Here is a 144,179-nt window from a genome sequence, read left to right on the forward strand (position 1 = left end):
AATTTTATTAGCGTGTAACTGCCATGAAAACCTTGGTCTGCATTGCCAACATCTCACACACGGCCTGGCACTCAGTGAAAACATAATGACTTAACATATTGCATCCACGAAATATCAAAAATCGGACTGTAGTTAATATTAATTTGTGGTAGAAAAAGAAGCAATTGACTACATCATACAACTGAGTGAAAATCAGGATTGACCAGTAATTAGCAGGATCACAGCGGTATGACTAATGTACACTAAAGCGTTTAATAAATTAGCATTTGAAGAACAAAGGCAAACGTTGGGATTATTCAAGTAAGGGTGGTGGCAGCCAGCAAAGGACGTTAAGCCATAGCATTAAACCTGCCTAAATCACACATGGATCTGAGTAAAGATAGTAAGAATTATGGTAAGAAAGCCAATATGATACTTTACACAATAATAGTAAGAATTATATATTAGATATATGTAAATATATAGTTTAGTTTATAATATTTTAACAGCATATTCGTATCCATAAAACCTTTGACTTCCAACCTCTGATCAGAGAATAAATCCCCTTTTCCATGCCAGAGAAAGCTACTGAGACTTTAACCATAGTCATGCTGCCATCTAGTGGACATCCCTTAGAACTGCGGTTCTTCCATCTGGAAATTGTTAAGAAAGGATTTAAAGTGCTAGGGTTCATGTCAGACATCGCTTTTCCCTTAGGAGGCTAATTTGTGGAATTCCTTTACAGATTTCCTTGAGTGTATCTCAGAGAATTCTTACACTATCCCTTTCTCCTGTCTTGGTAGAAAGATATTTTCAAATATGTCAGTGACACTCGGTGAGTCAGAATAGAATTTCTGTTTATCTGCTTTTGTCTAAAAATGAGAAGCTTCTCATAAGAGAAAAGATGTCCCCTGGAAAGAAGCACCATCAGAGGGGCAATCGCCTGCCTTTTGTTGAGCTCCATGGCGTGTCTTTGAGGAGCTAGACCTCAAACGGCAACTGGCCGATCGCTTCCTCTTTTCTTTTTCTTTTTGTTGTTGTCCTGAGACATTTATGAACATTGTTTTGTGACATAAGTGTTACTGTTTGGAAAGAGATGTTTTGCTTTAGCCCCTTTACATGCTGCAGGACTGAGGTCACACCAGGAGAAGGAAGGACATGAATGAAAAAGCAGAGAGGCTGGGCTCCTTCCTCAGCTGTGCTCCCTGAAGGAGACATCTCTCCGAGCCTTAGTTTCTCCTTCTGCCAAAAGGGCAGGGGCATTAGATGACGAAAGTAACTCCTCACGCAACAGCACATTCAGGTACATCTACCTACATATGTGAGCTTTACTGCCCTATGAACAAAGCAAGTACTGTGCCAGGATTACAAACATAGATAAATAGGTAAACATGTAATACGAATAAATACATAACATACACAATGTATTAATTTATACATTGCCTGCTATACATAAAATAATATATAATGTATAAATATTTATATATATATATATATGTATATGTATTGCCAAAGTGATAAGCCAAAAATGCTGTCTTTTTATTATTTTAATTAACCTATACATTTTCGTGATATCTCCTGTGCACTAGAGCAATGCAAGTCTCACATGGTGACCATCAGAATGCTTTGGTTGACTTGGTCTCTGCTTGGGAATGGCAGCTAAGATGGCTTCCTTACCACAAACTGCTAAAATGGCCATTCTCCTTGGATCCTGCAGGCTTTGCAGAGGTCCTCAAGGGAAGAACTGTTTAACCTGCACACCCCGGGGTGCTCTGTTCTGAAATGCATCACCCTCCAGGGCAACACTCCTGAGGATGTGATCAACCACTGCTGAGCCCCCCGTGGCCATCTTGTCTCTGTTTGCTCTGCAGTGTCCCCATTCACTCAGCAGGAAAGGCGGGCTTTTGGTTTTAACTGTAATACAGAACTGGCCCTTTACTGGTCGAAAGCTGTTGACAGGACTCCCAGAGGCACTCAGATGGGTGTCCCTTAGGGATCTGCAGCTCCCAGCTTGGGGAAGCCTGGGGAGCTGGACACACACACACACACACACACACACCCAAGGTGACAGCTTCTTGACTTGGGCCACCTACGCCATCTCTCTGTGCCTTACTTTCTGCAAATAGTACTTTACAGGATTAAAAGAGCTCACTCCGAAAGTAGCAGAAGCAGAGGCTGCCTCCAAGATGCCGACTCCCTCTTCTCCTTACTGGAAGGGACCTCTGCCCCTGTTCCCTGGGTCTTTTCCTTCTCTGCTGAAGTGAGTAGGTCCACCTAGAAGGCAACCTTAAGGTTCCCTCTGCCTTTCTCCATAACCTGCAGCCTTGTATGCCAGCCCCGTGGGGTCTTCTCCTTTGGAAACCCCAAGCCCACCCCGACTGCTGCTGCATTTAGAAGCACTCAGGAGCCCCAGTCTTTCCTCTTGAAACACCTCAGCTACAAAGCCCTCTGCCCAGCCCCAAGCAAAAGGACCCAGCTCTTTCAATTCTCCAAATCTAGAATCCCTTGACTCCTTCTACAAAGGATATTCATCTTAGGTGGCCGAAATAGCTCAGTTGGGAGAGGGTTAGACTGAAGATACTCATCTCTGCCATGTATATAAAAACCAGAAGCAATCAAAATGACTAAAAACAGGGACTATTCGATTAGGGTCCACAACCTCAACTGAATGTAACATGGCCACTAAAAATTACAATTATGAAGCCACATAAAAATACAGTATATTTTACAAAATTGCAGACTATAGAATAATGCTTTGAAGACTGATTATGACGATGTCAAAATGTGCCTATACACAGGCAAAGGAATCCAGAAAGAGGAAAATTGCTTTGTTGTTAGGATATAAGTATTATGGCAAATTATTTTAAATTTTTAAAGTGTCTTTTCCAATGTTATAATGTGTTCTTATAACAGATAAAATTTGATCTAACAAGCACGAAGAGCAGAATTTATTTAAAATTTCCATCTTAAATGGTTAAAACAAATAGAACACTAAAAATAACAGTGTTGAATTAAATACATGTACTACAAGTTTATAGTAATGATAGCTCTCATTTCCAGAGTACTTAGTATATGCCATGCGTGCATAATCTCATTTAACCTGATGACCATACTTACAGGATTAATTTACCTAGTTCCACACATGAGGAACCTGCAGCCCAAAGAAGGGAAGTGTTGTGCCCAAGATCAGAGAACAAAAGGCAGAGGTGAGAGAAGTCTGTTTGGATTTCCAAACCCAACGATGGGGGGCAGGGGGGTGGTCACTTATACTGCATGATTCATTGCTAACACAGCCGAGCACCTATGGAGTATTAACATAAAAGTTTGGTAAAGTTTTCTGCCTTGTTTAGCAGTGCAAGCATGCCCAAATACTTCATTTGGGTAATTTATATTAGTGGAAAATGCTTAAAAGCAAATTACACTTTTCACTTTGCCTATCTCTGAAACGCAGTTAATGGGCTACAGGTAAACTATGTGATACTTATTAAAATGGACTTTTATTGCATCCTAAATAGCTGTGGTAGCTTCACTGCAAATTTTTAATGTGCACTGCCTTTATTTTCTCTCTGAAAATACAGTTTATATGATTCCTTGCTAATCCATTTCTTATCTGATTAGTATTTGATGACTCAAGTTCAGCAGCTGACACATACTAACGATTCTGTCTACAACAGTGGAATAGGGAAGGGGTGGTGTGACCCACATGAAAAGTGCCTGTGATGTTATAGACTAATTCACATCTGCAAAGCCATTTAAGCCTTCAAGGCAACACTGTACTCATGTTTTGTCATTTGGCCACTCAGAACCTTGCATGAAAATATAATTCATCTTACACAACTGGTGTCCTAGACGTTCCAAGTAAAACAAGTTGCTGTTAGTGAATTATACTTTTTGGCCCCCGAAAAGTATTGAAAGGGCCCTGCATCCCAAGCCACTACAGAAATCACACCCTCACCCCCAACAATTTTGTCTGCTAAAATTAGGTTAAAGTGTGTTTGATAAATGAGGAGACGGAAAGTTGTCATAAAGATGATAACTACAGAGGAATATAATGGTAGAAGAACAATCCAGATTATTTGCTTTGTTGAGAGCAGAGGGCAATTATGGTCAGATTATCAGTCTTTTAGCCTCAGGTCTTTATATTCTACCAAAAGTTAATGTAAAATCCATAACACATGGAGAACTCATCACTGGCATCACCATGTCCCTTATAATCCAGACAAGATTTGCTGTAACTCCCATTTCATTTCAACCATCCACAAGATTTCTGGGGATTCATGCTTTTCCATGGCCTCTGATTTAGAGTCCTGCTTCTGCCGAATTTGCTAAATTTCTGGATTATCTCCTCATCCGATCCCTGTTCTGCTCTGCACCAACCCTCCCCAGGGACATCGCAGTTTCCTGCATCTGCACAAACCACCTTTTCTCTTTTTCTGTCTCTCTCAATTTCTCTCTCTCATACACACACATGCTTATATACATCATACATGCATACACACAACCATGCCTGCATTCACATGCACACACATGCACATGTACACTCACACAAGCACACCACATAGAAAAAGCATACGCTTGTGTGCACAATATACTTCACCAAAGATTTCAACAAACTGGGAAGGGGGAGAGCTACATTACTAACATGCAGCCCCTTGGTGTTGAGCATTTGTCATCTCTGTGCATAAAATTCCTTTGAGCTGTTTACCAACAGGGGCACCATGATGGTTAACTGTATGTGTCACCCTGACAAGGTCACAAGATGCCCAGATATCAAGTTAAACATTATTTTGGGGTGTGTCTTGAGAGGGTTTCTCAAAGAGATTAGCATTGGAATTATGGGCTAAGGCAGGTGGCGCTCCTCAGGTGTGGGCGGGCGTCATCCAATCTGTTGAGGGCCTGCATAGAACAAAAAAGTGGAGAAAGGTTGAATTCACTCAGCCTGACTGTTTGAGCTGGGACCTTGGTTTTCTGTCTTTGGTGCTCCTGGTTCTCAGGCCTTCAGACCTTGACTGGAAATTCCATCTCGCAAAGAGCAGATCATAGGATTTCTCAGCTTCCACAATTATGGGAGCCAAATCCTTATAATAAATCTCTTTCTAGATTTACATATACATGTACATGTACATATACATATACATCCATACCCTATTGGTTTTGTTTCTCTGGAGAACACTGACTAATAGAATAGAAGCACTTCATACTTCTTTGGCCTCTGGCCCCCTCTCCAGCTTCATCCTCCCTTCTCCTTCTCCCCAAGTCCTGATATCTATACACAGCACCTTTGAAATTCCTTGGGTTGTCTTGACTCCTAAGAACCCTCAGTGCTTCCACTTCCATTCCCAGGTGACTTCTCAAGATATTTTCCTAAAATAGCTCCCTTCCTGGGAATATTTCCAGTAGCAGATGTTAAAATAATATAATCTTTCCCTACATGCTTCGCTCTTCCCTACTTTTTTCATGCCTATTTTCTCCCTGACCTACTGTGTCCTGGTAGCCAGGACAATAAACAAAAGCCATATTCTGGATTTGATAAAGCCCAGTAACACAAAGAATCATTAATTAAGTTTAAAACCATTCTATCTTTATGGGTATCCCACTAATCTAAAGGACTTTACTGGCCTAGGCTGTGTTAAACACAGAGTTTACCTGTATATTCCTTGGCTTGGGATCCAAACCATCCAGAATCCCCATCAATTTCATGGCACTCAGCTCTATTCAGGGACAGCTGGTTATCCTCCAACCACAAGATTTGAAGCCTAGAAGGCAGATGTTCAGTAATCCAAGAAGAAAGAAAAATTAAGAAAATAATCCCATTTACAACTGCATCAAAAAGAATAAAATACCTAGAAATAAATCTAACCAAGGAGGTAAAAGACTCGTACTCTGAAAACTATAAGACATTGATAAAAGAAATTGAAGATGATGCAAACAAATAAAAACATATACCGTGTTCATGGATTGCAAGAATTAATATTGTTAAAATGACCATAATACTCAAAGCAATCTACAGATTCATGAAATCCCTATCAAAATATCAATGGCATTTTTCACAAAACTAGAACAAATAGTTCTAAATTTTCATGGAAACACAAAATAACCCAAATAGCCAAAGCAAGTTTTAGAAAAAACAAAGTTGGAGGTGTCACACTCCCTGACTTCAAACTATCAAACTATACTACAAAGCTGAAATAATCAAAAAAATATGGAACTTGGGGGGACCTTCAAGATGGTGGAAGAATAAGACGTGGAGATCACCTTCCTCCCCACAGATACATCAGAAATACATCTACATGTGGAACAACTCCTACAGAATACATACTGAACACTGGCAGAAGACCTCAGACCTCCCAAAAGGCAAGAAAATCCCCACGTACCTGGGTAGGGCAAAAGAAAAAAGAAGAAACAGACAAAAGAATAAGGACGGGACCTGCACCTCTGGGAGGGAGCTGTGAAGGATGAAAGGTTTCCACACACTAGGAAGCCCCTTCACTGGCGGAGATGGGGGTGTGGGCGGGGGGAAGCTTTGGAGCCATGGAGGACAGCGCAGCAACAGGGGTGCAGAGGGCAAAGTGGAGAGATTCCCGCACAGAGGATCAGTGCCGACCAGCACTCACCAGCCCGAGAGGCTTGTCTGCTCACCTGCCGGGGTGGGCGGGGACTGGGAGCTGAGGCTCAGGCTTCGGAAGTCAGATCCCAGGGAGAGGACTGGGATTGGCTGCGTGAACACAGCCTGAAGGGGGCTAGTGCACCACAGTTAGCCGGGAGGGAGTCCGGGAAAAAGTCTGGACCTGCCTAAGAGGCAAAAGAACATTGTTTCATGGCGCGCGAGGAGAGGGGATTCCTCCCCTGTGTGCCCACAGAAGTCAGAGCACTGCCTAAACGAGCTCCAGAGACAGGCACAAGCCATGGTTATTAGCTCAGACACCACAGATGGGCATGAAACTCTAACACTGCTGCTGCAGCCACCAAGAATCCTGTGTGCAAGCACAAGTCACTATCCATGCCCCCCTGGGAGCCTGTGCAGCACATTGCCAGGGTCCCATGATCCAGAGACAAGTTCCCCAGGAGAACACACGGTGCACCTCAGGCTGTTGCAATGTCACGCCAGCTTCTGCCACAACAGGTTCACCCTGCATTCCAGTTATAACTACTGTACCCCATCCTCCCCCTGGCCTGAATGAGCAAGAGCCCCTTAATCAGCTGCAGGTTTAACCCTATCCTGTCTGGGTGGGAATAGATGCCTGAGGGTGACCTACATGCAGAGGTGGGTCCAAATCCAAAGCTGAACCCCAGGAGCTGTGCGAACAAAGAAGAGAAAGGGAAATTTCTCCCAGAAGCCTCAGGAGCAGTGGATTAAATCCTCACAATCAACTTGACGTACCTGCATCTGTGGAATACCTGAATAGACAATGAATCATCCCAAAATTGAGGCAGTGGACCTTGGGAGCAACTGTACACTGGGGGTTTGCTGTCTGTGACTGATTTCTTTCTGATTTTTATGTTTACCTTAGCATAGTTTTTAGCACTTGTTATCACTGGTGGATTTCATTACTGATTTTGTTGCTCTAAATTTTTATTACTTTTATTTTCATTAAATTTTTTTTTCTTTCCTTTTTTCTCCCTTTTCTTCTGAGCCATGTGGCTGACAGGGTCTTGGTGCTCTGGCCTGCTCTCAGGCCTGAGCCTCCAAGGTGGGAGAGCTGAGCTCAGGACATTGGACCACCAGAGACCTCCCGGCCCCATGTAATATGAGAGTTTTCCCAGAGATCTCCATCTGAACACTAAGACCCAGCTCCACCCAACAGCCAGCAAGCTCCAGTGCTGGACGGCCTATGCCAAACAACTAGCAAGACAAGAACACAACACCACCCATTAGCAGAGAGGCTGCCTAAAATCATACTAAGTTCACAGACACCCCAAAACACACCACCGGAAACAGACCTGTCCACCAGAAAGACAAGATCCAGCCAAACCCACCAGAACACAGGCACCAGTCCCCTCCACCAGGAAGCCTACACAAGCCAGTGAACCAACCTCACCCATTGGAGGCAGACACCAAAAACAATGGGGAATATGAATCTGCAGCCTGGGAAAATGAGACGCCAAACACAGAGGTTAAAAAAATGAGAAGACAGAGAAATATGCAACAGATGAAGGAGCAAGGTAAAAACCCACAAGATGAAACAAATGAAGAGGAAATAGGCAGTCTACCTGAAAAATAATACAGAGTAATGATAGTAGAGATGATCCAAAATCTTGGAAATAGAACGGAGAAAATACAAGAAGCATTTAACAAGGACCTAGAAGAACTAAAGAGCAAACAAACAGTGATGAACAACACAATAAATGAAATTAAAAACTCTCTAGAAGGAATCAATAGCAGAATAACTGAGGCAGAAGAACAGAAAACTGACCTGGAAGAAAAAATTGTGGAAATAACTACCCACAGAGCAGAATAAAGAAAACAGAATGAAAAGAATTGAGGACAGTCTGAGAGACATCTGGGACAACGTTAAATGCACCAACATTTGAATTACAGAGGTCCCAGAAGAAGAAGAGAAAAAGAAAGGGTCTGAGAAAATATTTGAAGAGATTATGGTCAAAAACTGCCTTAACATGGGAAAGGAAATAGTCAATCAAGCCCAGGAAGCACAGAGAGCACCATACAGGATAAACCCAAAGAGAAACCCACTGAGGCACATATTAATCAAACTATCAAAAATTAAATACAAAGAAAAAACATTAAAAGCAGCAAGGGAATAACAACATAACATACAAGGGAATCCCCATAAGGTTAACAGCTGATCTTTCAGCAGAAACTCTGCAAGCCAGAAGGGAAATGCAGGACATATTTAAAGTGATGAAAGGGAAAAACCTACAACCAATATACTCTACCCAGTAAGGATCTCATTCAGATTTAAAAGATAAATTAAAATCTTTACAGACAATCAAAATTTAAGAGAATTCAGCACCACCAGACCAGCTTTACAACAAATGCTAAAGGAACTTCTCTAGGGAGGAAACACAAGAGAACGAAAAGACCTACAATAACAAACCCAAAACAGTAAAGAAAATGGTAATAGGAACATACATATAGATAATTACCTTAAATGTAAATGGATTAAATGCTCCAACAAAAAGACATAGACTGGCTGAATGGATACAAAAATAAGACCCGTATATATGCTGTCTACAAGAGACCCACCTGAGACTGAGGAACACATACAGACTGAAAGTGAGGGGATAGAAAAAGATATTCCATGCAAATGGAAATCAAAAGAAAGCTGGAGTAGCAATTCTCACATCAGAAAAAAATAGACTTTAAAATAAGACTATAACAAGAGACAAAGAAGGACACTACATAATGATCAAGGGATCAATCCAAGAAAAAGATAAAACAATTGTAAATATTTATGCACCCAACATAGGAGCACCTCAATACATAAGGCAAGTGCTAGCACCCATAAAAGGGGAAATCAACAGTAACACAATCATAGTAGGGGAACTTAACACACCACTTTCACCAATAGACAGATTGTCCAAAATGAAAATAAATAAACACAAGCTTTAAATGATGCATTAAACAAGATAGATTTAATTAATATTTATAGGACATTCCATCCAAAAACAACAGAATACACTTTCTTCTCAAGTGCTCATGGAACATTCTCCAGGATACATCATATCTTGGGTCACAAATTAAGCCTTGGTAAATTTAAGAAAACTGAAATCATATCAAGTATCTTTTCTGACCACAATGCTATGAGACTAGATATCAATTACAGGAAAAGATCTGTAAAAAATACAAACACAAGGAGGCTAAACAATACACTACTAAATAACCAAGAGATCACTGAAGAAATCAAAGAGGAAATCAAAAAATACTAGAAACAAATGACAATGAAAAAACGACAACCCAAAATCTATGAGATGCAGGAAAAGCAGTTCTAAGAGGAAACTTTATAGCAACACAAACCTACTTTAAGAAACAAGAAAAATCTCAAATAAAGAACCTAACCTTACACCTAAAGCAATTAGAGAAAGAAGAACAAAAGAACCCCAAAGTTAGCAGAAGGAAAGAAATCATAAAGATCAGATCAGAAATAAATGAAAAAGAAACGAAGGAAACAATAGTAAAGATCAATAAAATTAAAAGCTGGTTCTTTTTTTTTTAATGGAATCATACAGTATCTGTCTTTCTTCTTTTTTTCAATTAATTTATTTATTTTTGGCTGCATAGGGGCTCATTGCTATGCACGGCCTTTCTCTAGTTGCGGCAAGCGAGGGCTACTCTTCATTGCACTGCGCAGGCTTCTCATTGTGGTGACATCTCCTGTTGAGGAGCACAGGGTCTAGGTGCACGGGCTTCAGTAGTTGTGGCTCGCAGGGTCTAGAGCACTGGCTCAGTAGTTGTGGCGCACAGGCTTAGTTGCTCCACAGCATGTCGGATCTTCCCAGACCAGGGCTCAAACCCGTGTCCCATGCATTGACAGGTGGATTCTTAACCACTGTGCCACCGGGGAAGCCCTAGAAGGTGGTTCTTTCAGAAGATAAACAAAATTGATAAACCATTAGCCAGACTCACTAAGAAAGAAAACTACAGGCCAATATCACTGATGAACATGTATGCAAAAATCCTCAACAAAATACTAGCAAACAGAATCCAACAGCACATTAAAAGGAACAGACAACATGATCAAGTAGGGTTTATCCCAGGAATGCAAGGATTCTTCAATATATGCAAATCAATCAATGTGATACACCATATTAACAAACTGAAGAATAAAAATGATATGATCACCTCAATAGATGCAGGAAAAGCTTTCAAGAAAATTCAACACCGATTTATGATAAAAACCCTCCAGAAAGTAGGCATAGAGGGAACTTATATCAACATAATAAAGGCCATATATCACAAACCCACAGCTAACATCATCCTCAACGGTAAAAAACTGAAACCGTTTCCACGAAGATCAAGAACAAGACAAGGTTGTCCACTCTCACCACTATTATTCAACCTAGTTTTGGAAGTTTTAGCCACAGCAATCAGAGAAGAAAAAGAAATAAAAGGAATCCAAATTAGAAAAGAAGAAGTAATGCTGTCACTGCTTGCAGATTACATGATACAATACATAGAGACTCCTAAAGATGCTAGCAGAAAACTGCTAGAGCTAATCAATGAATTTGGTAAAGTAGCAGGATACAAAATTAATGCACAGAAATCTCTGGCATTCCTATACACTAATGATGAAAATATCTGAAAGTGAAATTAAGGAAACACTCCCATTTACCATTGTACCAAAAAGAATTAAATACCTAGGAATAAACCTACTTAAGGAGACAAAAGACCTGTATGCAGAAAACTATAAGACACTGATGAAAGAAATTAAGGATGATACAAACAGATGGAGAGATATACCATATTCTTGGATTGGAAGAATCAACATTGTGAAAATGACTCTACTACCCAAAACAATCTACAGATTCAATGTAATCCCTATCAAACTACCAATGGCATTTTTCACAGAACTAGAACAAAAAATTTCACAATTTGTAGGGAAACACAAAAGACCCTGAATAGCCAAAGCAATCTTGAGAAGGAAAAACAGAGCTGGAGGAATCAGGCTCCCAGACTTCAGACTATACTACAAAGCTACAGTAATCAAGATAGAATGGTACTGGCACAAAAACAGAAATATAGATCAATGGAACAGGATAGAAAGCCCAGAGATAAACCCACGCACATATGGTCACCTCATCTTTGATAAAGGAGGCAAGAATATACAATGGAGAAAAGACAGCCTCTTCAATAAGTGGTGCTGGGAAAACTGGACAGCTACATGCAAAAGAATGAAATTAGAACATTCCCTAACACCATACACAAAAATAAACTCAAAATGGATTAAAGACTTTTAAGGCTAGATACTATAAAAGTCTTAGAAGAAAAGATAGGCAGAACATCCTATGACATAAATCACAGGAAGATCCTTTTTGACCCTCCTCCTAGAGAAATGGAAATAAAAGCAAAAATCAACAAATGGGACCTAATGAAACTTAAAAGCTTTTGCACAGCAACAGAAACCATAAACAAGATGAAAAGACAACCCTCAGAATGGGAGAAAATACTTGCAAATGAAGCAACTGATAAAGGATTAATCTCCAAAATTTACAAGCAGCCCATGCAGCTCAATATCAAAAAAACAAACAACCCAATCCAAAAATGGGCAGAAGACCAAAATATACATTTCTCCAAAGAACATATACAAATTGCCAACAAACACATGAAAGAATACTCAACATCATTAATCATTAGAGAAATGCAAATCAAAACTACAGTGAGATATCACCTCACACTGGTCAGAATGGCCATCATCAAAAAATCTACAAACAGTAAATGATAGAGAGGGTGTGGAGGAAAGGGAACCCTCTTGCATTGTTGGTGGGAATGTAACTTGATACAGCCACTATGGAGAACAGTATGGAGGTTCCTTAAAAAACTAAAAATAGAACTACCATATGACCCAGCAATCCCACTGCTGGCCATATACCCTGAGAAAACCATAATTCAAAAAGAGTCATGTACCACAATGTTCATTGCAGCACTATTTACAATAGCCAGGACATGGAAGCAACCTAAGTGTCCATCGACAGATAAATGGATAAAGAAGATGTGGCACATATATACAGTGGAATATTACTCAGCCATAAAAAGGAATGAAACTGAGTTATTCGAAGTGAGGTTGATGGACCTAGAGACTGTCATACAGAGTGAAGTAAGTCAGAAAGAGTAAAACAAATACCATATGCTAACACATATATATGGAATCTAAAAAAAAAATAAAAATAATGGTCATGAAGAACCTAGGGGCAGGACGGGAATAAAGACGCAGACTTACTAGAGAATAGACTTGAGGCCACAGGGAGGAGGAAGGGTAAGCTGGGACAAAGTGAGAGAGTAGCATGGACATATATACACTACCAAATATAAAACCTATAGCTAGTGGGAAGCAGCCGCATAGCACAGGGAGATCAGCTCTGTGCTTTGTGACCACCTAAAGGGGTGGTATAGGGAGGGTGGGGGGGAGACACCAGGGGGAGGAAATATGGGGATATATGTATACATATAGCTGATTCATTTTGTTATACAGAAGCAACTAACACAACATTTTAAAGCAATTATACTCCAATAAAGATGTTAAAAAAAAAAGAGGTACAAACCGCTTATAATAAATAAGTCACAGGGTGTAATATACAGCATAAGAGATGTGTTCAATAATATTGTAGTAAGTTTGTATGGTGACAGATGGTTACCAGACTTATGATGATCATTTCATAATGTATGCAAATGTCAAATCACTATGTAGTACACCTGAAACTAACATATATTATATGTCACTATATTTCAATTTTTAAAAAAGACTTCAGGTATTAGAAATACCTGGTAAAGAATATAAATTATGTTTGATGTTTCTCTAAAAGTAGGAATTGAAACATAGGTAAGAAGTAATAATCTAACAAAATGACCAGCATAAAATTTTTTAAATAAATTAAGAAAAGCTCGTAGTATTAAAAATATTACCTTGTGATGATGGATGTTCATACATTAGGTTTAAAAATAATCTTCTTTCCAGAAAGCAGTTTAGTTTTATCAATTTGGGGGGAAAAAAGCATCCCTGTAATCGTTTATTTAATGATTTAAAAGATAAAATTCCAATTTTCATTTGTTTTTTTAACTTGCCAGCCAAAGAAACACATATCTGTTACATTCACTTCTTCATAAGTATGCCAAAAGTAAGTGTATTGGGTATAAATTGAATAGCCCAAAATACTGAATTTAACGGAAGAGATTGTTTTAAACAAGAAGACACGTGATTATCTTCTGTGAGCAAGCTTATGCTTTTTTCCTTTCCTATTCTATTGTCAGAAACGTTGTCCCCAAACACACGTGAATTCTACGTCGCTGACCAAAGACCTAAACTCTTCTCTGTTTACACAGAAATAATTCCCTAGGTTAATGCCTGCAAATTACATTTATTAAATACAAAAAAAATCCAAGAAGACTGTTGGGGAGGCGTGAAGTGCCAAGTGCATGATTCCGTATCAGAACAGAAGCCTGCCCCAGACTCTTCTTAGGGGGAACCAGAGGAGATCAGGCCAGCAGGAGGGATTTCAGGATAATTCAGTAGGAGTGGGCACGGAGGGGACAGCTGGAGTGTCGCTTTCAAACCTCAGTCCTTCATGCCAGACATCCGAATAGAACAGAGTAGGAAAAAATAGAACAAAAACAGGAGCAGATGTGAGCTCAGAATGCCAGGTGTCATCTTTGTTGTGATGGAAAAAGGAGAGAGGAAGGAGGGGGCCAACTCCCTGGATCCATGACCTTAAACATGGGGCCAGTTCTCGGTCACAGATACTCAAGACGATACACAAAAAGCCTGCTGCCTCCAGTTTCAGGGTTTCTGCCCCGGTCTTTCTGCTTTCGCCGGCCTCCTCGGACCCCCGGGCCCTTCTCTCTCACCTCTGTCCACCCTCCCTCTCACCCCACATTTGCTCTGTGCACACAATCACAGGCTCAGAAGAGACCATTCCCGTTGTTCCTGCCTCCATGGGAAACTGAGGATGCTTCCCACAGCCCTCAGGGGAGCTGCATTTTCACCCTGTAAGGGGAAAGCTGCTCTCTTGGCCAAGAGAGTTCATCCTGCCCCAGGGCATAGGGAAAGGGGGTGGAGGGTATATGATGTGCCTGTATTTTGTTAGAAAACGTCCCTCTTTGTTCCAGAAATTATTCTCTGGCTCTGCTGGCTTCCTTTTTTTCAGTACAAAAGGAGTCAGCTTAGCCAAGGATTATGAGCAATTTGGGAGGTATGATTTCCCTGCCAAGTTGCAAAGAAAATGCAACTGGTGAGGCAATAAAAGGATCAGGGAAGAGTGATGGCCTGGGAGTTCGCTGAAAGCAGCAGCCAGAACCACAGGGGGACAGGAAATGCAGAGTCCAAGAGGCAACGCAAAGAGTTCTCCAGCTGAGCTCCAGCATCTAATCACAGGAAGCCCCGGGTGCAGGGCTTAGGAAGCAAATGTGGGCATGCCGTTCATGCCCCCAGCCCTGAGCCGGCTCTCGCTTGCCTCTCTGCTATCACACTGCCTCCCCCCCTGCCCCTCAGCCTCCTTGGGTGCTTTCTCCTCTCTCTGCTCTCCTCTTCCTGACCTCCAAACTCAGAACGTCCCAGGGCTCAATCCTTGGACCTCTCTTCCACACAATTCTCATTCTTTAGCTCATCTCATCCACGCTGCAAGGACTATCCACATGCTGATGACTCTCCCCTTAATCCCCGACTCATCTACCCACCTGCCTGCTCAGCAGCTTTATTTGGGTGTCTGACAGTCATCTCAAACTTAACATGTCCCAAACAGAACTCTTGGTCTTCTGACCAAAACCCATACCTCCTCCCCTCTTATTCATCTCAGTAGATGGAAAAACCATTCTTCCAACTGCTCAGACTAAAATCTCAGAGTCATCCTTGAACTGCCCTCTTTTATTTAGACCATCAGCAAAGCCTATTGGTCAACTTCTAAGTCTACCTAGAAAGCAACTGCTTGTTACCACCTCATCACTCCCATCCCGGTACCAGCCTCCACCCCTCTGCATCTGGACCATCACAATAACCTTCCAACTGGTCTCCAAGTTTCCACCCTTTCTGCAATGTGCTCCACTGGACCTGGGAGTCAGAGCAGACCATTTCCCTGTTTAAATCTTCCAAGGATTTCCAATCTCACTCAGCATAACTTCCTGCACAATCTGTCCTCTGCTGTCCACCATGTCTTGTTTATATTCTTAGCACTTTATCATACCTGCCATGTTAAATATCTGTTTTATTGTCTAGAACGGGAATCAACAAACTGCAACACCCAGGCCAACCATCTGTTTCATAAATAAAGTTCTGTTGGAGACAGTCATGTCCACCCATTTATATTTTATCTATGGACGCTTTAGTGCAGAAACAGCAGAGTTGAGAGCTGTACCCAGAGATCCATGGCCTGCAAAGCCTAAAATATTTATGGTCTGACCATTTACACACACCATAAATATATTGACAGACAGCCCCTCACACAAGCCCCAGAATTCCCCTGGGAGGGGACGCCTATGGCTTAGACAGGGCAGAACATTACAGTGTGGGTACTTAAAAAGGAAAACATGACTTTATTTGGATCATACCTTTGAGACCAGGACATTTAGCTTATTATAAAGTTAGCAATTTAAAGGTTATTATTTTAATGACCACCATCGAGTGAGTATTCATGTATTTATTCATTCAGTATATATTGATTGAGTGCCTGCCATGTGCCCATTATTGGGCAAGTAACAGAGATAGAATAATGAGCCCAACAGACATGGCTGTGTTTTCAGAAGCTTGTGGTCTAGTGGAGAAGGCAGACGAAAAACAGAAATTAAACAAATGTTTATGTGCTTGTAAATTCTACAAAGGAGAAACACAGGGAGGGAAACACAATGAAAGAAAGAGAGGCAGGAAGGAAAGAAGGAAGGAAGGAAGGAAGGAAGGAAGGAAGGAAGGAAGGAAGGAAGGAAGGAAGGAAGGAAGGAAGGAAGAAGGGAGGGAGGGAGGAAAGAAGGAAGAAGGGAGGAAGAAGGGAGGGAGGGAGGAAGGAAAGGATGGAAGAGAGGGAGGGAGGGAGGAGGAAAGAAAGAGAGATGAGAGATGGAGAGGAAGGCAGGAAGGGAGTAAGAAATGAAGAAACAAGAAAGAGAATGGATCCTGCAACTTCTCCACACTCCTAATTTCATCCGACCTACTGTGATTTTCTGGTCTAAGGAACGTGCCCTATTCATAGCTAACTGGCTTGGTAACTCCATCTTACATTCCTAATTAATCTCCTTCCTTTGATCAGGAAAAGGACCCCACTCTTTGCAGGCCCCCAAGGTCCATTCCACACAATCATGACACCACACCCATACAGTAAAGAGAGGCCTTCTCTTCCCAACCTCATTCACCAGACCAGTGACTTCTAGGTGACTTGCTAAAAATGGGAAGATGATCCAGCCTCCCAGCAACCTCCATGACCTTAACAGTACAATTCCATGGATTCATTAACTGTTTTATAAATATATCTAAAGAAGCCGATTCTCTGGTGGTCCCACTCAGTGGTGATAACGAACATGGAATGGACTTATTTTCTCCAGTAACTTCTCTGCCCAAAAGAATCTGCTCTACAAATATCTCCCCACTGGAGAAGGGGATTGTAATAATATCTCAGGCCATTCCATCACTTTTTGGTCACTTTCAATTATCAGAACAGTATAGTTCCAGTTCCTGAAGACTCAATCTTCATTTAAACTCTTCAAACTCATACTTGATTCAAAGCCCTCTCTGCAAGGCAGCCTAGACCCTCTGCCCTGTGGGTTCCCCCCACTCTCTCTGTCTCCTTTCTGTTTCCTACTGCTGTGGTGTTGGAACAGGAAGACAGAGAGCTGCCTGGGGCCAAAGACCAGCCCTTCTCATTGGTGGCCCCTGTTTCTCTGTAAAAGCCTGACTAGACATCGGTCGTCTCCATGGGATGGGGCTTCAAAATGGAGTCTCAGGAGCACACTTGGGGATTCTTGTGAGGGAGAGGAGTCCTCAGGGCCTCTCCCCGCAGGAAGTCCTGCTGGGTCTGTCCTTATCCCAGCTCCCTCAGCACCCCCAGAGGAGGCTGCAGGGACCCATCTCCAGTAGGTACTCTCTCTCAGGGAGATCTGAGACAGGCAGCCAACCACCCCTTCTGGGGCATGTCCTAGAAAAAAGGATGTCCCTGCCAGGCCCACAGAGGTTGTGCAGGCAGCTTCAGCAGAGCTGTCTCTGGGAAGTCCACCTGACCAGCCCAGCAGCCTGGGAGCCCAGGCGGAGGAGACCACTAGTTCCCACACTAGTGGGAGATGGGATGGTTTAGACTCCTTTGGATGTGGGAGCCTCCTTCCCCTTATTTTGGGAAAGAGAGCAAAAGGAATAGTCTCTCTTCACCAGTAATGCTCACACACACATACACACATCAAGAGGCTGCCTCTCCCTTGCCCCCAGCCCCTCTCCACCAGGAGAGGGTTAGGGTGACAGGATAAGGCCACTTCTCCAGATGGTGTTCTCTTGGAAAGCCCTGCAGAGAGGGGCTGGGTCCACCTGCTAGCAGTTCTCTGAATTTGGAACATGGGGTCCTTAGCATCATTGGGTGTCAGCCGTGGGGCTTTGTGGGCAATTCTAGAGACAGATGGTTGCGCTCCACGGCCAACACCAGTCTGTTTCAAGACCAAATGCGTGAGAGCATCAGAATTCAAACATATCACACTGAAAAGATGGGAAAAGCCCCAGGGAGGACCCCCCTGGTTCCCTGGTTGGAGCCCTCAAAGCTCGGTGACATCTCGGTGGGTGACAACTCATCTGTCAGCAGCTCAACCACACACTCACTACCAACCAACAGAACAGGAATGTCATCTTAGGTGGCCCCAGCAGGGGCACCAGACATGGAGGCTTGTCCCCTTGTTCTCAGTGCCAGCCACACCGAACATTCGACAGTTATCGAGTCCCAGAGTCAGATGGGCACTTGGGAATCAAAGATGGACGGCACCCCACCACCACCACCTTGAGTGACTGTGAGCCTTAGGGAGGAAATGGATCCAACAACAAACTCCCTTGCCATAGGGGAAGGGGCCACAGCAGAGGCTGGCAGCTCCCGAGAGAACCAAGAAACCTTCTCAGAGGCATAGCATATGTCCTGGTTTTTTGAAGCATAGCTAGATCAAGAGGGAAATGACAGGAGGAGATGAGACGAGGAGACAATACATCAGCTTTTCAAACAAGACTATAAGGGGGTGTCTGCTTCACCTTCACATGCTCAAGACCTGAGGACCCCGGAAATCCCCTCCACAGACAACAAATGGATACCATTATCCAAAATGGTCCATGCCAGCCACCTTTCTGTATTTGAAAAGCTTTGGAGTGGGACAAGAATTACACTTCCTGGGAGTTGATTCTGACCTAGAATTAGAAACAATTGGTGGCAGTTCTAGAAAGGCAGATTTGGGGCTCAAAACAGCTAATTTCTAATGATTGTAACTCTCCTACAATGAAGACATCTCTAGGCAAGTAGGGACACATGTCACTAGAGGGGTCAGGCAGAAACTAAACCATCACAGGTCAGAACTGCACAGGCGGGGGTTCTCCTCTCATCCAGCCTCCGAAGCACCTTCCAAATAACTCGAAGATTTGCTGATTCTGTTCTGAAGAGAGTACCCCTTGTTTGGATGCCTCATTTCCAACACGTGTATTGAACAGTAATCTCTAGAGTCCACAGATCATCAGAAAAGGAAAAATCTGCCAAAGAGCACTGTTTATGAAAAGAGCTTTTATGTCAAATTATTTGTCTGCACCTATGGCCAAAGGACTGGAATTCTTGCTTTGAGGCGTCAGTGATGGAGGAAAGAAGGTTGCTGTCAAAAATATTTAAAATATAACTTCTTATTTTTATGTCACTAATGATAAAGAGAGGCGCTTTCTTCCCACAAAACTACTTTTTTTAACTTTCCATCATGGTTGCCATGGTGATTTGAGCTGGTGCCTGACTCCTGCTATGAGACCCTGGCTCCCTGCAGTGGTCCAGCATGTTCATGGCTGACACTCCCAGTTTCTCTTCAGGGACCTTGGGATTCTGTTTGAAACGCTACATGGTACATTATAAACACACATACATACACATACACAAATACAAGACAGTGCAAACTAAGTAAAATCACCAGAAATCCCATTCAAAGAGGACTTCTGTTAATATCGTGAACATACTCTGGAAAATTCTCTCGTTGCCTCTATTATTTAATGTGTGTGGGCTCACATGTACACTGCTTTTTACATAAACTGGATCATAATGTACTTGATCTTTTGAAATCTTAATTTATCACTTGAAATGTCATGTGATGGTCATTGATCTTGAGCAACAAACATAATAACATCTAATATTCACTGAGAGCTCAAAAGGAGACATTGTATTAACTCATCTAATTCTCATAAAACCCCAGCCAAGAAGGTTATCTATTATGTCTACTTTGCTGTTATTATCTCTATTTTCCAAATGGCAAAACTGAGTACATTCCAAGATCTCAAAGCTAGTAAGTGGTAGAATCAGGGTTCAAACCCAGCCTCTCTAGTTCCAAAGCCTGTGCACTTAATTGCCACATGACACTGTCCCTGAGAATGCCCCTCTTTTTCAAAGGCTATTTTGTGGTGTAAATGTGCTGCCATTTATTTCCTCAGTCGCCATTTGATGGGCATTTAGTTTGCAATATTTTGCACCTGAGAGCAACACTCTGATAGCAGTACTCTGATGCTTGGATATGCCTCCTGTTACCTTCATGAGATGATTTCCTTCTTTGGCAGAGACTCCTCAAAGCAGGATTGCTAAATCAGGGGGTTGACCTGCCTTTTACAAAGGTTTTCTGACCTTACAGTGGAACGAGGGTGTCTCTTCCCCCCACATCCTGGCTAATACAAATTTTGTCGTTGGTAATTTCAGTTGCAGTTTTTGACTGTAATAAGATTGACAGCTTTTCATTTCTATTGACCTCCTGGTTTTCTTCTTTTGAGTTACGTGTCTTTTCCTTTGCCTGTTTTTTAAATTAGCACCCTTATCTTTTCCTGGTTAGCTTCTCACAGCTCTCACTGTGTACATGCCAGGGGACATCATTATGGGCAGCAGATTGGCTCCTTCAGCACCTACCCTAACCCCCTCCTGTTCCAGGAGAGCTGAAAACCACACTTTCCAGACTCCCTTGCAGCTAAGATTGCAAATGTGCTATCATTCTACCCCTGGGACATGATGGCAGGAAACTTGAGAAATTGGGTCAGCACACCAGGCACATGTGGCGTTCACATTTGTTGCTCTGGGGTCACTGGGCTCCATGGGGCTTGTGAGTCAACAGTGCTGGCTAAAGCTTCCTGATCTTTGGCTCACAACGGTGACCCTGGGATCCAATGACCATGGCAGGAGACAGTAGCTTCCTCTGCAGCTTCCTGGGTGACCCAGAGCAGCAGTTGCCCTGGGAGGCCACCTCTGAGGTCTCCTCCTGCCCTCCCAACAATTCAGGAACAGCTTAATTCCTTGTGTTAAATCCCTTCCTGCTTAACGAGCCAGAGTGGGTTCTATAAGCTGCAACTGAACCACTAAATGTTAAACCATGCTAAACATGTCTTAAAATATTTTTCCAAGTTTGCCATTTAACTTACAATACTGTTTCTGCTGTTCCCTTGCCATTTAAACAATATTTTGTTTGTAGTCATATTTTAAAACTCTTTATCTTCATTTATGGCATCCCTGGAAAAAGTTTTTCCATGGCAAGTTAATAAATGCTATATTTTCTTTCAGTACAACTATTACTTACTGTTTTCAATTTGTATGTGTGTATTGGAGGAAAGAGGGGCACAAGAACTATGACAACTACTGTAATCAAATAATCCCAGTGATTTTTAAATGTCATCCATAGACACTTGAATGTAGACTTCATTCTATCACAAGGGTTGGCAAATTTTTTCTGTAAAGGAACAGACAGTAAATATTTTTTTGGACTGCTCAAATGGTCTCTGTTGCAACTACTCAGCTCTGCCTTTGTACCATGAAAGTTGCCTTAGATAATATGTAAATGGATGGGCATGGCTGTATTTGGCCTGCTAGTCTTAGATTACTGACCCCTGTTCTACATCCCCTATTTGTTTATTCCTGGGCCATTATCATGCTCACTGCATGACTACAACTTTAAGTTCTTTCTCAATATACTTCTTTACAGATCTTTTCTGGCTATTCTTGAATATCTATTTCTCTAGAGGAACTTTAGAATTGTTTTTTCAAGTGAAGAAAATCTTATTGGAATTACAATCAGAGAATTGCTTAATTCATTAATAAATTTAGAGGGAATGTCATCCTTACAAAATTATCTTCCGATCTCCATTTATTCAAGTCTCCTATTATCAAGAATTTTGTTCCTAAACGGGCAATGTAGGCACAAAGTCCAGTCCTAGTTCTATCACTTCCTGGCAGTGTGACTTTGGGCAAGTTACTTCTCTGTGCTTTTACTTTCTCACCAGTAAAACGTGAATAGTAGCATTTCTCTTGCAAGGTGTTGGGAGAATTCAGTGATTTGCCTGGAACATAGAAAGCATTGTTCACTTGGTGCTCTAAACTTGTTGTTACATCTGTTAAATCATAGTGGTTATTGCTGTGGGCATCCCGTCTATTTCTACCTTTAAAAACTGGTTCTAGTGTTTCACCATCAAGCATAATGAAAACCTATTGAAATTTCCCTAATATGATCTATTACTATTTTACTGTTTTGTTTATCCAGAATATATATTGACTTTTATCAAATGCCTTTGCCACATCCATTGAAATCACTATACTTTTCCCTCTTCTTTATCCATCAAAATAGACAATTACTTTAGCAGATTTCCCCTACTGATCCATCTTTGATTTGTTAAAATGAACCTCTCTAGGCCATGGTGCTAACCTTTTATGCATTGCTATGCTTTAGTTGCTTATGCTTTATTTGGGAGTTTTATATCAATGTTCTTAGGAAAGATTAAATTGCTTAACTGTTTTGGTTTTTTAAAAACATATTTATTGGAGTATAATTGCTTTACAGTGGTGTGTTAGTTTCTGCTTTATAAAAAAGTGAATCAGCTACACATATACATATATCCCTTAACTGTTTTTAAGAGCTACCCTCACCCATTATTTGGTGTGCTTGTTTCAGAAAGATAATTTAGAAGCTTTACTTCTTTTTCTCTGTTCTAGAACACTTTTAAACAGCCTTGGAACCATCTGGTCCTCAATATTTTAAAATTATCCAAGCGGACACTGTTTGTGTCTGATGTTTTACAGCAAATGGCTCAATTTCTTCCATGATAATTGATCGCTTTCTTTTTTCTTTTCAATTCATCTTGAGTCAGTTTTATTAAGGCCATTTCTTACAAAAGCATTCATTTAGCCTATTTTTTCCAGTTGTTAGAAGATAATCTGTGCTCAGATTTACTGGTTACAGAAAAGCCATAAAAATTTTCTAGTTCACATTTGTTTACTTTTAGTTATTTCTTTCCTTAGGTTTATTCATTAATTTTTTTTTTTTTTTGCGGTATGCGGGCCTCTCACTGTTGTGGCCTCTCCCGTTGTGGAGCACAGGCTCCGGACACGCAGGTTCGGTGGCCATGGCTCACGGGCTTAGCCACTCCACGGCATGTGGGATCTTCCTGGACCGGGGCATGAACCCGTGTCCCCTGCATCGGCAGGCGGACTCAACCACTGCGCCACCAGGGAAGCCCTATTCATTAGTTTTAATTAAAAAGAAAAAGAGTCCACTGTGATATATATCTCACTCTGTGATTTCATAGAAGCCTTCCGTGTCCTGTCCTCCCCACCCCAATCAAATGCACAGTCTTTAACAGTCCTTACAAATGCCCTCCAATATGAGCAGAAGCCCCCAGGCTGCATGAGCCAGGACACAGGAAGGGAAGAAAGGCAAAGAAAAACAATGGTCACTGGGGCAGGAGCCTACAAGAATGACTCTCAACGCCCACTACACATCAGAATCACCTGGGATGCTTTTAAAATAAATGCCAGTGCCTGGATCTCTCTCCAAACTAATTAAACCAGACCCTTAGGGGTGGAACCTGGGCATCCATATTTTAGGTCTCCTCAGATGATTCTATGTGCACCCATGGTCGAGAACAACCAGGCTCTAGAAATATGGAGGGAGGGAAAAAATAAAACCTTTAAAGGAATGTGGCATCATGGTCTCCAACCCACATCCACTCAAAGACTTGAGCCCTAGATCAAGTCAGTCCCGTGGATCAGCTTTAGGGATTCTGTTCCAGACACAATGGCTTAGGTCTCGCTGTAGGAGTCTGAGAAACAGGATCTCATCCTCACCACCTAACACAGACTTCTGGCATTAGTAATGCCTCAGGAGGAAAATAAAAAATCCCATACACAAAAATAGAAAAATTCTGTCCCAACGAGGTGGAAGAGCAGTGCCTGAGGCACAGAAACCAGAGTCAGGTCTTGGGGCTCACTGCTCTCCTCTGCGTCTGTGCAAATGCACCATTTCCTCTGAAAGTTTTAGCATCATGGGAATAAACCCTGGAAATAAGATTTCAATGTCTCTCATCTATGATCTAGAAGTGATACACCACAGGATGGCATTTTCAAACGGAACGTACAGTTCAGAAGAAAGTCCCTTGACTCTCAAACAAGATAAGGTAGAAACTTTATTGCATAATTATTCTCCACTCAACCTCATTCTTTTCCTCCCCAAATACCCAACCATCTTTAGCTAACCCAGCAGGTCAGTCTTTTCCTATTTTATTCTTCTATTATTTTTGAAGGCTCAGTAACTTATCTTTAGTGCTGGATAACATGTCAGCTAGTCAGGCTTTTAAAATTCCCCATATTTAATCTAACAGTTTTATACATTTCATAGGATAATCAATGGCAACCCCGAAACCTCCAGCCTCCCTCGTAATTCAGGCTGGAGTCGGACAGAGGAGTCCAGGTCCTAACACTCACTATGTTTGTATGCTTGGGCACATCTTCAAATTTTAGTTTTAAATATTACCTACCTCATGGGATAGTTATGAAGATGGAATGAGATAACCCATGAAAAGTGCTTAACACAGTGCCTACCACCTTGTAAACACTACGTCCACTCATCCAACAGCTATTTATTTGTTGTGTTCTGTAGTACGCATCACGGACTGGGCTAGGCACAACGGATAGAGTGATGAGGAAAATCAAACTTGATCCCTGCTTCCATGGAGCTTACAAACTAATTCTCAATAGATGCTGGCTTTTATTATTTCAAGATGCTAAGAGTGGGAATGATCCTTTCGCTGCTAAAAATAGTGTGAGCGGTACAGCAAGAATTTGCAGCTTTTTACTTGGGCTTGCTTATTCCCAGATGGCAGGTATTTGTAGAGTTAAGTTTCATGGAAAGAAACAAATGCAGCCCTGAAGGGCTGGATAGCTTTGTGACTTTGATTAAACTTGAAATGACAGGGCTTTGATTAAACTTGAAATGACAGGGTTTGGGGTGTGGGGGGGTATAGGTACAGGCTGAGACAACCAACTTCCTGCTTCCAAGAAGTCTTCGCAGTGCATTGTAACTTTTAAGTCACTTCGCGTCTCTGTGCTTTAGTTTCTTCCTCTGCCAAATGAAGATAATGTGCCAGACTCTAAGATCCCTGCCAGCCCCAACATTTTCCAGTAATTTTAAGTGTGTGTACGTGGCTTTTGTTTTTCCCTAAAAACAATGATGATTCAGGTCTGCCAGATTTAATATAGCAGTACTGAAAATCACTAGGCAAAATGCTTTTCCACAGATTGAGATTTTAAATAACACTAACAAAGATAAGCACCAGGTGGCAGAGGCTGGTAGTTGTTGGCCCTAATATTCACTTTCCCTTTCTCCTGGGCAACTGAACCCAATTTTATTTGGAGTGTCAACGTGCACAGCTATAAGACCTTAATTCCCAGCCTCTCTGGTGACTCTGGCTAGAATGTTACTAAATTCCAGTCAATGACATGTCAATTGGTCTTTCCAGTACATCTTCTCAAATGGGAAGTCCAGGCCCTTTTTCCCCTCAGGAAGAGCAGTCAACAAGAAGCATATATAGGAAGAAAAATGCTACTGAAACATGCAAAAGAGTAATTTTCAAAAGTCAATTTTTTTTAGCAAGCTTTTTACTTAAACATCACCATAAGTCAGGAAGCCATATGCACTCTCTTTAGAGGATTAGGTAAATGGTTCTTACACCCTTTATACTGCTAGGGGAGGGAAATGTCATCACAGAGTAATTGTAGGCTTTTCATTTGACTTTCATTCACAAATGTTTATGATCATTGAAGGTTTCCCATGCACTCTTCTATCCTCTATAAAAAATAGCCAAAAACCCTTGTGTTTTAAGTTACATTTTTATTAGAAAATGTAATGCAGTACTCCAAATGGAAGATCTTATCTACTTCCATTTAAAGAATGCCAAAATGCACTTCTATGATAAAGGCATCTGTATTAGAGTTCTCCAGAGAAACAGGACCACCAGGATGTATACATCTAGAGAGAGAGATCTATTTTAAGGAATTGGCCCACACAACTGGGAAGGCTTGGCAAGTCCAAAATCTGCCGAGTAGGCCAGCAGGCTGGAGACCCAGGGAAGAGTTGCAGTTTGAGTCCAAAATCCATCCACTGGCAGATTTCCCTCTTCTTCAAGGAAGTTCAGTCTTTTTTTTAATTAAGGCCTTCAGCTGACTGCATGAGGCTCATGCACCTTATGGAGGGTAATCTGCTTCACTAAAAGTCTACCATTTAAATGTTCATCTCATCTAAAAAATACCTTCACAGAAACATCTAGAATAATACTTGACCAAATATCTGGGTATCATGGCTTAGCCAAATTGACACATAAAATTAAACATTCTAGCATCTTAGGTAATTTTCTCTGCAAACCTTAATTATTTGCAAAGGTAATCACATTTTATGTAAATCTGTCACAGAGGGTATGCAGGAAGAGACTTTGGGAGGCTCTGTGGCCTGGAATCGCCGGGGGAGGCTATTCCTGAGAAACTCATCTTCAACTTACCCAGTCTTACAGGAAATTCTCAAATGACCCTGGGGTTGTTACCAGTTACACAAAAGGAGGAGCCAGGCACATAGCTAGTCTCCAGAGCAATTGGAAAGAGACAAGAGGGTAGAGATACCCTGAATCCCATTTGTAAACAATCTGACCATATTCCCACCCCTGATAGACAGTATCACAAGCAGCTGAGAAATCTTATGAGCCTTCAGTGCCAGAAAGTGTGTGACCCCACCTGGGAGGATGCCATTGTGTCCCCCAAACTGAAGAGCTATACACAGATAAGTTTAGTATCATTTACTTACTTTAAGGGAAATTGTATCCTCTGCCTATGTCTAGTAGGGTCTTGCAATTGATTGGCTGACAGCCTGTTTGTTATCAAATACAGCAGTAAATCCACTGCAGCAATATCATAAATGCCAAAGTCCACACTGATTCCCAAAGCACATGGTACCACCTTGCATATCAATCTTTAACACGGGCTTAAAAACACTCTCCACATTGTGTTCAATACATACCACACAGTTCAAAAATATTAATCAGTGCAATCTGTCAAACAGATGCAGAAAGTAATAAACTGTCTTTCCAGTATAATCTTCAAATCACTGAATTTCATGCTTCCTTCCCTCAGTGAATGTGAAAATTATAAATATCCTGTTGGAATGAAATCACTTCAAGCTTCTCGCCCAAGAATCCCCACAATTCCTCAAAGTGTTTGCATTTTTTTCTAGTTGAGTAACAATTATCAATTATATGGAGCATCAAGTTCAATTTTTTTGGAGAAGGAAGGAAAGAGGAAGAGAGAAAGAAGGAAAAAGAAGGTGGAAAAGGAGGGAGAAGGAGGAGGAGAAGGAAGAGAAGGGAGAAGGGGAGGAGGAGTGGGCTGAGGAAGAGGGGGAGGAGGGGGAGGGGAGGAGGAAGAGAAGGGGAGGGGGAGGGGGAGGAGGGGGAGGGGGAGGAGGGGGAGGGGGAGGAGGGGGAGGGGAGGGGGAGGAGGAAGAGGAGAAGGAGGAAGAGGAGGAGGAGAACGTGTTTTAAGACAGTTTCAAGTTACCCATGGGCTAGAATAAAGCCAAAAGGCTATTTTCAGAATAATAAAATCAAATTACAGTACTTATGACATACAGAGAAAACAAGTACTTCTTTCAAGTGAAAGAAAAATATCAAGATAAAAGAAAAATTAAGTGTTAGAAAGAATCCACCTATGAGCAAAACTGTGGTTTCTAAATCATGCCTCTTGATTACCGCTTGACTCTAGTCTAACTTATCACAATGTTTGGACATCATGATAGTTTGAAATATTACTAATAGTCCTGTGAGAATGATAAACTAGTCTTTTCTAAGCAGGTCACATATCTCGAAGAATGGAATCTGCTACAACGCTTATCTATATTACCTTAGAATGAAGTAAAATACCATTTGCAAAATGATTTCACTCGATGAAGCCATTTTGCTGAAGTGAAAATGTACAAGGCATCATTGTATGATCATCTGCACTATGGGACACAATCGATAGCAAACCGTACTGATTTGGAAAAGAAATTACCTCTTCAGGTAAGCAAGATTTGAATTAAATAAAGAAACGCAGATTTACAAGCCACAGAATTACAGAGCAAGAGCTGGAAGGAGTCTCAGCAACCAGCCTCACTTCTTTGCTTATAGAAACAGCAGCTTCAGTCCAGAAGGCTTAAGAGATTCAATCAGCCAATGAGCAAGAGAGCAGGCGTTGAACCCAGACCTTAGGACTTACGTTCAATACTGTTATCATGGCGCTCCTCCAAGTGTGACTTTTAGGTGTGTGTTATGATCTGAACGTTTATGTCTCCCCCAACTTCATATGTTGAAATCCTACTGCCCAATATGATGGTATTAGGATGTGGGGCATTTGGGAGGTGATTACGTCATGAGGGTAAGGGATTATTATTTTCATAAAAGGGCTCCAGAGAGATCCCTAGCCCCTTCCACTGTATGAGGGCTCAGTGAAGAGCCGCTATGAGCCAGAAGGGGAGCCCTCACCAGAAGGGGAGCATGCTGGTGCCTGGATCTTGGACTTCCCAGCCTCCAGAACTGTAAGAAATAAATGTCTGTTGTTTATAAGCCACCCACTGTGTGGTGTTTTGTTCTAGCAGCCAAATAGCTAAGACAGTATGTGAAGTAACTTTAGCCATTTACAAAGTGTTTTCATCTAGAGGTTTGGTTTGTCTGCTTTAATAAATACAATTCATGGTTCCCAGTACCCATATATAAACACAGTGTATCAAATCAAACCTGACCAGAAATCAAGTCCTTGCTGAGCACCTATTAATACTGTGCACCAATACAGGGAATGCAGAAGTATGAGACATTCTTTACCCAAAGGGTTAAAAGCTACTTGAGAAGATCAAGCTGCCACCTGAAACAGCGTCCAAGTTATAATAACATGTGGTTCATATTATTAGTGTTAAAAGATTTTGGAAAAGACCATGAAGGCTAAATATTAAATTAAACGAATGGAGAGTTCCATTTTCAGCTATGAAAGAATAGTAACTAGAAATGGACCAGTCCTTCCGCTGTAACCGTTTCAGAAAGTAGACAACACATCCCAGGACTGTGATCCCTGAAAGAAGGGAAATAAATGAGGCAAGCCCTGTGATCCCCTATTTCTACGTGGAGGAATTTATCAGATTCCAGTACACAGAGGGAAAATACAGAGTATGGGGGCGGGGTCTTATAGAGCTGTGGAGGTAAGGTTCAGAGTTGAAGGAGGCTGAGACACCTGAGATTTGTGGTGCAGAGCACCTGAGAGAAGGAAGCTACGCAGAATGAGGTCCAGAAACCTGCAAAGATCCATTTGCATCTCTGGCTCTAGGCTAAGCTATGTATTCATAGTGTGAATCTCCATGGGCCAGGCAAAGCATCACCAGAGAGAGAATAGTTACAAAGGACCTATTAGCTGAACAACTATTAAAATTCTCTCAGAGCTGGGAGATCCTCAAGATCTGAACTACAGTGGAGCTGTATAGTGGTGAACTCATTCAACTCTCAGAGAATTCCATGCTTTAAGAACAGGGCTACTCCAGACCTGGAGTAAAGGCTACTCTGGATCTGCCCTGACAAAGCTCTAAAAGCTCCAAAAGAATCAAACTGTCAGAGCTGAAATGAGAAATAGAAAACACAATTGTATTCAGAGACTTTAACACTCCTCTTTCGATAATTGATAGAACAAGTGGACAGAAGATCAATAAGGACATAGACTTCTTAACCAACACTATCAACCAACATGACAATATTTTAAAACATTACAGTCATACACTGCAGAATCTGTATTCTTTTTCAAGGGAACATCAACTAAGATAAATTGGGTCATGAAACAAGTTGATGTATATTTAAAATAATTGAAATCAAACAGAATATTCTCTGACCAAAGCATATGCTCTAACATAATGAAGTTAAATATCAATAGTAAAAAAGAAATCTAAAACATCCTCAAATAGTTGGAAATTAACCACCACGCTTCTAATTAACACAAAGGTCAAAAAACACAAGCGAAATTAGAAAACATTTTGAACTGAATGAAAATAAAAACATGACATATCAAAATATGGGAGATCCAGTTACATTAGTGGTTAGAGAAAATTTTAGTATTAAATGCCTATATCTAAGAAAAAGAAGATCCAAAATCAAAAATCTAAGCTGACATCTTAAGACACTAGAAAAAGAGAAAATTAAACCCAAAGTAAGCTGAAGAAAATAAATAACAAAGGTACAAGCAGCAATAAATAAAATAGAAAATAAAGAAACCTAAGGAAAAATATCTAAGAAACCAAAAGCTGGTTCTTTGAAAGATAAATAAAATTTACAAAACTCTAACTACACTAATAAATATAAAAAGAGAAAAAGCACAAAGTGGCCATATCAGGAATGTCTTACAGACAATAAAAAGGAAATACTGTAAACCAGTTTATGCCAATAGACAATTTATATAAAATGGACAAATTCCTTGAAAAACACAAATTGCCAAAACTGACATAAGAAATTTAAAAATTGGAGAACCCTGTTTCTGTTAGAGATTCTCAGCCCCAACTCCTCTTCTTTGACCTGCTTTGTGATACAGGAGCTGGGGCCTGTAAACACTTCTATTTTGCCAGAGAGCAAGGAGGGTACCGCAGGGACATTCAGAGGAAAGGAGCCTTCATCCTTGAGACCATGTGCTTTCTTCTTCCTGCTCCTGTGGTGTGGGGCTAATAGCAGCCCTGGGGACACCCTGTGATGCACCCCTTCCAGTGAGGGCTGGGACAGCCAGTACTTACCCTCCAGTAGTTTTCACCAACACTCCAAGAGCTTTCCAAGAAAGTTTCACCAGCACCACAAAAGGTAACTTTCTAGAGAGTTTCAGCAGCATCCCGGGATGGAGGCAGTTTCCCAATGAGTCTCAAATAAAGCCCGGAAGGCAGTTTCCTGCTTGCCAGACCCAGTGCTCACCATCCCAGCAAACTCCTATGCCATCCACAGTGCCACAGCCATACCACCTCCAATGAGATCAGAATCCCGGCCTTGCAAGGAAGTCCTCTTCCAAATGTGCTCCTTCCTTGAGTACTTGGCCCCAGTCAAGGAAGTGGCTGGTCTCTACGTCTGCCATTTCTGTATTCTTTAGGTGTCTCTTTACTCCTTAGTAGTCAATCCTGTTACTAGTTAGTATCTCTTTACGTTAAGTTTTTCCTAGTGTAGCTTCTGCCTCCTGACTGGACCCTGACCGATACAACTGATGAATTCCATCTAAGATTTAAGAAACTCACAAACTCTTTCAAAAAATAAAGAAGAGGAGGGAACACTTCCCAACTGATTTTATAAGGCATCATCCTGTTACCAAACCCAGACAAAGACATTATACGAAAAAAAAAAAAACTAGACCAATATTCCACATAAATATAGACACAGAAACCCTTAACCAAATACCCAGAAATCAAATTCACTACTATATAAACAGGGTAATAAACCCCAGTTGGTCATGCTATATCTCAGGAATGCAAAGTTGTTTTAATACGTAAAGATCAAACATGTGACATACCACCTTAATGAGATAAAGGGGAAAAATCATATAACTATGTTATTAGGCATAGGAAAAGCATTTAATAAATTAAATCTCTATTCATAATAAAATTCTCAGCACACTGTAAATAGAAGGTAACTTTCCTTAGATAAAGGGAATTTACAAAAAAGAAACTCTACAGCTAACATCACACTCAATGACAAAAGACACTTTTCTCCTAAGATCAGGAATAAGGCGAGGACATCTGCTCTTACCACTTCTTCCCTGCCTTGTACTGGAAGTTCTAACCAGTGCAATAAGACAAGAACATCAGAAATACAGCAGACATACTGGAAATGATAGGGACAGAGTAAAGGCACAAACTAGGTAATTAAATAGTTAATCCCATTAGGGTATTGTAAGTAAAAAAAAAAAAAAAAGTATAGGAGGCCCCTGTAAGTTAATGATCACTCAAGAAAGCAGGTTTACTTAACCACAAAGCCAATCAGGCCTGCCTAGGAGCAAAACCATGCAACAAAAGCACGAGACATGCCCCAAAACAATAAAACAATGGTGGCATGAGACCCACATCTTGCCCAGTGACCTCAGTAAGTTAATGGTCCCTATGACATGCTCTCTGCACACATAAAAAACAATAATTTATGGAAAGATGCTCATTGTACAGAGACCTGAAATAATTTTTACAGTCCTGGCTTGACCATGTAAGGACAAAAAAACTCCCCTGCCCAACCTGGAGGAGAAGCTGATGATGAAAGCATGACGTCTACTCAGAATGAAGAAGAAAGTGGTCTTTTCCCCTCCCCACTTTTCCTTTGATTATAAAGCTGTAGCCCACCAAGTTCTCGGGCACAGCACCCTCTTGCCTGCCCACTTGTGAGCCTCACAAGCATCCTACTCTAATAAATCACTTCTTATCTATCACTTTGCCTCTCACTGAATTCTTTCTGCACTGAGACATAAAGGACTGGGCTCTTCAGAGCCCCTCAAAACAACATCTATATGTTTCAGAAAGGAAGAAGTAAAACTATCTGTATTCACAGATGATATTATTGTATATGCAGAAAATTCTAAGGATTTTTTAATGCTACTAAAATAAGTGAATTTAGAAATATAGTAGGACTGCAGGTTGACAAAAGAAAATCAACTGTATTTCGATGTATGCAAAACAAAGAACTGAAAAATAAAATGAGAAAACACCATTTACAATAGCATCAAAAAATAAAAGATTTAAGGATAAAAATAATAAAATATGTGTAAGACCTGTACACTGAAAACTACAGAAATTGCTGAGAGATATTATAGAAAGCCTAAAAACATGGAGATGGAACATGCTCATGGATTGAAGGGTCAATATTATTAAGGGTCAATATTATCCATTATCCCCATCTGTACTTTCAGTGTGATCCCAATCAAAATTCCAAAAAGGCCTTTGCAGAAATGAGTCTTAAAATTTATGGAAATGTAAAGGACCTAAATTATTCAAAACAATTCTGAAGAACAAAGTTGGGGGATTTAAACTGAGTTCAAAATTTACTATAAAGCTACAGTAATGAAGACAATGTGGTATTTGCCTAAGGATAGACACACAGATCAGTAGAACAGAATAGAGAGTTTATTATTGGTTGTACACATATATGGTCAATTGATTTTGGACAAAGGAAGGTCTTTTCAACAAATGATGCTGGAAAAATTGAATATCCATATAGGAAAGAAATGAACCTCAATCCTCACCTCTCATCATGTACAAAAATAATTCAAAGTGGATAACAGACCTGAATGTAAAAGCTAAATATATTACACTTCTAGAAGACAAAAAGAAAATCCTTGTGAACTTAGAGCATACAAAGATTTCTTAGGACACCAAAAAAACACCTACCATAAAAGGAAAACATGATAAATTGGATTTCCAAATTAAAATTTTGTACTCCTCAAAAGATATAGACTTGGAGAAAATTGATAAAATACATATCTGATTTAAAAGAAAAATTGTACCTGGAATGTATAAAGAGCTCTTACAACTCAATAATAGGACAGAGAACCACATTTTTTAAATGAGCAAAAGATATGAACAAACATTTCACAAAAAAAATATATGAATGAGAAATAAATCCTTGAAAAGATGTCCAGCAGCTAATGCACCTACTACAAGCTCACAAGAAAGGGTTAAAATTAGAAAGAATAACAATAGGAAGCATTGTCAAGAATGTAGAGCAACGGAAACTCTCAAACATTTCTAATGGGAGTGTAAAATCATACAATTATTTTGGAAAACAGTTTTGATAGTTTCTTATAAAGCTAAACGTACACTTCCCAAAAAGATCAAGCAATTTCACTCCTTGGTATTTACCCAGAAAAAATAAAAACATATGTCCACACAAAGACTTGTACACAAATGTTCACAACAGCTTTATTTGTAATACCAAAAACTGGGGGGACAAATTGTGGTATACCTCTTCAATGGAGTATTCTTTGAAATTAGGAGCAAACCTTTGATATACACAGCACATAAACAAATCTCAAACACTTTATGCTGAGTAAAAGAAACCATTCATAAAAGGGTATAGGGCTTTCCTGGTGGCGCAGTGGTTGAGAGTCCGCCTGCCGATGCAGGGGACATGAGTTCGTGCCCCGGTCCTGGAAGATCCCAAATGCCATGGAGTGGCTAGGCCTGTGAGCCATGGCTGCTGAGCCTGCACGTCCAGAGCCTGTGCTCCGCAACGGGAGAGGCCACAACAGTGAGAGGCCCGCATACCGCAAAAAAAAAAAAAAAAAAAAAAAAGGGTACAAAGAGTATGATGCCACTTTTATAATGTTTTGGAACAAAGAAAACTTATCAACAGTAATAGAAATCAGATTGATGGTTGCCTGGGAGTGGGGTGGGGATGAGGGGAAATGACTGCACAGGTATACAAGAGAACTTTCTGGAGTGATGGAAATGTTCAATATCTTGGTTATATCCATTTATCAAGACTCATTGAACTGTAAACTTAAAATGGGAACATTTTATTGTATGTAAGTTATACCTCAATGAAGTTAATTTTAAAAAATATGTAGGGACCTAAACTGGAAATCACTTAGACTTGGTTTTAATTTTAAAATTTTCTCTGTAATCTGATTTACTCTAATATTTAGCTTCTTGTCTCCAATAGTAATACAAAACCTCATGTCCATTTAGCCTACATTAAATCACTACAATTTCCAAAATTGTAGAATTAGTTCAATAGTTTTAAACTTTCATTATAAAAAATTCCAGAATTTACTTTATCCACATGAATAATTGATTTGCTTCTAGGAGGTACACTAATGATTAGATATAAATTATACTGCATGAGAAATATGCTCACCTATACTTAAATATATTTGTACTTTAACAAAAGAAATGCTTCTAACCACACAAAATATTAGAGGATGATCCAATTCTATAAACTAGATAGGTGTTCCTTTTCTTCCAGGCACGAGGAGATTAAAGTATTCACTAGTTATTTTAGTTTGTCACCAGTGCCACAAGAGAAGACAATGAAAGGCATAATGAAATGAAACACAAGAAAATTGCTACAATTTTACCTTGGGACCCACTCACAGCATTGGCTATATAGGGTTTTCTTCCTCCTTCCAGTCACCTGGGAAAATGATCACAGAGAGTTATAAGGGTCACGAGACTAAAAGTCGGACCCAAGAGAATTAAAAAATGCAGACAACCCAATTAATCTGCTAATATTTATTACTGTAGAAATAGCTTTAGGGGCAGTTTATTAATGGGGCATTTTTCAAATCACCCCACTCCTTATATCTATAATTCAAAAGCCTCATCTTAAAAAGGAAAAGAAAAAATACTTTTTAGAGTGTAAGCATAACATGTTGAAGTGGTTTTCAAGAAGCAGAATTTCCAAATTTTACAATTTGTATTGAAACACAAAGACCCCGAATAGCCAAAGCAGTCTTGAGAAAGAAAAACAGAGATGAAAGAATCAGGCGCCCCGACTTCAGACTATACTACAAAGCTACAGTAATCAAGACAGTATGGTACTGGCACAAAAACAGAAATATGGATCAATGGAACAGGATAGAAAGCCTAGAGATAAACCCATGCACATACGGTCACCTTATCTTTGATAAAGGAGGTAAGGATATACAATGGAGAAAAGACAGCCTCTTCATAAGTGGTGCTGGGAAAACTGGACAGCTACATGTAAACAAATGAAATTAGAACACTCCCTAACACCATAAACAAAAATAAACTCAAAATGGATTAAAGACCTAAATGTAAGGCCAGACACTATCAAACTCTTAGAGGAAAACATAGGCAGAACACTCTATGACATACATCACAGCAAGATGCTTTTTGACCCACCTCCTAGAGAAATGGAAATAAAAACAAAAATAAACAAATGGGACCTAATGAAACTTCAAAGCTTCTGCACAGCAAAGGAAACCAGAAACAAGATGAAAAGACAACCCTCAGAATGGGAGAAAATATTTGCAAATGAAGCAACTGACAAAGGATTAATCTACAAAATTTACAAGCAGCTCATGCAGCTCAATATCCAAAAAACAAACAACTCAATCCAAAAATGGGCAGAAGACCTAAATAGACATTTCTCCAAAGAAGATATACAGATTGCCAACAAACACATGAAAGAATGCTCAACATCATTAATCATTAGAGAAATGCAAATCAAAACTACATTGAGATATCATCTCACACTGGTCAGAATAGCCATCATCAAAAAATCTACAAACAATAAATGCTGGAGAGGGTGTGGAGAAAAGGGAACCCTCTTGAACTGTTGGTGGGAATGTAAATTGGTGCAGCCACTATGGAGAACAGTATGGAGGTTCCTTAAAAAAATTAAAAATAGAACTACCATACCACCCAGCAATCCCACTACTGGGCATATACCCTATGAAAACCATAATTCAAAAAGAGTCATGTACCACAATGTTCATTGCAGCTCTATTTACAATAGCCAGGACATGGAAGCCACCTAAGTGTCCATCGACAGATGAATGGATAAAGAAGATGTGGCACATATATACAATGGAATATTACTCAGCCACAAAAAGGAACAAAATTGAGTTATTTGTAGTGAGGTGAATGGACCTAGAGTCTGTCATACAGAGTGAAGTAAGTCAGAAAGAGAAAAACAAATACCGTATGCTAACACATATATATGGAATCTTAAAAAAAAAAAAGTGTCATGAAGAACCTAGGGGCAAGACAGGAATAAAGATGTAGACCTACTAGAGAATGGACTTGAGGATATGGGGAGGGGGAAGGGTAAGCTGGGACAAAGTGAGAGAGTGGCATTGACATATATACACTACCAAATGTAAAAGAGATAGCTAGTGGGAAGCAGCCGCATAGCACAGGGAGATCAGCTCGGTGCTTTGTGACCACCTAGAGGGGTGGGATAGGGAGGGTGGGAAGGAGGGAGACGCAAGAGGGAAGAGATATGGGGATATATGTATATGTACAGCTGATTCACTTTGTTATAAAGCAGAAACTAACACACCATTGTTAAGCAATTATACTCCAATAAAGACGTTAAAAAAATTTTTTTAATAAAAATAAAATAAAGGTAATACGAACAACAACAACAAAAAAAAAGCAGTATTTCCAGTGTTCTTCAGCTTCCTGTTACAGCAGCATTACCCACGACGAGGACACCAGCTCACTAGATACACAGTCAGCATGAATAGATGCATCACAGTGATGATCAGGTCCTTGCCATCTGCATGATCACGTGCAAATAAGATGACGAGAGCTACCTCAGCATTAACACAAGGCTTCGAGGTCTGAACACCCAAACCACTCTGCAGGATGGGACCAACGTACCTAGTGTCCTATCTACAGGACGTATCAGGTCATATTAAAGGCTCATCTGTTTCCCCTTGGAATTCTAAAAAAAAAATCTTCAAGATGATCAAGGAAAAATATATTTTTCTCCGCATTTACTCTCCATTATTTGTAGCTTCCAAAAGGCTCCTATATTGATCCATCAAAACCAGAAATGGCTCTGAACCAAAACCAAAAAGAAAGAAAATCCAGAGAGTGTTCTATGGCACTCTGTATTAGTGTATGGCTTCCACACGAAAGTTGTCAAACTGTGCAAATTCAAAGGAGTGAGTTCCAATCGCGGCCCAGCCATTCTTTGGGAAGTTGACAGAGACGTTTTTCCAGAGAGGCTTGCCATTCAGCGTGCCAGAAGAGAAACCACCCTGGAGTGGGGAGAAACACATCCCTTAAAGACACGTGAAACTGATCCTCTGAAGTCTGTTTCTTAATGGATGGCCCACCTACTTAGTGCAACAAATATCCTTCTCACTTAAGATTTACCACAGCAAAATGAGTCCACAAGTTTGAGCAAAAGTTTGAAATACAGAAAAAATTTTCTCAAAGGAAATTCTTATCTACTTATATAAACAGTTTCCAAGGTACAAGAATACCTCAATATTTCCTTGTACTCCACCAAAATGCTGTAAAACTTGCAGAAATGTAACACTTTTCATAACATTATGATAAAATTTTAGATAAAAGTTCACTAAAATAAAAAAAAATTTGTCATTTACACGTAGTGGCATGTACATGCATTGTATTGACAGCTTACAGCCACCAGCTCTTCAGACAGGACTGCTGGGGTCAAAGTGTTTTATTTATTTATTTATTTTAAAGGCTTTTCTTATTTATTTATTTATTCATTCATTCATTCATTCATTCATTCATTTGGTTGCACCAAGTGTTAGTTGTGGCTCGCCTGCTCCTTAGTTGTGGCATGTGAACTCTTAGTTGCAGCATGCATGTGGGATCCAGTTCCTCGACCAGGGATCGAAGCCAGGCCCCCTGCACTGGAAGCGCAGTCTTAACCATTGCGCCACCAGGGAAGTCCCTCAAAATGTTTATTTAAGGTCTTCATTAAGGAGCCTCAGCCCAGCTGGGAGAGGGGTAATTAACCTTCGTTTTATTGTTTTATCCTCATGTACAGAATGCCACTTCAAAGTTATATCAAGAGCCTGCCCTTAAGTTACAAAAACAGTAACCATCAGTTAAACTGATGACTGGGGAGAGGCGGGGGGTTGAGTGGATGGAAAAAGAGAAATATCCACAGGAACAACTTCCTAGTCACTGACAGAGAAAGATAAAAATAATGTCCTCCTCAGACAGCTGCCATTCCTACTTAGCTAAGTGTCTGGCACACAGCTCTTATTATCATTATTATAGCATGCTTATGAGCATATATCCACAACACACTCATTCCAGCTACATTTAAAACTAGCTAATTTCAAAGGGTGAAGAGCAAAAGATCCAAAGCACTAAGCCAAGGATCAAAATAAAATCTGCTCTTAAGTCATAAAATTATAATGGAATGGGCCTTCATTTACTTATTTTATTTTATGCATGGAGACACGGTGACTTAATGAGACTAAAAATCAAAGTCACAGATTTACCAGTAACGCTAGGACTTGAATTTGAGTTGCCCAACTCCACGTTCAGAGCCACATACATTTCTGTTACTACAACACCTGCACAGCTACCTTTAGCTCTAGAAGTGCTTATTGAACATCTTCTGCCACTTAGGGGATAGTGAGTATTAACATTGAGTCAAGGAGCTTATGTACACAAATTATATTCATCACTAAAGCTCATCCTCCCCCTGCCCCTCGCCCCCCAGGTGTCAGCCAACCTATCCTCTGGCAGCTCCTCACACAAGGCCAGTCACAGGAGTGCCCTGTGCTCAGACTGCTCTTCCCACCACTCAGCTCTCAGCTCAAACATCACCCACTTTAAGAGGCCTTCCCTGACCTCTCTATCTAGAGAATCTGGCAGGGAAGCTACTTTAACTCATTATCTCATTTTTCCTTCATAATTTTATTTATTTGTTTATTTGGAGCAGGAGTGAGCCAACCGTGGCCCACAGGCCAGCCACCTCTTTTTATAAATTAAATGTTATTGGCACACAGGCACCCCCATTCAGCTACCTATAGTCTATGGCTCCTTTCTCACTACAAAAGCAGAGCTGAACAACTGCAACGTAGACCATAGGGCTTACAAGGCCTAAAATATTTACTCTTTGGCTCTTTAAAGAAAAAAAAAGTTTAATAATCCCTATCCTAGAAGAATACAGGCTCTGAGAGAGCTGGAACCTTTTCTGGCTTGTTCACTGATGTATCCCCAGTACTTAGAACAGTGCATGTAACAGATGCTTAATAAAAATGTGTCGAATGAAAAATAAAAAACATCTAACTCTAAAACAACCTACAGAGCCTACCTCCATTTTACAGAGAAGGAAACAGAGGCTCAAAAACGTGAAATAACTTGCTGGAAGTCTCAGCATATATCAGTAAGGAAATATGAATGCTGACCTGTCTTGTTCCTAACACACCTACTCCGAAGAATATTAACTTGACTCATTAAAGTGCTCACCACCTATTGGGTACTGTACCAAACTTTCATATATATATATATATTTATATATGATACTGTTCAATCTGCATAAGGGTATGTCTTCTGGAGATTATGATGGTAAAACAGAAGCGGAGCAACATAAAATATCTGCAAGTGACTATTAATAGACTTCAAAGTTTATCATTCTAACTCCCATGCAACAGCGCTAAGATAAAGCATCTGATGTGTGCTGAGAAGAATTCAAAAATGGCCAATTTCAAAATCATAAAATCCTCATATTAGCAGTAATTTGGAAAATGAACATCATAAAAGATGTGGTTTTGTTTTGTTTTTCATTTATGCAACAAATATTTATATGTCAAATGTTGCTTAAGTCACTGGGAATTTAGGATGAACAAGAAAAACAAGGTCCCTGCTCTTATACAGCTTACATTCTAGTAGAAGGAGACACACAAACACACACGATACCTAAGAGCTAAGCGATAAGTGGCCTGTGAAGAATTAAAACAGGTTGATGTGATGACGGGTGCCTCAGAGACCGTTCTGGATTATGTGCCCGGAGTTGGTGGAACAAGAAATAACGGGGTAAGGGGTGGAGCAGGTTTAAGTCAGCAATATCCCCGCCCATCCCAGTAGCAAGACTGGAGCTAACTTCTAAAAGTAGTAAATCACATTATATAAAAGACACACCAGAAGAAAACAGCTGAAATAGTTCAAAGTGGCTGTGTCAGAGGAGCAGAACACAGAATGGGGTGAGGCGGCAGGAACAGCAGTGAGGAAGGAGGCAGGTGTTTTCGATAAGCCCTTTTTTTTAAACATGTATGCAAAATAGCTAATAAAATTAAGGAAATTTACCTTTTTAAATCCTATTCAAAATTTCAAAAAATTCATAAAATTACTAAAAATAAGCCTAACAAGTAATGTGGAAGAACTACAAAAATAAAACTGAAGGACATAGTGGGAGATCTTAATAAATGGTGAGATGCAGCATGTCCTTGTTACCATGTTCTTGAATGGGGAAACACACTATTCTTTTTTTTTTTAGAAAAAAAGTCTTTACTGAATTTGTTATAATATTGCTTCTATCGTATGTTTTGGCCACAAGGCATGTGGGATCCCAGCTCCCCAAACAGGGATCAAACCCATACCCCCAACATTGGAAGGCGAAGTCTTAACCACTGGACCACCAGGGAAGTCCTTGGAAACACATTATTCTAAAAGAATATATTATTTTTGCCCAAATTGATGTATGAATTCAGTGTAATACTAGCAGCATTTTTCATGGAATTGAAAATATGTTTTAAAAATTCAAATAGGGGCTTCCCTGGTGGCGCAGTAGTTGACAGTCCGCCTGCTGATGCAGGGGACACGGGTTCGTGCCCCAGTACGGGAAGATCCCACATGCCACGGAGTGGCTGGGCCCGTGAGCCATGGCCGCTGGGCCTGCGCGTCCAGAGCCTGTGCTCCGCAACGGGAGAGGCCACAACAGTGAGAGGCCCGCGTACCGAAAAAAAAAAAAAAAAAAAAATTTAAATAGAAGAGTAAATATGGTATTGAAATAGCAAAGGTAATTTTTAAAAAGAAATAATGAGGAACTTGCCTCACCGGATATCCACTCATTCATTCTACAAGGGCTCTTGCTCTGACTGTGTGTGCACCAGGCACTTTTCTAGGTGCCAGAGAGCCAGCAGTGAATAAAACAGACGCCTGTCATTAAAGAAGCTTGGTTTTAGTGAAAGGAGCAGAACAAACACACAGCAATCAACAGAACATGTAAGATGTCAGGAGGTTAACAAGAGCTTCAGAGAAAAATTAAGGAAGAGAAGAGGGGCACAGAGTGAGATGGGGTGCTATCTTATATAAACTGGTCAGGAAGGAACTCTGAAGGAAGTAAACCATGTAACCAAAGATTTTAGAAGGTAAACACAATTTAAGGTGTGATATTGGATAATAACAAACAAAGCAATTAAACAGAAAAGAGCTCAGAAATAAGCCTATGTACACATGATGATTTGTTATGTCGAAAACATGGCTTTTAAATCATGGGCAAAAGGACAGTCTATGTAATAAATATGATGGCTATCCACTTGTTTTTAAAAAATTATGTTGGGCTCTTCTCCTTATGAACCACAAATACATTCCAGATGGATTAAAGACTTAAACATTAAAAAAAATCCTAAACTTTGTTTGGTTTTGGGGAAAAAATGTTCCTGACCTTGAGAAAGAGGAAGGCCTTCTTAAATAAAACATAAAAGCAATGAACAAAAGTGAAATACATGACAGTAGCAAAATTTAAAACTTCTATTCACGAAACATACCATAAGCAAATTGAAATACATGTGACAGAATAGAAGCAAATATTTGTGACATATATAACAGACAACGAGTTACTACCCAGAATATAGAATAAATTCATACAAATCCATCAGAAAAAGACAACACAATAGGAAAATGAGGAAAGAGTGTGAATGGGTAACTTCAGAGAAGAAAAAACACAAACAGCCAATAAACATAGTAAGATGTGCAACCTCCCTAATTATCAAGGAAATGAAAATCATGTCTATTAATTTGAAAAAATCATTAAAATCAGTAATATCAAATATTATTATAACTGCTACAAAAATTGATATATTTTGGCTAGCAATAGGGGCAGGATCTGTTAAAATTTTAAATCCAATTCCAAGACCTAGTATCTGCCTAAGCAAATAACAGCACATGTGTACTGTTATTTGTTCCAGCAAGAACCACCTCACACCAAAAGCACATAAAAGATGCCTCCCCTCCATGTGCAGGTAAGCCAGCCCTTACTGCCTCAGTTCGCTGCAAAAGGGATGAACTAGGAATGAGGTTACGCCCATCAAGTGTGGTTATAGTTATATAAACTGTGTTACACCCAAACTGGATTTTCAGTACATATTGTTACTGCCAGAAAAATTAGTACTGTCACTTTTGGTGGTTGAGTAAGAGAAGAGAACAAGTTCCAAAAGTTATTTGAATTCCATTTTTTATCTCTATTGTAACCTAAACAAAATTATGACAGGACTGTCTTGGCAGAGAGCAGTATATTATACAGAAGAAGTTCTCTACACAGCATCCCTTGGAAGCATGTCAATCAATAACTCATGATCAACCAATAATTTTGACAAATATTTTTAGATTTCCATGATACTACCCTCAATCTGGTATCATCTCTGACAAAGAGTCATGGAAGCTAACTTCTAAAAAAGTGTGCTTATAGCTGAAAACCAAATCATTCTTAACCATCAAAAAATAAATTTATGTGACTTTGCTTATACCTATTAGCTCCAATAAGAATCTTGGTTTAAGAAACTTGAAAAAAAAAATAGTTCAATTATTGACTCTGCCAATTACTCCTGAGTTCAAAAAACAAAAACAAAATAAAAGAAAAAAAAATACTGGGGGTGATAAAGTCAGCTGCTGATGGTTCTCGGGTGGGTTTACCCAGACACACGCTATCATCCCAGGGACGGGTGGTTTGCTGGTATCACGGAAGACTCTCTGCCTATTTTCCACTATTTATCATACTTTCTCCCTTTGATAACAGAAAACGTTAGAAAAGCACAAAAAAAGAATATTTTTACCTCAGGCTTCTGATCAGCAATACTTACATTAATAGTTAAAGTGAGTGTATACCATTTTTTTGCTGTAACGTCAGCATGTCCTGAAGTATATATGATCCATCCAGCTGTAACACAAAGAGATTATCCCAGCTGATGTATTTTTAAAATCTAAATCACAGAATCCCATAACTCAGTGGGGGTTCTTAGGCGCATTTGTATGTAGTAAAGTCAGCCTTAATAAAGATCGACATTTCCATACCTACAATTGATTTAAAACAAAACATCCTTCATTCAGGCATCCATACAGCATGCAGAGAGATCCTACTCTGAGCCATATGTGAGCTCACAAGAGAACGAGCAAAATAAACTTACAAACCAAGCAGGGTACAATGACGCATTAGCGTGTATAGTTCAGGTCTGCATGTACACCTGATTGGATTGAATACGGAGGATAAGGAGGACTAGTCAAAACCTACCATAAGATTTCCAGCTAGTGTACCTGGCTACATGGTAATAGCATTCGCTGAGAATTAGAGAGAAAATAATAAGCTAATTTTTGAATATATTATATTGGAATGCCTGAGAGAAAGCCAGGATGAGATGTCCAGTGGGCAGTTTAAGACACAGAGCAGTGGGGACTGAAGTCAGAGATTTACCCTAGTTCCAATTCTGCTACTACCTCATTTTGAGACCTTGGGTAAAGCAATTAACCTCTCAGGCACTCTCTTTTGGATTGGAAAATGCAAGGTATCTTCCAGATCAGTCATGCTATGATTATGCAATTCCTATTCTAATGTCCTCATTACCCACTCCCTCTTTAATTTTTATTTTATTATTGGAGCCCGTTTCACCTTAGGAAGAGGCAAAGGGGAACAAACTCTAGGACAGAAGATTTTTTATTAATGCAGGACGAAAGTCAAGAGACTGTGAATCAAGAAGAGTCACCACCAATAAGGTCTAGTTTCAACAGAGCGGTGTGTACCCAAACCAAAGTGAAGTGGATGGAATTCAACTTGAACGGATCCTAAGCACCTATTCTGGATAAAATACTATTCTACATAAGACAAGCACTGTTGAGATGAATGAGAAAAGTCCAGTTGTTTTCAAGTTATTGACTACATTAGGAAATAGGAATTCTCCATCTTAAGCAAATCAATCCTTCCTTTTGTATTTCCATAAGCACACCAGCAACATTCTTAGAGTCTTGCTTTTATTTATACTGTTTCCTGAGTATTCTCTCCCTACTACTACCACCACACTCCAATCTCTGGTAATCCTACTCTGACAGCCTAGCTCAACTCTACAATAGCCAAAAAGCTTTGCACAATTTTCTCTTTCACTGAGCTGCCTCTGTCTGTACTAATTAACACTATAATTTTGAATCATTTGGCGTTTGCTTACACACATTGAATTTCTTCTCAATTAGATGTTCGAACACGATGAGGTATAAAGCTCCTTCATTACTCCCATAAGTAACAGACAGATATAGCAACATATCACATAGTAACCATGTGCTATAGAAGAAGCCACTTACCTAGATCACCTGTAACTCTGTAGGTTCCATTTGCAAAAACCCAGAAGAAAACTCCCCTGGCACTTCTAATCAAAATACCACCTTTATTCACTCTTCCAGCAATGAACACACCTCCCTTCTCAGGGGTCTCTAGGTACACATCACACTTTATAGTCAAATTGGACCTGCAAAATCAAAGTGTTAGTGCTTTTAATTATGTCATTTCAAATGTAGCACAAATGGCTCTTTTCGAAGTCACATGCTTCCAAACTTCTAATCAAGGTATGTGATTTGCTAAGTCCACACTTATACCAGGGATGGGCTTCATTGATGATGGTTTCAAGTTTTACATGACGAAGTCAAGTCATTTCATTGCCTCTTTTAATGACTTACTATTGGAAAATAATATTTACTATTTTCAAGCTTCTTAAGAATATATTTCCTGGGGCTTCCCTGGTGGCGCAGTGGTTGAGAGTCTGCCTGCCGATGCAGGGGACACGGGTTCGTGCCCCGGTCCGGGAGGATCCCACATGCCGCAGAGCAGCTGGGCCTGTGAGCCATGGCCGCGGAGCCTGCGTGTCTGGAGCCTGTGCTCTGCAACGGGAGAGGCCACAACAGTGAGAGGCCCGCATACCGCAAAAAAAAATATATATATATATATATATATTTATATATACTTATATATATATATATATATATATATATATATATATATTTCCTATCTTTCTATAATAAAATAACTTCTCATTCTAAGAATATAAGAAGAAGCCATTTTTTTCTAGGAATACGTAAAAGATAAGTTTCCACATCATTCTGAACAAAAAGATTTATTACATTTCCATCAGCAAAGAGAAGCAGTGGAGACTGCTAGGAACCTCTAGGAGAACAAAAGCTGCTTTGAGGCTAATTTTTACATTTAACCCTAACAAGACACAGTCAACTCTACATTGACTCTACAGTAGGGCTTTTCACATTTGAGCAGTATTGAAATCACCCTGGAGGGCTTATTCAGTTCAGTCTGCAGGCCCCACCCCTCAGGGTCCGATTCAGTAGGTCTAGGGTGGGCCCCTTGAGTGTGCATGTCTAACAAATTGCCAGGTGATGCTGACGCTTCTGGTCCAGGAATCTCACTTGGAGGACCGTTCTCCCCTACAGAGTACCTACGTCTGTGCAGAGGCAGTAAAACCCTGGTTTTGGTATCACTGACAGGAGATCAAAGGATGAGAAAGGTTCAGCCAACCAGGAACTACCAGAGCTTTAACAATGAGATCTCCTCCAGGCTTCCTTTTACAAATGCTACTGGATTCCTTCTGCAATGATATAACCACCCCAATCTAATACGACCTCTGAAAATAATTCCCCTCCCACTCAAATTCTAAGTGCAAATGGAAAAGAATTAGAAAGCTTGCACCCAGTCAAGTAATAAAGCAAGCAATTTATCTAAAATAAAACTAAGAATGCCAAGAAATATATTCTGGAAATGGGGAGGAATTGGACCCAGAATTATGTGACTTTTACATTTCTCAGAGTTCCCTGTCAGTGAATTTTGCACAGTGAAATTTTACCTTGTAAAGGAAAACATAAAAAAGAAGCACCTACAGCAGGTACCCAACAATCAGGAAAACCTACATTTAATCATTTAATCAAAGCTGGGCTACTTTACGGGAAAATCAAATGCTAAGTAACTAAAGCCCAGTCTCTCTTGTATGTCCTCCCACAGCAGAGGGAGTTTTTCTCTCTGTACATTATCACCAGCATGAAACCAACAAGGATCAGCTTGTTCCTTACATCCCTTACCTCCCTGCTGGCTCATCAGAAGTTTTAAAGTGCTACAGATCCCGCCAGCACCAAAAACTTATTCTACTGAGAGTGAGAGTGAGAGAAGATCAAATGTTTTCCTTTTATACCTTACAGTCCAGAATAAGTGATTCTTGCATCACAACTCACAGGCAATTTTACAGATAATGAATAAAATAGAATAAAAGTTTGGTTTAGTCTTCCACAGCCATAATCTCTTGGAAGTGCTGAGAGAACAAAAACCAGCCAACATAGTTTAAGCAACTTTGATCAAAAGGATGCAGAATTCAGGTCTGTGCAGTGAAAGATAATTTTGTGATTGTCCTCAGATCCCAACCAAAGCTTACTAACAAGATGGAAGTCTTTAACAGCTTTGGTAAAGTCTACTATTTATAGTCCAATTACTGTGCTGATACTTAACTAAATCTAAATATGAGAGAAGGTCTGTCCTAAACACAGTTCTAAGAACTGATGGCACTGTGCACACGTAGAGCTGATTTACTAGAATAGCACAATGGATAAACTCCACTAACTTACTAACTTTCCCTTTCCCACTCTCAGGAAGAAGACAGTGATTCAAACAAGGCTGTGAGGTATAGTCCAAGAGCATGGGCTACAGCACCAAACAGACCTGGCCTCTTGCCCTGGTTCTGGAATTTAAAACTATGGGATCTTGAACAAATCTTACCCCGAAGCCTCAGTTTCCCAGTCTATAAGGTAAAGAGGATGCTACCTTTGCCAAAAGGTAGCTATGGGAAGCTCATACCAGTGTTTAGTGTTACCCAGTTTTCATTCCCTCCTTTCCCTGCAATAAATGGGCAGCACAGCCAGAGAACAGAAATGGACATGGGATGTGTGTACATCTCTAAACAGATCTGGCTCCCTTGAATCTAGGATAGGATAATAACACAAAATAAATAGGATGAGACCAAATTTTAAAAGATCTTGGAAGTCAGGCACAGAAGTGCAGATCTGGTTCGGTAGCAGGAAACAGTCACTGCATATTGTTTTTTTGTTGTTTTGTTGTTTTTGTTTTCCCGGTACGCGGGCCTCTCACTGTTGTGGCCTCTCCCGTTGTGGAGCACAGGCTCCGGACGCGCAGGCCCAGCGGCCATGGCTCACGGGCCCAGCCACTCCGCAGCATGTGGGATCTTCCCGGACCGGGGCACGAACCCGTGTCCCCTGCATCGGCAGCCGGACTCTCAACCACTGCGCCACCAGGGAAGCCCCACTGCATATTCTTGAGCAGTGAAAGAACATGATGAAAGTAGGGCTTAAGAAAGACAAAAACAGTCCTTTCTTGACATGCATAGTTGCCATTTCCTGGTTCTTTTTCTTTCAGAATATGTCACTCCTTCCTTCTCTCCCCACTTTCCCCCATCCTCCTCTTCACCTCCTTACACACTGCAGTAGTACAGATTGCGTACTGCTATTTAAATACTGCGAAACCTTCAAAGGTATGAAAGGTTTTGTTTAATCTGTAGATGGTGCTCTACATTATCTCTCTACTACAATGAAAGAGTCTCTCAGTTTTCCTGGAGTCCCAGCCAGAAACAACAGATTTGGGGTTCAGAGAGAGCCCTATGTAGTGTTCATGAGCGTGGGGGATATGGGTTGTCACAGAAACTTAAAGGTTTTCTATGGTGATCAAAATAACAGGGCCCATCCCTTAGACATTTAAACACAGCCACCTGTCTTACTGTAAGACCATCAGTAACAAATGACAAAATCACAAACCCCGCTGACATGACCAGAATGTCCAGATAAAGTGTGTGATACAGAGATGTTGGGATAAACAGTATTTCTGTTGTATAAAAAGATAAGCCATTGAAGTTATTCTAAATTAGGCAAGAATTCTTTACCCCCAATAACTCTCCAAGGAGCTGTAAGGGTTCTAGAAACTCTGGATAGGAGTTTCTTAATACTTACTATCTGAGTTTGGGACTAGAATTGGGATTTATAACAGGGAGTAGGGCAATACAGAGAGAGACTTTCTGCAGCATTCTACAGATAAACAATTCAAAGCTCTTTTCCAAATTATCTTCCTTTCCCTGCCCAATTTCCAAGCTATTTGGTGACTTGACATTAATAGTTACTATCACTAAGCCTGAAATGCTTGTGTTTCATGTTTCACAGTAGCATTATACTAGTTAAAAGAAAAAAATAGAAAAGAAACACCTAAAATAGTTATAATTAGTCAGTACATAGGAATTCCATAACTGACTTCTCAGTTTTGCTTTGGCCATTATATTTTGAGTGAAGAATAAATACATCTTTTCTCTTTATCAAATGCTTAAATAAAAGAGTGGAATTCTCTAGCCAACTAAAAGCTGATTTGCTTTTTACTGTTGCCATCTACTGTCACCTGGTAAATAGATTTTCCACAAAAGCTAAAACAATGTAATTCAAGTATGGATCCAGCAGGTGGCAGCACCATTTCAACAAATCAACTCTCCAGCAAAAACAAAAACTTAAAAACAACATGCAAATCACGAAGTCTGCTTAGAAATAAATTTTAAATTATAACTGGGTCCCAAAGTCCTCAATTTTTATATTAAAATCAATCTGATCCTGCAACAATTACTATTAATTTGGGCAAATCTGAGGGAAGGACACTTAAACAATAAAACAATTGGCTGGTTTATGGCCACCGTGATATTATAACACACCTGTTAGGTTCTTGGACAGGAGAACTGTTGAAAAGTTCTGGCTTCAGAATGTACCTGACAACATTACAAGGTTATTTCAGCCAGATCTACATAAGGATGTCAGTTTTACATACCATTTGTAATCTCCTATAATACTGATGGTGTTGAATGCATCAGCAGCCCAAGTAATGGGCCTTTGATTGAGAACCTGGCGCAGTGTGAAGCGATGTTCTCCAGGGTCTTCAACATTCGTGAAGTATTCAAATACACCAGTCTGATCAGCAAAATTCGGAGCTTCACTAAAAAATGGGTAATCTGTTCAGAACACAATAAATTCGTTGTTTAGTATCAAATCTTACAGAATCTCTCCTCTCTGATATTTTCTGGTACATTTTGATATACTTTTGAAAAGGTTTAAATAAGTAAATGATACTTATAAACAGTCAGAGTTTAAGGTTTAGGTTACTAAAGAGCTATTGACTTTTATATCATCTTTATTAAGTATCAGTGTGATCAGTTTGACCTACAGACTTTACACACTTAATCCATGCAACTGCTTAAGAGGAAAGATCATGAGTTCTGGAGTAAGTAGACCTGGGTTCGGATTCTAGCTCAGTCGGTTCCCCAGGCAAGTTGCTTAACGGCCCTGACTTAACAAGTTTTCAGCTTCTCAAAGGTACGAAAGCAGTATGCATTCAGTAGAAACTGTACCTCAACTTCTGAATTTTGATCAGGATGCCCTCCTGTGATGCCGGGTAGTGGCAGCAAGCTGCAGTGGGCCACACTTCCATCAGCCACGCAATCACGAGGGTGAACAACAGATACACTCAGAACCATTCTGTACCCAGACAACCACTTTGCTTTTCACTTTCAGTACAGTCTTCAATAAACAACATGACATATGCCACACCTCATTAGGCTTCGTGTTAGATGATTTTGCCCAACTGTAGGCTCAGGTAAGTTTTCTGAGCACAGGTAAGGTAGGCTAGACTGAGTTATGAGGTTTGGTATTTTTGACTTATGATATTTTCAACTTACGATGGGTTTATCAGGACCTAACCCCACCGTAAGTTGAGTAAGATCTGTATAACTTTCATTCCAACAATAACCTCTACATTTTTTTCTGGCACTGAAACTAACAGGACCCTCAAATTGCGATTTATCTCGAAGTAACACAAAAATTAGTTCCCGTTTACCACATAGAGATTTAGAGCTAAATTAATGTGGTTCTCACAACCACTCCATCAGGCACCGGTTTGACAGGTAGAAATCTATCCACTACTGCTGAAACTGGAAACCAAGTTAAGTTTTGGTACAAAAACTTACCGACATTGAAGTCATCCTTATAGACACTGGGAAAGGGCTGGGATTTCGGAGGCAGCAGGTAACTGCCTTTGCTGCCGGTGGTGAGCGTGGTGAGTGTAAACAGCTCGTCCTCTTGCAGTTTCAGCGTGAAGCTGCCACCGCTGTCTAGGAGCTGAGAAAGAAACAATGCTGTGTTCAAGCCAAGTACTTTGGCTCATCTCATTTGGGTCAAATAGCTTTTAAAAAATAAGCTTAAGGGCTTCCCTGGTGGCGCAGTGGTTGAGAGTCCACCTGCTGATGCAGGGGACACGGGTTCGTGCCCCGGTCTGGGAAGATCCCACATGCCGCAGAGCGGCTAGGCCCGTGAGCCATGGCCACTGAGCCTGCGCGTCCGGAGCCTGTGCTCCGCAACGGGAGAGGCCACAACAGTAAGAGGCCCGCGTACCGCAAAAAAAAAAAAAAAAAAATTATTATAATAATAAGCTTAAGATAAGCCAAACTCATTTCTTTTAGAATTCCCTAACTACTTGTGAAGGACACACTCAATATCAAGGCCCTTGGAATCTTTTTTCTTAAGTTATTTATAAGACTTTGTGCAATTAAACATTCTAGAAAGGATATTAAAAGAATTTATTTTCACAGAAGGAAGAAGGACTAGATGATCCCCAAATCTCTTTCCATTACTCTGTCTTTTCTATTAGACTGTATTATCCTTAAAGTCTGTGTATAATTCAATACATGTAACTAAGAGATCTGCTTATTTATTTTTTAGGACTTTGCTAAGGTAGAAAAATCCATAAAATCTTACTGTTGACTAAGCTGTTAAACACAGAAAACGTTTACTATGTAAAAAAAGTCTTACTCATTACATGTTCAATACGTATTTCAATTAACAAATTACATTTATGTCACATTTATGACCTTGGCATATAAAGCCATAATCTCTTCATCTATAAAATGAGGGGAAGAAAACATACTTCATAGGGCTATTGTGAGGATTAAATGAGAAAATGTTTATAAAGTTCTAAACTCAGTGAGTGACCTACAAGAAACCTTCCCTACATCATAGGTGTCCTATGGTAAAAGCAGGCCTCCGAAGACACTGAAGTCCTTTGCATAATTGACACAGGCACTAAACATTATGTCCACTTTATGAAATCTGAGTAGCTCTTTTTCTCTACTTTATATTAGAGGTTTATATCATACCTTTGCTTTAATACATTGTTGGTCAGATCTATGAAATATCTAATACCATATTCTGGCTTAGGAAGAACTCCAAATGATATTATTTTTCCTATGGGGAAAATCAGTTTTATTATGCTATTTCTAGCAATGTGTTGTGCAAAAATTAGAGACTATTCCTTTTTTCAAATTTAATATACAGTGGGTGTTCAATTACTGATACTGACTAGTTGAGTCACAGAACTTTAATAATTACCATAAAAAGTAGCAGATTTGTGTCAGTTAGGTGAAGTGATGTGCTTGCATTGGGCCAATTCATTCTTTGAAACATTTACTCATGAGAAACCACCATTTGCTAAGCTCTACACTAGGCACCTGGGACAAAAAGGTATATAAGGCTGTGACCCAATCCTCGAGGCATCCACTGTAGTGGGTAAAGTGTTTACTAGGTAAGTACATATCCCTAGGTGGCTATGACCTAAGACTGGTGGGGAAGGCTTCAGAGGGAGCAACACTTGGGCTGAGTCTTGAAGGATGACAAAGATATGAACAGAAGGCATTCTAGGACAAAGAAAAAGCATGTGCAAAGTCACAGAAGTAATTAACTTGGCATGCCATGCTCTGAAAAATGCAAGATGTTTAGTCTGTGAGGAAAGGTCAGTTTAGTAGGACATGCATCTAGAAAGGAAAGCAGTCTTTTACCTCATGAGGTGATAACATGGGTCACATGCCACACTAAGGAATGTGAACTTATAGGAAAAATCACTAAGGCATTTGAGCAGGGACTGACAAAAATCAGATCTGCATTTAGACGCATCATTCTGGTAGTAGTGTGATGGGTGGCGGGGAGACTGAAAAAACAAGAAATAGTTTCCGAAATCCGAGAGAGACATAATGAGGCACTGAAACAAGCAGTAGTCGTGGGAATGGAAAATAAGGAATGGATAGGAGAAATATGTGGGTGATATTGTTTATACTTGATCACTGATGGTATACAAAGGGTGAGTGGGAATGACAGTCTCAAATGAGACTCAAATTTCTGACTTGAGCAATCAACTGATGGTTGGTACCATTCACCAAGACGAACTAAATACCAAGAACAAACACATCTACCAAACCATACTGCCTTGAAGAGGACTTCTATTTAAAAGAATGGGGGGTGGGCAAACTGTTATGCCCCTATTACCTCTATTATGCTTCAGCCATAAAAGCAGTTATGAAATTAAAAATTAATTCATTAATCAAATTTCTGTTCCCTTTACTGTTGCAATGCTCACACTATAGGAATTTATTTAAAACTACCCATAGAGAATCCAGTTGTTTGAAAAGAAATCTCTCCGATGGTTTTCCAAGTTTGGTATACCACACCTGCAGCTCTGGTATTTCACTCTAAGGAGGAAACACAAAGAAAGCATAGTTGAGTGATTCATCATCTCCTCTTTGAGGATTTCTAAAATCTGTACCAGCAAGAATGAATCAATGACAACGTGCATTCTATTTCTATTTACCGAAAGATCCACCTCAAATCTTAAATAGTAAACATTTTGAAAGTAGGAAGACATTATTCAAGCAAATACTTTATTTCCTAAAAATACTGCAGATTTTTGGCAAATGTTCAAAAAGATTTTAGTGTCTTTGCTTCAAAAATACTCATTATTATACCTATGTAAAAAGCTTTTTAAGAATTTTCTGGCATTAAAAAACAATTCTTACACGATTAGTAGAAAGAGCACTGTATTTTTGTATTCAAATCTAACAATAGGTAGAAATAACAAGAATCTTGTCTCTCTTTTTTTGTACAGAGTACTGTAAAGATCAATGTTTGAAAGTTCCCTCAACTGCACAAATGATGCTCTAACAAAAAGAACAACTTTCTTGCAAGTGACCTTTGTTAGGATTCTTCAAAACCACAAAGAGCATTACCTCCTAGTGGCTTCTGTATGTTTGACTAAAACTAGTCAGCAGACATAAGACACCAAGGCATTTACCCATTCATATGCAAACTCTTAATCACTTGTAATGTAAGACTTCACTTAAGAACTGCTAGCCCGTGATAAAATATATAAATTCTCAAATCAAAATCAAAATAAAAGTTCCACTTATTTACTTACAAAAGAACCCTTAAGAATGAAGGTAGCAAACTGCTGTGAAACATTGAAATAGGGAAGAAGTGGCCGTATACACGTGGAATGTTTATGACTCTGAGTAGAAAAAAAAAAAGAATCATGTAAGTTATCCAAATGATATACATGCCATTTTGGGGGGGAAAAAACAAACAAACATTTAATGCCTATAGATTAACAGAAATGACACATAATAGGTGACAAATAACAGTTTATTTCAAACTTTTAAAGACTTTTTTCTTAAAAACCTTTATTGAATGTCTATTGTGTATGCCTAGTCAAAGTAAAACTCAATGGCATTTTGACTGACTCAAACTTTGAATTCCAGTCATTTGATGGCACACAGATTAATTTTTATGTTGTTTTCCAAGTAATATACATTTTAAAAAAAAGTAAATCTTGGGACATTTTCACTGAAAAGGCATCTCACCTATATATAACCTTCAAATACACAACTGAGGTCAGCTAAATACATATAACAAATCTCACTGCCAGCATCATTTTTTTTCCAAATAATCACTACAATGGGCTGGGATCAAAAGAAGTCTGAGACATCATCCCTACTTTAGGGGATTCAACAATCACAGAGGACTTACAATATAAGGTTCTGGGACAGGCTTTGTGGGAAAATTTTAAATTACAATCATAGTTAGAGATTTCAATACCTTTCCTCAATAACTGATATACCACTAGAGAGAAGATCAACAAAGACACAGGTGATTTGAACAACACTACCAAGTAACTTGCCTGGACTGACATCTATAGATCACTGCGTCCAGCAATTGCAGAATGCATATTCCTTTCAAGTGCACAGGGAACATTTACCGAAGTACACCATATTCTTAGCCATAAAAGAAGTCTCCATAAATTCAAAAAGATTCAAGTCACAGAAAGTCTGTTCTCTGACCACAATAAAACTAAATCAGAAATGAATAACAAAAATCTCTGGAAAAATTCCAAAATATTTAGAAACTAAATAACAAATTTCTAAATAATTCGTGACTCAAAGAAAAAAATTAAAATAAAAGGTGAAATTAGAAAGAATTTTGAGCTGCATGAAAAGCAAAACACAACACATCAGAATTTGTGGGATGCCACTGAAAGAGTAGTTAGAAAAAAATGTATAGCACTGAACACCTAGATTAGAAATGAAGAAAGGATTTGAGACTTTAGCTTAAGATACTAGGAAAAGAAGAGCAAATTAAAACCAAAGTAAGCATAGGGTACGTATGGGATTAAGAGATACGAACTACTATGTATAAAATAGATAAGCAGCAAGGATATACTGTACAACACAGGAAAATATAGACATTATTTTTTAATAATTTTAAAGGGAGCATAATCTACAAAAATACTGAATCACTATGCTGTGCATCTGAAGCTAATATAATATTGTAAATTGACTACATTTCAATAAAAAGATTAATTAAATTTTAAAAAAAAAGTAAGCAGAGGAAAGAAAATAATGGAGCTGAAAGGATAAATCAAACAAAAACCAGAAAAACAAGAGAGAATAATTGAGAAAGCAAAAGCTGACTCTTTGAGAAGATTAATAGAATTGAATAAACTTCTAGCCAGACTAATCAGGAAATCAGGATAAAAAGAAAACACAAATTGCAATTATGAACATTAAGAAAGGTGACATCAATACAGAGTATACAGATATTAAAAGAATAGTGGGGAATAATATTAATAACTTTGTGCCCAGAAATTTAACAACTTAAAAAGACAAATTTCTTTGAAGACACAAAAACCCAGTGCTCACTGAAGAAGACATAGACAAACTGAATAGCCCGATATCTGTAAAGGAAGTTGAAAATGTAGTTAAAAAGTTTCCCACAGAGAAAATTGTGGTCCCAGATGGCTTTACTGGGAAATTCAAGTCAACCTGGGAGCTTTGCTCAAACAGGAAGTAAGAGCTAAGGCAGAGTTGTAAACTGCCTGCCTGAGTATTGAGGCATGCCCCAACTGTGCACACAGAGCTCATCAGCAAAGCCTGGGACACTTGCTAGTTCCAAACATAAGGAAATCTGTACAATCATGATCTGACCACTAAGATAATTGAGCAGAGGCTTCAGTGGCCACAAATGATAAAGCTTACAAACTACAGAATTTGTTCAGGAAAGTCACAAAGCAAATAAACAACAACAACCACAACAAAGAGCAACAACCACAAATGCTAGATAGGAGGAAGAATCTGATCTCCAGAGTCTCCATGTTATTTAGGTAATGTGTCTAGTTTTCAACAAATCCTTATGAGATTTTCAGAGAACCAGGAAAGAATGGCCCATACACAGGCATAAGAGCAGTTGACAGAAACTATGTCTGAGAAACCCCAGTCATTGCTTATTAGATATTAGACTTCCTAGACAAAGACATTAAATCAGGTATTTAAATATGTTCAAAAAACTGAATGAATAATGAATAAAGGAGAGATCTGCTTCCAGAATGGCAATGGGAAGAGCTCCATGAACCTGCTCCCAGTGAACCTGGTGAAAACTATGTAAATAATAATTACAATAAAGTTTCTGGAAATGGTCCTAAGGCCATGCAACAAATATAGAAACATTTATTCAATAAAATCTACTAAACCATGATCCACTCCCTCCCTGTCCCTCTCAGCCTAGAGTGACAGAAACTCCATGCCAAGTAGGTACAGCCAAGAACACAGGGTTCCCTCACTCCCAGCTCCCAGGTGAAGACAATATCTTCGTGAGAGAAGCAGAATATCATTTCTCACTCCCCTTCCCTTCAGCTACTTGATGCTGAGGACAAGTAGCCATGAGTGTGGCCAAGAGGCTGAGGGTTCCCTTCCTCTGTCCAGGTTCCATTCACAGACTCACCTTAAACAAGGCACACTGAGAATATGGGGGTTCCAAACCCCCACCCAGCACCATACTCCTAAATCAGAGGTGTCACTAAGAGAGAAACACACCCTTGTCCCCATCCCCAACTCCAAGCTTCAGCTCAGAGATTTTGTCCTGGGAGAGAGACAGGTCATAAAACACAGAGTTCAGAAAGTCTCCCCAAAGAAATTGATTGTACTTAATGCAGAGCATGGGGAAGTTCAAGAGTAAGGGTGCTCTTAAAAATAATGGAAGTTTTGGTGGCAAGCAAATAAAAAGAGACTGTCAGCTTCATTAGATGCATAAGCTAAACCACTGCCCAGCTATTTTGACAGGGAGAACCACAAAAAAAGAAAGCTAAGAAGAACCCTCAGAATAAACCTAAAACACTAACCTCAAAATCCACCTCTGCAAATAAGCTGGAATTTAATTGGATCAGCTTATGGAGCAGTTTAAGCCCCTGAGCATTGTTGAAAACAATAGAGCAATCCACCAGTAATCAGTGAGGCAATAACAGAGAGGTGCACCTGCCCAAAGCTGCATCCTCTAAGAAGCAACATTTGAGGCTTGGGGCGGGGCGGGGGGGGGGGCGGGGGTGTGGAGGAAATAAACTCCACTAAACTACTCCAGCCAATCACTAAGCAAACAAGCAAGCAAACAACAAACCCCAGGAAAGGAGGGAATCAGTACCCAGAGTTACCACAATATATTATATAAAAGGTCTGGCTTTCAACATAAAATTAGGAGACATTCAAAGAAACAGAAAAGTGTGACCGATACACAAAAACTAGGCAACAGAAACCACCTGTGAGAGCAACCAGATGCTGGATTTAACAGTTGAAGACTTCAAAGTAACCAGTATAAATACATTTAAAGAACTAAAGGAAACAAGGTTTAGAGAAGTAAAGGAAGATATAATCACAATGTCTCATCAAGTAGACAATATCAATTAGGTGACAAAAAATTTTAAAAGAACCAAATGGACATTCTGAAATTGAAAAATATAATAACTGAAATGAAAAATTCACTAGAGGGGTCAACAGTAGATTTGAAATAGCAGATGAATTAGAGGATTTGAAAACAATTGATAGAAATTGTGCAACCTGAGAAACTGGGGAAAAAAAAAACAAAGGATAAAGAATAATCAACAGAACCTCAGAGAAATGTGGGATACCATTAAGTACACCACCATATATACAATGGGACAGTAGAAAACAGTGGAGAGAGAGAGGAGCAGAAAATATATTCAAAGAAAAGTAGCTGAAAACTTTCCAAATTTGATGAAAAACATTAATCTACAGATCCAAGAGGCTCAACAAACTCCAAGAGGAATAAACACAAAGAGATGCACATACAGACACCCAGTAAAAATGCTGAAAGTCAAAGAAAAGAAGAAAATCTTGAAAGGAACAAGATCATTTACAAGGGAACCTCAATGAGATTAATAGTTGGTTTATCACCAGAAACAATGGAAGACAGCACATTCAAGGAAAAACTGTCAGCCTAGAATTTTATATTAAGCAAAACTACCTTTCGAAAAATGAATATCTCACTGGAACGCAGTTAATAGAAATCTGAAGTAGACTCTAATAAGTCAAGATTTCTACACTAAATCCTGGAACAACCACTTAAGAAAATAACTCACTAAAATATAGTAAAAAAAAAATAAAAGAATTTAAATATTACATCACAAAATATTGACTTTTGCAAAAGAAAACAGTAACAGAAGAATAGATGAACCAAAATAATGAGACATATAGAAAATAAAAAGTAAGCTGAAAGATGTAAATCCAACTATATCAATATTAACATTAAATGTAAATGGATTAAGCAATTGAATCAAAAGGTCAGACTAAATTTTTCAAAAAGCAAGATCCAACTATATGCTGTCAAAAAGAAAAACAACTTTGATTCAAAGAAACAAACAGAGGAGGTTGGATCAAGATGGTGGAGTAGGAGGATGCAGAGCTCACCTCCCCCCACAAACGTGTCAAAAGTACATCTACCTGTGGAATAATTCTCAAAGAAAACTAACTAGAACTGGCAGAAGAACTTCTATACAACCAAAGCTGCAAGAAGGATTTCCACGTAACTGAGTAGAATGGAAAAAAAGGCATAAGGTTGGGTCCTCCACCCCTAGGAGGGATCTGAAAGGGAGAGAAGGTTTGCTCTCAACCTACAGAGTGAGCAGTTCAAGCCACAGACTGGTTGTCCCAGTCCTGGGATCCTATGCAGAGGAGAAAAGCTCCCCTGTTTTTTTTTTTTTTAAGAAGGTGTTCAGTTGTGCTTTATGCTATATTTTCCAATACTAACAAAGTGAATTAATCCAATAAAAACAACAAAGAATTACCATAGTTTCAATGATGATGGTGAGGTTACCTAAGCCATCCGTCAGAGCTACATAGCTTCCTCCTTTTTCTAAATGGCCAACTGTCTTCAGGTAATGCCAACCTGGTTGAGTAAACTGAGTGGTATGAGCTATAGACAGGCAGAGAAAGAGCCAAATAAGATTAAAACTGTGATAACAGGATTTCGTCCAAAAATAAAAAGCTGTTTACTGATTTGAGTCTGAAAGAAAACAGAACTTGCCACCCCAAAATGTGCCACTTTAGCATGTGGATTATTTTGAACTGATGGCAATCAAGACCTAGCAGACAAAAGAAAAACTTTTCTCTCTCCTTTAACAGCCTGAAAGAATTTAGATAGGGGACCTAGCACAGAAAGACAGCTACTACCAGAGACAACTTTGTATCTGAAAGATTCACCTGCATGGCAGGGCAAACATCTGCTCTTCTCGTCCTGTGAACTGTCTTCCTGCCTTTGAAGCTCCAGGTCCCTATCCCATTCCTTAGCTCAGGATGGCATTATAAACCTCAATTGCCTGACTGCAAATTTGAGTCTCATATTTTTATGTACAAAATTAAATGTGTTTTTTTTCCTGGTGACCTGTCTTATATCCATTTAATTATTAGATTAGCCAAAGAACCTAGAAGGGTAGAAGGAAAACTTTTCCACCCCAAGTCTGATTGAGTCTAACAGCTATTTTCTATTTTGGAGACGAATACTCACCAGTCTCATGTTTCAACTTCTAGTTAAATGGTACAATTATGGGAATATTCTTAGAATGACTGGTGAAAATAAATGAACCACACTCTGGCAGTTCAAGACTACTGAGGAAACCTTTTTTTTCCAAGAGTAAAAAATAAAGTTGGCCCCTCCCAACTTTTGATGATCTCTATTTAACCCATCCTAATATAACTACAAAGAATATGGTTTTTTAAAAGTTAACAAAATATTCCAAAAACTAAGCTTTATGGTTTCAGACAAGTTTATTTCCACAATATGTATTTATTGGGCACCTCCAAAGTTGGTCCTGAAAATGTACTGAGCAATATTCCTTGTCCATTTTGGGAGGTGACACAATTAACCAGTGACAAAATTCAAAAAGTACATTAGTTCATGTAGATAATGTGGGACCAACTATTTCAACATTTAAGGGGTTAACCAACCAGGATATACGAATCCAACTTAACATTTCCATATTTTTGAAATAACAACCTGAGTTTAGAGTAATGTCATGGTTACATAATGTCATGACTACAAATCTCTGAGAAAAATATATCAACTAAAAAAAAGCCTGGTCTTAGAATAATTGAGAATGGAATACAGAAAGTAGCCTAGTTATAGAATAATTGAGAATGGAATACAGAAAGTAGCCTAGTTACCCAAAAGGTTCTTACAAAACACTATGACAAATCTTGCTTGAAACAGAGACACACTTAAAACTAACACACACATACACACACAGTGTTCATATAATCCCCTCTAAGTGTTTTCTGCTTTGTCTCTTAGAGAGGAAGTTAGGGATTGAGAGATGGAATCTGAACCATACCTGATATCCAGATAGGAGCTTCTACTACATAGTGCCCGCTCCATGGCTCCTGAGCAGTCATCAGTCCACAACGCCCATATGGCAACTGTTCATAGTAACTAGCCACCAAATTCCAAGCAATTGTGCTAAAAAATTTGTTTGATAAAAAAGAAACACCAAAGCAGCTTGTAATAAAAATGTAAATACCTACAAGCCTATAGTAAAAAAGACCTTATCAGAGTTTAGACAAATATATGTAAATGACAAAAAATTACCACCCAAAACAAGAAAATATAAGTTGCCTAAAGTTCCCCCACATTTTGAAAAATCAAGTGTTGGATGCATCTAAATATTTTTAATGGTGAATCATATAATAAAAAATACAAATGTATATGAGGTGTACAATTTTACTGACGAATGGTGTAACCAGAAGATGAATCATGACCTACCAGTACCAGACATGTCACAAATGTGAGTCAAATACAAATAAAGGCTTTAACCATACTTGCTTTCCTTTTGACGGTCAGCATTCTAAATGCCCCAATTTCAAGACATAATTTTATGAACTTCACTCTGAGCTGTTGCAAAGTTTTACAAATGAGAACTCTTAGAGTCAGGCTGCTAGGGTTCAAATGATGGTGTAGGCAGATAGGGTAAGGGTTCCCCAGAGGAAGAGAACCAGACATAACTTTCTTGACATACGAGAAGCCATTTTAGGCCTAAGCCATTTTGTGATCTAAGCCTGGCCACAATGCTTGCCCTACTGAGAACAGACTCAGTAGTAAGTGATTTTAAGGAAATAAAAGAACATAAGAACAAACAGGCCAGGGAGATAACTTAACCATATCTGAGACAATATATCAGACCCCAAATAAGCTCTATTATTTGCAGCTTCTTGCTTTTTTTTTTTTTTTTTGAGTTGACACAGCTTAGGTACAGATATAGGTATAGATAAAGAAAATAAGGCAAATGTTTACAATCATTGAATTTAGGCTGTGAGGCTATGGAAGTCCATTGTACTTTTTTCTACTTACTGTGTTTTGAAATTTTTCAAAATAAAAACCTTCAAAAGTTTCTAATAACTTACGCAGTCATGTAGCCATTGATATAATTCTGATTCAATATGCGACCCCAGCAGCCTGCACCCACATCACTATTTAAAGTGCTAAAATCTTCAGAAGACCAAAGCTTCTTCTCAGTCAACCTAGCATCCTTTACTGTACGGGTCCCAGGGTAATGAGCTCTAGAAAAGAAAGGGTGGGAGGAAATGTAAAAAGGTCAGAACATGGCACTTATATCTATTTATTGAGTGAATAAAAATACATATCTTCTCCAAGATTTCTATTTTAAAATAATGGGCAGCTTCCAGGTGGCTGTCAGACTGTAAGCATCCTCTTCCCACCCTTGTGTCTCAGAACACCCTTAGAATGAGATAACCCTATAACACACAGAATGGGAAGGAAGATAGCAATGGATGAGAAATTTCTTTCTGGAAACCATAACATGGAGGGAAGGATGTTGACAGGTGGAGGCAGGAGAAGAGACCTAGAACACTCCAAAGATGAATGAGGTGGAGACAGGATTCAGACTTCCCAGGGGAAACAGAGAGCTTGGACAGTAGGAAGGAAGGAGTAAGAAGGAAACCAAAAGTAAGACTAATGAGTCTATTATGTAATGTAGTATCTCCTCCCCTGCTCCCACTCCTCATAGACAGAGAGGCATTTATTGTTTATTCCCAGGCAAAAACAAAAACACTAAAACAAACAAAAATGCACAGAGAATTCTTCTTTGAATAAAAAGAATAAACTATCTTGGGAAAACTAGAAGTTATTATCCCAGAGCAGTGTGGTTCTCAACTTGAATGCTTTTTGCCTGGTGGAGAAGGCAGGGCAGGGCAGGATTTGCTACTGGCCTCTAGTGAGTAGAGGCCAGAGATACTGCTAAACATCCTGTAACACCCGTGACAACAACAAAGAATTATCCAGTGAAAAATATCAGTAGTGCAGAGGTTGAGAAACCCTACCCCAGACTAATGAACCCCTCCCTTGTTCTAGCATTTGAGAGGAGTCAGCCTAAATATAAATGTATATTTATTGTTCTAAGAGTAAAATACTGCCATAATGATGATTGTGGAAGTGACTGATTATTGAATATAAAAACAATTAAGAAATTTCAAATGGAAAATAGAAAATAGACCAACAGTTAGTATAAGAATTAGAGAGCACATGAACCAAATAACTTTAGGGACAAGAGTGTATACTTTCTAGGCCAACAACTACTTACAAATAAATTAACAATAATACAAGCAGAATAACAGAGATTGGATTATATCATAATTCTAATCTTTGTGGTTTGGTGTAGTAGTATTCATAACATTAAAAGAATGCTTGTGAGAACCTCCTTTAGTTTTTACTTATTTAATTCCATTTAGATCATGAATCTTTTAAGAAAAAAATATCCTACTTGGGAATTAATTATACTAGTAAAGACGAATTAAGGTACAACATTAATTTGGCATTCCAGGATTTTATAAGGAAGAAATGCATAAATAATAAAGAATATAAAGAATTGGGAAAAAATGAGATTCCATCAAGATTTTGTTGAGTCACTGAACTCAGTTGAAAACAGGCATCTATTCAGTATTGTAAACATATACAACAGAGACCCCAAGAGCAAGCCAGCACCTAACAGGGTAAGAAATTATTGTTCTGGTACTACAATTCCCAACTTGGAAAATCTGACTACTATTCTTTGAAATTATATAATTTTAATAAACTTTTACATTTTAGGTTTATTCTATATCCCAGAACTTCATTCTGTGGTGATGATATTTGGTTTTGACATCTCAACCAAATACTAATTTTAAGACTCATCTAGTTATCACTCAGCCAAATGTATATTTTGTGTGTCTCTGGTAAAAAATACTTATATAAAAAAAATAGTCTGGAAAATAATATGCTATTATGTTATTAATGATCTCTAGATATTAAGATTTTGAGTAAGTTCTAACTCTATCTTTATGGTTTTCCACATTTTCCAAATTTTCTACAATGAGCATGCACTATTTTTAAAATCTGAAAAAGTATCTCTTTTAAAGTTACAGAAATAGGTATTATATCCCTCATTCAGAAAACAATGAAACTGTTACATTTTAAACCTGATTGATTTATCAAATGATCTGAGAAAAGAGGGGCAGAACTGATACTAAAATCCAGGTCTCTCCCAATGTCCAGATCCATAGTTCAGCAAAATGTATAAGTTCTTTAAGAATATAATTTTTTAAATGCATATAATTAGGCAAAAACATCTCTATCATTTCATGGCATGATTTTTCAAACTTTAAATGACAAGATTAAGATCAATGAAAGTAAACCAAGGTTTATCTTCACAGAAAAATATGTGTGTATTAAAAGAAAAATAGAACTTATGAATGAACTGGATCATGGTAGCCCACTTTCTGAAACTCCCCCAGTACTCCTCCTGAAACCAAACAGACCAACCTGATGACGGAAAGTAAAAACCCACAGACAATATCTGCATCAAAACTAGGTGACAGGGAATCCCCAGGAGCCTTGCAGCATCAGGACTGGCCAGGATCAACAGAGAGAATACGGAAACAGTGGAAGTGAAAGGGGACTAACAGGTACTCACCGCCCCCCAGCAGCAGACTCTATCCTGAATGGAAGAATTGAGAACAACTGGCTAAAGTGAAAATGTCTTCACAGGCTTGAAATTGGGGCCAAGTGCCAAAAACAGTAAATTCACTAAAAGATCAAACACAATACTGTGACAGTTTAAACCGGATTTGTCCAATAGAAATACAATGTGAAGTGTACAGATAATTTTACATCTTCCAGTAGCTACATTTTTTAAAAAGCAGAAGAGAAATTTTAATTATATACTGTTTACCCCAATATATCCAAAATATTATCATTCAACATAAAATCAATATAAAAATTATTAATAACTTACTTTTTTATATTACATCTCTAAAATCCAGTGCATACTTTACACTTATAACATACCTAAATTCAGATTAGCCATATTTCAAGTGCTCCATAAACACATGTGGCTAGTGGTTACCATATTGGGCAATACAAACTTAAACTCTTAACTATTTCAGAAATAGGTAGCAAACAATCCTTTCTGCAATGGTAGAGTCTCACCATAAGAATAAGCTGTTTAAATTAGAATCCAAATTGAATAAGACAGGAACACTTAGGATGAGGGATAGACAACATTTAGACAGTCAGGAGAATGGGGCCCAGAGGAAGCAGACCCCAGAAAGTACTGTAACTGCAAAACAAAAATCTGCAAACATAGCACAGGTCAAGCACAACATGAATGGGGCAGGGAGACATACTCTTTCTATGGAGGTGGGAGTCACAGAATAAACATCTCCTGAACAAAATTCCATTGTACCACAATAGCCAAAAATTGGAAACAATCCAAATGGCCTTTAACAAAGACTAGATGGATAAATTGTGTTATATTCCTACAATTGAATTTGAAACAGTAATTAAAATCAACATGAGTTAATTTTATAAATATAGTGCTGACCAAAATAACAGATACTCTAAGATGCCATTTAAATAGTTTTTAAACAGGTAAAATTAGTCTATGATGACAGAGGTCAGATTAGTAGTTGCCTTTGGTGCAAAATGAGAGGCTACTGCTTAGAAAGATTTCCAAGAGGAGAGCTTCATAGATATTGATAATCTTCTATTTCTTGACCTAGGTGGTAGTTGTATAGGTATGTTCACTTTATGATAATTCATTAAGCTATACTCTTATGATCTTCTATATGTATGTACGTGTGTGTGTTTGTATGTTATACTTAATAATTTGTAAGGAAATGAAATTATTAGACAACAGAGGTATATAAAACTAAAGTGAGAGAATTACAGAATAATTATTTTAAAAAGAAAAAGCAGTTTAGAAATGAAGGCTAAAGTAGAAGGAACACAGATTAGACATTGGCTAATAAATAAAGAGATTAAAAAATTTGAGAGAAATATAGAATAAAGACAATATGCAAAGGAGATCCAATATGTGTAACTGGGCTTTCTACAAAGAAAACCAAAGTAATGGAGCAGGATGATTATTTAAATTAAGATTTAAGTAAAACTTACTGAAATATAGATATTCAAAGGGTGCACACTACTTACTGAGAAATGGTAAACAGTATAAAAGTACTAGACTCTAAAGTTAAGGAGAAATATTCTTTGGACATACCAGAATTATGCCAAGTCATTTATAAGAAAAAATAAGTCTGGCATCAGAATTCTCAACAGCAACATTTTATGTAAGTAACCAACGGAGCAAATTTTATGATACTCAAGAATTAAGAAAATATGAGTCGAGGATTTTATACCGAGCCAAACTGTCCTTTGAGTCTAAAGGCCACAGATATATAGTAATAAACATGTAAAAGTTCAAGAAATATTGTTTCTATTAGCACTTTCTGAGAAATATAGCAGATATTAAGCTTCTGACACTCAAGAGACTAAAGGAGATATTTCAGCAAAAGACTTACAGGTGAGCACTGAATATGCTTAACAGTAGAGCTTGACTAAAAGAAAGGGTAATTAAATAGTATATAAACATTATATTTTCTAATAATGTATAACTAATATAGTTGACACAAAATAAAAGGAGGGAAGAAACTGAAATGTAAACTAAGTTTGCCAGTTAGCTGGGAGTAAAAGATTACAACTTGCAGCTGACAAATCAAGATCATACAAGATTATGCTCATGTAAGAGCACAAAGATTAAGAAACTCTGGTAATTAAAATTCCATTGTAGGAGAGAGGGGGAGGAAGAAGTGGTTATAAAATAATTTTAATATTAATTATAGTAAACAAATAGGCAATATCTAAATAGAGAGAGAACCAAGATTATTAATATAGAGCAGATCTCAACTTCAGCACTACTGATATTTTGGCTGGATAATTCTTTGTTCTGGGGGAGTTATCCTGTGCATTGGAGGATGCTGAGAAGCAACTCTGGCCCCCACCCATCAGATGCCAGTAGCACCTACACCAGTGACAGTCAAAAATATTTTCAGTTATTGCCAAATGTTCTGTAGGAGGCAAAATTATCCCCAGTTGAGAACTACTGGTATAAAGGTATCAGCATAAATGTAATCAATAGAATCAAAACTTGTTAAATAACAAAAAAGACACTTCATTTAAAAAGAGCAAAGAAAACAAATCACATAGCAAAAGAATGTGTGTGTGGGTGTATTATATATATATAAATATATATATATATATGGTACAAATCATTAAATAACAAACAGTAGAAAAGAAAACAAAACCTTCAGGTATATCAATAAATATAAGTGAGTTAAACTCACTAAAATATGAAGATTTTCAGAACAAAATCTAAACCTATGCTATATGCAGCATCACACCTAAAACAAAATTACCTTGAAAGGTAAAGAATAAAAGTATGAGCAAAGATTCTATCAGGCAAATACAAATGAAAAAAAAAAAGGCAGAGCTCTCTATCTTAGTTACATGCAAAGCGAAATTCAACCAAGAAGCATAATATGAGACAAAGAATGACTTTTTCTAATAATAATAGTTACAAACCATAATAAAGATAAAACATTACTAATACCTATGTACCAAATAACACAGCAACAACTTTCAAACAGCAGAAATTTCATGAGATTGAAAGGAGAAATAGAAACTCACTAATAAGAGGAAACTAACACTCTTAGTAACCTTGGATAGTTTAAGTGATCAGAATAATTAGAATACAGAATAGCAAAACAATGCAATCAGTAAGGTGGGTAATATACACTCAGTTCTCGTATCCTGACAGAAAATATACCCTAATATAATAAGATAAAAAGAAGACCTTGGGAAATTTTATGAAAGAAATTAAATAATACATTCAGCATTAAATGACCACAATGCAGTAAATTAGAAAATAATGATAAAAAAAACAGACTCTATGAGATAGACCTAAAGCAGTGCTCAGAGGAGAATTAATTGCATAAGATACCAACATCAATAAAGATAAAATGAATTAAACATCCAACTTCTTCATGAAGATACAGTGAAACCCACACTTTCATTTATTTTTTCCTAGCCAAATATATTCAAGATCAACACAACTTTTTTCCCTCAAGATTTGAGCTATTTATGCAAGTTTTAACAATAAAGGCAAAAATTACATTCTCATTTCAATGTATAAAATATTAAAATACATTTTACTTTTCTTGCCAATAAATAAATAAATAAATAAGCCTAAATCTAATCTAATCACGCCTCTATCAATTTCTAACAAGAAACAGGATAGATGAGCATTTTAAACTTAAGTTAAACTTAAGTTTAACTTAAACTTAAGGTAAGTTAAACTTAAACTTACAAAGATGAAATCAGTAAAATCCAGACTGTGAGAAGCTTTACAGGACAAACAATCCAGTTTCTTCAACAAATGAAAGGAAAAAAAAAGAGATGGAGCAAGAACCAAAAAATTAGAAGAGACTTAGATATCAACTAATCATAATGTATGAATCTAAATTGGATCCAGATTCAATCAAATAAAACTATAAAATAACAATAACAGGTATTTGATAGTATCAAGAAACTATCACATATTTAGATGTGATAATGGTATTATTCATGGTGAAACGAAAGAGTTTTTATCTTGAGAGATAAATGGTAACATTTTTATGGAAGAAATAATATAATATCTGGGATTTGCTTCAAAATAATGTGAGGAGGAAGAAAAGAGGAATGTATAGGCATGTGAATGGAGAATTGTTCATGGGTTCATAATTATGGAGGCTGAATGATGGGAACATGAATATCCACCATATTATTCTGCCTACTTAGTGCACATTGAAAATTCTTTGTTTAAAAAAAAAAAAAGCACACATAGTTCAAGTAGAGCCTTCACACTGAATAAAGAACAAACTCCACATATATATGTATACTATTTTTCAAATGTTTATATACATTATCATGATAGACAAAATTCAAATACACTTAAAAAAAAAAAATACTGCTGGAACCCAGTGAGGTCAAGGCCCCAAAGGCTGAAAGGCAGAACTGGCCTAAGGAGCAGGGTCAAAGCCATACTGCTAAGGATATGTGACAAAAGTCACGGTCAGTGATCATCCTATACCATTTACCTAAGTGTTCATGAACGCCCAAGCACAGGAAGTCTGAGGGTTAGGAACTAATTTCACAACACTGCCTTTATAATTTCTGAAATGTAAATACTACTCTGCCCCTTAATCTAAACAAAGCCATGTTTTATTACTCCAAACATTAAAACAATATTTTAAGTTACCAGTACATTATTCCATTGTCATAGAAAGATTCCCAAAGTATATATATTTCAAAGAAAAAAGGAATGAAATATCATTTATACATGCTTTGGTTAAATAAATACAAGAAAGCTACCTTCTGAAAATATAATCAAATGGGGAGAAGCAGGCAAAAACAAAGGCACAGTCAATATCCACAGCAAGCAGTCAGAAACTGTTCGTTTTCAAAGTAAAACATTCCTTACCCTATAACATCAATCACCTTCAAGAGCTCAGGGTCAAGCAGCATAGAAGCAGAAATGGGCTCCCAGAGATTATCACTCGCTATGATTTTCACTTGCTGGAGACCTTGATAGTTCAGCATTCTTCTTAACACCTCTCAGAGAGATAAGCAGAACATAGGAAAGGTTAAAAATGAGTTTTCAGCGGCTGAATTACAACAAAGAAAGCTAAAATGTCTTCCAACTCAGCATCCTGGATGACAGTGTCAATATTATGCATCAATAGAAATGTGCCTCATGTGGGGGGAAAAAAGCGTTATCACTAAAATAATCTACTTCATGGGAATGTAAGGGGAAAAAAAAAACCGAAGAGGTAAAAATGTTTTAGAGGGATTTTCCCTCTGAATTTAAAATTATGTTTAGCCATAGAAAATTTGGGTGCAAGGGTGGAAATTTTTTTTTAAAAATCAGAGCAGTACTACCCATAAAAAACCCACTATTACCCTGGTATGCATTCTTTCATGAATTCTCTTATGCACACACAATAAATTGGGATCAAATTAAATATACCATTTGGTAAATAAAATGCTTTAACTTAGTTTATTTTGAGTATTTTCCAATGTCTTTAAATATTCTGCCATTACTGAAAAGATTACAGTTCTTAGTATTTTGTACCATACTAGAAGTAGAAATAAGAAATATTCTGCTGTTACCCTCAAGTCTTTAATAGGTATACACAGGACAGGCAATAAAATATGGCTGTAGGACTATCCACCCACCAGATTAAAAGTAACAAGCTAACTGTAACAGGAAATAAATGAACAAAGCACAGAGTGCCTACTCTGGTATTTAGTTCTGTACCTGGGCCCCATGAGGACTCTAAAAAAAGCACAAGATGGGGTCCTCACCGTTAGGTGGCAAACACACTCATCAGGGCACTAAAACTAACAGAATGTCCTAGAAAATCAGAGAGTAGTATATACTGAAAATGTATGGATTGCCAAAATATAAAACAAGAGAAAAGAAGACATTATTTCACCTAGGAGAAGGAGGGTCAGATTTCAAAACAGAAGTAGTTTTGTTTTTTTTTTAAATAGATCTTTTTTTTTTTTTTTTTTTTTTTTTTTGCGGTATGCGGGCCTCTCACTGTTGTGGCCTCTCCCATTGCGGAGCACAGGCTCCGGATGCGCAGGCTCAGCGGCCATGGCTCACGGGCCCAGCCGCTCCGTGGCACGTGGGATCTTCCTGGACCGGGGCACGAACCCGTGTCTCCTGCATCGGCAGGCGGGCTCTCAACCACTGCGCCACCAGGGAAGCCCCTAAATAGATCTTTATTGGAGTATAATTGCTTCACAGTACTGTGTTAGTTTCAAAACAGAAGTAGTTCTTGATGAATGGGTGTGAATAAACCCATTGCTATACCCCCAAGCACTCTGAACTGTCAGCTTCATAGTAGCAGGTGCTCAATAAACATTGGTTGAATTAATTAAGATAAGAAAGAACAAAGATTTTCACAAGCTCTCTATTCACTTTCTAACTTTTCTGAACTAAAGAAATTTCCAATTAATGTGCTGTTTTAGGAGGCAAATAATGAATCAATTCCACTCTGGAAGAAATCTGAACAGATCCTTAATAGTAAATAAAGACCAACTCTCAAGATTCAGTAGGATTGAGACTCCCAAGCTCTCTATTAGGAGACCAATCTTGCATTTCATCACACTGAAATTCTTTCTTATTCTTACAGAGAGGAAGGAGAACAACTTAGTCACATTTGCATTTATCGCAATATTATATCTAGTTTTTCTAGTGCTATTCCTAGAACATCACCTCTAAGATTGCTTACTTTAAGTAAGTATATATTCAAATAATACTCCAAAATATACAAGTCTATAAGCTGTGTTTTATAATAGATTGCCAAAATCAGTATGAATAGCAGCATTCTTTGAGCAAAGTTTTATCTAATGTATTCCAAATGTTTTGCTGTGGAACCCATCCCTTTCTGCCCCCTAAAAAGCCTAGATAGAAACCCTACTTATAAGAGAAATGAAAAGGAAGCTGTTCTGATTGGACTGAATTAGGGTCCAGAGACTCACACATCCATTTCCATCCACCACCCTCAGATCCCAGACGGGATTTTCCAGACGCAATTTTAAAACATCACTGAAAACCAGAGTAAATCATAAATACAATGTAAACAGCAAAAATAAAAGAAATAATAGCCTTGCCACCTTTACATACATTGCTTGTTTGTACTGTATTTATTTCTACTCTTAAAAACAAATCCTCATTATTTCCAGGGGCCATCTTATTATACTATACGGAATATATATTCATTAAGCTTATCGAACCTGAATACCTACATTCATCTGCCATCATTGAACCCTTTCAATAGGCATTTTAACAAACAGGACACAGATTCCAATAAAATCTTGCTACAAAAATGGCAAATGCAAACTAAAAGTTATTTCCTGAGACATGTTACTGCAGGTAAACTAAAGTTTCAGGGAAAAGGAAATGAAGTCTGAACTGTTTGAAACACTGATGATGAGTCTTAGAACAAGAATTACAGTCTTTCAAATCAGGTAAGCTGAATTAGAATGCAATGGAATCAGCAACAGACTCTTAATAGTAAAAAAATAAATAAATAAAATAAAAACCACCTTAGTTGCAGACCATTAGTTTAAAAGAAAAAGGAAACTAAATTCTAATTCTTCTAATGCTTCCATCAAATGAAATGAACACAATTAAAGAGACATGTAGAATCCCAAGGAGAAAAAAAAAAACTATGAAATGTCAAATTTGGGAAGATGAAAGTCCATGACTGCAGCAACATGGTCCACCTGACTACAGGGTTACACAGGACACAGCCACTAACTTGGCTTCTGCGCTGTCCTCCTGCTGCTCTCATCAGACCTGCACTCACAGCAGTCATAACTTTCCATGAACAACTCTTGTGCTTCAATCTTACACTAGTTCCACTGTCCCACCTCCACACCACCACACTCTCACCACTTCACTGGTAATGCCTAAAGCATGGAGTTAACTTTGAGTTACCTGGCTAATCACAAGTAGAAACATCCAACACACTCCAATATAATAGGCACTCCAAAGAAAACAAGAATGAGATTATATACTATAAATTTTGATATATGACAGTGAAAGAAAAATCTACATTTCTGTAAGTCCTAAAAATCTAAAATGATACAATTGTTTTTATAACGATTATCATAATTCCACAAATAATGAATATTTAAGTAGGAAAACTCAACACAACTCTACAGACAATGGCAATTTGGGGCGTAGAGGGAATTACATATGCCTTAATCAGGAATATAAATATTATTAACATTTTGCTTGAATTTTATGTTATAACTAGCAAAATAAATAACTGTGCTATAAAAAATACGGTGTTCCTACTACTAATTTCCATGGAACCATAAAGGAATTTTTCACTAATAACTTAAAAAGATTTTAAAGTTGTGCAGACCTTGATATAATTGATGTCAAATGCCCTCTCATTCCAAATCTGCAAAACAGAAAGTCAAAATGTCAGAATTGAAAGTTTTTGTGTCAGAAAGCAAATATTATCATTAATATTAACCTTTCTCCATTAATATTATCTCTCATCATCTTTCTTATCATCTGAAAATCCATTTTTCTTACTTAAGGGAATGTCCTGTTATTAAATTTATAGATATTTAAAAGACAACATAATTTTTAATTAAAATATTATTTTTAAAAACCTTAAAATATTTGGTGGGTATTTTTCAAAAAGTCACCTAATTCCAGAGATTTCTAAAAATGGAATATCCATTCAATCATTCAACAAAGATTGACAAGGCAATGTATGCCAAGGACTATAACAGGCACTGGAGACCTAACAGACACGGGATTGTTATAATAATTCTTATAAGATCCCTACACACACACCCAAAAGCCAAGTATTAATAAGGACAATGTACAGGAGTAATTTTTTTAGTGCACACAGAGAATCACAACGATGTGCTACATAACAAAAGCAAACTCTTAATGAAGACAGATAAATGGAACATGCACAAATCTCTCAGGCTTAGAATCATGCAGCAGGAGGTTTTAGAGTTGAAAGAGAACTTGCACGACTTTCAGTTTACAGCTGAGAGATGGGCCTAGCCTCCAGGTACTCTTTTCAGCCTCCAGTGATACTGGAAAGTGTTCTTATCAAAGAAGCTTCCTCACCATAGCTTGTGATTATCAAGAGTCTAAAAGAGATGTGAATAACCCATTATTTACCAGAAACATTTTCTAAGTGTGACTTTACCATAATAGAATGCTGTTCGACCCAAACCTACATTTAGTTTCACTGGTTAAACATACCCTGACATTTAAGAAAGCTCTCAAACAATTTTGTTGTAATCTGGGGAAGGATAACAAAAACAAGTATATTCTTGCTTCTGGCTTCCTAGAGCCCTTGGCTCATCCTCATGTCCTATATCATGTCCTGTGATACTGCAGTTTATCTGTTCCAGTGTCTGCCTCTCTCACTGAACTCCTCAAGAGCTTATTAACCTTGGTATCCCTAAAACATAATAGTCACAATGCCTGCAACACAGTAGAAGCTCAATAACTGCTTGCTAATTGCATGAAAACTTTAAAAATCAGTTTTGACAGACAGCATATTAACAAGCAAAAGTGTATAGAGACCCACTATGAGTGTGTGTGAGGCTCTGTGGGGTACAGTGCAGTGTGACATATTCCTCCAGCCTGCCAACAGACCAGCTAGAAACACAAGATATCATGTCTTACATTTTTAAATCATTAAAAGGTGTTAAATAACAATTTAGGAAAAGGGTAGGCAGATTTCTGCCAGCTTGCCAAATCTGGCCCACCCTTTGTACTTTTTACAGCCTGAAAGCTAAAAATGGATTTTAACAGTTTTAAGTGGTTACATTTTAAATGATTATATAATTACCTAGATAATATCCTTAATATTGCCTTTTGATCCACAAAGCCTAAAATATTTACTCTCTGGCCCTTTAAGAAGAAGTCGGCCACCCTCTGGTTTAGGACCACGGAAGACTCATGGAGTAAAATGAGATTAATCATTCATTAAACTATATAGTAAACACAATATTGTTGTAAGAACTAGAGAAACTAGGGAAAGCTTGGAAGAAGGAGAATTTGAGCTGGAGTAGTACCAATAACAAAAACAAAGAAATAGTTCCAGGAGGCATATACTAAGTACAGTTTTCTAAAGTGGGAAGAATTTGGATGGACAGAGAGAAAGAATAAATGGTGACATGTAGTTAATTTGTTAATAGACACCAATAGAACAAATTAGTCTCATGACACAAAGTAGTCAACAAAGTGCCACAAATTACTTTAAAAAATTATAAATAAATGTCCAAAGGTTAATCATGTTCTAAAAAATGTATTACTAACTCCGATATAATCAATGTCCAGATCATGATAATGCTTGGCGCCCACAATCCAAGTCACGACATAGTAGGCAGTCAGCTGAAGATTTACATAAGGCCAGTTGAAACCTTTCCCCAGCCATCCAGGGAATGACCATGGCAGCCCTGCAGAGAGGAAGAGGCAAAGTTGGAGTAGGTGTAAGAGTGCTGGCACTATTAAAAACAAAGCAAAATAAATCAAAGAGAACGAACACAGGCTAAGCAAAAAGCCAATAGAGATCTGACTAAAGGAAAGATTACACACCATGCACAAATTCTCAAAATCCCTTCCAGTTTATGAACACAGTAATTCCTTATTGACCCCAAGAGTCAGGTTCCATAATTCCAAATGCTCTTTCGAGAAAAAGAAATAAAAACAAACAAAAACAAACACCTCTCTCAATGATACTTACCAATATAAAGAAATGTAACCTACAATTTAATTTAACTTCCCCACCTCCTGCTAAAAAGATATGCAATGTTCAATTTTTGTTCCCTAAGGTCAAAATCAAAGAGTTTTGAAAGGCTTATGCTTAACTATTTCTGTGAGGTAAGTACTATACAAATTCCTTATTCACTAGTACATCTTCTTACAACCTGAAGCTATTTACAGACTAATTAGTCAGGTAATCAAATTTAACAAAACTAGTTTGTCCTATGTCAATACAAATGCCATTGACTCAATAGGGAAATATACCTTTGTTACACGATATAGAACAAATAATCCACATTCTTTCAATACCCCAGTTATTATTAATCAAAAAAAATGAGTAGAGAAGCACTAATTAAGATTATAAATCCTAATTCTCTTACTAATATATTAATATTAAAATAAGGTCAACATTAAGTTCCTTAACTGTTAATATATATTACCAATCTAGTTCACCACTGAAAAAAATTAAAATCAAAGTGACAAAATGCTTATTTTTCTAAACTCTAGAAGAATGCCTAAGTGTATCCACATAATAAATGTGACATTAAAATAATGGAATGTTTTAAAACAATGACATGCCAAATACATTCTGAAGGCCCACCATGTGAAGTCTTTGTTAGGACATGGTTCAGCATGCCAGATTTTCTGCATTTAAATGAGAACTGACCTTGAAAACACCACAATGGGCGAGTATGTGCTGAAGTCAATGATGCTTTTTACTGCTCACAACATTTCTGGAATCTCTTACAAAAGTCCATTTAGAAAGAACACACTGACCTCCTCATTTTTTTTAACTTAGAAAAACTTATGCTTGTCCTTTAACTGGATGGTTGAAAATGATTTTTAAAATAACTTGAAATTAAGTCCTATAAAATGGATCTCATTAACTCATGTAATTTAGCCTGAATGTATAAGCCTGTTTAAAAAAATCAAATTCACTGCAAATGATAAAAGTATGTCACCACAGTGTATGTTTGAAATCTTTTATAGGTCTGTGCATTGCTACAGGAGAACAGTGCAAGGAGTACAGTCCCATTTAAGAAACCATCCTGCCACTAGAATCTAAGCTCCACGAGGACAGGAATTGGGGGCTGGATTGTTCTAGGCATCCCCAATGCCTAGAACAGTCACCACCACATCCTTGAGGTTCAAAACAAACACACATACAAACCAAAAAACACTTTTGTATGTACCTCACCTAGAAATGGGGTCTACTACTGCATGTAGCACACAATTTTTGCAAATAGTTGGGATATGCTGCTGTATACAGTATACAATTTCATAAATAGTATTGCCCTTTTACAAATTTTGATGAGAAATTTTGTTGAGGAAATTAGTATAGCACCCCCAAAAAAAGAAAAAAACAAAAAATCAAAAACAACAGAATAAGGTTCTAAACCTGATTTTGACATTTACTAAATTTCTGACCTTAAGTCAGTGGTATAAGCTCTCTAAGCCTCCACTGCTTCTGTAAAATGAGAAGAGTAATGTCTTACTCCAGAGGTATGATAAATATCAGACACAATATATATGAGCAAAGAAAGAATCATGCCTGGCACGTGCTTTGCTGCTGGTAGCATACTGGTAGTATTAACAACATTATTAATACTACAGTATTAATAGATACTCCAAATACATGATTCAGAATTTAAAAATTAAAGGAAAACAGACTACAAAAGTACATCAAACTTCACTTCTTACCCATGAGTGTGATATGAGGGTTCCGCTTCTTAGCTTCCTTCATTAACCACCACTCATATCCTCGGAAATAATTCTCATCTAATGCATAGTGCATGTGGGAGGGCTCGGTGCCATCTGAATGGGAGAGAGCAAAACAGAAAGGAAACTATCTGTTAATGGTGCTTTGTAGGCCACTCTCCCCTACACACATACACACATTTCAGAGAAGTAGTATTCCAGAACCAATCCTGACATAGGGCACATAAGAATAATCTTATCTAACTTAAGGATGGATGATCAAAGCATATTATTTCATTTTTTCATTACCATAAGCATCATAAAAGTCTTAAATTATAAAACCACAACTTTCTATTGTAGGCAGTGTTAAGAGAAGTGTTATCAACTCATATAATTGAAAATTCCTAGGACTATATTCTGCTGGGATTTGGTCTCTCTGGGGTTTTCAAATCCCTATGTCCAACTTTAAGTTCAGATCACCTCAGCTTCCAGTTTCTCAATCCTAGATGTGAATCCTGGGCTCCAAAGTCCCAATTTCCATACCCCATGCCTTGAGCCTGTAACATGCCTTGTTAAATCAAGACAACAGAATTTTGAGAAAAAAGGAACGAGTACACTTTCCCACTGTAAGAAAATTCTATACTAACCTCTACAGGGTGTCAAGGTGGGTAAGTGACATCAGTCCTCACGTGTTACCACATTTCACAAACATCTGCCCTTGTTAAGAAGGGCCTCAGAAGGAGAGGGGCCCTAGCCCTTTTCTCCTTAAAGATGAACATCAGAATTCACAAGAACTACCTGCTTCTGTATCTCTACCTCTAATTTAGCTTCAGCAAATGAAGGTGGCCAGTCATTATCAATTCTGCAAAATAGGGTTTGACAATAAAATGCATGTCTTCTTATAATAAGTTAGGGATAGTTTTGTTATGGGATTTTCTTTTGTTTTTCATTTGCATTGTTTCTTTCAGCATGAATTAAATACCAATTCCACTACACAGATATATCTATTTAACAAAAGCCACTTCCAAGTCACTAACAGGTACACAGGTATATAGACAATACTCTAAGGTTCACTATAATGGAATCTAACTGATAAAAAATAAGTTATATACAATCATTGAGAGAATTTTCTTCTTCCTGAAAACCAGAGACCTATAAATTTTTTAATTGACTACATGTACAACACAAAGCCAAAATTATGACAATGAAGACTGAAAATTTAGTGGTTAAAAATGATTTTATTTTTAAGACAAAAAAGCTATATCTCTGAAATATCTCTGAAATTACTTATATTTTTGCCACATATTTTATTTAAAGCTAATAACATCTTACATATTTTATACATTAAAATCTTTCTTTTTTTAACTTCTCAGTAAAATTCCAAACTCTCCCTATGCTCTGTCTAGTAAATATTAGTTTATAAAAAACTGTGGATTTGTTTACTACCTAGTACTTCAACTAAATAAGCAATCTAAAGTCCACAAGCTGCTTTGTATGGAAAAAATGCATATTTCGATATAATATTTTAAAAATAATTAGAATGAAGAAGGAACAATAAAGAACAATCTAAGCAGTAATCAACATCAAAAATGTTGGCATTCTTTATATTCTGAAACCAGAGTCCATATAAGTTTAAGTATAGGTTTAATTATTGGGGGAAAACAATGCCATTCCACAAATACTCCTACCTGTTGTCTGCCCATCACCACCTATTTCAACTTTTAGAATATGCAAAGAGGCACCAAAGTTCGGCTGGGGAAAGAAGTAACAATATTAACACTGTGATTCATTGTATGAAGGACAAAACATTTTAAGACAATTACTAATCACTGCCTTTGGTTTTGCAGATGAGAAAACCAAAGCAAAACTTCAAATAAACAGCAACTTATTCCAAAAGTAATATGCCTAGTTTTTTAAAAACTAGAATTGTGAAGGTACTAAAAAGACTACTGGTGAAATTCACCACAGTTTCTAAGATATCACAGATACCATTAAATAATTATTTTTTCATTACCTTAAAGAGATAATCCAGTATTTGAGAACGATAGGGCTCTGGGTAATTTACTAGAAGTCGGGAGGTTGCCTAAAAAATAAAAAGTTTTCAAAAGTATGAATAAAACAAATCCAATAATGAACACCTTTTCAGAGTGCTTATGCATGCCATCTAGCATGCCCATATTTAGCCAGCTCTTGGGCAGTGTTGAGCTGTGGAAAGTTGTTTCCCAGGTTATCTGTTTGCCTGTCTTGGTTTTGCCCATCATTGGGCAAATACGGCTGTTGTCTGTCCTATAGCTAAAACACAGGTTCCAAGCAACAACCAGGTTTCTCTTCTACTGAGATGAGGGTTGGCTGGGAGGTAAGCTTGCTAAGGCTACTGATGAATCTCATTATTACAAATTTATCTTGAGGACCTTGACTCACAGAGTGGTTTTTAGAAGAAATGAAACAGTTTCTCTGTCTTAAGGCTGTTTGTCAACTACAATATGTGGGGGCCAGAATGGGAAAGATGAATCTCAGGTAATTTTTCCCCTCAACATCTTGCAAGAAAATATTACAAGCAGCACTGCTTAAAGGAACCTCCACTCTCCTCATTCTTATTAGAGATTTATAGGTGCTACCTCTTGCTATTAAGAATGACCACACAGTGATTCCCCAGGCCAGGCTGTACTAAGGAAGCCTCACACAAGGAAACCTCACACAAGACTTTCCATCAGAATGGAAAGAGAGGTGGAAGATGCAGGAAATAACACTTGATCATACCTAAACCATGGCTGATGACTGCTTGAACAAAGAAATCACAAAATCAATAACCCACCAATTCTGTATACTTTGGGGAGCAACAGTAGCAAGGGGAATAAAGAGATAGGTTTTAACATGAAACAACCAACACCTTGCCAGGTGTATGCCAAGGGCAAGACTTGACTTCCATGGGGCTTGATGTTCTATTTTACTCTCATATATGCTACCACTGACATTCTGCTGGTGTCTCAGCCCCTGCCGCTGACACACAGGCCCATGGAGCTACTCTCTAGCCACTTCAAGCTCAACACATCCCCAACCAAACACAGCACTTTTTCCTAAATCTGTTTCCTTCTCATGTATTTGCTATCTTAGTAAAGAACAACACCTGTCTGAGACATAAATTTAGGGTCACCCTTTCATCAAACTTTCCATCTATCTTCAGTCACCAAGACCTCCTTAATATCTCTCAAATCCATCCCCTCATCTTCAACCCCACTACCTTCCTAGGTTCTCCTCAATTATTAGAACAGCCTCAATGGTTTCAGGGTCTCCCATCTGCCTCCCCATATTTTATCCTCCATACTACTTGTCAGATTAATCTTCCCAAAACAAAAACCTAACCATGAAACTACTCTGTTTAAACATGCCAAGACTTCCCTCCCCCAAGAGCTTTCAGGATAGAGGTCAGATTGTTCAGTTTTATACCCAAATCCCTTAATTATTGGGATTCTAACTCTGACACTTCACCTCTTATCACTCTCACACCATCCATCTAGGTCTAACAAACTAATTTTTCTCTTTCTTCTGTCTGGAATGCATTTGACACCCTCATTTGGCCAAATCCAATTCATCCTTCAGCTTTCAGGTCAAACTCCACCTCTTCAAGGAAGAATACCTTCTGCTCCTCCCCACAAGTTTAACGTTAAGTCAGGGGTCCCCAACTCCTGGGCCACAGACCGGTACAGTTGGTGGCCTATTAGGAACGGGGCCACCCAGCAGGAGGTGAGTGGAGGGCGAGCGAGCGAAGCTTCATCTATATTTACAGCCGCTCCCCATCGCCCTCATTACCGCCTGAGCTCCACCTCCTATCAGCATTATGGTGAGTTGTATAATTATTTCATTATATATTACAATGTAATAATAGTAGAAATAAAATGCACAATAAATGTAACGTGCTTGAATCACCCCAAAACCATCCCTCCTCCCCCGGTCCATGGGAAAATTGTCTTCCACGAAACCGGTCCCTGGTGCCAAAAGGGTCGGGGACCGCTGACGCAGATTGGACTGTGGACTCCCTCGGCACGAGGTCCACATGGCTACCATAACTCTTCTATCCCTGCACCCTCATCACTGCTTTACTTTTCTGTTTCACCTCTAAGTTGCTTGAGGACAAGGACTGTGTCTTATTCAAGTTCATATCCCCATTTATTCTATTATTCAATAACCATTTATTTAATATCTTTTATGTTATCATTTGTTGCACTGCACAGGCAACATAATACAGGCTTTGCATCCATGAAGCTGGTATCCTGATTACATCATTTACAAGCAATGTGACCAAGGGCAATTTATCATAAAGTGGGTTATCTTATTCATTCAGCTGTCCTAAGACTAAAATAAGGCAAATGTAAAGGACTTAGCACAGTAGCCGGCACATAGTAAGCTCTCAAGAATTGACAGGCACTGTATACACAAATTGTTTTTAAAAATAGAGTCACTTTCTCAAAGAGCTTACAGACTAGCAGAGGCTCAAATATTAAAGTGAATGAATGCTATATATGCACACTAACCTATCCTTGACCCAAGGTAAACAATGCTGCCTGCTCTGCATTATGCTAACGATATACATTGTTGTTAGAAGAGTGTGTTTCACTGTTTGGGGGTTATTTTGCTCTCTGTGCTCTTCTATCCCTAACACAGAAAGTGCCAACTTTGAGTAACCACAACACATCATTACTCTACTGTAAGCCTATAGTCACACCCAATGCGAAAGCATTAGTCAATGGCAATAGTCAGTTAGGACCAGTACAGCCAAACGTTGAAAGGTACCATGAAGCAATAATAAATTACCAAATCACTAATCACGCTCCCTGAATAAGGCCTGGAGCTCTTTACAAGCAGCCCAGGAAGCCTTAGCACAGTAGCTGGAACGTAGTAAGCTCTCAACAAATGGCAGGCATTGTATACCCAAACTGGAACACGTTTTTCATTTAAAATCCTTGGAATAACTTTCTCCCCACTAATTTATGAAACAGAATGATATTAACCAAAATTAGTCATGTGACAGATGCCATCCCGTGCTTTGACATCTATTCTCACAATGTTCCTACCAGGTAGGTATCACTGTGTCCCCAGAAAAAAACCTGAGACACAGGGAGGTTAAATAACCTGCCCAAGGCTGTACAGTGAGTGCCAGGACCCAGAACAGATCCCTAGCAATCTGCTCTTAAGTCCACGTACACCATACTGCCTTCCCTATCAAATATGAAGATTCCAAACACTTACTGCCACAAACTGTGCTAGGTACCAGGGACTTCAGAAAGAAGTTTAAAGTGGTGTACAGGGCTTCCCTGGTGGTGCAGTGGTTAAGAGTCCGCCTGCCGATGCAGGGGACTCGGGTTCGTGCCCCGGTCCGGGAAGATCCCACATGCCGCGGAGCGGCTGGGCCCATGAGCCATGGCCACTAAACCTGTGCGTCCAGAGCCTGTGCTCTGCAACAGGAGAGGCCACAACAGTGAGAAGCCCGCGTACCGCAAAACAAACAAACAAACAAAAATAAAGTGGTGTACAAATATAGTGTTGCAACCATTTTCACCCAATCGGTATTTACCGAACTTCTAAGATGAGTGATGCATTACACATAAGGACACTATTAGAATAGATAACAGTCTCCTATTCTGAGTTATGAAACAATTCTTCTCATTTTAATAATTTTAAACTGAGTTAATAAACATAAAATAACAAAACATTTCCATTTTCAGCAAGTTAAACAATGGACTTAATATCAAAGTAAAGATATTAGGACATTATGAGTCTCATTTTATGAAATACTGGCTATTCCAGGTTTAAATCACAAAAATAGAAAAGAGAATGAATGGTAGTAGTAAAGAATAAATACATTAGCCCATTAGTCTACTGTTTACCTTGAAATATGCACCAGCACCTATGAGTGAGGTTGCAACATTAGGAAATAAAAGTGTAAAAATCAGCTGGGTTAGGGAAAAGATTTTTTTTTCCCACAGTAGAAGGTCAGATCTGTGATCAGACTACAGACCAAGTTATCCACTGGCTTTTCCTTCTTGTAATGCAAATGCATAACTTAAGCTCTGATCACCGAGGCATCCACTTTTCAAAAATAATTATGTTTTAAGGTATGTCTACTTAAAAATAGTCACCCAAATCTCGTTGGTAACTTGAAACCTTAGAGTTTTGCTAAGTTAAATGATGGAAATTCATTAAATATATAGATAATTTCCGAATAATATAAAATGCTAAAACATTAATTACTGAACATAGGTTTATCTACTTTTGGTTTCTTATCACAGAGAAACAAAAGATATTTAGATCTGTTAGTAAACATGTCTTGTGCTACAATGAAAAACTGTACCAAAAAAGAAGCATATGCTTCTAGAAATTATAAAATATATTCATAAATTTGCCAACCTACAGAATACTGGTATAACAGTTCACAATTGTTTACTTCCTAGTTTTCAATAGAAATTAAGGTTTATAAGAGTCAAGCATTCTAACTAATATATGTAATTAAAATACTAGAAATAATAAGGGAAACAATTCTATCAAGGAAAGTAGGATGTATTTTGGCTAAGAAAAGGTATGAGGTAGGGAGATGTATTTTTGTTAGGGAAATGAAAGTAATTTTGTCCTAAAGTAGACAAAATGAATGGATATAGAAGCTGGGAAAGAGAGAGAGAGAAGAAGAGAGGGAATTTTACCTGTGTAGTCAAGCTAGCTAAAACTGAAATAAATTTATTATAAGGATTTTTTAAAATAAACTTTAATAGCGTACTTATGTAAAACTAAAATTTAATTATCTTTCATCTGCTAAGAAGACAAATTTTTATTAGACTATTGGTCTGCTCTTGATAAGCCTGTGAAAGGTTTTTCTTTACTTTTTAAGTAAACTGCCTAGGAAATAAAGATTCTGTGTTTTATCAAAATAATATTCTATGGGCTTCCCTGGTGGCACAGTAGTTGAGAGTCTGCCTGCCGATGCAGGGGACACGGGTTCGTGCCCTGGTACGGGAAGATCCCACATGACACGGAGCGGCTGGGCCCGTGAGCCATGGACGCTGAGCCTGCGCGTCCGGAGCCTGTGCTCCGCAGCAGGAGAGGCCACAGCAGTGAGAGGCCCACGTACTGCAAAAATAAATAAATAAATAAATAAATAATAATAATATTCTATGCTTCACATTATCTTTAATGAATGTTTAATTACTTTAAAAAAAAGTGAGTCTTCTCTATTAAAAGAGCTAAGGTTGTGTGTTTGGGGCGGGGGGGTGTTAAACTGGGATTAAAATAAGTAACTTTATGTATTTGCCTGTGAAGTTCTTGTCATTTTGGTTAAATGGATAACTAAGTATTACTTCACAGTGACCAACAATCCTATTTAATCAAGTGTTTTAACACCTTTTGATATTTTGACAAACTTTCCAAAATCAAATTCTAAATGAAGTCTTTTTGACCTCAAAATAACTTTGAGATTTTCCAGATGGGCCCTGGAACATCTCAAAAGATGTGATCTTTCTCCTTATAAAAAGACAGACATTAAACTAATTAGGCTTATTTGGTATGTTAAATTGCATGGGAAGTACTGTCAAAGACATAATGCTAAACCTTCTTTAGGTTATATTTGTATTGATATATGTTACTAATATATGTGTTCCAGAAATCACATGAAATTCCTAGATACCTGCTATATCCTGATATAATGTTATCACTTGTAATTCTAGTTATTAACTTAAAATGTTGTATGTAACAGAAATAACCTAATTTCCTTGTCATTTGCATTATAATAAACTTTATCAGATCTTTAACATGGTCGTGTTTAAGTCTTTTTTTCATTTACAGACAGTTATTGTTTTACTCTGATGCTTTTGCAAAAGTGTTCTTCGAAAAGTGCTTCATCTTCAAGAAGACTTGTGGAAAGGACTCTAACTTAAAGTACAGGATTCTGGTAATTTTCAGATCATATTGCTCAACTGGGTAAGAATTTACAGAACTCTAAGGTAAAAAAAGATTCAGGGCTTCCCTGGCGGCGCAGTGGTTGAGAGTCCGCCTGCCGATGCTGGGGACACGGGTTCGTGCCCCGGTCCAGGAAGATCCCACGTGCCACAGAGCGGCTGGGCCCGTGAGCCGTGGCCGCTGAGCCTGCGCGTCCGGAGCCTGTGCTCCACAACGGGAGAGGCCACAACAGTGAGAGGCCCGCATACCACAAAAATAAAAAAAATAAAAAAATAAAAAAGGTTCATAAAACTACTAACTAAAGATCAAGATCAATCAGAATTAATTACAAGGAACTGAATGAACTGATGAGGATAATTATAATTTTATGACTTTTTATCTGAAACACTGTTAGTTCTTGAATGGTTTTTTCCCCCCAGACTTAAGGAAACCCTTTTCCTAAGCTGTCTATGACTTACAGCAATTTGGTAAAGTGTACCCTTATAAACAAAGATAAAACAAATTTCTCCCTACCTGATCCCTTCAGAATTTAGAAACTCTTAGTGAGTATTCTCATTTTCATAGCAATATATTTATTTGCATAAGTTCCTAAGAATCTGTCCTCCTTGTAACAGGACACAATTGGAAACATTGATTATATTACCAAGGTTTTAACTGGAATGTCATATCTGAGAGAGATGAACATAGACTCAGATATGACCAGACAGATTTAAGGAACTAAGCTTGACTAAGCTTGACTTATGGAGCCAATAAAGGTCCTTGGAAAAATCAGCCTGGCAACTTGCTTACAGAAGCCTTACCAGGTGAGTAAGGAAGGTCGCTTCCTGGCAGATGTAGGAACCTCAGGATATTCGGCGGACCTCGAGAAGAAAGGAATTCACCCAAATCTATCAGTACTGCAGGGAAAGTCTGATGGTAAGCTCATAGCTTGGCTTCCTACCTTGAGAGAGACTTCTAAGAGTCCAATCTGTGATTCCTTGTGTGGAGGTCCAGCAAAGTATACTTGAAAGAGCCTATATGGCCTATCACTATTCTTGTTGCACTTAATAAATAATAAATTAATTAATTATTAAATAATCAGGCCAGACTTATTTTGCAAGTAAATTAGCCTTATTTGGGTTACCTCTGATAAAAGGTGGGGGGAAGGGGAAACTAAAGGACACCCTGTGGATATCAGATTTTAGTCCTGTTAATTGCCTTTGAGGTTTGTTTTCTACCTGTAAACTGGACTGAATACTGAATTCTTCTCACTTCCTCTAATATCTGGCTACAACTCTCCAGATATTGTTTCCAACTTTTTCCCACCTTTCTGACTTGGAATTATTGAGAACTAAAATTGCCATTTTCTTGAAGCCATGCAAGCTAAAGTAGGACAACTAGATATAAACTCCAGAGAAATCACTACAACAGCTCATGTATGAACAATCTTTGTGCCTCTTGCTGTATGGACCACTCAGAAAGAACCTCCCCACCACCAGAGATATTCAGACTACAAACCAGGAAAATCTATGATTGCCACCATCTGTCCCCACCCCGTCTGAATATGCTTCAAGTCCTGTATCTAGAAATCTCAACTGGCTACCCTCAGGACTCAGACTAGGTTTATAATCTGCTCCAACCACTAACCATTGTTTTGCTTTTGTTTCCGTAGAAATGCCTCTTATGAAATAACCTGAATCAAATATTTGCACCATAGAGGCCTAACTTTCTAAACGTACCTGCATTGCTGCCTCCTCAAATGAGACACAATCCTTTAATTGAACTGACCTATTCTAAGAGAGTGGTTGGGTGCGATATGGAGCAATCCACCAACTCAGCACAGATTCAAACTTACTCACACCAGATGTCCCAAGATGTTAATCATAACGTTATCTAATCTTTGAACAGATCCCTAGGGCCCCAACATCACTGACCTCGTTTCAAGGTGTGACCCTTTAAGCTTGGGTCAATGGCTACCAGCTGGATTTCAGGACTATTGCTTGTTCCATATAATTATTATAGGAGTGCTACTAAAATCTTTCTAGGTTACAACATGCCCTATCCCTGACTTTTAGTAAATCAGCTACTCAGGCAGTTAATGTCCTCACCACTGACTCTGATGCCTAAGCACCAAGGGTGGATTGTAGTGTAATCCCCAACAGTTGGTTTTTCCTTTTGTATAATGGAAGGGCAGGACTTAAGCTTTGATTACAAGGCATCCACTCCAGAGTTATCCACTTCAGAGATAGCTATCTCAAATAAACACACTGCCAGCCACAGAACTAGATAAAGAGCCAGGCTGGGGTTGGCGGGAGGGGGTGGGGGGGATTCTTTGTTTTAGAGATCTTGGTTGATTTCGATAACTGACCATCATTAGGGTCGCTTATTTTTTCTCTTCCTGCACTTTAAATTTCTACTCTTAAGTTTTGAACTCACCAATAAAAGTGAGCCCACAAAACCCTAGGCCTCACCCTTGACCCTAATGAAAGCAGAACCCCAGGCCCCCACCCCCCCCACACCTACAACCTCCCTGTGTGGTCCAGGTGTGCCATGTGCTTTCCAGGACCTGTGAGTAATAAACCTTTTATTTGCAAAGTTTTCTGATGGTTATCACTGAGGGCATCTTGCAATCATAGTAAAAAGCACAGAGAGGACCTTCAAGATGGCAGAAGAGTAAGACGTGGAGATCACCTTCCTGCCCACAAATACATCAGAAATACATCTACACGTGGAACAACTCCTACAGAACACCTACTGATGGCTGGCAGAAGACCTAAGACCTCCCAAAAGGCAAGAAACTCCCCACATACCTGGGTAGGGCAAAAGAAAAAACAGAGACAAAAGAATAGAGACGGGACCTGCACAGTGGGAGGGAGCTGCATGAACACAGCCTGAAGGGAGCTAGTGGGCCACAGCTAGCCAGGAGGGAGACCGGGCAAAGGTCTGGAGCTGCCGAAAATGCAAAAGACTTTTTCTTGCCTCTTTGTTTCCTGGTGCGCAAGAAGAGGGGATCAAGAGCACTACTTAAAGGAGCTCCAGAGACGGGCGCAAGCCGCAGCTATCAGCGCAGACCCCAGAGATGGGCATGAGACACTAAGGCTGCTACTGCAGCCACCAAGAAGCCCGTGTGCGAGCACAGGTCACTATCCACACCTGCCCTCCCAGGAGCCTGTGTAGCCCACCACTGCCAGGGTCCCGTGATCCAGGGAAAACTTCCCCGGGAGAACGCACGGCGCGCCTCCAGCTGCTGCAACATCACAGTGGCCTCTGCCGCCACAGGCTCGCCCTGCATCCATACCCCTCCCTCCCCCCGGCCTGAGTGAGCCAGACCCCCGAATCAACTGCTTCTTTAACCCCGTCCTCTCTGAGCAAAGAACAGACGCCCTCCGGCGATCTACATGCAGAGGTGGGGCCAAACCCAAAGCTGAACCCTGGGAGCTGTGAGAACAAAGAAGAGAAAGGGAAATCTCTCCCAGCAGCCTCAGAAGCAGTGGATTAAATCTCCACAATCAACTTGATGTACCCTGCATCTGTGGAATACGTGAATAGGCAACGAATCACCCCAAATTGAGGAGGTGGATTTTGGGAGTAATGATATTTTTTTTTCCCTTTTTCTCTTTTTGTGAGTGTGTATGCGTATGATTCTGTGTGTGATTTTGTCTGTATGGTTTGCTTTTACCATTTGTCCTAGGGTTCTGTCCTTTTTTTTTTTTCCTTTTCTCTTTTTAATAAACTATTCAGCACTTACTATCATTAGTGGATTTACTTTTGGTTTGGTTGTTCTCATCTTTCTTTCTTTTTTTTTAATTACTTAAAAAAATTTTTAATAATTATTTTTTGTTTTTTATTTTAATAACTTTTTAATTTTATCTTATTTTATTTTATCTTTTTCTTTCTTTCTTTCTCCCTTTTATTCTGAGCCATGTGGATGACAGGCTCTTGGTGCTCCAGTCAGGTGTCAGGGCTATACTTCTGACAAGGGAGAGCCAAGTTCAAGACACTGGTCCACCAGAGACCTCCCAGCTCCACGTATTATCAAACGGCAAAACTCTCCCAGAGCTCTCCATCTCAACGCCAAGACCCAGCTCCACTCAATGACCAGCAAGCTACAGGGCTGGACACCCTTTGCCAAACAGCTACCAAGACAGGAACACAACCCCACCCATTAGCAGAGAGGCTGCCTAAAATCGTAATAGGTCACAGACACCCCAAAACACACCACCAGACATGGGCCTGTCCACCAGAAAGACAAGATCCAGCCTCATCCACCAGAACACAGGCACTAGTTCCCTCCACCAGAAAGCCTACACAACCCACTGAACCAAACTTAGCCACTGGAGGCAGACACCAAAAACAACGGGAACTATGAACCTGCAGCCTGCAAAAAGGAGACCCCAAACACAGTAAGTTAAGCAAAATGAGAAGACAAGGAAACACACAGCAGATGAAGGAGCAAGGTAAAAACCCACCAGACATAACAAATGAAGAGGAAATAGGCAGTCTATCTGAAAAAGAATTCAGAATGATAGTAAAGATGATCCAAAATCTTGGAAATAGAATGGAGAAAATACAAGAAATGTTTAACAAGGACCTAGAAGAACTAAAGAACAAACAAACAATGATGAACAACACAATAAATGAAATTTAAAACTCTCTAGAAGGAATCAATAGCAGAATAACTGAGGCAGAAGAACGGATAAGTGACCTGGGAGATAAAACAGAGGAAATAACTATCACAGAGCAGAATAAAGAAAAAAGAATGAAAAAAAAATTGAGGACAGTATCAGAGACATCTGGGACAATATTAAATGCACCAACATTCGAATTAGAGAGGCTTCAGAAGAAGAAGAGAAAAAGAAAGGGACTGAGAAAATATTTGAAGAGATTATAGTTGAAAACTCCCCTAATATGGGTAAGGAAATAGTTAATCAACTGCAGGAAGCACAGAGAGTCCCATACAGGATAAATCCAAGGAGAAACACGCCAAGACATATATTAATCAAACTGTCAAAAATTAAATACAAAGAAAAAATATTAAAAGCAGCAAGGGAAAAACAACAAATAACACACAAGGGAATCCCATAAGGTTAACAGCTGATCTTTCAGCAGAAACTCTGCAAGCCAGAAGGGAGTGGCAGGACATATTTAAAGTGATGAAAGGGAAAAAACTACAACCACCATTACTCTATCCAGCAAGGATCTCATTCAGATTTGATGGAGAAATTAAAACCTTTACAGATAAGCAAAAACTAACAGAATTTAGCACCACCAAACCAGCTTTACAACAAATGCTAAAGGAACTTCTCTAGGCTGGAAACAACAGAAGGAAAAGACCTACAATAACAAGCCCAAAATAATTAAGAAAATGGTAATAGGAACATACGTATCAATAATTACATAAAATGTAAATGGATTAAATGGTCCAACCAAAAGACATACACTGGCTGAATGGATACAAAAACAAGACCCGTATATATGCTGTCCACAAGAGACCCACTTCAGACCTAGAGACACATACAGATTGAAAGTGAGGGGATGGAAAAATATATTCTATGCAAATGGAAATCAAAAGAAAGCTGCAGTAGCAATTCTCATATCAGACAAAATAGACTTTAAAATAAAGACTATTACAAGAGACAAAGGACACTACATAATGATCAAGGGATCAATGCATGAAGAAGATATAACACCTGTAAATATTTATGCACCCAACATAGGAGCACCTCAATACATAAGGCAAATACTAACAGCCATAAAAGGGGAAATCGACAGTAACACAATCATAGTAGGGGACTTAACACCCCACTTTCACCAAGGGACAGATCATCCAAAATGAAAATAAATAAGGGAAGACAAGCTTTAAATGATACATTAAACAACATGGACTTAATTGATATTTATAGGACATTCCACCCAAAAAAATATAATACATTTTTTTCTCAAGTGCTCATGGAACATTCTCCAGGATAGATCATATCTTGGGTCACAAGTCAAGCCTTGGTAAATTTAAGAAAATTGAAGTCATGTCAAGTATCTTTTCTGCCCACAATGCTATGAGATTAGATATCAATTACAGGAAAAAATACAAGCACATGGAGTCTAAACAATACACTACTTAATACCCAAGAGATCACTGAAGAAAGCAACAAGGAAATCAAAAACTACCTAGAAACAAATGACAATGAAAACACAACAACCCAAAACCTATGGGATGCAGCAAAAGCAGTTCTAAGAGGGAAGTTTATAGCAATAAAATTCTACCTTAAGAAACAAGAAACATCTCAAATAAACAACCTAACATTACACCTAACACAATTAAAGAAAGAAGAAAGAAACCCCAAAGTTAGCAGAAGGAAAGAAATCATAAAGATCAGATCAAAAAGAAATGAAAAAGAAATGAAGGAAACGATAGCAAAGATCAATAAAACTAAAAGCTGGTTCTTTGAGACGATAAACAAAATTGATAAACCATTAGCCAGACTCATCAAGAAAAAAAGGGAGAAGACTCAAATCAATAGAATTAGAAATGAAAAAGGGGAAGTAAAAACTGACACTGCAGAAATACAAAGGATCATGAGAGATTACTACAAGCAACTATATGCCAATAAAATGGACAACCTGGAAGAAATGGACAAATTCTTAGAAATGCACAACCTTCCGAGACTGAACCAGGAAGAAATAGAAAATATGAACAGACCAATCACAAGCACTGAAATTGAAACTGTGATTAAAACTCTTCCAATAAACAAAACCCCAGGACCAGATGGCTTCACAGGCGAATTCTATCAAACATTTAGAGAAGAGCTAACACCCATCCTTCTCAAACTCTTCCAAAATATATCAGAGGGAGGAACACTCCCAAACTCATTCTACAAGACCACCATCACCCTGATACCAAAACCAGACACGATGTCACAAAAAAAGAAAACTACAGACCATGATCACTGATAAACATAGATGCAAAAATCCTCAACAAAATACTAGCAAACAGAATCCAACAGCACATTAAAAGGATCATACACCATGATCAAGTGGGGTTTATCCCATGAATGCAACGATTCTTCAATACATGCAAAATCAATTGATGTGATACACCATATTAATAAATTGAAGGAGAAAAACCATATGATCATCTCAATAGATGCACAGAAAGCTTTCAACAAAATTCAACACCAATTTATGATAAAAACCCTGCAGAAAGTAGGCATACAGGGAACTTACATCAACATAATAAAGGCCATATATGAAAAACCCATAGCCAACATCGTCCTCACTGGTGAAAAACTGAAACCATTTCCACTAAGATCAGGAACAAGACAAGGCTGCCCTCTCTCACCACTATTATTCAACATAGTTTTGGAAGTTTTAGCCACAGCAATCAGAAAAGAAAAAGAAATAAAAGGAATCCAAATTGGAAAAGAAGAAGTAAAGCTGTCACTGTTTGCAGATGACATGACACTATACACAGAGAATCCTAAAGATGCTACCAGAAAACTGCTAGAGCTAATCAATTAATTAGGTAAAGTAGCAGGATACAAAATTAATGCACAGAAATCTCTGGCATTCCTATACACTAATGATGAAAAATCTGAAAGTGAAATTAAGAAAACACTCCCATTTACCACTGCAACAAAAAGAATAAAATACCTAAGAATAAACCTACCTAAGGAGACAAAAGACCTGTATGCAGAAAATTATAAGACACTAATGAAAGAAATTAAAGATGATACAAATAGATGGAGAGATGTACCATGTTCTTGGATTGGAAGAATCAACATTGTGAAAATGACTATACTACCCAAAACAATCTACAGATTCAATGCAATCCCTATCAAACTACCACTGGCATTATTCACAGAAGTATAACAAAAAATTTCACAATTTGTATGGAAACACAAAAGACCCCGAATAGCCAAAGCAATCTTGAGAAAGAAAAACGGAGCTGGAGGAATCAGGCTCCTGGACTACAGACTATACTACAAAGCTACAGTAATCAAGACAGTATGGTATTGGCACAAAAACAGAAATATAGATCAATGGAACAGGCTAGAAAGCCCAGAGATAAACCCACGCACATATGGTCACCTCATCTTTGATAAAGGAGGCAAGAATATACAATGGAGAAAAGACAGCCTCTTCAATAAGTGGTGCTGGGAAAACTGGACAGCTACATGTAAAAGAATGAAATTAGATCACTCCCTAACACCATACACAAAAATAAACTCAAAATGGATTAAAGACTTTTAAGGCCAGATACAATAATAGTCTTAGAGGAAAACATAGGCAGAACATTCTATGACATAAATCACAGCAAGATCCTTTTTGACCCACCTCCTAGAGAAACGGAAATAAAAACAAAAATAAACAAATGGGACCTAATGAAACTTCAAAGCTTTTGCACAGCAAAGGAAACCATAAACAAGATGATAAGACAGCCCTCAGAATGGGAGAAAGTATTTGCAAATGAAACAACTGACAAAGGATTCATCTCCGAAATTTACAAGCAGCTCATGCAGCTCAATATCAAAAAAACAAACAACCCAATCCAAAATGGGCAGAAGACCAAAATAGACATTTCTCCAAAGAAGACATACAGATTGCCAACAAACACATGAAAGAATGCTCAACATCATTAATCATTAGAGAAATGCAAATCAAAACTACAATGCAATATCATCTCACATCAGTCAGAATGGCCATCATCAAAAAATCTACAAACAGTAAATGCTGGAGAGGGTGTGGAGAAAAGGGAACCCTCATACACTGTTGGTGGGAATGTAAATTGATACAGCCACTATGGAGAACAGTATGGAGGGTCCTTAAAAAACTGAAAATAGAACTACCATATGTCCCAGCAATCCCACTACTGGGCATATACCCTGAAAAAAACATAATTCAAAAAGAGTCATGTACCACAATGTTCACTGCAGCTCTATTCACAATAGCCAGGACATGGAAGCAACCTAAGTGTCCATCAACAGATGAATGGATAAAGAAGATGTGGCACATATATACAATGGAATATTACTCAGCCATAAAAAGGAACAAAATTGAGTTATTTGTAGTGAGGTGGATGGACCTAGAGTCTGTCATACAGAGTGAAGTAAGTCAGAAAGAGAAAAAAAATACCACATGCTAACACATATATATGGAATCTAAAAAAAAAAAATGGTCATGAAGAACCTAGGTGCAAGATGCGAATAAAGATGCAGACCTACTAGAGAATGGACTTGAGAACATGGGGTGGGGGGAGGGTAAACTGGGACAAAGTGAGAGAGTGGCATGGACATATATATACTATCAAATGTAAAATAGATAGCTAATGGGAAGTAGCCACATAGCACAGGGAGATCAGCTCGGTACTTTGTGACCACCTAGAGGGGTGGGATAGGGAGGGAGGGTGGGAGGGAGACACAAGAGGGAAGAGATATGGGGATATATGTGTATGTATAACTGATTCACTTTGTTATAAAGCAGAAACTAACACACCATTGTAAAGCAGTTATACTCCAATAAAAACGTTAAAAAAAAAAAAAAGAAGAAGCACAAGGACCAGTCCCTCCACAGCACTGGTTATCAATATGCTGAGACCAGCCCAAAACATCCACCCAGCAAGCAAGCATTCAAGCTGTTTCTGAATTGCATCTAAGGATACAAGCACAAATCTGACTCAACCCCACAAACAACCCATTCAACCAATTCAAGAGTTCTGCCTTACTATTTTCAAATAAAATCAGTTCTAGCTATGATCTGGGGTACAAAAAAGAAAATCTCTCTCACCAAAGATCTGCCACCATAAACCCCATGGACCCAAAAGCTATAAACACAAGGGGATAAAACAAAGACAAGACAATGGTTACAAAGAGCATGAGACAGGACTAAGTAAATTGTTAGGAGCCAAGAACAATCATGCTACTGTGGCAAGCTCCCAGGCTTAGGAGCCACCCATCAGCATGACTAGGGAACTAAGGAAATTACCAGCTGTGCCCACACAAAATTTTGCATTAAGCTGGAATGGCCCTCACGTCTCCCTTAACATAAGTATTTTAGAATGCCCAGATAATACGAACTTTTCCCAAGTGACACCGCCTAGAAAAGACTAAAAAGACATGCCAGTTAAATGCAATTAGTATCCTGGATGGGATCCTGAAAACGAAAAAGAGCATTAGGTAACAACTAAGGAAATATGAAAGGAAGTACAGACTTTCATTAAAGTAATCAATATTGGTTGGGACAAACACTAATTGGTTGGTCCCGTACTAATGTGGTATGCTGATAACAGGAGAAAACTGGCTACAGGGTATATGAGAACTCTGTATTGTCTTGGCAACTTTTCTGTAAATTTGGAACTATCTTTAAATTAAAATTTTATTTAAAAAACAAAAAACCGCTTGCTCCAGAGATCCTTGAATCAGGAAAATAGTTCTCTCAACATTTAGTATGAGAAGCCACTGGCGCATTTGTTATAAAGCAGATTCTCAGGCCCCACCCCAGAACTGTAAAGTCAGAATGGGAGCTGGCGGGGAGGCCAGAGTCTGCATTGAAACAAACGGACCAGGTGATTCTTATGCATCTTAACGGTGGTGAGTCACTATCTTGACTGGTGACCCATCGTTTCCCTCTCCTCACACACATATATAGCCACCAATGAGGCATTGCCCCTTCCAGAGGGCAACTCACCCCCTTAGGCCTTTGCCATCCGAGGGGAAAACAATTCTCCAACAGTAAACAATCCTAAACTATCAGTTGATACTGGTGTAGCCTGCCATTAGAAAAAAAAAAAAAAAGTCCCAGACAGTTTCTAGCCTCTCACCTTCTTAAAGAGGCCTTGTGATACCTGCTGTGCTTCCTAACAAAAACTTATCCGGTACTTGACCCTTTGAAAGAGCCCAACCGCATCCTGCAGTACTGGTCCAGGACTCCCCGACCCCCCTCCCTAAAAAAAGAAGAGGCACAGCCAAAGCATCCCACTAGGGCATCCTCTTCAGCAGACGGATGCTCCTCGGCTCCCTGGCCGTCTCTGGAGCGACCCTCCCAGAGTGCCCTCTCCAACGTGAAGAGACCCCCCCCCCAAACAGGCCCCGCTGCCCAGGGAAAGGAAGGGTTTGAGCCCCAGCCTTGTCACTATCTAGACCTGTCACTTACTCGGTGGACCCCCGGATCTGTTAAATCTAACTGGCTCTACAGGTTCATTTTAAACCAGCAAACGCAGGTTCCAGCCCCGCAGCCGGCGGATCTGGACAGCCAGGCGAGGGGCGCCCGCCGGGAGCCGGGCCGCGACGGGAGACCTAGGCCGCGAGGGCTTGTGGGGAGAGACGGAGCGGTCCCCTGACGCCACACGCATGTCCCACCCCCCGCTGCTCACCCCGCCGCCGCTGACCGCTCCGATGCCGTCGAACTCCCGGCCCAGCCCGTCGGAGTCGTCGAGCACGTACGCGCCGCCGGGTGCCAGCAGCGCGCACAGCAGCAGGGGTACCGCGGCTTGGCCCGCCGAACCCGCGGCAGCCGTCATGGCTTTCACTCGGCGTTGCCGGGAAGCCTGGAGCAGGTGCTCAGCCATTGCATGGATCACACGACTCCGGAAGCGGTTCCGGTTGCCGCCATGATGGGGAAGGGCAGGAGGCCGCTGGCGCCGCCGCCGCCATCTTGAGTGTGGGCCGCAGCTCGCTGACGCAGCCGCCGTAATGTTGGGGGAGGGCGGAGCGCGCCTTTCCTAGTCGGCCCAAGTTCAGAGTCGCGTGTATCCGTTCGCTGCCTCTCCTTCGGCTTCACCCACTGGAGCACTTTATCGAAGGGGAGGTGGATGTCCAAGGCCAAGGGAGCAGGGCAGTGCGTGGCCTACTATGGACCTCCCCGAACGTCTCCGGGCGCTTCTACCACCTGCCAGTACGTGGCAGAACAAGAAAGAGGAGCAGGCTTGAGTCTCTATCCTAGTCCCCGTTCAGCTGTCACCTTGGTGGAGTCACTTAGCTTTCTGAGCCTGAGTCTCCTCTTACGTAAGATGAAGCAAGAAGAGCAGCCGCATGGGGACATATGATTAAATGAAATACGAGTAAGGCAGCAGACAGGCAGTAAATCTTAGCTGAATGCGTGACACACTTAGCAAGCCTTAGCTGACATGGTTCTTCATCCTGGTAACAACTTCATCCTGGTAACAACTTCATCGTGGTGGCTTCATAAGGTACTTGCCGCTGGCAGTTGAAATGGTTCCAGGCAGATAACCCTAAATGGGCAGGGAAGTTGTGGATTGTCCTGGGATTCCTGCCACATCCGGCATTGGTCTGAGATTTCTGATTTCCTTGGTATTGAAACAAATTGAAGAGACTGTTGAGAGGCTGCAGAGAAAGCATCTCTGATCCCCAGATCTGATTGTTTTGCCCCTTAACTGCAAACGTAAATTTAAGTGTCAAGACTATGATTATACCAGGAGGAAAAATTTATCTGGGCAGTCCCGTAAACACACTCGTCAGGCCCTTATGATATCTCTAGGTTCTTAAATGGAGAGTATGCTTACTCTTTCCATCCTCCTAAATTACTATAGGTCTATTATGATTTATCAAGGACAGTCCCAGCTTGTGTCTATTGTCCTAACATAATTATTAATAGTATTCCTTTCACCCTTAAAAATGTTCTGGCTTGTATGATAAATTATATAGTTCCCTGTATATTGGCCACTTGTTTTCTTCCATTTCTTCTTTTCCCCATACAGCACTTATCTGAACTACCTTCCTTACAATCACCATTCTATGATTCAAGTCAGTAACTAGTCAAGTTCCATAGACTTACCTTCTCTGAACTCACTCTGATCCATCTGTTCTAATAAAATTTTAAACATGAGCGGAGCACCAGTGGATGCAAGACGTGGCTGATAAATCAAGTAAATGCTAAGCTTCCTACCAACCCTGAGATTTTATATCTGGGATATGCATGTAATATCTGCATAATCATGTAACTAGAAGAAAATAGAGGAAAAAATACCATACTGGGAAGTTGAAACCAGAACCCAGCATATGTCATTCTGTAACGCACTGTTGCACCTTGTATTTGGAAGGCACACCACAAATATTTGTGCAATGTGTGATATTTGTAAAAGAGGAAACAGAATATTTAACAGTAGATATGTACCACTAGTTCCTATTAGTTCATAACCAAAGTAATTGCTTACCAGGGAAAATGTCTCTTGTTGCAAATTTCTAATCTATGCTCAGGAAACCATTAGACAAGAAAGTTTCTAATAAAAAAGCAGTAAATACAAGCTGAGAAAGAGAGATCCTTGAACTGCTGGGCACAGCACTCAGATGTGCTCAGGACGTGAGATAAAGGGAAATGGCTGTTATCAGACAAGTGATTGTGTGTTCGGCTTCCCTTGCTTCTGTGGTTTCAGGGTCCCTGAAATACACCAGACAGTAGGAAAGAAGCGTCTCTCAGTAGTCAGAAGTCAGATGAGTTTAAAAAGGACAGTTTTTCTCTTAAATAAGCAATGTTTCTGAGTATCACAGCTGTACTTCAGCCACAGCAAATTTCCCAGTTTTCTGAAGTGATCAAAATCAGATGGTCTTGAGAAAAGTGAGCAATCTTGCCTTTTAATGAAAAGTTATTGATAAAGTCTGTTGTCTCACTTCAAGAAATGGCTTTACTTTTAGAAGTCTGAATTAGGCTGCCACAAGTTCAAGGCCAGAGGCCAAGTCTTCTTCTTCTTTGTACTTCTTAAGAGCAGTGTCCAACCCATGGTGGGTACTCAATATATATTTATATTAGTTAAGTTGAACTTAAAGAAACAGAAATCACTGTGGTGGTGGTGTCTTAAATCACTGGAAGAGGATGGGCTTTTTAAAACATGACATTGGGACAACTGGATAACTATTTGGGAAAAGATCAAATTTTAGATCTATACCTCACACCACACATAAGTATAACCGCCAAATGGATAAAGCTCTAAATGTAAATAAATGAAACCTTACAAGTTCTATTAGAAAACATGAGTAAATTCCTGTATAACCAGGGGTCTGGATAGGACTCAATATCCTGACACAACAAAATAAAAGTTTGATTTTTAGAAAATCACTGAAAAATCATATAAGGGGGTAAGAGAAAATAATTATTTATAAAAGAAGTTGGAAACATTTCTTAAAGTAAGAGTCCTCTGAAGCCAAAAGTATGAAGTATTTTCTTATCATGAACTATCCGGTAACATCTGTCATTTATCTGATCTTTATAGCTTGTACGTAAGTTGCTTGATTGCGGTTGTTAATTACATCACCCCCTATTCAATGACTTCTCTCTGTAAACTCAGGGCTTTATATATAAAGACAGTAAAAATGGTTCAAAGGACAGAACCCACATAATGGAATAAATTATATATTGCTTCCTAAACATCTTCTTAAGTATAACTACAGATAAAAATTGCTATAGTAAGGAGCAGTGTGGTATAGTAGTTAAACAATCAGCCCTGGAGCCCCAGACTACATAGCTTCAAATCTCTCCTACCACCTACTAGCTGTGTGATTTTGGCCAAGTTACTTTACTTCTTTGGGCTTCAGTTTAACCATCCATAAATAGAGATGATGATAGAGAAGTTGATATGAAGGTTAGCAGAATTAATATTTATGAAACATTTAGAAGAGTGACCACTATATATATATATTTATTTATTTATTCATTTATTTATTTATTTATTTATTTTTATATTTATATATATATATATCATACTGCATGCTATGAAAGGGTTTATTATATAAATAATGGCATAAATAGAATACAGAGTAACTATAGTGTAGCTCTTGAGTTTATTGCTCTCCACAAAACTAAGACAGTCCTGGGGCTTCCCTGGTGGCGCAGTGGTTGAGGGTCCGCCTGCCGATGCAGGGGACGCGGGTTTGTGCCCCGGTCCGGGAAGATCCCACATGCCGCAGAGGGGCTGGACCCGTGGGCCATGGCTGCTGGGCCTGCGCGTCCGGAGCCTGTGCTCCACAGCGGGAGAGGCCGCAGCAGTGAGCGGCCCACGTACTGCAAAAAAAAAAAAAAAAAAAACTACAACAGTCCTGAGGAAAAGGGTTCTTCCTGTCTTTGTACTGGTCTGAATTTTTTTTTCTGTTTTTGTTGTCTACACTCATCCAAATCCATGTCCCGTGTGGCTGATTCCCCTCATGTGAGTCTTGGTGAGAGGCAGATTCCACCTCTTTCAGGAGTTAAGGCACCACATCCTCCCTCTTCTCACCCCCAGCAGCATGGGCTCTAGAGCCCCAGTGACCCAGCTCCCTCAGTCAGTTCCCCAAACCTGTGACTTTGATCTTGGAAGAGTGATTAGATGTATGTATGGACAGCTGAGAAAGCACCCTGGAGCAGTGTCAGAGCGCAGAGAAGGTGGTGGCATAGAGGCTCCATCAGATGGGCCTCAAGTGCCAGGAGCAGTAGGGTGAGAAGTGCCATCCTAACCTATTGCTCAGGCAGGATGACCTGGGCTGTCTTTCTAGTCCTTTGGCTCTAGCCCATTTCACAAGACGGGTTCTGCAGCCTCAGCAGCAATTCTGTGCCGTATGTTGATTTCTTTCTAAGTCTTTCATTTTTGCTCAGGTTAGCCAAAGATGGTGCTGTTGTCTGCAGCTGAGAACCCTGACTGATTCACCAGGTAATAATCAAGACCAGATGTGATCATCGCAAAGAATTCTCAGCCTCTGGGTCTGCATTTACCCCACTTTAAACACTGCCTTCACCACCTGTAGTTCTTTTGTTGGTAATTGTTTTCTTGGGTTTTTTGTTGTTGTTGTTTTGGGGTTTTGGTTTTTCTTTTGGCCTACTGCAAGGCATGTGGGATCTTAGTTCCCCCACCAGGGATTGAACCCGCACCCACTGCAGTGGAAGCGCAGAGTCCTAACCACTGGACCGGCAGGGAAGTCCCTGTTGGTAATTGTTAATGCGTGGATTAGTTCCAATAAAGGAACTCCAGGAAGTTTTGCTGTCCTCCTATTTCACCTGTGATATGTCTATTCTTCTTTGGATTGTCAATACCGTTTTCTGCACTCCTACCAGGGGAAGAATTCTAGAGTCCACCTAATTTCAAGTCTTAGGCATGGAGAAAATAAGAGTACAAGAGGTTCCCATGGCTCAAAAGATTTTTTAAAACATCTAGTACAATTCCGTCCAACAAAGGCAAAGCACATACATAATTTGAAATTTTCTAGTAGCCACATTAAAGTTAAAAAAAAAGCAGGTGAGATTAATTTTTGATGATACATTTTATTTAACCACAGATATCCAAAATATTATTGATAAATATGTAATCAATATGAAATTATATTAATAAAAGGTTTTGTGGGGTTTTTTTCATACGAAGGTTTCAAAAATCTAGAGTGTGTTTTATACAGATAGCACACCTCAATTCAGATTAGCCCCATGTCAAGTGCACGATAGCCACATGTGGCCAGTGGTGCTGGGGTTGGACTGAGCAGATCTCATGTATGCCAGGCCCTGAGTTAGGCACACTCACTAAACTTTTGCCTCTGGCTGCTAAAGATGAGATTGAAGAATATCCACTCTTTGCTGGGGCTGCCATAACAAAATACAACAAAACAGTGGTTTAAACAACAGAAATTTATTTTCTCAGAGTTCTGAAATTCAGCATCAAGGTGGTGAGAACTTTGGCTTTTTCTGAGGTCTCTCTCCTTGGCATGCAGGTGGCCACCATCTCTCTGCATCCTCACACTGTCTCCCCTCTGTGCATGTGCATCCCTGGTGTCTCTGTGCATCCAAATTTCCTCTTCTTATAAGGATACCAGTCAGATTGGGTTAGGGCCCATGCTAACAATTTCCTTTTAACTTAATCACATCTGTAAAGGCCCTATCTCCAAATACAGTCACATTCTGAGGTACTGGGGTTAGAGCTTCCACATATGAATTTGAGGCGGACAAAATTCAGCCTGTAACAATATCTAACAGTGGTTCAGTTATAACAAACTGGTAAATGTCAGTAAAATGCTTTTCTGAGTTCTAAGAGCCATTCTGGCAAATTATTGAACCTGAGGAGTGGGTTGTGGGAACCCCCAAATGACAGCCAGTTGGTCTGAAGTACTGGAGACCGAGGTCTTGTGACCAGCCTCTGAAGTGGAAACAGTCCTGTGGGATGGAGCTCTTACCTTGTGGAATCTGGTGCTTACTCCAGGTAATTAGTGTCAGAATTGAACTAAATTGGAGGACTTCTAGCTGGTGTCTGGAGTACTGGAGAACTGGTTTTTGGTGGAAGGACAACCCACACACACTGTGTGTCAGAGGTGTCCTGCAAGGAGAAACAGAACAGTAGTGGCCAGTCGTCCCAGGCACCAGCCTGCAGCAAACATAACCCCACCATGTGCATTCATGCCTATTTGTAAGAATTACCTGCCAGTACTTGTTCTACATTCACTGCTGGGATCTTCCTCCCTAGATTTCCGACTCCCGTCTCCATACTCTGACTGTCAGTATTGTTTTGGGCTCTCTCCCTCCAGTCACAGGCTACTTCAGCAGCCCTGGCTTCTCACTTTGCTTAATTGATTGTGACACCAACAGTTTGGATGAAAGACACCCCCCTCCTGCATTCTGGCCCCATGGAAGCCTCAGATGCTGTTTGGTTTCCATTCACCACTCACTGCACTTCTCCCCAACCTCAGGAGAGGATAATTTGGACAACAACCTGCTTTCCCACCCCATCTCAGACTTTGATTACTGGTTAAATTGTTTCCTTCTAAAATTCATATGTTGAAGCCCTAACCCCCATTGTGACTGGATTTGGAGATAGAAACTATAAGGAGGTGATTAAAGTTAAATGAGATCATAAGGATGGGGCCCTGATACACTAAGATTAGGGTCCTTATAAGAAGAGACACCAGAGTGCGCTCTTGAAGGCTCTCCCCCGCCCCCCGCCCTCGCATCCTCTCTCTCTCTCACTTCATCCCTTCTACCCCACCACCTCTACCATGTGAGAACACAGTGAGAAGACAGCTGTCTGCAAGACAGAAAAAGATCCCCTACCAGAAACTGAATGGCAGATACCTTGATCTTGGACTTCCAGCCTCCAGAAGTATGAGAAAATCAAGGCTTCTACTGTTGAAGCCTCCCAGTCTACGGTATTTTGTCATGACAGCCTGAGCTGACTTACACACCTACTGTCTGTCTGTACTGCTTGCACGTCCAAACCATAGGATTAAAATTTCTTTTTTTTTTCAGACAGTAGTCTTTTAATCAACAATAAGTAACCATGATTATTAGGAAATTTTGTTTAAAATGAGTTAAGTATATGCCATAAACCCAGAGAGTTAACAGAGTATTTGGGTTATAAAAAGGGAAAATTTCTTGAATACTGACACTTGCCTGAATTAATCCCAAGTTCATAATTTATGTCTACATTGGACTACTGGCACCCAGTCTCCATGTCACAACATTCGCATCAACTCAACAATAGATATACTGAATTTGTTATCTGTTCCTGTGTCACAAAGTATCCAAAGTTCAGTAGCTGAAAACAACAAATATTTAGTATCTCTCAGTTTCTGTGGGTTGGGAATTCAGGATCACCTTCACTGAGTGGTTCTAGCTCAGAATCCCTAGTGAGGTTGCGCTAGGGATGTTAGCAGGAGCTGTAATTATCTGGAGGCTTGAAGATGTACTTCCAAGATGGTTACTCAGTACTGTTGCCTCACTCAGATCCCCACCATGTGGACCTTTTCTCACAACAGGGCAGCTGGCGTCCCTCAAGACCAAGGGAGCAGGGAGAGAGAGAGCATGAGGAGGAATTCACAAGATTATTCCGACCTAGTCTCCAAAATAGTGCACCATCACTTCTGCTTTATTTGCTAGGAATGAGTCATTTAGTCTAGCCCACACTCCAGGGGAGGGAAATCGGGCTCCACCTCTTGAAAGGAGGAGTGCCAAGGAATTTGTAAATATATTTTAAAATCACAACACTTACCCATGATGCATTTCAGCAAACCACTCCTATGATATAGTATTAAATATTGCAGTAACTAATATTTTGAGGACTTATTCATAGAAATGGGTATGATAAAATGATATAAGGGATTTACTCAATTACTGCACATTTGCAAAGATACTTTAGTATCCTCTAAAAAATCACCAAGGAAGATAAAGACTGTAGCATTATTTTCTGTAAAATGGCAGGTGTTCCTATCACTCTTGGATTTTCACTATAATCTCTGCTCTGCTCTGCTCATTCTATGGATTCTGGTATGACCCGCAGCTTTGGATAACAGAACCTGCCTTCCCCAGTCCGGATGCCATAGAACCCACAACACTTAAGCTGGCTTCAGATGCCCCCTCCTGTCTGTCCCTAGCTCCTCTGCCCCAGTTGACTCAATTTTTTGCCAATCATTTTTCTACTTCTCCGCCCTATCCTTTGGATTGAACCTCCTTAAATATTAGTGCATGTCTTGGTTAAACTTAAATTCATGAAATATTTTTTTGATCCTAAAACTTAAACGATTAGCTGGTTATCCCTACCATAAGCAAACTCGACAGATAATTCCACAGGACTTACACTTCTTATCCTGACTTTAAAAATTAAGCTAATCAGCAGTCTGCACATCCGCAATACATCAGAGGAAACTATTTGGAGTTAATCTTCTTAAATTTGGTTATTTCAATAAATGAGTATAACAAAGGCATTAAAAGGCATTTATGTAATTTACAGACATCATGAAATACATATTAGATCTTCTGAAAAGGTATTTAAGATATTAAAGGCTCTGGCCCTTAGTTTGATAACATATCTCCATTTTAACTGTTACTATACTTACGTTCTGACTTAAGCTTTAAGTTAAAATCATTTAAAAGTCTGAAATGAGAGGCTGTATTAACTGAACTTTTTTGAAAAGGGCAGAGCCAAGTGAACTAATGGTACAATGATGCAGAATGGAATTTAAATACTGATGAAGGGATAATAGTGCTGTAGGGCAACAAAATCTGCCACCCCAAAATGTGTCTCTTTGATATGAGGATTGATTTAGACTGATTATTTTTAAGAAACAGAAGACTTGGGAAGTTTTTCTTGCTACCTCCCCCCTTAACTGTCTAAGAGAATTTGGATAAAGGGCCTGTTCCCAGATTAGAGCTATCACCAGAGGTATCTGCAAATATGCACTAAGTGTGATGGGGGAAACTCAGCAGAGCCTAGAGACCAGAGTCCTCTCTGTGCCCCATTGTCTCTGCACGACCCAGCAAACATTTGTTTACCAAACATTTGCTTTTCCATCTCCACATGAATTGCCTTCCTCCCCTTTGCAGTCCTGAACAACTATCCCCAACATACTCTTTTGTCTTTAGCTGAAGATAACACTTAAGGTGAGGATTTCAGCCATTTTAGTGAGTTACTCAGTTTTCCTGGGCCTCTCCAGTGCATACATGCTATTAAATTTTTGTTTTATTTTCTCCTGTTAATCTGTCTCGTGTCAATTTCATTCTTGGACCAGCCAGAGGAACATAGAAGGGTAGAGAAAAATGTCTTCCCTTCTGACAAGGTTAAAGTACCAAAACCAAGCAAGAAGTTGAACATAAAGTGTTTCCATACTCTTCCCTTTTTAGAGGTTCTGTTCTCCCTGCCTCTCCACCACCCACCCCTCCAGTCTCTTACCCAGGCAACCATCCTGTACACCAGTTGTTCTCAAACTTTGGGGCATCTGAGCCCACGTGCCACAACTACTGAAGCCCGCACACCTAGAGCCTGTGCTCCACAACAAGAGAAGCCACCGCAATGAGAAGCCTGCGCACTGCAAGGAAGAGTAGCTCTCGCTCGCCTCAACTAGAGAAAGCCCACGCACAGCAACGAAGACCCAACACAGCCATAAACAAATAAATAAACAAATTTATTTATTTATTTTAAAAAATAACTTTGTTCCTTAAAAAAAATTTGGGCTTCCCTGGTGGCGCAGTGGTTGAGAGTCTGCCTGCCAATGCAGGCGACACGGGTTCGTGCCCCGGTCCAGGAAGATCCCACATGCCGTGGAGAGGCTGGGCCCGTGAGCCATGGCCGCTGATCCTGCGCGTCCGGAGCCTGTGCTCCGCAACAGGAGACGCCACAACAGTGAGAGGCCCGCGTACCGCAAAAAAAAAAAAGCAAAAAAAACACACAACTTTTGGGCATCAAAACTACTTGGAGTGCTTTTTATAACACACATCACTGAACTGCAGCCCCAGAGCTTCTGATTCCCTGGGCCTGGGGTGAGACTGAGAATTTTAATTCTCAAATGTTCAGAGGTGACATTGATGCTGCTAATCCAAGAAGCATACTTGGAGAACCATTGATGTAAATGGATCTCAGGGAGCTTTACCATAATGTAGAAGCCAAGTAAGGTTTTATCTGACAACTTAATATTCCCCCCAGAACACAAGGAATATATTTGCATCCTTAGAAAGGAAGCCTGCTGGTAAAAGTTTAAAGATCCCCCCCACCAAATGAAAGTCATCTAATAGTTACATTTTAGGCCCCTTGACAAGTAGTAAGAAAAATAGTTTTGCTCAGTAGTCCTATTCAAAGGCTTAATAAATGTTTGTTGAATTACACATTTTAGATCAAACACATGAAGTGGATTCCAATCTCAGGCCATAATCAGAGATGCAAGAAATAAAATATTCTTTATCTTTCTGTAACTCAACTAAAATTCCATTTCAATACCCCATTCTACTAAACTGGTGGACACTTAATCACAGTCAATTCAGGATCCTACCTCTTCTTCCTCTGGATTCTGCCTGTGTTTACTTTGCTGGACTGCCATTACAAAACACTACAGACTGGGCGGTGTAACCAGCAGAAATTTATTTTCTCACAGTTCTAGAGGCTGGAAGTCCAAAATCAAGGTGTCAGTAGGGTTGGTTTCTTCTGAGGTCTCTCTCCTTGGCTTGCAGATGTCTACCTCCTCTCTCTGTCCTCACCTGGTCTTTCCTCTGTGCATGCGCATCCATGGTGTCTCTTTGTGTGTCCAAATCTCCTCTTCTTATAAGGACACCACCGATCAGATTGGATTAGGACCCATACTAACAGTTTTATTTTAACTTAATCATCTTTTTAAAGAGCCTAACTCCAGGTACAGTCACATTATGAGGTACTAGGGATTAAGACCTCAACATATGGATTTTGGCAGAGAGGTAGGGGGATGTAGGTCAGCGCATAACACCATCTAGGATCCAGGAAGTTTGTATGTAGCTAAGGCTGGAGAGGTTTAGCTCAACTCCCAATTCTCAAGGCTGCCCTCTGTGCGTGCTGGCCTCTCATGAGATGTCCTCATTCCCTTCTGGTCCTCAGTAGTTAGCCCATACAGGACTCACTTGGGTTGTCCCCCATCAACAGGGACAAGGCTTCTTCTGTGACACACTGGGCCATTGGAAGCGTTGTGAGGTGGGCTGAGGCCTTGCATCACTTCTGTGTGCCCCTCATGTGTCCTGACCAGCACTGTGCTGGGCACAGGGGAATGTGGTAAGGCTGTCTCAGGCCTCTCACACATGTAGTCCTGAGATAACCTCCTATCTGGACTTCACCCTGGACATGAGAGACAGGATCACTCTCCTCCCCACATCATGCAGTTCATCAGAGTAACTGTCACCCCACCCCCACCTCAGGGATTGCAGGGGAGAGGGTACAAACAGTCAGGATGCAGTGTTCCTGTGTCAGGCCACCACATCTGAATTCTCGTGACTTCCCTTCTGACAACCCTAAGCTCCAGCCCCGCCGGCAGGAAAAACCTTTTATCTGTTCTTGGGGGCCGGAAGCTTTGCTTTAGCTCAACAGATATTCTTCCAAGCAGATTGTCTGCACTTCAGTCCTTTTCATTTTCCTGAGTTGCATGAATCTTTTGAAACTCTAAACCTAGGATTGTCTTCTCCTCCTAACCCCGTATTTTTCTGCCAAGAATTCCTTCTCTTGAGGCAATAAATGCAAAATGGCTAATTGAGCATGTGGGGGAATAGGGATGAGGTAAAAGGAAGTAAGGCTGGAGAAATAAATCAGTATTTCAGAATGTCCCCTGCCATGTTCAGTTGCTACTTTAACTAGTGAAATTGCAGCAAGTGGAAAATGTGGATACAAAGGACCCTTCATCAGCAGATTAGGTTCTTCCCCTGTCTGCCCCACGGAGAAGTTGGAGCCGAGCAGGACCACATCCACTTCCCCTTTTCCCCATGGGCAGCCCAAGTGCCCTGCCACGGGCCAGTGTTGGGTGTCCATTCTGTGTCCTCAGGAAACCAGATACCGACATGCCGGGAACACCAAACCTCTCAAGGTAGTATTCTGAATGCTGCTAATTGGCTTTTTCTCACCTTGGAGTTGTTTAAATGTCAGAGACTCAATGCTCTGAAATTTCCATCTCTTCATCAGCTAGCTCTGTAGTAGAAAATACAGTATTGTCAAATATTCTGGAATAAATAAGAAGCAGAGTTATTACAGGTTCTTAAATGTCTAATTATGTGGAACTGACAAAGTTTCAGCATAGCGCAGCCACAGTTTTTCTCCTAATTAATCAGAAGTGAAAGTTTGCGTTTCCTGTGTTTTTTAACAACATCCTTTTTTTCTTTTGAAGAGCAAAATACATAAAAATCTGATGTGGATATTAAGATGCCATTTCCCTAAAGGCAGAAGTATAGTCTATTTAGGTAAAATAAGAAATTGTGAGTGTCATGAGATACCCATGTATAAAAGCCACAGATAAGTGGATGTGCAAAACCAAACAAAAATGAGAATTTTGAATTAGAGTGATGAGTAAACTGAAATCATTGCTTTCATTTTTTTAAAGACTTGTCTTACTATTAATTTTCTACATTGTACTTAAATTTTTTATTATTTCAGTAAAAATAGAAAGTATTCTGAATTTTTAAGTTCCTATATGCTAAATTACTTTGCAAATGTACTTTATAAATCTAAATGATTACTTTTATTATTTTCAATAAAAGACCTACAAAGAAGGTATAGGAAATCCATTACACTCTTGTTACATCCTGAATAACCTCAAGGTTAAAAATCTTGGTTATGGGGCTTCCCTGGTGGCGCAGTAGTTGAGAGTCAGCCTGCCGATGCAGGGGACGCGGGTTCGTTCCCCGGTCCGGGAAGATCCCACATGCCACGGAGCGGCTGGGCCCGTGAGCCATGGCTGCTGAGCCTGAGCGTCCGGAGCCTGTTATATCGCAAGATCATCTTTTCCAGTTCTGGGGAGAAATTTTTAAAACCCTACCAACAGGAACTTCTAATGTCCTTTTACAAAGGTGGGCTCAAATTGTCATGATTACAGTTTTTAAAATGAAGTTAAATTTTTCCATCCCAAATTAATTCTGTCCTTATAAAGTAAAAATTTTCCCTTCATGTGTAATAAAAGTTTATTAAGGCAAGGTTCAAAAGTGAAGTCTCTGGCTTTTTTATATCTCAGAAGTTCCAGGAGCTAGTTTCACTTCACATTAAATCACTTACAGATTTGGCAACAACTGTCAAGGCGTTACTATACTAAGTGAATTTTCATTATAACATCCCATGTCTTTCTCAAATAAATTTTCAAGTCTCATAAAATTATTGATTTGCCTAAGCCAGTTCGTTCAAGTGGCTTTAGCATGGTTTAGCAATTTCTGATGGAATCTTCTCTTCCAAGAGGAAAATCAAAGGAGAAAATGGTTCTACAATAAAATACTGTATAGCTAATATATAATCCCTTTAAAAAAAAAACAAAAATAATAAACTTTACCTAGTTGGCTACCTTGACCCCACCATCATGCCATTAAGCAATGAACATGTTCTTTATACACACATCCGCATTCTCTCTCTGTTGTTTTTCTCCCAGGATCTTGATCACCCTGATTCCATCTACAACATCTTCTCCTATTCTACACATCCAACGACTCATCCTATCTTTTTGTACCTCTCTTGGAGTATTTATCCATTTTTACCATTTTTACCATTGCGCTTATTAGGGCTTTCTCCTTCACTAAGTGATAAGCTCCTTATGGGTTAGGGCCAGGTCCTATATATCTGCCAGCACAGTGGTCTCTTAGGAGAGGAGGATAGATATATGTGTTGACAGATAAATGAGTGAGGGAGGGAGTGAATGAATGAATGAGATTCTAGTACATATTCTATCAAATAAAGCACATATAGTATCAGTATACAATTGTAATTAAGATGCAAATAGAAAAGTGAGTAATAAAAATTATACTACAGTAAATAATACATAAAACATCTTTTAAAATACTTAGGAGACTTCTGTTGCTCAAACTTGGATAATGTACATCCTTCTCATTAAGATGCTGCTTCCTCATTGGTTTGTGATGAAATATGAGTGCAATTTCCTGTCCCCTCAATGATATTGGTTTCTCTTCTGGGTGCAAGCAGATTTATCTGGCTCCTCGGTCAACAAAATCATCATCCCAAGAAACATGGGTAAGTGTAAGATTAAAAAATAAGACTTTAAGTAGATAAATACTTTTGAATGATTGTCAGTAATATTTGCAACATATTTTCTAGTTTGGACTGTATAAACATGGTCATGCAAAGTATTATAAGACAGGGAGAAATGAGGATGACACATGGCTTCTCTACTTTGAGCAGTAGTAAAGGATGTCAAAATTTACATTTAGAAATAGGTAACACTATCAAAATATAAAAGAGGAACGTTTTTGTTCCATTTCCTCTACAGGAAACAGTATATTGGCAAAATGAAAATTAAGTGGTTACGGAAGAAATGTACCAACTCCTGTCTGTAAAGCTATCTAGCACCACTTCCTCATCAGTATAAAGGTCTAGTGATATGTTTTTATACCATCAGAAACTATGTGAAATTTGAAAATAATATTTCCAGTATTAATTAATATTTCTAGTATGTATTAATTAATTAATAATTCTTAATAGATGACTATCACATTGACACACAGTAGAGTCTTAATAAGTAGCTATTCAACTGATAAATGAAGGCAAATGTTTCCTATAACATTTTATCTTCTGATCATTGTCATCAATGGTTGGTACTGTTTTAGGAGCTGTGGATTGTCTTCTTTGGGCATCAGGTAAAAATTAAAATCAGAATTAAAAACTTATCCAAATTTCTCAGTACTGGATCTAAAAACAGTTTTCTCAAAATATGGTTAAAGCAATCAAAATAATATCTGAAAAGATGTATGAATAATAAGAATTATGTATTCTGTTAAAATCTCAGATTCACCCAATTAATTTAACAGCTCTCCTCTGCAGGGTTTGGTATCATATGTGAAATGTTATTATATAAATTATATTCTGAGTGCCTCTGGTTTCTCTGGTATGCTCTGGATAGATGGTCAAAGATGATCTGCTTTCAGGAAATGTAGGGGACGACACAGGCTACCAGTGTTGTCATTAGAACAATATCAGTTAACATGTCATGAAGGCTTACCATGTGCTCGGTACTGAGTTTCATGTGCTATCTCATTTAATCCTCACAAGAATTCTGTGAAATGGTTGCTATCTTACATCTGTGAAAATTGAAACTTAGAGAGGTGAAGGAACACACGTGGTCACAAATCCCCCAAGAGCTGCTGAGAACCTTTGAGTCTCCAGAGCCCTCACACATGTAATCACAAGCCTCCAGAAACACTGCCTCTGTTGCCCAACCCAGAAGACACCCAGTATCTGCTTCATTAAACCATTCAGTCTTATGCTTCTTTTAGTTAAGGCAGGAAATATTTCTACAGAGAAAGAAATTTATTCCAGTGAGAATTTTGTAAGTCCTCTCAAAACTATTTTTCCATTTCACCCTTCTTATCTTTTTTTTTTTTAAGATGAGTATTTGTTGAGTAACATGGACAAAGCAGGAAGGGGCACCTTCCTGCTCATCACACAGCTCTCCCAGTCCTCCTTCTAAGGAAGAATATTTTCATGGTTTAAGTGTTCTTCCCCAGACACATGAGCCTAGTGATAGATGTGATGTTGCCTAACCATCAGAGTTCCATACTCTGTAGCTTATTAAATTTTGTGCATCTCAGACATTTTTTGAGTCTCATTTTCCTTCTTCGCTTATGTTCTTTAGAAGTCTATTTAATGAGGATTTTGGGGGTCAATGTTCTCAGTGGTAGTTTATCTTAAAATATCCTTATTTGTGCTCTCATTTTGAAATTTAGTTCTGTTGGGTATTCAATTATAGGATGACATACATTTTCATAACAATTTGGAAATATCAATCCACTGTCTTTTGGTTTATGTTATCGTTGTTGAAAATGTCTTTGTCGGTCGAAATTTCATCCTTTGTACGTAGTCCATTTTTTCTCTCTGGCTCTTTTTTTCCTTAGTCTTTGATGATCTGCAGCTTGATTGCAATGTTGACTAAGTATAGATTTCCATCTCTGTTTGTTTGTTTCTAATCTTATTTGGGGTTGTCTGAGCTTCATAAATCTGAGGATGCCATGTCCTTCATCACTTTCAGACATCTCTCAGTCAGCATCTTTTCTAATATTGCCTCTCCCCTACTTTCTCTCTTCTGTCCTTACGAACTTTAATTATACATATGCTGACCTTTTCACTTTATCCTCCATATCTCTGTGGTATTTTCCCATCTCTTTAGCACTCTGATAATTTTGTGTTATTTCTTTAACTCTGTCTTACAATATACTAATTTTCTCTTCAGCTGGAGCTAAGTAGTTTGTTAGTCCCTGTGTTAATTTTTAATTTTATATTATTGTATTTTTTATTTCTGAAAGGTCTATTTCAATCTTTTTAAAAATATGCCTAGTCATCTTTTAGAGTCTCTTGAGCCTTACTCATGTGTTCAGATTCCTTCTTTTATTTCTTTAAATGTATTAAACATACTTGTTTTGTGTTATATATCTATTAATTTTATCTCTAAAGCTTTTGTGGATCTAGTATTCTTTTTTCTTGCTTTTGCTGAATCTCACACATAGCAGCTAATTTCTGTATGTGTGTAAATGTGTGTGTTTTCTTCTAGTGTGGTAGCAGGATATTTGTTCTTTTTATCCATCTATTTTTAAAATTGAGTGTGTTTGGGGTTGGGGTGTTTTAATCAGCTCATATTTGTTAGAACGCGATCTGTGAGAATTCTTTAAAGCCTGGGTGGAGGGAGATTTCCTCAAGGCATGATTTGTATTTATTTCCTCCACGGTGCCTAGAATACTTATTCTTTCATATGGTAAACTTTTATTATGGGTGAATTTATTTTCAGATTATTTAAGTTGTTTATTGTTTGTTTTGTTGTGTTTCTATAAATTACTTTTTATATGTGAGGAAAGAAGTGAAATCATTTCTTAGGAAGACATATATGCTCTATCTGCAGGTTATCCAGATGTTAGTTGTCAAGATTCTTTACATCTCATCTCACATAGCCTTTTGATTTCACTTTTTAACCTTAATTGCAATATAACCTGCATGCAGAAAAAAGGAACATATCCTAAGTGTACAGCATGATACATTTTTACAAACTGAACTTGTTCATAAATCAACGCTCATATCAAGAAACAAAACATTACCCAATTCTCGGAAGTCCTCCTGGTGCCCTCTTCCTGTCATTACTCACCCACCCACCCCCGCCAAAGATAACAGCCACCTGACTCCTCTTTCTCTGTTTTTTTTTTTTTTTGTGTGTGTGTGTGTGTGTGTGTGTGTGTGTGATACGCGGGTCTCTCACTGTTGTGGCCTCTCCCGTTGCGGAGCACAGGCTCCGGACGCGCAGGCTCAGCGGCCATAGCTCACAGGCCCAGCCGCTCCGCGGCATGTGGGATCTTCCCGGACCGGGGCACGAACCCGTGTCTCCTGCATCGGCAGGCGGACTCTCAACCACTGCGCCACCAGGGAGGCCCTCTTTCTCTGATTTTTATAACAACTAGATATTTAATATGACATACTACATGGTTGTTTGCAACAGTGTAGGTGGGTTTTGTTGAGAAGAAGGGGAATGCAGGATGGTTCTTCCCACTTCCAATTGGTCTTATTTACATTTTTTTCATTACCACATTGTGAGTGGTGAAAGATAATTAATTTCGGCTTTAAAATAATTCACAGGTGATTCCTGATCTAAACAATAGACCTTTCAAAATTCAGCCTCCTGACTCAAAAAACTGGGAGATCTCCCCCCCCCACCCGCTCCCCCCCAACCCCGTGGTAGCAGGATATTTGCTCCTTTTTAGCCATCTGTTTCTAAAATCAAGTACAGGAAAAATAAAAGCCTAAATAAAATTGTTGCCTTATCCATTATATAAATTACTGAAAACGAACATGTTTAACCTTCCAAAGAAAATATGTTGACAGATATACGGAAACATAAGGACACATTGTCAGAGTGTGAGACATGATGTAAAGTGATGATTCTCACAAGTTTATTTGAAGTCCACGCAGTTTAATAGAGAACATAAAAGTGACGTCTTTTAGAAAATGTAGTGTTGATTATTTGATATCTAGTTTTCAGAAATTTTCATTCACATCATTTTCTTTAATTAGAAGAGCTATTATAGTCGAAAGACCTGTACTAATCCATCTGTGCTACTATTTAGGTGGAAAGTAGAAAATATTCTCTTCCTTTTCAACAAAGCTAGTCTGTGCCATTGCAAAACTACCTTAGACGTCTAAGGTATTTTTATGTAAAAGGCAGAAGACAAAATAGTTGAGTCAAGAGGCTTTAGAGTTAAACCTAGGATTGCAGCCAAGTTCTACCAAGATTAGACAGGCAATATGGGGCTAATTGCCTAATATGTGGCTCAATTCTTCTTTGTAATATAGGATTGTAATAAACAGCACAGAGTTACAGTAAAACATAAATTATAATAAATATGCACACCATTTTACATGGAGTCCAGCACACAGAAAGCCCTCAGTAAATGGATTGCTACCCTGATTTCTGACAGCATAGATTAACACTACCTGGTTCTTAATCAGATAATATGTACCCTTTCTGCCTGCCTTTTTCTATCCCTCTGCATTGTTTCTGAGCCTCAACCATGTTATTGCATGTAACAATAATTTGTTCATTTTCATTAATGTATAGATTTTTATTGTGTTAATATACCACAATCTATTTACCTCTCTGAATGCTAATAGGCACTCCAGTTGAGGGATATTACAAACAGTGCTACTGTGAACATTCTAATTCTACCACACATCTTTTGGGAACCACATATATGTATTTCTGTTGAGCATATACCTAGAAGTAGAGTTGCTGAACCATATGATTTGCATAAGAGCCAAGCAGTTTTCTAGCCAACAGTATATGAGAGTTCCACGTGCTCTACATCCCTACTAAGACTTGGTCTTTGCTATCTTTTTCATTTCGTTTATTCTGGTGGGTGTGTAGTTGTATCTCTCTGTGGTTTTAGTTTGTAGATTTCTGACGACTAGTGAAGTTGAGCACATAAATCCAATATTAATTCACTATTGGCCCGAAGTTTATGGAACAAGATTAATAGTGCAGACTCAGACCCCATTCCCAAGTGAGGACCAACCAGAGGCCATGAGTACTCAGGGATTGTTTTTGTTTATGATAGCTCCTCACAGAAACAAAGCTAAGACAGGGAACTTTCCAACTTTCCCTGCTGTCTGTCTGCAAATATCTGTAAAATTTTTTATTTTATTTTGTTTATTTTGATGGCTGAGGCTCCTGGATCCCAGCATGAGTGGGATGTCGAGGACCCCTTGCTACCTGTGTGGGCCCATGCCCTGCCACTGGTCCATGCTCTGTCACTGGCCCATGCTCTGCCACTGGCCCATGCTCTGTCACTGGCCCATGCTCTGCCACTGGCCCATGCTCTGTCGCTGGCCCATGCTCTGCCACTGGCCCATGCTCTGTCGCTGGCCCATGCTCTGCCACTGGCCCATGCTCTGTCGCTGGCCCATGCTCTGTCACTGGTCCATGATCTATCACTGGTTCTCTGCAGTCAAAGCTCTAGTTAGTTCCTCCAGATCCACATATTCCTTAGGGTGCCCAGAGCTTTACTGCTCACTTACCTCTCTGATCTTAGTTCCTGCTTCCTTTTTTTCCTCTCTGGAAGGTTTCCCTATTTATTTAAAGGCTGTTTAAGAGGGGAAGGGATAAATTGGGAGATTGGGATTGACATATAAACACTACTATATATAAAATAGATAACTAATAAAAACCTGCCATATAGCACAGGGAGCTCTACTCAATACTCTGTAATGGCCTATATGGGAAAAGAATCTTAAAAAAAAAAGAGTGGCTATATGTATGCGTATAACTGATTCACTTTGCTGTACACCTGAAACTAACACAACATTTGTAAATCAACTATATTCCAATAAAAATTTTAAAAATAAAAATAAAAGGCTGTTTATCCATATTTTTAGGTGTGGAAAAACTAGGTGATTTCAGGAATTTTAGTTCTCCATTTTGTGTTAAGAGTGACATATCCTGTGGGCTCTGGATATGGTTTACTTTCCCAGCAGAATACTGGTGCCTTGTGGTGGCAGGTCTCTTTTGTGCTAAGGGCGCATTGACACTTGGAAAGGGACGGTCTTGAGGTCCTGTAGGCCTCACAGCACACAGGAAGAGGACATGTCTTCCTTCCCCTACATGGTGACTCTACAAAGCTTTCTGTGAAGATTCCCCTCAGATAAATCATCCAAAGCACCAACAGGCCTCACTAGCAGAGGAATAAAGCTAGTATTTCTCTATTCCAATATGGAGAGAAGGATGGATTCTCTGTTCCTACATGAATGTACATCAGACATTTTTTAAAAAGTAACCTAGTAAACAATCAGGTATAAATGTAGAAACAGATGATCACAAGATTTTACCCAGAATGGAGCACATTCTGCCCTCTCTTTCACAAGAGTACGAGAAAGATAAAGTAAATTAGCCCACAAAGAAAGCAAAGGAGAAACAAATGAGGTAGTGTCGTCTAATTATTTATGAAGTTTCAGCAGACTGCTATATTTTTAAGTGCTTCACTTTATCAAATTTCTTGTGACAATTTTTTCTTGGCTAATAAGCATATTTTGAAAATAAGTGCCTTATACATAGATTGCATACAAAATAAAAAATTTGAAATCCTATAATCATACAGTTTACCATACACTCAAATGCATTTACTGATTACAAACAAATAATTGAATTCACCATCTTTTTTTAAATTAGCTTCTAAAATGACTTTTAACTCTAGTTTTGCGTGCTTAGATTGTGTCTACTGAGAAATATAATTCCCTCTAATCTGGCATCCCTTGGATAATTCTTATTTGAAAAAGGTCAAATATCTCAGCCTGATTTCATTTACTGAAGTCAATTAGACAATTTTCCCTTTTTAAACACCTTCATTGTATGCAATTTAATGCATTTTGATATCCTCAATAAATGAAATAAAATAAGATTGTTTCAAAAATCATGGTGTCTCTTTTAAGCATCCAAACTATTCTAGTTTGTCTTTCATTACAGAAACGAAGGCATTTTAAAAAGAGATGTCAACCTTTGTGAAAATAAAGCCTTACATATTCACGTTTGCACCAATCTCCTCTGAGTTTCGTGAAGAAAACCAAACTGAAGACAGCATTCTATGAAAACTGATGGATAATGTGGCGAATCCTCCAGGGTTCTTCATCAGCATGCTGTGAGAATAAGCACATGGACTTCTGCACATGAAAATCACTGATCACTTTAGTAACTGCCGGGAACCTGGATCCTGACTTCCAGCCATCGATACCTGTGTGAAGCGTGATCTCCATTCATCCTTTAAGACCATTGATGAACCCATCAGAACTTTTGAAAGCAAAGGACAACTGAAGAAATCTTAGTAAAAGAGAGTTAGGTGTTGAAAACAAACTACCAAGAGACACGACTTATTTTGGTACTTACCATCTAAGAACGAATATAATCAGCACCTAAAAAAGAAAAAATGAACAGCACATGTATTGAAGAACAGCATGACTTGGATCACTATTTGTTTCCAGTTGTTTACATCTTTGTGGTAATAGTCAGCATTCCAGCCAACATCGGTTCTCTATGTGTGTCTTTTCTGCAAGCAAAGAAGGAAAATGAATTAGGCATTTACCTCTTCAGTTTATCATTATCGGATCTGCTGTATGCCTTAACTCTCCCTCTATGGATTGATTATACTTGGAATAAAGACAACTGGACACTCTCTCCTGCCCTGTGCAAATGGAGTGCCTTCTTCATGTACATGAACTTTTACAGTAGCACAGCTTTCCTCACCTGCATCGCGATTGATCGGTATTTAGCAGTTGTCTACCCTTTGAAGTTTTATTTTCTAAGGTCAAGAAGATGTGCATTCATGGTGAGCCTTTTCATCTGGATATTAGAAACCATCTTCAATGCTGTCATTTTGTGGGAAGATGAAACAGCTGTTGAATATTGTGATGCCACAAAGTCTAACTTTACTTTATGCTATGACAAATATCCTTTGGAGAAATGGCAAATCAGGTTTAACTTTGCTAGGACGTGTGTAGGCTATATGCTACCTTTGGTCATCATAATGGCTTGCAACCAGAAAGTCTACAAAGCTGTGCAGCAAAATCAAGCTACAGAAGACAGTGAAAAGAAGAGAATCATAAAACTACTTTTTAGTATCACGTTGACTTTTATCTTGTGTTTTACTCCCTTTCATGTGATGTTGCTGATTCGCAGCATTTTAGAGCATGATGTGAACTTAGATGAAGGTATGTTTGACCATAACAAGCCTGGGAAGCAGAGTTATAAAATCTATAGAATCACAGTTGCATTAACAAGTTTAAACTGTGTTGCTGATCCAATTCTGTACTGTTTTGTAACTGAAACAGGAAGATCGGATATATGGAACATATTCAGAGTCTTTACTAAGAAGCTTAATAAATCAAAAAGACAAGAAAAAAGCATACTTTCTATGTCTACAAAAGATACTGTGGAATTAGACATACTGGAATAGAACCAAGGTCTAATTTTTTAAAGATATGAAATATTATACCATCAAGATTATATTTTCAAAAGGAAATCTCAGCATGAGAGGGGACTAAAGGTTCCCACTGAGGGACTATTTTAATCCTCTCCGATGGAAATATTTTAAACGTGCACTCTTTAGCTCCCTGACTTTTATTAAACAAGAATTAAACAAAGTTGAATATTTTCCTAATGACTCAGGGTCATCCCTGTAGAATGGCAATTGCTTTTGTATCTGTGCTCTAATCTCTCAGAGGTTAGTAAGATGTACTGGACTGTGTGTTTTTAAATTGGTGAGCTTTGTGTCTGGTTGTTGTGATTTTTCTCACTCTTTCTATGGATCTCAGGCTATCATTTCTCCCAGCCAACAACACCAACTACTAAATACTGCTTCTAATCTTCTTATTAGTTAACAAACATTTATTGAGCCCACTCTATGTGCTAGGTTTTGTGGTAAGTACTGGGGTTACAACAGAAATGATCTCATAAGCCTTTTGAAGCTTATATCAGTTTGGAAACATAGCCACTGAGCTTGTAAGTGTTCTTTATAAAATAAAAGTAAATAGTCTCTGAGTGAGAGTCTGAAGGCCTCATCCATGATATAAAGGACATGAGCTTTATAAAAGTTCTTTCAGTTAATCAGAGAACTTTTTACTTTCTTTAAAATCACAATTTTTAAAATTTTGATTCTTTCAAAACTTGCTGTTGAGTACAGTATGGGTGAAATTATTAGAAGTTTAATGTTTAGACAAAAAGATATACTATAAACAAAAAAGACATTTATTATATTAAATCTTACATTCAGAGACTTCTTTGGGGGTTTAGAGTATTTAGAGAATCTTGATATAATATATTCTTTTATATTTATATTTTCTCATTACAGAAATTACTCTGCCTAGTTTTAAGTAGGCATCAGGTAAACATTTTTCTTAACCAAAGTATTTTTTAAGATTTTCGAAGATGTTTTTATCCTCTTATTCTTCTTTTCTCCTGCTCTCCCTTCTCTTTCCTATCTGTTCCTTCTAGTCCCCAAAATTGATCAGATAGTAAATGTCTTGGTATCATTTGTGCCCTCATATTAGAAAACAAAAATCTGATAACAAAAAAGACCAATAATGAATTTCTAGATATACACTGAAAAAAGTCAGTTAGTGCACAACCTGACTCCATTTTCTATTAAAGTTGTCCATGACAGTTTGGGTACACAAGAGAACACCACCTTGCTTTGAGGCCCTATGTGCTTTCTCTGTTCTTTGCACTTTTCTCATCATAAAGTTTCTAGAGAATTAATAGATTGAGTCTGGGCACCCTGAGATATACTTATACATACTTAAAGGCTAAAGATACACCAATGAAATGAAAAGGAACTAAAATAGTTTGGGCTGTTCGATTCTTTCCTGATAAATTATTGGCAGCACGTACATTGAATATGTGTGAAAGTAAAAGAGCCAGGAACAATTTTGCCCACATTGGAAATTCAGATGCAGATTGTCTTGTCTGAGATCACACAGTTCGTTGGAAGCAGAGCCACATCTTGAGCCCAGAAACCCCAACTTCCCTCCAGAGTTGCTTTTCCTCCTTCATGCGTTTATTTTTTGTTTTTGCTTTTTTTGACATTTCTACCATTTCTTTCTTTAGGGATGCAAAAGGCATATATACATGGAGAGCTGTTCAAGATAGTCATTGGATTTAAGATAAGAATAAGGAGGAAAAGGAGAGTTATTTCATAAATTAGTACCTCTGGAAATAAAATAAGTCATATAGATAGCAATTAAGCTGATCTGTTACAGAGAACTGGTTAGAACTTGACCTCAGTTGGTTATATCAAGAAATGTGTCAGATACAAATTCGTGGTCCCCTTAGTAAGAACGTTCTACTTAATAATTAACAGCAAAACCATTGATCTAACATGTAAGTTCCAAAATGAACCAGGCCACCAAAATCTTTAAAGCAGGGCCAACCATGGAGAACCCACATTAGAAGGATGCTCATATCATTTAGGGTAAAGCACTCTAGACATGATCTAAAATTATCGACAATCGCAACATTGGAAAGTTAATCCTTTAGTCTTGAATGGCTTTATAGGTTCCTGATTACGGTTCTCCATTAAACTAAAAGGATTTCTGGAAGGAAAGGATTCTGGAAGGATTTCTGGAAGGAATAAGACCTTGTAGCTATTATTACCTGGGACACCTTTGTCAGAAGATCTAGATTAGAACATCAGCAATTACCCACTTATGAACCATTTGACCTCAAAAAATGTTCAGGCTCTCCCTAAGGCTCAGTTTCTATAAACAGCAGGGACAGTAGCATCACTTGCTTTTAACAAGTAGATGTGAAAACACTTTGTAAACTATGATGAGTTTTCTAAATGTTTATTATTATTAGTTATTCTCATCTTCATCATGATTAGTGGATAGCTACCCACAAGATAGAACAGTCCCTGTAGGCACTCTGAGGGTAGGAATATAGCAGTGTGAGCTAGTAGGGGCTGGCCCTCACACACCACTGCTATGGTTACTTCTCCCAGAGGGTTCAACAAGTCCATTATGGTAACTTAAGGGCCTTTATTGTTGCTTCCACATTCTCAATAGTGCCTGCTTCTAAGAGTTCACATTTCTGAGGAGACACATGCTATGTACATCACCATAAACAGGTAGAGATCCATTTTTAATTTAAGTTTTTGACCTTTTGTTCCTTATTCTGAATGTTATTTTTTATTTGAATGAACTCAATTAGACATCTTGGACAGGTCAGTGAAGAGACTGAGAACAGGTTTTTAAAACCTCCCTTTTCTCTACCTAGTCTGGGAGAAGCTTCATGGGTGAAGAAGTTAAAAGACATTTTAAAAATCACCTCATTTTGTTCAAATTACACAGCATTACTTCCCTAGAAGCATCCTGAGAAAATTTGCCTCTCCAACCTGATTTGTTCCCTTTTCTCTTGTTAATTTAAGCTAAATGTTCCCCCCAAGAAATTATATTTCCAATCCTTAATGTTATGACCAAATACTTAATTATTTACCAATTGCTTCTGTTGACTTCACCTGTTTTTAACTAGACAGTACCTATTTTAAAATAGAATTTGTGATACATAGCTTGTAGGCATTTCTGTTTAAAACATGTTTATCTTGCCCTGGACTTCTTTTTTGCCCAGACATCACTGTCATCACTCTGTCATTTACGCATGGGCCTCTCTTCTGGTGAAACCCATCCACAGGTTGCTATGGAAACACATCAGCTGCGATAACACCCTGACCCATGAAGACCTTTGTGATTAGAGACTTCTTTGTCTAGGTCCATCAGGTGACCCTGCTGTGAATCAGAAGTCTGTTCCTCCAATAGATACTACAACACACAAAGAACACATATTCATAGACTTCAACAACCTGCCTCACCTCACAAAAACAAACAAACAAAAATTCCTTGGGACCTTTTAACCTATGTTTGTACTCTTTTGCAAGATGTCTAATATCAACAAGTAGAACACATATGACCTCTTTGCCTTCTGAAGTAATGTACACATGAGTGTTTTATTTTCTTGTTTACTGAGTCAGCAGCTGGGAGACACTGTTGAGATTCTTCCCACCCCTTCCCTCCTCCCTTCTTTCTCCTTCAACCAGAAGTGGCTGCCAAGGAAGCCATGGTAAGAAAACTTGTATCTGAATTGTTTCCATTGCTCTACTATTCTGGAAAAATCTAGTTCTGACTGGGATGTTTTATTTACATGTCCTGGGAAGACAACCTTTGGGGGAAAATAACAGAAGGTTAATTTAAACGAAAGCAGGGATGTCCTGTCTTATTCTTCGTTCATGGTATAAACACCTGATTCAATTCAAGTTAAAAAAAAATTTTTGACCCCTATTATTTGTTTTATTCTTTCGCATTCTTTTGCATTTCATACAGCTTACCCATCATGACAGGGTGATGGTCGCATTTGTTAGTTGCATTAGCTGAATGCCTCTTGTTTGCAGAAATAAGGTGGCAATGGCAACATCGGGTCAAACTTGGGTGAGGGAAAAGTGATGTGGGAGCTAAGATTCCTCTTCTTTTCCAAAGATCCTTTTCTTACGACATCACTTGTTGCTGGCCAAGAAGAATCACACTCAAGACTTGTCTGTGGCCACTAGGTGTTGATCGTGTTCTATTAAGGACCTTGTAGTTCACAGCTAGCTGCCACTCCCCAGAAGCAAAGAGGAGCTTAGAATGACATTTTTCCATCCAAGAAACAAGAAAGATTCCCTATGAATTGGAAATGAATGGGGGCAAATGCTGAAATTCAGTTTGCATTATTTATTTCTCTGCTTTCTAGAAAGCTCAGTAACCATCACATAATTTCATTTGATTTAAACTCCCTATGTCATTCTAATTTTTTTTTCCAGTCGGTTAAATTCGTCAGTCTACATGTGGGAGAACGTAGACTAAATCATATAATTTCTGCAGGATCGTGGGTATAACATTGATGACTTGTTCTAATTCAGTTAACTTACCCACCGAAGAAAGTACTGGCCACCTTTCACATGAAGAGAAACATAAAACATATGAGCTGTAAGCGGTTTGCAATTTTGTCTACTGTGATGAAATTATAATCTATGAAAGTCAAGATGTAATTCAATATATGTATGACTTTCACTTCTAATTTATTATTGTTAGATCTCAGCACTAAAAACTTACATCTGTTATTTTGAATTGTTTAAATCTGTTCTTCCCCAAAGAACAGTAATACAATCATGTTCTAGTTTAACAGCATTTGCATATCATTAAACACATAATGGCCTATAATCTACTTTTCTTCTGCCTATAATTTTCTTAAGCTCTTTATGAAGCACCAGTGGGTTTTTATACATTTAAAAAATAGGTTACGATTCCTCAAATAATGTTGTAATTAGGTGTTCAAAAAGCAAGCCAATAAAGAAATGGGCTTGGGAAGTCTGCATGTCATTGTTCAGTGCAAACTTTTAAATAAAAATACAAATTTCATTATCTAGGAAATGTGTGTTCAGTTAATTTCAAAATCAAATACAACCAAGAAATCTTGTTCTGCAATGACTGGACTTGCCCATGATATGAAAAATATTAACTTCAGTTCTCAGCATTTCATCAATCCTTCTTGGAAATGTGATTGAACTTGTAAACATCCTTCTAAAAGAATCCTTTTCAAAATTATTGTAAAATTTCTGGTCTTGCTTCTAAGACTATTGACACTTATTAACAAATAGATTAACTTGGAAACACTGTTTTCTTTTGACAGTTAAATGGATCAAATCAAAGAATTGCAATAATGGACTAAAAAGTGCCTCTGGGGGCTTCCCTGGTGGCGCAGTGGTTGAGAGTCCGCCTGCCGATTCAGGGGACACGGGTTCGTGCCCCGGTCCGGGAAGATCCCACATGCCGCGGAGCGGCTGGGTCCGTGAGCCATGGCTGCTGAGCCTCTGCATCCAGAGCCTGTGCTCCGCAACGGGAGAGGCCACAACAGTGTGAGGCCCGCATACCGCAAAAAAAAAAAAAAAAAAAAAGTGCCTCTGTAGGAATGCCACAGAGCAGTGTACCGGCAACCTTCGAAACGTGTGCATAATATGTGCCAGCTCTGTTAAGCTTTATTAGTGTTTTAAAAATATATATAACAGGGGTGGGACAGGGAAGGTGGGAGGGAGACACAAGAGGGAGGAGATACAGGGATATATGTATATGTACAGCTGATTCACTTTGTTATAAAGCAGAAACTAACACACCATTGTAAAGAAATTATACTCCAATAAAGATGTTAAAATATATACATATATATAACAAAAAAAAATCCTCTGTCATACCACTCACCCATTCATGGAAGTGACACTCGCTGATGCTAAGGAAATCTGTTCGGTTTTTTTTTAGATGTTGCGGGTAGGAGTTTATTAATTTATTTATTTTTGCTGTGTTGCATCTTCGTTTCTGTGCAAGGGCTTTCTCTAGTTGTGGCAAGCGGGGGCCACTCTTCATCGCGGTGTGCGGGCCTCTCACTATGGCGGTCTCTCTTGTTGCGGAGCACAGGCTCCAGACGCGCAGGCTCAGTAGTTGTGGCTCACGGGCTCAGCTGCTCCGCGCCATGTGGGATCTTCCCAGACCAGAGCTCGAACCCGTGTCCCCTGCATTAGCAGGCAGATTCTCAACCACTGCGCCACCAGGGAAGCCCCAGGAAATCTGTTTTGAATCTTTGGGGCAATGCCTTCTGTGCTTCTCTGGCAGTTCACCCAAGACAGGAGTATGTGACACCCTGTGTTCAAAAAGACTATGGGACAGGGACTTCCCTGGTGGCGCAGTGGTTAAGAATCCGCCTGCCAATGCAGGGGACATGGGTTCGAGCCCTGGTCCGGGAAGATCCCACATGCTGTGGAGCAACTGAGCCCGTGTGCCACAATTACTGAGGCTGCGCTCTGGAGCCCGCGAGCCACAACTGCTGAGCCAGTGGCCTAGAGCCCACGCACTGCAACAAAGAGTAGCCCCCACTCGAGACAACTGGAGAAAGCCCACGCGCAGCAGCGAAGACCCAACACAGCCAAAAATAAATGTATTTTTTAAAAAAGGAAAAAAAGACTAAGGGACAGAAAGACCTAATGCTTTTCAGCACTCATCCAGTTCCCCTTGGATGAAAGAATTGCCAAGCCAAATCAGGGTCTGGAATAAGCAGAGATTCTTTCTCTTGCTCTACAAATCTTGTCCTGACTCCTAAAAGGACTATTGTTAAGGGTGTTCTCACTGGTAATCGGAATTGTTTGTTAAGTGAATAAAGTTCATTAACAGAATGAACTAAAAATGGTACAATTTCACTCTTTGTCCTAACCCCAGAGTTCAGTTTCTGAAACCCTTGGAACTATTTGTACTTCCAGTTGAAAAACTTTAAGATTATATGGGAAAATAAGGTTACAGAGAAATAGTTTTAAGAAAGATTTTATTAATATTTCTTACATTTGTTAAAGTAAAATAGAAACAAATATTTTCAATGACATTCATTTTAAATTGGTAAAAACAGGTATTATATTGATTAACATCTATCATTCTGTGCTCATGAGAATTTTTTTAGGTTGTTCTTCCCTTAAATTTTTAGTCAGCTGTTCATATATGGACTAAATTTTGTTGCAGATGACTGCCTCTATTCACTGACTCAGTGCTACAAAACTAATTATAACTCCCAGCCCACATACCACCAAGCTATAGGAAATTCCATCTCAGTCATTACCGGGCTGTCCTTTTTCAGGTTCACACCAGAATCAGGGAGGTTTACATGATGTTAAGAAAATTGAGGGAACTTTGATTTCCAGTCTCTAACGATCACAGTTGACAATGACATTATCTAAGCTTTCAGTGGTTCTTTGAACCTCAGTTATTCTTTGCTGCCTCCCTGATTATCCTGGGGCACAGGGCTCATTGACAAGACTGACTAGAAGCCAGCTAAAGACACAGAGTCCTGTGCATCAAGTCGATATTCTCTTTAAAATCCACGAGGTTTCTTAGGAGTGAAGCATGTACCTAAGTTAAGCCAATCAAAATAGATCAATCCCCTGGAACAATGATTGGTTCAGTGGTGTCCAGGTGGCTTAACCTGCTCAGAATGCTGGGACAAAGGCTCTTTGTTTCACTCTGGATGATGTCAAATGACGATGAGCTTCCTGGGATCTCCATGGCCATTTTGTGATCATGAAATAACCAACACATGGAAGAAAGAACTCAGGGAATCAGAACACTAGAGCTGGGTCTTCTGAGACAATGATTCTCCACACATGGCAGTTATGTGAACCACAATAGCCTCTTTATTCTGTAAATCAGCCTGAGTCAGATTTTTTTTTCCTTTCTTGAACCCAAAGGGTCCTAATGGAAAGTGGCACATGGAAGTGAAGGTGATGTAAGTTACAGACTAAGATTCTTGAAGAAATAGGGCTGAAGAGGTCTGAAGGAAAGGACAATGGGGACAGCTCTAGCTTATGAAATTAGCAGCCCTTGTTATTTTTTTAACATCTTTATTGGAGTATAATTGCTTTACAATGATGTGTTAGTTTCTGCTGTATAACAAAGTGAATCAGCTATACATACACATACAACCTCATATCGCCTCCTTTTGCATCTCCCTCCCACCCTCCCTATCCCACCCCTCTAGGTGGATACAAAACACCAAGCTGATCTCCCTGTGCTATGCAGCTGCTTCCCACTAGCTATCTATTTTACGTTTGGTAGTGTATATATGTCCATGCCACTCTCTCACTTGGTCCCAGCTTACCTTCCCCCTCCCTGTGTCCTCAAGTCCATTCTCTATGTCTGCGTCTTTATTCCTGTCCTGCCCCTAGCTACTTCAGAACCATTTTTTGTTTTTTGTAGATTCCATATATATGTGTTAGCATACAGTATTTGTTTTACTCTTTCTGACTTACTTCACTCTGTATGACAGTCTCTGGTCCATCCACCTCACCACAAATAACTCAATTTCATTTCTTTTTATGGCTGAGTAATATTCCATTGTATATATGTGCCATATCTTTATCCATTCATCTGTCGATGGACACTTAGGTTGCTTGCATGTCCTGGCTATTGTAAATAGTGTTGCAATGAACATTGTGGTACATGACTTTTTTTGAATTATGGTTTTCTCAGGGTATATACCCAGTAGTGGGATTGCTGGGTCATATGGTAGTTCTATTTTTAGTTTTCTAAGGAACCTCCATACTGTTCTCCACAGTGGCTGTATCAATTTACATTCCCACCAACAGTGCAAGAGGGTTCCTTTTCTCCACACCCTCTCCAGCATTTATTGTTTGTAGATTTTTTGATAATGGCCATTCTGACTGGTGTGAGGTGATACCTCATTGTAGTTTTGATTTGCATTTCTCTAATGATTAGTGATGTTGAGCATCCTTTCATGTGTTTGTTGGCAATCTGTATATCTTCTTTGGAGAAATGTCTATTTAGGTCTTCTGCCCATTTTTGGATAGGGTGATTTTTTTTTTTTGATATTGAGCTTTATGAGCTGCTTGTATATTTTGGAGATTAATCCTTTGTCAGTTGTTTCATTTGCAAATACTTTCTCCCATTCTGAGGGCTGTCTTTTCATCTTGTTTATGGTTTCTTTTGCTGTGCAAAAGCTTTGAAGTTTCATTAGGTCCCATTTGTTTATTTTTGTTTTTATTTCCATTTCTCTAGGAGGTGGGTCGAAAAGGATCTCTCTGTAATTTATGTCATAGAGTGTTCTGCCTATGTTTTCCTCTAAGAGTTTTATAGTGTTTGGCCTTACATTTAAGTCTTTAATCCATTTTGAGTTTATTGTTGTGTATGGTGTTAGGGGGTGTTCTAATTTCATTCTTTTACATGTAGCTGTGCAGATTTCCCAGCACCACTCACTGTAGAGGCTGTCTTTTCTCCATTGTACATTCTCGCCTCCATTGTCAAAGATAAGGTGACCATATGTGCGTGGGTTTATCTCTGGGCTTTCTATCCTGTTCCATTGATCTATATTTCTACTTTTGTGCCAGTACCATGCTGTCTTAATTACTGTAGCTTTGTAGTATAGTCTGAAGTCCAGGAGCCTGATTTTTCCAGCTCCATTTTTCTTTCTCAAGATTGTTTTGGCTATTCGGGGTCTTTTGTGTCTCCATACAAATTGTGAAATTTTTTGTTCTAGTTCTGTAGAACAAACAGAACTAGTTTGTTGGTAGTTTGATAGGGATTGCATTGAATCTGCAGATTGCTTTGGGCAGTATAGTCATTTTCACAGTGTTGATTCTTCCAATCCAAAATCACAGTATATCTCTCCATCTGTTTGTATCATCTTTAATTTCTTTCATTAGTGTCATAGTTTTCTGCATACAGGTCTTTTGTCTCCTTAGGTAGGTTTATTCCTAGGTATTTTATTCTTTTTGTTGCAGTGGTAAATGGGAGTGTTTTCTTAATTTCACTTTCAGATTTTTCATCATTAGTGTACAGGAATGCCAGAGATTTCTGTGCATTAATTTTGTATCCTGCTACTTTACCAAATTCATTGATTAGCTCTAGTAGTTTTCTGGTAGCATCTTTAGGATTCTCTATGTATAGTATCATGTCATCTGCAAACAGTGACAGTTTTACTTCTTCTTTTCCCATTTGGATTATTTTATTTCTTTTTCTTCTCTGATTGCTGTGGCTAAAACTTCCAAAACTATGTTGAATAAAAGTGGTGAGAGTGGGCAACCTTGTCTTGTTCCTGATCTTAGTGGAAATGGTTTCAATTTTTCACCATTGAGAATGAGGTTGGCAGCCCTTGTTACTAAATGGTAGCAAAATAACTGCTTCAACTGTTTTCTGCTCTGTCCTGGGACTCAGAAAATACCTACCAAGGCTCTCCCATTAGGGAATTGTTAGGAAAAATTTAAGACATTGGAATCTTTGAGCTTCTTTTTATAGCCCTCAATAAGGTCCCACAAGAGAAAGGTACAATAATACAATTTTTTGTGAGACCTTTCAAATCTAGGAAATATTTTCAAATCTAGAAAATATTGCTGCCCAAGGGGCTTATCCCCTGAAGCAATATGTTTTCATGCTTCAGGAAAAGGGGGAATTTTAGCTAGAAAAAGGAAGCTAATATAAATTGTGAGTCACTCGAGAGCAGAGTCTCAAAAGCTAGACATTATGGAGAAAGAATAGAATTTTTAAAATCCCTTGGGCTTCCATTTCATATACAGAACCAGGCCTGGATGACTTAAATTTGGATTTTTCTCTAAGCCAAGGGAAGTGATGATGCAGTCATGATGTAAACAAAAGTTCCTGTTATGCAAGAAAATGGCAAAGCCTGGCCGCCTGACTCCAGTGGACTGTAGGGAGGAGGTAGTAAAAATTACCATGAGGACATCAGAGGCAAATGTGGAACCTCATGGCCTGAGGAGCAGCAGAAACTTCAGAGTGTGTAGGGGAGAACAGTCAATGCTAATAATCTGCTTTCCCTGCAGGGAGCTGCGAGTCTCTGGGAGAAATCCCGTATGCATCCTGATACACAACAATGTGGTACAAAACTAGAGATTAGCCTACAGTTGTGCAGGTTGAGCACTGCACAAGAAATCCATTTCTGTAGGGCAACACTCATTTCACAGACACCATAGATTCATACATTTATTATGGTAGTTTTAGAGCATATGGCAGCAACACGTTCTAACAAAATCAGTGTGACAATGTTCCAACACTGGAAGGAGAGTGTCTTAAGGAAGACTCATCTTTTTCTAATTTGCACAGAATGCCATGTGAGCAGCTTAACCCTGCCTTTCCCCTGGCACCACAAGATTATATAAGCATCTTCCATTTCACAGAGCCTTCATGGGAGGAGCTAGGAGAGGTGGAGTATATTTGAAAGATTGAACATCTACCCCAAAGTAACTGAGTTAACCCAATGAGACAGTTTAAGCAGGAAGAAGTGGATATATCTTTAATTCACAAGGAAAATAATTTTTTGCTCCCTGCTACCTAGCAATTTGGTGATTCAGACCGGCGTGATCATTATCTCTCAGATGCCCAGGTTTTGACTAAAGGGGGCCCACTGGAAGAGAGAGAGGAAAACATACCTTTCTTTAAAATAATCCTGTCTCCCTGTGACCGACAAGCCAGGTTGACTACAGGTCCAATCACAAGTGAAATGGTTCTCAAACTTTAATGTTTATAAGAATCATCTGGGAATCTTGGTTTAAAAGATTTTTATTCAGTAAATCTTAGGTGGACACTGAGATACTGCATTTCTAACAAATTCCTAGGTAATGCCAATGTTGCCAGGCCCTGGGTACTGGTGTTGAGTTGCACAGTTTTAGAGTCTAGAAAGTGGTTCTGGGACTTTCACATGCAACAGAACCACCTTGAGGGCTTGTTGAAGCAGAGCACTGGGCCCCTGTGGTATTGTGATTTATAGTAATAAATACTTGGTCTTCATTCTCGTTTCCAGCACAGAGCTCCTAAAACTCTTGTAATTTCCTAAGTGACAAGAGCACCAGGAGCATCTCGTGTTCTAATATTTGGCATTTGACCCCATCCCTGAACCAAGGCCCCTGAAGCCCTTGACATTTTCTTGGTGATAGGAATTTTAATGAGGTGACTGGGTGGGCTCCTGAATGGTTCCTGGATGAAGGTTGGTCACCTGAAAGAACAAGCCATGATTAGAAGCTTGGAACTTTCAACCCCATCCTCCTTTCTCTTGAGAAGGGAGAAGGGCTGAAAATGGAGTTCATAGTTCATCACGCTTACATGAGGAAGCCTCCATAAAAATCCCCGAAGTATGGGGTGTGGAGCTTCCAAGTTGGGCAACACATCCATGTCAGGAGGGTGACACAACCCTACTCCACAGGGACAGAAGCTCTTGCACTCAGGACCCTCCCAGACCTCGCCCTGTGTGTCTCTTCATCTGTGTTCATCTGTATCCTTCTTCATATCCTTTAGTAAACTCGGAAACCTAAGTGTTGCCCTGAGTTCTGTGAGCCACTCTAGCCAATTAATCAAACCTGAAGGAGGGTTATAGGAACCTCTGATCTGAAGTCCAACTGGACAGAAGTTCTGGGTAACCTGGGCTCCTGCTACTTGTGACTGGCCTCTGAAGTGAGGCAGGAGCCGTCTTCTGGGACTGACCCCTTAACGTGTGGGATCTGACTCCCTCTCCATGTAGATAGTATCAGAATTGAGTTAAACTGGAGGACACCCAGGTGGTGTTGCCGGGATTTGCTTGGTGTGGGGAAAAACCTCCACACATTTGGTGACCAGAAGTGTCAGAAGTGGTGTTTTGTGTGAGTGCTAAAGAAGACACATGGAACACACACAGTCAAGGAAAAACTGGGTATGTTTTTTCTTTAAAGCCCCAATTCCCAGAGATTCAGATCCAGTAGGGTCAGGGTGGGGTCTGAGAATTTGCACTTCTGACAAGTTTCCCAGTAACCCTGATGTGGGCGAGCTACACGCTGAGACCCCAGCTCTAATCTCATGCCACTCTCTCCCAGGATCTTCTTTGCCAATTACCACCTACCAGAGAAAAAGTACTGCCCCTCCCACAGTGAAGGTACAAATGTATACAGCCTGCAGGCAGGGAGTATATCTGTGGGTCCTTCCCACTCCCAAGGCCAGTCCCTACCTGCAGTTTACTAAGAGACAGAAATCATTAAGTTTCAAAAACTGTCTCCAGGTAGGTTTCTGGCTGTGGTTTCTAACTCGCAGAATTGAACAGAAGCAATTAGACTGAAAGCTGCCAGGTTTTAAGGGCCTGTATAGCCTTTCACCTCTCTGATCTTACGGCACTGAATTGGAGGCTACATTTGGTTCTTTTGCCAATAGTGCTCTCCTGTATCTCCTCCACCAGGTCAGAAGCTGTTGGAGAGTAGAAACCACATTTTATTTACCTCTGTATCTCTTCCAAGCCCGTGCTCAGCTCCCTTGCTAGAAATGAACATAAAGTTTTGCACATTCTAGATGTAACAGGAATCATATTTAGAAGATATTAAACAGCTACACTTTCTATTCTCATATGAGTGATGTTCTCTCAAAGCCCCTCCATCACTAAAGCTCAGTTTACTGCCCAGGAAAAAAGAGGGAGGTATCAAAGAGTCATAGTTCATGAAAGAAGATATTACTTAATGATGTCCCACTGGGCAGAAAGCTGAAGCAGATGTACCTTCTGATTCTAGGAGGAAGCTATGAGGTAGAGAAAGCTAGAGCAAGAGAGAGGACATGCCCCTGGGGTCAAATCAAGAGAGGTCAAGGAGGAAAGACAGAAGCAGTGGGGCCTTTCCTGTTTGGGGCCTGAGGAGGAGACCACCTTCAGAGAACTCCTGCAAAAAATAAAAAATAAAAAGAGAAAATGGCAACAGAAGAGAAAAATAGACATGGTAGTATGCCATGAGGATGCAAAGAAAGGGATCTGGGAATGGTCAGCTCATGTGGGGCAGTGAAGGTATCCAAAGGGCTCACTCCAATTCAGATAACTAAGAGAGTTTAATAAAGAGATATTTACAAAAGCAAAGGGTGTAGGGGAGGTACAGAGATGGTGCAGTACCTGGGGGTAGTAACATCTGGGCTCCCTGACCCCCCTGGCCCTGAAGGGGCAAGAGGAGGGGGTGATCCCTAAACCAGGGGGCACAGAGGACTGTCTGCAGAGGGCAGCTGTACTGAAGCTGTGACCTTTAGTGAGGATACAGCCTCAGAATGGGAGCTGGGGAAACAGCAAATTCCCAAACCTTCCTCTCCTCCCTCCCTCCAATTTTCTGCAGAAGGTCTCTACTGGGTGACCCATCAGGAGGCCAGAAGCAGGAATCTCATCATTGTGGATCATAAGGTCAACCTCTCAGAGCACAATGCTGGACAGACAAGGATCAAGATTGGGTCCAGAGGAGGAACAGACAGTATTCAGTTTCTCAGTTACATTTGCACTCTATTCATGGTCCATGAGATGTCTGATTGTATGCCCTTGTCTAAATGCCTATACTGCAGCATTGCCCACTAAACATCTATAATTGAAATCTTTGAAACATGTGGGATTGTGAACATACATGCCAACAGCAACAGTGAGGTCCACTGGGGCTTCATTTTGGTTTGGGGTCATAAGACTTGCTCGAGTGTTTGTTCCTTTGTTTGCTAGCTTTGTGGCCTTGAAAAAGCCAGATAATCTCTCAGAGACAGAGTTTCCTCATCTCTAACATGAAGATAATATATCGCTTGCCCATCTGATGGTATTTGTCATTCAATACAAATGAAATATTAGATATAAGAGTGTATGGGGAATGACAAAGTACTAATTTCATGGCGATCATTTCAGCCTTTGTATGTGAGCATAGGTAATATAATATGTTTTATTTATGCCTATGCAGTTTTGTAATTCTTACATCAGGAAAAGTTCTAAAGTGCATTTGATGGACTCTATATGTGGCAGTATGTTTTAACCATGTGAAATTTGAAATGAATTAATGAGAAATTAACCTCCAGTTTACTCCAGGATTGCATTAAGGAAATGATTTACTGTGATTCTGCTTATTGCTGGGGGAAAATAAAAAAGGTTAATCAAGTTTTCTGCCTGACAAGTGAGCCACTGTGCTTATTATCTGATTATGAGTAGGCAAAAGCACAAAACATCCTTGTGTCCCAGTGAGTTCTGTGAGTCCTTTAAAAACTGTACATTAGCCATGGATCTTCCTGCTAACTCTCCCCTGCAGTTTGCTGAGGATATTTTCCATAATATAACTAGGCTTATCACAATTTATTTCTGCACTGCTGGCTCCTAGGACAATTGCTTAGATTTTCAAACCCCAGATTGGAAGCTGTGGTTTGATAAAAACTACTTTGGAGAAAACGGAAACACTCCCCTCATCCCCTCTTACCTCCCCGCTTTCTTCTCAACCCCCATCCCTCTATGAATATCCTGGTTCCTAAGACTCATTTTATCAGATTCCCTTATTTTCCCAGTATCATGAGAACTCATCAGTGACAGCTTCCAGGGGTGCACTGAGAGTATACTATGTGTTGAGAACTCTACATCCAATATTTTACTTAATCTCCCCAATATCATATGAAGTAGGTGTTATTATCTCCATTGTACATGAAAGGACTGAAGCTTAAGAGAGGCTTACAGCAGAAGAATTTGAATCCAAATGTCTGAGTCCAAAGCCTATGACTCTAACCACCATACTGTGTAGCCTATCTGTTTCCATGTTGCTCTTTCTCTCTTACAGTAAAATCTGATTGATCCTCATAGAAGAATGGGTCTTACTTGGGTCAAGATGCAGAGGGAGTTTTATTCTTCTCATTTCAGAAGACATTTATGTACCCATTGCAGATACACTGCAGATACTTTTTTGGGAAAGGGACAACCACTATCCCCTGAGGACCCTATGTTAACAGCTGAGAAGGGAATAGCTGTATTGAGTTGCTGTCCTCTGTTAGTCACCATGAAGTCTAGATTCTAATTATTGTGATATCACATAAAATTCAAGGCCATCTGCAAGACAAATGGTCAAAAGCCAGAGTGCTCAGGTTTGCAATATACTATTGTGGTAAAAACATAACACAGGATTTTTTTTAACATAAAAAATGTAGGAGAATGCTCAGTGACTGAGAATCTATATATGGAACTTAATCTATTTTTCCTAAATGACGACTATAAGAGGTTAAGCCCAATGATATAAACTTTGCCTTGCTAAATTTCCCCATCAATTTCATGCTGTTCATATTCCATTTCTTTTTACTTCTTAAGCACATTGGAGAAGTATATGAGAAAAAAATGCACACTCATCTTTTTAAATGATATAAGAGATAGTGAACAATTTAATAGAAAGAAAAGAAAAACACTCAACTCATTTATTAATTCTTTTAACGAATTTTTGTCAAGTGCTTAATTTTTGCTGGGTTCCAGGAGTACTGGGAAGCTTCTAGTCTAATAGGGGATCCAGGGACAAGCAATGTAATATAGTGAGTATTACAGTAAGAGTTAAGTAAGAAGGGTGAGTGGGCATGACCAATACTGACTCAGTCTCAGAGGGTCTAGGAAAACGTCCAAGAACACTTGCTGTCTCCTTTGAGATCTAACGGCTGAGTAGGCCTTAATCAAGCTGGGGGAGGGTGTTTCAGGCTGAGGTGCAACACAGACAAAAGCCTGGCTCCATTTTAAGGAAATGAAAGTAGTTCAGCGTGGTTGGCACTGTGAGGGAGGAAGTGGCAAAAGATAAAGAATGGAAAGAAGCAGAAGCTAAATCTTAGAGAGTCTCTTAGCTCCGTTAAATAATTTGGACTTTTCTATTAAGGTCAATAAGTAGCTATTAAAATTTTTAAGCGAGTGAATGACACGATCAAATTTGTGCTTTAAGAAGATGATTACTCTTGACTCCAGGTCCCAGAGGACACTGGTCTGGCTTGGTGTGCTGGTGCAGGGACACTGACCTTCACCTCTAAGGAAGCTGAGCCCTTGTTTTCCTTGCCTTTGTTGGGCCATAGATGTTGCAATACAGCTATGTTTAGATCTACATACAGAAAATCCATATTCAAATGAAACATCAATTCCTGTAAGGACAAATTTCTGTCTCCCCAGAGTAGAAGATGTCTGTTGTAAACAACCTGCTACCAAAAGGCTGGCTGATCTCCTTGGTCTCCACTGCTGGCAGGTTGGGCATTCAAGAGCAGCCTTAGCTAGATCAGTGGGGACCCATCAAGCCTCTGCCACACGCCCATTCTGTTCTTGCGCCTTTTGTCCAGCACAGAATCATCCTTCCCCACTGGTCATTGAGAGACCCCTCTGCAGGGATGTTCCCTGGGGGACAGTAATATCTGCATACTTTGTGCCCATTCTTATAGGTGAGTCTACATACCTCTTCCCCAGACTTGCTTGTCCCTAGTTTTCCAGTCCTTTTCCTTCCAGACACAAGGCCAATCATCCATATAAAATGGGTAACGAAGCTTACTGTTCATCACTTTCTTACTGGGTAATTTCCTATCTCTCCCTTGACTAATGGACAGGGCTAATAGGCAGTTTTTATGTCTTCTCAGGGGATGGACACACAGAACTGAGCGATCAGTCACACCTAGTGGCAGCCTGCTTGCTAACATATCCTCATATTGGCTCTCCTTACATCTACTTTCCCCTTGTCCTGATCTCTGGGATTATTCTCAAGCCTTTAAGCTGTGCTTCCAAGGGAGCCCAGGCTAAATGGTTGGCATCAGGAGGGACCCTAGAAATCAAACCATAAGAATGGGATTTTCAAATTAGATTACTAATGGTAGTTACTATTACCCTGCACTGGGTGCATCAGAGTTGGTTGAATATTCATCCAGTTTGTAAAATTTTAACTGTGACATCACACCAGTGACAGCTATAAAGAAAGTGCCTAAATGTTCTAGATTGCTTTTCCCATTCTCACAAGCTGGGAGTGCAATGGGATAAATTACTATGTTGTCACACCTTTCTGAACATATGGAAGGAAAGCTGTTGGTAATCAGGGGGATAGCTGAATAGGTGCTGTGGGTGCTCAGGTGTATTAGTTCCCTGTGAAATATTTCAGCATTTCTTCTTTCTGATGATTTGGTAACTGATGGCATTTTCCGCCTTCATTGATTCCATGCTCTAAATCAGTGAAACTCTACCCTGATGTGTACAACTGAATTGCCTCAGTGCTTAAAAAAATCAATGCATGTATGGACTCCATCATTTATATCAGAATCTCTAAAAGCGGGGCCCAGATATCTGTGTTTTTAAAAGCTCCTCACATGGTTGTAATGTGCAGCCAGGGTTGATGACATCACTTCCAGACCAAGAGAGAGAGGAGGGTGGAGGGTGACTTTTACATTCATTGAGAAAGCACTACCATTGGCATCTTCCCTTTTTATACATATGCAGTTTCAACAACAGTGATATGGAAAAGAGTAATCAGATTTCTTCTTGAAGGAATATGCCAACAGTTTGGTAGAAATACTTATATTTGATGCTTGGGGTAAAAGATGAGTCCTCCCAAGGGCATATTCAAAACAAAACTGTTGGGTTTCCCTGGTGGCGCAGTGATTGAGAATCTGCCTGCCAATGCAGGAGACACAGGTTCGAGCCCTGGTCTGGGAGGATCCCACATGCCGCGGAGCAACTGGGCCCGTGAACCACAACTACTGAGCCTGCACGTCTGGAGCCTGTGCTCCACAACAAGAGAGCCTGCGATAGTGAGAGGCCCACGCACTGCGATGAAGAGTGGCCCCCGCTCGCCACAACTAGAGAAAGCCCTCACACAGAAACAAAGATGCAACACAGCAAAAATAAATTAATTAATTAATAAACTCCTACCCCCAACATCTTCTTAAAAACAAACAAACAAAAAAAAACTGTTTCCAAAAATCGCAGGCATATGAGAAGGAGAGGAATTGGATGGCCTTTGTGGGACTGGGAAAGAGAATGTAAAGAAGAGGGATAGGAAAGAATAAAGCACAAAGTAGCCTGCTGTGAGCCTCCAGATCTTCCACGACTCAACTCCCAGTGCTTGGGGTTAGGACACCTTGTTGACATAGTAAGTGTCAAGGTTTCTACCCAGGTGACATGGTCAGTATGAAAACAGGAGCTGGATGGTCAGGAATGTCTCTCCCGAGGTCTATGCCTCAATGTGATAATAGCTAATATTCACTGAGAGTAATTTTAGACATTCAGGAGTTGCAAAAGGAAGTTGAAAGATGCTGTCTGTCCCATTGTGACAGAAAAGAACCTGATGATGTCAGGAGATCACCTTGGTGATGGGCTCACAGCTAGCGCTACACTTATGAGGCTCCAAAGAGAGCCAGTGGGACCAAAAATGCCCCTCCAGGGTGCTCAGCTCTTGAGAGTAATCATGAACCAGCACTTCCCAAAGGGTGTTCTCTGGAATTGGAGTTCTACAGACGTTAAATGAAAAAAATGTACAAGGGTTTCATGGTCAAAGATGTCGGGCCAAAGGGCTAAATGAAAGGTCTTCCAAAGCCTTTAGTTTGCTAAATGAGCCTGGTGAGGGTCCAAGAGGGGAAACAAGACTGCAGCTCTCCTGCACGTTCTCATGAAATACCTCAAAGACCCCAATTCCCTGAGAGTCATTTTGGGAAACATTCTTACAGGCCTATGTATGAATGACTGAGGACAAATAGATGTTTTTGCAAGAAACGAACAGAGACAAAAAGGTATAAGTACACGCACTTATACATTTCAAATTTGCCTTCTTTTTAAATCAGAAACAAAAGTAAGTTGTTTTTCCTTTTTCTAGAAATAAGCCTTCATCAAAACAAACTGTTAGGCCATGGGAATTCACTGGGCATTTCCATTACTGGTCTCTCGCTGCAGGAGCTACCTATTGAAGACAATGTCTGGAAGCTTCTACTTTGTCATTGTTGGTCACCATGATAATCCAGTTTTTGAAATGAAGTTTTTGCCAGCTGGAAAAGCAGAAACTAAAGACGACCACCGCCATCTGAACCAGTTCGTAGCTCACACTGCTATCGACCTCGTAGATAGAACGTGGCTGTCAAACAACATGTACCTGAAGATGGGGGACAAGTTCAGTGAGTGGTTTGCGTCAGCGTTCGTCACTGTGTGTCATATGAGATTTATTATGTTGCATGACGTCAGGCAAGAAGATGGAATAAAGAACTTCTTTATCGATATCTATGATTTATACATAAAGTTTGAAATGAATCCATTTTATGAACCCAATTCTCCTATTTGGTCAGGTGCATTTGACAGAAAAGTTCAGTTTCTTGGGAAGAAACACCTTTTATGCTGAATACAAAAAGTTTGGAAGTAAACAGTGTCACTACAATAGGGTATACTCAGGAATGTGTACATTGTAAGTAACTTGATTAAACAGCATGGAAAAGTTTTAGTTGTAGCCTCAATTTATCTAAACCTAATGAAATTGCTTTTATATTTAAAAATAGTATATTCAGTTTCTTACGATTCTCAACAGATTGATATTTTCTTGTATTAGTTATGAAGAGTTCTTTCTCGGTAATCTTGACATATTTTTATTTTAAAAATTGAGAATAAGCTTTTGACTTTCCTCATTCAGATAGCTTGATCTTGCTGTAATAATCCACAACCAAATGTCATTGTCAAGATTTGGTAGGCAGATTTAAAACCAAAAGCTTCTGCAGTAGGGAATGAAGTTGATAGCATATACATGGGCTCATCTATACATCTGAGATGTTATGAAAACATATAGATAGTATACATAGAAGTAGTATATGTACACTAAGAAGCCAAGAAGCCAGAGCAGACAGCTTTGCAGTGCCAAATGCCACAGGCCTGCCCCTGTCAGAGACTGGGAACGGTGATCCTCCTGTAATCCTAGAATCCTGGATCCATGTTTGTAAAGTGGGAGGCTAGGACCAAACTGACAGGTTGTGTTCTTATGTTTCCTTTCCTCAGACAGTAAACTAAAGATTAAGTGAACCCGTTGATAGCTGTACTAGTAAAAAGTTGTAAGGCAGTTATAGAATTGTAAACAAAGAAAAGCTTGTATCACATTAACCCTTGTGCTCTTGGCTGTTTAGGCTGTTTAGGTATACCATACCGGAGGGGGCGGGAGTGACTTCTTTTGTACTGTAACAGCGTGGGATCTTACAGTAAACCATTAAATGTCCATTGAAAAGCAAATAATATAACTGGGTATTTTCTGTGCTAATTGCAAGCACTTGAAGAATTTTGTTCCATTCTGAATAACCTGAGCAAGTAATTCTAAGTTTGGTCTTGTATCTTTGTGTGAAGTTGTTAGCATAATTTTTACCATATTTATTTGATATCCTAAATAAAGGTGTTTGTCCAAGGGAAAAAAAAACAAAAACAAAAAACAAGCTGTTAGCCTGCACGAGGCATTGTGTATTCCATGGATGTTTATCCCCCATTGGTTGTACATGATGTAATGGCTCTGCATAGTTATTTCACTGACTCCTTGAAACTGCAACTCCCTGTTGAGAGTTGAAGTAATATATCTGAGAACAGTAGGGAACCCGAAAGTAAGGAATTCATCCCGGGCTTCCCTGGTGGTGCAATGGTTGAGAGTCTGCCTGTCGATGCAGGAGACACGGGTTCGTGCCCCGGTCTGGGAAGATCCCACATGCCGCAGAGCGGCTGGGCCCGTGAGCCATGGCCGCTGAGTCTGCGCATCCGGAGCCTGTGCTCGACAACGGGAGAGGCCACAACAGTGAGAGGCCCGCGTACCACAAAAAAAAAAAAAAAGAAAAAGAAAAAGAATTCATCCCGCTGAATTTTTTCCTATCGTACGTTCATAATGTGACTCCACAAGTCGACCGCAAACCAAGAAGCAGTTCACATTTAGTAGTCAGAGGTTAGAAACAGGTTGTGCTTTGGGGTCAAGTTACCTTTACTGAAGTGGAGAGAGTGTGATGATGTAGCTTGGGAGTGGGAGGCAAGAGACCTGAATTCCCGTCCCAGTGATACATACTCTTGCTATGTGACCTTGGCCAAATTCCTAGTTGTCTCATCTGTAAGGTGGGGCTTAGATGCTCTTGCAGGTCTCTTCCAGTTTGAATCTAGGTGTATCTGGATAACTGCACGATAATAAACGTAAGCCATTCCAAAGTGACGGGAGAAAACCTTGGAGAACTTAGAATGTACAAAAAGGGCCCTCCTTAGGAAAGACCCCTTCTTAACAATGAGGCTCCAGAATTTTTAAAGCCGTTATTTTCTGTGGGCCTGGGGGTAGAGATAGCGAGATGCTTAGTTTGAGAAAGCTTTACTCATTCCTAAGGCTCCTTTTCTTACTCTGTTGAAGGTTACACGATGCTGGGAAAAGGCTGAGGGGTCCAGGCCCTGAGTCTCCACGCGATGTTGCTATCCAGCTCGGGCCCTTCACATGAGTGTCCAGCCATGATGCTCCTGCGCTCAGCTGTGGTGGCCAGGGCTGTGTGTCTCCACGCCTGCTTAGTCCTCTCTTGCACCCTTGCAGCTGTCCCTGACTTGACGTTTATATTGATACCTTCTTTCCCTCTGCCCTTTACTTCCTCGTGGATGACTGGAGTTCTCACGGTGGAGCAAACATTTTTCTGAGGGTTGTGAAGAGCTCAGTCTGTACAAGAGCAACAATCTCTGTCCCATCGCCCAAGAATGGTCAGCATAACTTTCCTTAGAAGTAGTAAGACAACAAAATGTTTGAATTTTCATACGCTGTCATACTAAATTCTCAATGATTCACCTCATTTTGTCTCCCTATTAGAATTTCTGATGTCTGAATTGGAAGGTTGGCGTGGCCAGGATGTATATAACTTGAACAAAACTCTCCATGTGATTCTAGCATTCTCTCCATCTCTCCACTCCCCCACCCAAACATGAGGCCTCTCTCCTTCTTTCATCCTTTAGCTCTAAACATAGAGAAGCAGGACATTTTTGTTGACCTTAGCAGTGTTGAAAGGTTAATTTCATTTGCGGCTTTCGACTTCCTGTGTGAAATTATGGGAAGAACTGTAACAGAATACATTTTTGTTCATGTGACCTTTTTCCCATTTTAGGTATATCCTTCTAAAATGTCTCTCTCATAATACTGCCCCCTCCATAATTCAAGCCCCTGGACAACTGGTAGAACCTCCAGCGTGGTCTTTACTGCGTCTTCTCATCCATTCTTCACACAGCAGCTAGAGGGATCTTCTAAGAAGTCTGATCAGGACTCGTCCCACTGAAAACTCTCTTGTCTTCTACTGCTCTTAGGGTAGATTCTAAAACTCATAACATGGTTGACAAGAGCTTTGTTGTCGGACACAGTCCTAACAATATATCAGATCTCAACTCTAGCCACTTATCCCCTTTCCTTAAGTTTCCATCACACCGGCCTCCTGCTTTTTGCCTTGCTCCTTTCTGCATCAGGGCAAATGCTGGTCCTTCAGCCTGGGACCATCTTTGCTCCATTTCTTCATGTTCCCAGTTATAAATCATCATGTAGGTGGATAAGGATGCCACTTTCTTAGGTTGCGGAGTCTATGATTATTACTTAGAACCCTATCTGAAACTTTAGTTCAATGAGTAGTGTGTGTATAAAAGTTAAAATATCTTTATTTTTTTCACATGGGGAGCCGATTTTTTGGCACTGTTAATTGAATGGCCATCCCTCCTGTATTACACAATGCCACTTTTCCCATATTTCTTAATTCTGGTGTGAACCTAAGTCTGTATCTACACTCTCTCCTCTTTTATTGAACTTTTGTGCCTATTTCTATACCATCACCACTCTGCATTAATTACCATATAGTTTTATAATAAATCTTTATATCTGGTAAGGAGATTCTTTCCCTCCTAATTGTTCTTCAAGAATTTTTTTATTCTTGGCCCATTACACTTCCATTGGGCTTTTTGGACCAATTTATCAAGTTCTGTGAGGAGACCCTGTTGAAATGTTCATTAGAATTGAATTGAATTTTACAGGTAAATTTTGGGACATTTTAAATATTTATGCCTTCTCATCCAGGAAGTTAGCATATGGTTCTATTTTGTGTAAATCTTTTATGGCTTTCAATAAAGTTTTATAATATTCTCCATAAAAATCTTAGACATCTATATTAGATTTATTGCTAGGTCACTTCTAGATTTTATCACAAGTTTTTGATACTGCAAATGGCATTTTTAAAAATTTATCCTTTCATTGGTTGTGGTTTGTGGTTGATGCACAAGGATGAATTCATTTTTCATAAGGTAATCTAGTATCTAGCAACTTTGATGAAGTCTCTTAGTAGCTCTAGTTTTTGCCTTTAAAGTCCTTTAGTTTTCTATGTAGAAATTAATATTTTGCTCACAAATAATGACAATTTGATTTTTATTTACCTATCATTTTAACTTTTATCTATTTTCATATATTATTCTGCTAACTAGGTCTTTCATAATAATGTTGATTAAAACTGGCATAACAGACATCCTTGTCAGATTTCACTATTAAGTGTAATATTTGCTCTTGGCTTTCTTTGTGATTTCCTTTCTCGGGTTAAAAAATTTGTTATAAGTTCCTATTATAAATTAGTATTAGCATTAATAATTAGTATTAGCATTATGAATGCTTTCTCTGAATTTGCAGAGATTACCATATGGCATAAAATGAGATGGAATATTTTCCCTCTTTTTCTATTTTCTAGACCAGTTTGTATAAGATGAGAATTATTTGTTTTTTGAAGAACTGTTCGAACTTGCCTATAACATCATCTGGACCTATGCTTGTTTTTTCATTCCTTATTTATTTCTCACTTCTGCAGATTTTCTTTCTACCATGTGAAATTGGGAAGCACACTTATTAAAAATTTCTATATATTATGTATAGTATCCTGAATTTCTACATGTTATGCAAGTTTTTGTATCAAAGTGATCCACCAGCTTTCTAAAGTCAGAAGTCTTGGATTAGTCCTTTAAAAATTTTTTTTGCTGGGCTTCCCTGGTGGTGCAGTGGTTAAGAATCCACCTGCCACTGCACGGGACACGGGTTCGAGCCCTGGTCTGGGAAGATCCCACATGCCACGAAACAACTAAGCCTGCGTGCCGCACAGCTAAAGCCTGCGCGCTGCACAACTACTGAAGCTTGCACGCCTAGAGCCCGTGCTCCACAACAAGAGAAGCCACTTGCAGTGAGAAGCCCGCACACCGCAACAAAGACGTGGCAACCAGAGAAAAGCCTGCGCACAGCAACGAAGACCCAACGCAGCCAAAAATAAATAAATTAATTAAAATAAATTTATTTTAAAAAATGTTGTTTTGCTTACTATTGTAAAATGAGGTCTCTATTTTATTATCTATTCTTGCTAGTTAATACTGGTATATAGGAGGCATACTTGCATTCACTTCTAATCACTTTGCTAAGCTCTTTAAAATGTATCCAGCATATTATCAGAGTCAGCAGTCTGTGACTGCAAAATAATATTTTATTTTCTTTGGTATTCAAGATACAAAGAGTACTAGG

General features: G+C 39.2%; 3 protein-coding genes across 5 annotated transcripts; 2 read left to right on the forward strand and 1 right to left on the reverse strand.

Moving 5' to 3' along the window:
* Positions 1–37,200: 37,200 nt before the first annotated feature.
* GALC (galactosylceramidase) lies at positions 37,201–96,524 on the reverse strand. 3 transcript variants are annotated; one of them, XM_081226908.1, is made up of 17 exons: positions 96,289–96,524; positions 79,015–79,083; positions 78,689–78,752; positions 77,004–77,117; positions 74,856–74,995; positions 72,925–72,963; positions 69,462–69,592; positions 62,017–62,172; positions 60,951–61,075; positions 59,409–59,536; positions 54,201–54,290; positions 53,392–53,478; positions 50,929–51,079; positions 49,737–49,917; positions 45,179–45,342; positions 43,693–43,769; positions 37,201–37,878 (listed from the first exon to the last, which is right to left on the reverse strand). In XM_081226908.1, the coding sequence occupies exons 1-17, from the start codon at positions 96,481–96,483 to the stop codon at positions 37,732–37,734; spliced, it is 2,058 nt and encodes a 685-aa protein (XP_081083034.1). In that variant the 5' UTR covers positions 96,484–96,524; the 3' UTR covers positions 37,201–37,731. The 3 variants fall into 3 exon arrangements, with proteins under 3 accessions (XP_081083034.1, XP_081083036.1, XP_081083035.1); XM_081226910.1 differs by lacking the exon at positions 96,289–96,524 and adding an exon at positions 96,069–96,081; XM_081226909.1 differs by lacking the exons at positions 78,689–78,752; positions 96,289–96,524 and adding an exon at positions 96,069–96,266.
* Positions 96,525–117,478: 20,954 nt separating this feature from the next.
* GPR65 (G protein-coupled receptor 65) lies at positions 117,479–119,059 on the forward strand. The gene has a single exon (XM_081229162.1). The coding sequence runs from the start codon at positions 117,753–117,755 to the stop codon at positions 118,776–118,778; it is 1,026 nt and encodes a 341-aa protein (XP_081085288.1). The 5' UTR covers positions 117,479–117,752; the 3' UTR covers positions 118,779–119,059.
* A 19,532-nt stretch (positions 119,060–138,591) lies between these two features.
* On the forward strand, positions 138,592–139,647 carry LOC308614457 (trafficking protein particle complex subunit 2-like). The gene has a single exon (XM_081228908.1). It carries the CDS (start codon positions 138,594–138,596, stop codon positions 139,011–139,013), a length of 420 nt encoding a protein of 139 aa, XP_081085034.1. The 5' UTR covers positions 138,592–138,593; the 3' UTR covers positions 139,014–139,647.
* The last annotated feature ends 4,532 nt before the right edge of the window (positions 139,648–144,179 follow it).

This window comes from Mesoplodon bidens, assembly GCF_964165515.1.
Source record: "Mesoplodon bidens genome assembly, chromosome: 3".
In the NCBI taxonomy this organism is placed as follows: Eukaryota; Metazoa; Chordata; class Mammalia; order Artiodactyla; family Ziphiidae; genus Mesoplodon; species Mesoplodon bidens.

Bases quoted from the DNA above. Each gene is read 5' to 3' on its own strand.
- GPR65 (XM_081229162.1), top strand. From the start codon at position 117,753: ATGAACAGCACATGTATTGAAGAACAGCATGACTTGGATCACTATTTG.
- LOC308614457 (XM_081228908.1), top strand. From the start codon at position 138,594: ATGTCTGGAAGCTTCTACTTTGTCATTGTTGGTCACCATGATAATCCA.
- GALC (XM_081226908.1), bottom strand. From the start codon at position 96,483: ATGGCTGAGCACCTGCTCCAGGCTTCCCGGCAACGCCGAGTGAAAGCC. The intron at 45,343-49,736 runs GTATGTAAAACT...TTGATTTTGCAG, and splicing joins ATTATAGGAGATTACAAATG to GTCCAATTTGACTATAAAGT. The intron at 37,879-43,692 runs GTAAGTATTGCT...TCCCCACTCCAG, and splicing joins CACTCACTTTAACTATTAAT to GGTGGTTTCTCTTCTGGCAC.